Source organism: Passer domesticus, chromosome 9, assembly GCF_036417665.1.
Source record: "Passer domesticus isolate bPasDom1 chromosome 9, bPasDom1.hap1, whole genome shotgun sequence".
NCBI classification, from domain to species: Eukaryota; Metazoa; Chordata; class Aves; order Passeriformes; family Passeridae; genus Passer; species Passer domesticus.
The window spans coordinates 12,259,626-12,393,692 of NC_087482.1; the positions used below are offsets into that span (position 1 = coordinate 12,259,626).

A 134,067-nucleotide genomic window follows, 5' to 3' on the forward strand; every position below is an offset into this window, starting at 1 on the left:
TCACCTCCAGCCTGGCCTGCCCTCACCATCGATGCTGCCTAGAGACTGGACACTTGCTATCATTGATATTAAAGACTGTTTCTTCAGCATCCCGCTGCATCCCCAGGACGCCCCACGGTTTGCCTTCTCCGTCCCCTCTCTTAACAGAGAGGCTCCACTCAAAAGATATCATTGGCTTTTTCTTCCTATAGGTCTCAAGTGCAGTCCCACTCTATGCCAGTGGTATGTTGCTCACATCCTGTCTCCTGTTCGGAACCTATTCCCAGATGCAATCATCCATCACTATATGGACGATATCCTGGTCTGTGCACCAGAAAAAATGTACTTGGACAAAGCAGTTAAAAGGACTATTGAAACCATAGAAAAGGCAGGATTCGAGATCCGTGAGGACAAAATACAGTACACCAACCCATGGACTTACCTTGGACTCCAGATCCGGGAAAGGACCATCGTACCCCAGCAGCTCGCCATCCGAGACGACCCAAAAACCCTGAGAGACTTACACAGTCTGTGCGGATCCATCAGCTGGGTACGTCCACTGCTAGGAATTACAACAGAGGACCTCGCTCCACTGTTCAACCTTCTTCGGGGCAAGGAGGATCTGGACTCTCCATGCACTCTTACAGCAGAGGCCCGAGATGCCGTCACCAAGGTCCAAGAAGCCCTGTCTTCACTCAAAACCCATCGCTTTGAGCCCAGCCTGCCTTTCCAGTTCGTCATTCTGGGAAAAGCACCTTGGTGCTATGGACTGATCTTCCAATGGGACACTCAACTTCGTGACCCTTTACTAATACTGGAATGGATCTTTACAAATAACCAACCCACAAAGACAATTACCACCTTCCAAGAAATTATGGCACATTAAATAAAAAGGCTAGAACTCACCTCCGCTCCCTTGCAGGGTGTGAGTTCACATGCATATATTTGCCAGTGACCACTGGGGACGTGGAACATTTGCTCCAGACCAATGAAAATCTCCAGTATGCCTTAGACAGCTATACAGGCCAAATTTCAGTACATATCCCAAAACATAAGCTTTTTAATAGTGATGTAACATTTCATCTGACCCCAAAATTAATCCAAAGTAGAACACCTCTCAAAGCTCTAACCATCTTTACAGATGGCTCAGGGTCATCCCACAAGTCAGTAATGACTTGGAAAGACCCTAAGACCCAAAACTGGGAATCTGACACGGAAATAGTGGAGCGATCTCCACAGATTGCAGAATTAGCAGCTGTTATCAGAGCCTTTGAGAAATTCAAAAATGAACCTTTTAATCTGGTCACATAAGATTCAGCTTATGTTGCTGGCATAGCTATGAGAGCAGAACATGCTCTTCTCAAAGAGGTTTCCAATCCAAAGTTATACCAATTGATTTCTACATTAAAACGCTTAATTTCCCACAGAAAACAACCTTACCATATAATGCACATGAGGTCACACACTGACCTCCCAGGTTTCATTACAGAAGGGAACAGGAAAGCAGACACCTTAGCCATGGCAATAGAGACTGCTAATGTCCCTAACATCTGTGACCAGGCAAAGTTGTCACATGCGTTTTTTCATCAAAATGTGCCTGCCCTTATGAGAATGTTCAAGCATTCAAAAGATCAAGCAGAAGCTACTGTTGCCATGTGCCCGAACTGTAAAAACTACCAGATACCATCTATGGGGACGGGAGTCAATCCCAGAGGTTTAAACAGCTGCCAGCTGTGGCAGACAGATGTAACCCACTTTGCACCTTTTGGAAAGTCAAAATACTTGCATGTATCGGTCGATACATTTTCAGGAGCAGTACTTGGATCAACACAACCAGGAAAAACTGCGCAGCACACCATAAAACATTTTTTCCTGGCCTTTGCTACCCTGGGAGTACCAAAGGAGATCAAAACAGACAATGGACCTGCCTATACCTCTCACAAGTTGAAAGAGTTCTTCAGTGACTGGGGAATAGAACATAAGACAAGTATACCTGCAAACCCCACAAGACAATCCATCCTAGAAAGGACGCATCAAACCCTCAAAAGAGTCCTCAATCAGCAATAGAGAGAAACAAAAATCATTTCTCCAGTTGCAAGACTTTGCAAGGCTCTCTATGTCATCAGCTTCTTGAACTGTACAACATCAGAGCCTGATCCACCAATAACTGACCACTTTGCACATACCACCCCAGCAAAGCTCACTGAGAAACCACCTGTGCTCCTGAGTGGGAGGCAGAGCTGAGGGAGTGCCTTGGAGGGCACCAGTCACCCAGGTGCCCTCACTGCCACTCAGGCCTGAATGAGAAATTGAATCACTTTCCATTAAGGTCCTCCTAGATGGAAGAACCAAGACACAGGAGATGGAAGAACCAAGACACAGGAGACAGCAAGTCTCTGGAGGCAGCCAAATCTCTGCACAAGATGCTGAGTGATCTGGAGAGGTGCCATGGTGAGTGCATTTCCCTCATGCTTCCCCTGGGACTCAGCAGCTGGGGGCTTTGGCTGCACATCTGGACACGCCGTGCCCGGCACAGCGGGAAGGGATCCATGGCAGCCTCGCTGCCCCGCTGCTGCTGCTGCTGCTTTGACGCCCTGCAGGGCTGTTTCCCAGCCTGGCCTGGCTGCAGCTTGTGCCCAGCCTCTGCAGGAAGGCATTTGGCATCTGCCACCAGGGAGCCCAAACTGCACCATGGGCTATGCCCACCCTGAGATCCCCTGCAATTTCCCAGTCTCCAGGCAGATCACGAGAGGTGGTGGTTTGGAGAAGGGAGGGGCCTGTCCAATCCCAAAAGCTCATCTGATTTCCTCATCCTTGTCCATGACTTTCACCAGTGTTAGCTTCTGAAGACGACACATCCCCATGGGGAACTGTCCCATCTGATCCATCTGTCCCTTTTCTTTCTCCAGCGATGACCCAAAAGCTGGCAGAGAAGGTGGCTGTTCCAGGATGAAGCAGCGGCTAAGTGGCAGCCTCTTCTGCAGGAGAACAGGCAGTTCCAGGCACTGGCACAGCAGGTGATTGCTCCAGTGTCTCCTGAGAGGGCCTGAGCCTGTCCCCTGGGGCTGGGGGAGCTGTCACGGGGCAGGGAGGGCCAGGGCTGGCAGTGGCTGCTCAGGGATGGCTTTGGCCCGTGTCCCTGGCAGCAGCCACTGCCCAAGCAGCTGCGCTGCCCCCGGGCTCTCCTCCCGGCCTGCTGGGCTTTGTTGGCTGGCACAGCCTGTGCCAAGGGCCGGCAAGGTGCCTGCAGGCCCCAGCTCTGGGGGAAACAGAGAACGTCCTGCCCGTATCCACCGTGCTGCCAGCTCAGCAGTGCAGCACAGCACGGGCTCACACTCCCCATCGCTCCCACAGATGCAGCCGGCACCACAACACGTGTTCCCAATGCCCAGAAGGGCCTCGGAAGGTGTTGCTATTTTTGGAACCCTCTGTTTGCATGGGATAAGGGCAAGTTTGGCTATCTGTTTCTGCCAGGAAATTATTTGAAGAGCTCATCCAAGCCTTTACTCAGAGCTTCTCCATTGCAGTTCATGTTGTAATAAATAGGTGTGATTCCTGCTGATAAAATTGTAAAGTAATTAATATTGATATAATAATTAATATTTGGAAACAGTAGAACAGTTAGAAGGTGTAATGCCAAGGAAGAAAGGGAGAGGAGGGGCTCCCCCCCTTCTCCTGCAGATGTTCAGAACAGGAAGAAGAAAGAGATAAGTATTACTGAATTTAGTTGGAAGAGAGGAAAGTTTGGTTGGACATCCAGGAAAATGTTAATTATAGGAGATTTATTGCTTTGATGCTAGAACATAGTATTGGCTTGTATGATATTAGCTTTGACTTACATTATACCAGCTTGTTGCGCATGTGTAATCCAAAAGGTGAATCAAAGGACATCGAGGAAGAGGAGAGGCCTTCATCAGAGATGACCCCAAAGAACAGTGCAACCACCTAAAAAACGGTGGAGCATGCGTGGTAAAAGTGATAATGAAGGTGGAGATACAAGTGTGACAAATTGAAAATGGGAAGAGATGGTGATGATGTACAGTGTAAAAAGGAGAATTTTAGGCTTGGCAATTTGTATGTGAGGGGACAGGGGTCAAGCCCTGCCCTCCGTACCCCCCGTGTACCCCGCACGGTTATTTTTCCTTATGCGCTATTATAAGAACCAAATTATCCCTTATCATAACCAAATTATATTGTCAATATTTTGAGTGGATTCAATTTCATATACTTTTCAGCTACTTCATTAAAATTGCTGCAACATTTAATTTGCTTGGTTTTCTTTCATGATACAGTAATTGGAGAAATATAACAAAATTTTTGACGGTAATTCAGTCCTAGCAGTCAGTTTTATACCCCTCCCCTTATTTTCTATTGTTATAGCATATTTTATTAGCAATGGGTTGCTCCTTTACCTCCTGTGATGTTGGTTTTGCCCCACTTGTCCATCTCCCCAAAGACCTGCCCTTTTGTTCACTGTTCCTCCTCCCATTGCATGTCAGTCCCTCTCCAAGCCTGCCCCTTGCTCTAGAAACTTCCCTATCAATTTTGTATCCTTCGGAATCCCATTGGTTTGTTTAAGTTCTTCCCCTCCCCTGTAATCCCCAATTGGTTTAAACCTTGTATTCCCCGCCTGGTGTTCCACCCTCAGTTTCTCCCAATTGGCTAAAGATTGTATCCTGCCCTGGGACCCTGCCAAGTTTTTAAGTTGATGTATGCCTTTAATGCAGTGTTGGTCTGGCCCTGATGGTCTGTAGAGTAATCACCTTAGGAAAACATAGAGCAGACCTCACCCTGTTCCTTGTCCCTACTCTCAGGGCAGTCCTACCCCCAAGGCAGTCCAGCTGTGCTGTAGAGCAGCTGTGCCCTGCAGCCACAGCCCAGATTCGACAGTTTTCTGGGGGCAGCCCAGTGCCACTGTGGGTGTGGGCAGCTAGTGGGGCTGAAGAAATGGGGCAGCACAGCACTTCCCAAATCAGCTCTTCTGTTGCAGTAGAGAGATGCAGCTGTGACCAGATTGTCCTGGTGGTAGCACCAGCAAAGCCCACCCAGCACCAGCAGTGGCTGAGCTCCATGCCCAGGAGCAGCCATGGATGCCCACGGTGTGGGCAGGCAGGAGCCAGGCAGGGGCTGCTGTGCCCAGCGCAGGGCCCCGAGGGGATGGGGGAGCCCATGCTGAGTGTCCCTGGGCTGAGGGCACATTTCCTTCTGTGGGATCATCTGGGCCTGGACCTGAAGAGGCACAAAGGGATATTTTTGGGGTCCCTGATGAGGGTCCCAGGAGTCCCGCATGTTTTAAATAATTAGCTTTTTTTGATTAATAAGGAGAATTTATTTCATAATTAAAATACAGTCTTAGAATGTCTAGAAGCAAATATCAGATTGGCCCTGAAGCAGGCTGACAGCGTCAGGTGAGACAGGTGGGGCATTTCTCTCCCCTGTGCATCACGAAGGGACAGCTTTCATAAAGATTTTTGTACATTTCCAAGCTCCAAGGGTTGTTGGGGGCAGCCGTTTTTCTGCTTTCTTATGGTTGATCTTATCCTTTTTGCATTTTCATGTAGTTTTTCCTTTCTTGCTGCAGCTCTTGCTGAGAGTTTCCCAAAAACTGGTAAATAATTCACATTGTTAGAGGAAAATCTCCTGGAATATGCGTTCTAGGAGGCACACATTTATCTTATAGATGATGCATGTCGAATGCATATTGCTGAGATTTGGTCAGACAAATAATCTTCTGGAATCAGCATTTCCGGGGATGAATATTCAGGCTAGGATTTTGGTGCATATTGATTGCCCTGAACCCTCTTTTGGTATGCTAGGATTTTCATTAGGCGAGATTACTGTAGTCTCAGCATGAATTTGTACATACAATCTATCAGAATTCCTCCCTTTCTCTATTAATTTATTAATTTTGTACTTTTAGGATACACTTTGACAAAGCTTACTTATTTTCTAATTTTATGTTTAGTATTTCTAAAACTTAACAACTACACTTTTATACTACTAGTCAGGGTATAAAATTAACAGCTCTTCTCATAAGGTAGATTATTCTAAATCTTTAATTTCTTTTCTTTGAATTGTCAATTATATTTTTTTATATCAATGCATGTGCTTATTGTACTTTAGATATATTTTGACTCCATAGTCGTTTAAGGCTGGTAATATTTGTAAAATAAATTTTTCATGTTTTCTTATGTTGCCTGCTAAAATGTGTCTTTATAACTCTCTCATGTTCTTGTTTTCTAATTCTTGAGCAATTTGCTTTATTCTACTCTCAGGATTTATTTCTTCTCTAGCTCTTCCAGAACAAAAAGTTTTAATATATTGCTTACAAATTTTGCCATTTTCTTCTTTTTGCTCTATTTCACATTTTCTTTATTCCAGTGTCTTTTACTACTCATAGTGCACCTTCTGAATTTGTTAAAATTATAGCGTACTACACTAACTTGGGAGTGTGCATATGGCTCATTCTTTTTGGGCTTGGATGACTAATACAGTGACAATAATCCTCTGCAGTTTTAACACTCTAGCTCTCTCAAAGCCCCTTTGGGTTGCAGCCAAAGGGCCAAGATGTGTATCTTCTTGGTAGCAGAGCTTACACCTTGGGATCTAGTCACTGATGTCATTTGTCTCATTCTCAGTATTTACTTCATAAGATTTATAAGAGCCTTTTAAATTGTTTTTCAGGATTTAGGATAGCATCTGCTTATTTCTAATTGTTATAGTTTTATTTCTTTGACATTTTAGCTGTAAAGTTGTAATTAGTCTGTACACTTCTCTTTCTTTCAGCTATACTTGGCTTTTTTCCTTTATTTTAATTTGATCCTTATTAAATATCTAACAGCTTTTGTTATATCCTATCTGATTTAATGTTACTTTTAGTGTTTCTTGGAACTTAAATCTGGTTTGTATCTTATATACTTTTTTTTTTTCCAATTTTTCACGAATCATATTATTGTTCTAATATATTCTTTACAGTGTTTCATTAGCTTTTGCTTCTATTCCTTTTGTCTGTTATAACAAAAGCACAAAAATATTTTTTTTTTGAAATAAATTTGCATATCACACCTTAAATATTCAGTTCACTTAAAACAACTTCATGAATAATACACTTTAAAATAAAATATTTTACTTCTCCTAACAATGGGTTTTACAGCTTACAAGCTTAGGTATTAACATGCATCAGTCTATTTTACTTCAAGGAGTAGTGGTGACATTTTAGTGAGGTTTGGCTGGTGTTTCTGTTGGTGGATTTACAGGTCTCCTGTCCTGTCTTTCTTTGCAGGTGAACCTGCTGGTGAAGGTGGTGCAGCTTCCCAAGCCACGTCCAGGACTGAGGCTCTGGGAGATGCTGAGGGTAGGTCAAGGCCTTTCCCCTGGGAGAGCTGCCAGCTCAGAGCCCAAAGCTGGGCCAGGGGGGCATCGCTGCAGGTGCCAGCACAGAACCATGCACGTGTGTGCCCTCGCCCTGTGGGATTCCCTCACCCCTCCTGTGGCTCAGTGGTGCCCGTGCAGATCAGCAGAGATGGCAGAAGCTTCTGTGGCTGTTGAGTTACAGGTGTGTCTGCAGGGAGGACTTCTCCAGCTCCTTTGCTGATTCCTACAGAGAAGCCTGGCAACCATCGCAGGGGTGAGTAGTGTGTCCCTGCTGTCCCCACAGGCTGAGCCCTGCTTTTCTGGGATCCATTCCTGGGAAATGGAATTCTATTGCTCTAAGGTCCTCCGAGGGGGAAGGACCAAGCCACAGGACACCACAAACCCCATGATCCATCCGAAAACATGAGGCAAATGCTGAAGGAAATGCAGCAGGCAGGAGAAGGTGGGTGCATTTCCCTCATGCTTCCCCTGGGACTCAGCAGCCGGGGGCTTTGGCTGCACATCTGGACACGCTGTGTCTGGCACAGCGGGAAGGCATCCATGGCAGCCTCTCTGCCCCACAGCTGCTGCTGCTGCTTTCACGCCCTGCAGGGCTGTTTCCCAGCCTGGCCTGGCTGCAGCTTCTGCCCAGCCCCTGCAGGAAGGCATTTGGCATCAGCTGACAGGCCACCTAATCGCACCACAGGCCTGAGATCCCCTGCAATTTTCCAGTCGCCGGGTAGAACAGAAAGCTCAGCAGTTTGGAGAAGGGAGGGCCCTGGCCTTCCCAAAATGTTTATAGGGATTTCCTGATTCTTAGCCATGTCTTTGACAAGCATTCCCTTCTGAAGGCGCCACCTCCCCAGTGGGGAACAGCCCCACCTGATCCAGCTGTCCCTCTTCCTTTCTCCAGAAGTGGATGCAGAGGCTGGGCATGAGGCGGCATTTCCCAGAGGAAGCAGTGGTTCCGTGCCAGCCTCTGCTGCAGGAAGAGAGGCGATGCCAGGCACAGGCACAGGAGGTAATTGTTGTGCCTGTGGGCCTGAGCCCGTCTGAGGCTTGAGCTGCTCTCTCTGCTGCCTGACAGTGCAGGGACAGCCTGGACAAGTCAGGCACAGCCCAGGGGAATTATCCCGAGCAGGCTCAGGGCACTCGGGTACTGAGCAGTCCTGCTGGGGTCCCTCCATGGGAGACATGTCCTGTTATGAATAGAAAATTGTATTTTTTTTAAGTTTCAGAGTTAAAAAAAACCAAGCCAGACCGAGTCAGACTCCTTTGGTTTCGCTGCCGAAGGAAAGCTCTTCAAATGCCTGTTAATGGCAGGTGATTAACTGATTGTTTCCCTGATGCTGGCCGCATGCCAAGAAGATACCAAGGGAAACCCTCCAGGGTAAAGAGAATGGGCAGTGACACCAGAGACAACATGCAAATAAGAAATGCAGTGCACCCTGGGTTTTTACAGTTTTACAGTTTTTACAAGGAAAAAAAACCTAAAATCACGAGCCAACAAGTGACTTAAGTGGTCTAAGAATGGGAGCATAGTCCCGTACCTGCTTGGACCTTTTTATTTTCTCACCCTAACCTGAAAAGACACTGATTAAAGAGACCCCCCGGGTTTGTAAACAAAACAAACCAAGGACTCAATGACTCTCCTGTGAGGACAGAGTCCCCAGTTCTGTCTGCAGACCAGCGGACAAAACTGCATCATCCTCCTTCTTCGTGCCACGCCTGGGAGCAACGGCGGCGAGGGCGCAACCCGTCAATTTCTCCCCACGTGAGCTGATTCTTCTTAATAAAGGCATTAAAAAGGAGAAAGATCTCCTGCCCATTTATTTCATGTCCTGAAACCTGGGAGCGACTGCAATGGTGCCCACGGTGCGGAAAGGACAGAGGGGGAGAGGAAGCCTCCAGTGTGTCCTGAGCGGGCCTGGCTGTTTGCCCTTGGGATCTGGGAGCTGTCCCAGCAGAAGAAGGACGGGAGGGACAGAGGGAGGGATGGATAGCTGTGTCACTGCCTGCTGCAGTTTTCCCCGGGGTTTTAGAGAGGATTTCCTCTGTGTCTGAGGGAGAGAACCCCGGGGCCCTGCGTTGCTCCAGCCACCCCTCCCAGGGATGTTGCTGAGGGCAGGGAAAGAGTGTGGAAAGTGACCAGGAGCCAGCCCAGAGCTCCCCAGGCCCCTGTGCACCTTTGGCCATGTCTATTCACATCTGGCTCCCACGGCCTTAGCCGACCCCCTTGCTGTGCCCAGTTCCCTGTGGCAGAAGGGGATCCCAACACATCCTGGAAAATGTTCTCATCTGTGCTCCATTCCAGATGAGGTTGCTGGGAAGGCTTCTCCATCAGCTTGGATGAATAAAGTTTTGAAGCCCTTGGAGCCTCCTGCAGTTATGTTCTCAGTGTGCCACCAAGGAAGAATTGTAGACAAGCGGGGAGGAACCAGGTGACAGAAGCTTCTGTGGCTGTTGTGTTACAGATGTGTCTACAAGGAGGACTTCTCCAGCTCCTACCTTGGATGTTGCACTCAAGCCCATCTCCCATCACAGGGGTGAGTAGTGTGTCCCTGCTGACCCCACAGACTGAGCCTTGCTTTTGTAGGATCCATTCCTGGGAAATGGAAATATTTTTCCCAAAGGTACGCCAACAGGGAAAATCCAAGATACAACAGATAAGATATCCCTGGAACCATCCAAACAGATGAGGCAAGAGCTGAAGGAACACCTGCAGACAAGAGAAGGTGGGTGCATTTCCCTCAGGCTTCCCTTGGGAGTCAGCAGCCGGGGTCTTTGGCTGCACATCTGGACACGCCGTGCCCGGCACAGTGGGAAGGGATCCATGGCAGCTTTGCTGCCCCGCTGCTGCTTTCACGCCCTGCAGAGCTGTTTGCCAGCCTGGCCTGGCTGCAGCTTGTGCCCAGCCTCTGTAGGAAGTTATTTGGCATCAGCTGACAGGCCATGCCCAAACTGTAACACACCCTGAGATCCCCCACTATATCCAGCCCTGCAGATTAGGAAAAGGGTGGCTGTTTGGTGGTGGAAGTGCTCTCATCATGCCACTGTAACCTGGCCATTTTCCTGCTCCATAAATTTAACAAATATTACCTCTGATGCCACGACCCAGGTGGGAAACAGCCCCATCTGATGCAGCTGTCTCCCTTCCTTTGTCAAGAGATGGACATAGTGCTTCAGTGGAAGGTGGCATTTCTTGAAGGAAGCACTCCATCTTCGGTGCGAGCCCCTGCTGCAGGAAGGAAGGCAAAGCCAGACACGGGCACAGGCACAGCAGGTAATTGCTGTGCCGGGCTCAGCCCTGGCCGGGGCTGTGTGGCAGCAGCTCTTCCCCCAGGGCCTGCCCTTGCCCGGCCCGGCAGCAGCCAAAGCTGGAGGCGCCTCGGCTTCCAGGCCTCAGGAGCTGGTTCAGAGCCCTGGGGAAACGGGACTGCTGCGGCAACGTCCCTCGTGCTGCAGCTGCTGTGGAGCTGGCCCTGAGTGCCCAGAGGCCCAAGGCACAGGAGCAGCCCTGAGCGGGAGCCCTGCCGCCAGCCAGGGCCAGAGCCAGCCCTGGCACACAATGGAAACAGTTCTCATCTTGGTTTGCTTCCAGACTGGGATGCTGGGAAGGATTCTGCATTAGCCTGGTGCTCTGAAGTTTTGAACCCCTCCGAGCATTCTACAGGTATGTTCTCACTGTCCCACCAAGGCGTAATGTTTCACTGACTGGTAAGAACCAGGTGACAGAAGCTTCTGTGGCTGTTGTGTTACAGGCGTGTCTGCAGGGACGACCTCACCAACTCCTACCTTGGATGCTGCACAAAAGCCCAGCTCCCATGGCAGTGGTGAGCAGTGTGTCCCTGCTGACCCCACAGGCTGAGCCCTGCTTTCTTGGGATCCATTCCTGGGAAATGGAACTACTTTCTCTTAAGGTCCTACGACAGGAGAGACCAAAGACATGGCAGACAAGAAATTCCAGGACCCATTAGAAATCATGTGGCAAATGCTGAAGGAACGTCTGCAGAGAAGACAAGGTGGGTGCATTTCACTCATGCTGCTCCTGGGACTCACCAGCCGGGGGCTTTGGCTGCACATCTGGACACGCCGTGCCCGGCACAGCAGGAAGGGATCCATGGCAGCCTTGCTGCCCCGCTGCTGCTTTCACGCCCTGCAGGGCTGTTTCCCAGCCTGGCCTGGCTGCAGCTTCTGCCCAGCCTCTGCAGGAAGGCATTTGGCATCAGCTGACAGGCAGCCCCAATTGTACCACAGTCCATGCCCACCCTCAGATCCCCTGCAAATTCCTTCTGTCCAGGCAGATCAGATGTTGGGGCTGTTTGGGGAAGGAAGCAGCCTTGGGTTGTCCCAAAATCCTGGGTCTTTTCTGATCCTTATGCATTCCTTTCACAAGTGATGCCTCCTGAAATTGTCCCCTTCCCCATTCCCAGTCAGGAATGTTTCCATCCGATCCATGTGTTTCTTTTCCATTCTCCAGAAATGAAAGGAGAGCCTGTGCAGATGGAAGCATTTCCCGGAGGAAGCAGTGGTTCCGTGCCAGCCTCTGCTGCAGGAAGGGAGGCCATGCCAGGCACAGGCACAGGAGGTAATTGCTGTGCCTCTGGGCCTGAGCCCTGCTGAGGCTTGAGCTGCCCTCTCTGCTGTTTGGCAGTGTGGGCACAGCCTGGACTAGAGCAGCACAGCCCAGGGGAATTATCCTGAGCAGGCTCAGGGCACTGAGCAGTCCTGCTGGGGTCCCTCCATGGGAGACATGTCCTGAAAGCTGGGAGTGACTGCACGGGGTGCCCACGGTGGGGAAAGGACAGAGGGGGAGAGCAAGGCTCCAGTGTGTCCTGAGAGGGCCTGGCTGTTTGCCCTTGGGATCTGGGGGGTTTCCCCACAGAAGGAGGGCAGGAGGGACAGAGGGAGGGCAGGATGGATAGCTGTGGCACTGCCTGCTGCAGTTTTCCCCCATGCTTTAGGGAGGATTTCTTCTGTGTGGGAGGGGGAGAGTTCCAGGTCCCTGCACTGCTGCAGCCACCCCTCCCAGGGATGTTGCTGAGGGCAGGGAAAGAGTGTGGAGAGTGACCAGGAGCCAGCCCAGAGCTCCCCAGGCCCCTGGGCAGCTTTGGCCATGTCTATTCACATCTGGCTCCCATGGCCTTACCCGACTCCCTGGCAGTGCCCAGTTCCCTGTGGCAGAAAGAGATCCCAGCACACCCTGGAAAATGTTCTCATCTGTGCTGCATTGTAGATGAGGGTGCTGGGAAGGCTTCTCCATCAGCTTGGATGAATAAAGTTTTGAAGCCCTTGGAGCCTCCTGCAGGTATGTTCTCAGTGTGCCACCAAGGAAGAATTGTAGACAAGCGGGCAGGCACCAGGTGACAGAAGCTTCTGTGGCTGTTGTGTTACAGATGTGTCTAGAGGGAAGACTTCTCCAGCTTCTCCAGCTGCTACCTTGGATGCTGCACTCAAGCCCAGCTCCCATCTCAGGGGTGAGTAGTGTGTCCCTGCTGACCCCACAGGCTGAGCCCTGCTTTTCTGGGATCCATTCCTGGCAAATGGAAATATTTTTCTCTAAGGTACTCCAACAGGGAAAATCCAAGATACAACAGATAAGATATCCCTGGAACCATCCAAACAGATGAGGCAAGAGCTGAAGGAACCCCTGCAGACAAGAGAAGGTGGGTGCATTTCCCTCATGCTTCCCCTGGGAGTCAGCAGCCGGGGGCTTTGGCTGCACATCTGGACACGCCGTGCCCGGCACAGTGGGAAGGGATCCATGGCAGCCTCGCTGCCCCGCTGCTGCTTTCACGCCCTGCAGGGCTGTTTGCCAGCCTGGCCTGGCTGCAGCTTCTGCCCAGCCTCTGCTGGAAGTTATTTGGCATCAGCTGACAGGCCATGCCCAAACAGTAACACACCCTGAGATCCCCCACTATATCCAGCCCTGCAGATTAGGAAAAGGGTGGCTGTTTGGAGGTGGAAGTGCTCTCATCATGCCACTGTAACCTGGCCATTTTCCTGCTCCATAAATTTCACAAATATTACCTCTGATGCCACCACCCAAGTGGGAAACAGCTCCATCTGAGGCAGCTGTCTCCCTTCCTTTGTCAAGAGATGGACATATTGCTTCAGTGGAAGGTGGCATTTCTTGAAGGATGTACTCCATCTTCGGTGCCAGCCCCTGCTGCCGGAAAGAAGGCAAAGCCAGACACGGGCACAGGCACAGCAGGTAATTGCTGTGCAGGGCTCAGCCCTGGCCGGGGCTGTGTGGCAGCAGCTCTTCCCCCAGGGCCTGCCCTTGCCCGGCCCGGCAGCAGCCAAAGCTGGAGGCGCCTCGGCTTCCAGGCCTCTGGAGCTGGTTCAGAGCCCCGGGGAAACGGGACTGGTGCAGCAACGTCCCTGGCGCTGCAGCTGCTGCAGAGCTGGCCCTGAGTGCCCAGAGGCCCAAGGCACAGGAGCAGCCCCGAGCGGGAGCCCTGCCGTCAGCCCAGGGCCAGAGCCAGCCCTGGCACACAATGGAAACAGTTCTCATCTTGGTTTGCTTCCAGACTGGGATGCTGGGAAGGATTCTCCATTAGCCTGGCGCTCTGAAGTTGTGAAGCACTCTGGGCATTCTGCAGGTATGTTCTCACTGTCCCACCAAGGCGTAATGTTTCACTGACTGGTAAGAACCAGGTGACAGAAGCTTCTGTGGCTGTTGTGTTACAGGCGTGTCTGCAGGGACGACCTCACCAACTCCTACCTTGGATGCTGCACAAAAGGCCAGCTCCCATGGCAGGGGTGAGTAGTGTGTCCCTGCTGACCCCAAAGGCTGAGCCGTGCTTTTGGGAGGTCCATTGCTGGGAAATGGAACTACTTTCTCTTAAGGTCCTCTGACAGGAGAGACCAAAGACATGGCAGGCAGGAAATTCCAGGACCCATTAGAAATCATGTGGCAAATGCTGAAGGAACGTCTGCAGAGAAGACAAGGTGGGTGCATTTCCCTCATGCTGCTCCTGGGACTCAGCAGCCGGGGGCTTTGGCTGCACATCTGGACGCGCCGTGCCCGGCACAGCAGGAAGGGATCCATGGCAGCCTCGCTGCCCCGCTGCTGTTTTCACGCCCTGCAGGGCTGTTTGCCAGCCTGGCCTGGCTGCAGCTTCTGCCCAGCCTCTGCAGGAAGGCATTTGGCATCAGCTGGCAGACAGCCCCAAATGCACCACAGGCCATGCCCACCCTCAGATGCCCTGCAATTTCCTGGTGTCCAGGCAGATCAGATGTTGGGGCTGTTTGGGGAAGGAAGCAGCCTTGGGTTGTCCCAAAATCCTGGGTGTTTTCTGATCCTTATGCATTCCTTTCACAAGTGATGCCTCCTGAAATTGTCCCCTTCCCCATTCCCAGTCAGGAATGTTTTCATCTGATCCAGCTGTCTCTTTTCCATTCTCCAGAAATGAAAGGAGAGCCTGCGGAGAAAGAAGCATTTCCCGGAGGAAGCAGTGGTTGCATGCCAGCCTCAGCTCCAGGAAGGGAGGCCATGCCAGGCACAGGCACAGGAGGTAATTGCTGTGCCTCTGGGCCTGAGCCCTGCTGAGGCTTGAGCTGCCCTCTCTGCTGTTTGGCAGTGCGGGCACAGCCTGGACTAGAGCAGCACAGCCCAGGGGAATTATCCCGAGCAGGCACAGGGCACTGAGCAGTCCTGCTGGGGTCCCTCCATGGGAGACATGTCCTGAAAGCTGGGAGTGACTGCACGGGGTGCCCACGGTGGGGAAAGGACAGAGGGGGAGAGCAAGGCTCCAGTGTGTCCTGAGAGGGCCTGGCTGTTTGCCCTTGGGATCTGGGGGGTTTCCCCACAGAAGGAGGGCAGGAGGGACAGAGGGAGGGCAGGATGGATAGCTGTGGCACTGCCTGCTGCAGTTTTCCCCCATGCTTTAGGGAGGATTTCTTCTGTGTGGGAGGGGGAGAGTTCCAGGTCCCTGCACTGCTGCAGCCACCCCTCCCAGGGATGTTGCTGAGGGCAGGGAAATAGTGTGGAGAGTGACCAGGAGCCAGCCCAGAGCTCCCCAGGCCCCTGGGCAGCTTTGGCCATGTCTATTCACATCTGGCTCCCATGGCCTTACCCGACTCCCTGGCAGTGCCCAGTTCCCTGTGGCAGAAAGAGATCCCAGCACACCCTGGAAAATGTTCTCATCTGTGCTGCATTTTAGATGAGGGTGCTGGGAAGGCTTCTCCATCAGCTTGGATGAATAAAGTTTTGAAGCCCTTGGAGCCTCCTGCAGGTATGTTCTCAGTGTGCCACCAAGGAAGAATTGTAGACAAGCGGGCAGGCACCAGGTGACAGAAGCTTCTGTGGCTGTTGTGTTACAGATGTGTCTAGAGGGAAGACTTCTCCAGCTTCTCCAGCTGCTACCTTGGATGCTGCACTCAAGCCCAGCTCCCATCTCAGGGGTGAGTAGTGTGTCCCTGCTGACCCCACAGGCTGAGCCCTGCTTTTCTGGGATCCATTCCTGGCAAATGGAAATATTTTTCTCTAAGGTACTCCAACAGGGAAAATCCAAGATATAACAGATAAGATATCCCTGGAACCATCCAAACAGATGAGGCAAGAGCTGAAGGAACCCCTGTAGACAAGAGAAGGTGGGTGCATTTCCCTCATGCTTCCCCTGGGACTCAGCAGCCGGGGGCTTTGGCTGCACATCTGGACACGCCGTGCCCGGCACAGCAGGAAGGGATCCATGGCAGCCTCGCTGCCCCGCTGCTGCTTTCACGCCCTGCAGGGCTGCTTCCCAGCCTGGCCTGGCTGCAGCTTCTGCCCAGCTTCTGTAGGAAGTTATTTGGCATCAGCTGACAGGCCATGCCCAAACAGTAACACACCCTGAGATCCCCCACTATATCCAGCCCTGCAGATTAGGAAAAGGGTGGCTGTTTGGAGGTGGAAGTGCTCTCATCATGCCACTGTAACCTGGCCATTTTCCTGCTCCATAAATTTCACAAATATTACCTCTGATGCCACCACCCAAGTGGGGAACAGCCCCATCTGATGCAGCTGTCTCCCTTCCTTTGTCAAGAGATGGACATAGTGCTTCAGTGGAAGGTGGCATTTCTTGAAGGATGTACTCCATCTTCGGTGCCAGCCCCTGCTGCCGGAAAGAAGGCAAAGCCAGACACGGGCACAGGCACAGCAGGTAATTGCTGTGCCAGGCTCAGCCCTGGCCGGGGCTGTGTGGCTGCAGCTCTTCCCCCAGGGCCTGCCCTTGCCCGGCCCGGCAGCAGCCAAAGCTGGAGGCGCCTCGGCTTCCAGGCCTCTGGAGCTGGTTCAGAGCCCCGGGGAAACGGGACTGGTGCAGCAACGTCCCTGGCGCTGCAGCTGCTGCGGAGCTGGCCCTGAGTGCCCAGAGGCCCAAGGCACAGGAGCAGCCCCGAGCGGGAGCCCTGCCGCCAGCCCAGGGCCAGAGCCAGCCCTGGCACACAATGGAAACAGTTCTCATCTTGGTTTGCTTCCAGACTGGGATGCTGGGAAGGATTCTCCATTAGCCTGGCGCTCTGAAGTTGTGAAGCCCTCTGAGCATTCTGCAGGTATGTTCTCACTGTCCCACCAAGGCGTAATGTTTGACTGACTGGTAAGAACCAGGTGACAGAAGCTTTTGTGGCTGTTGTGTTACAGGCGTGTCTGCAGGGACGACCTCACCAACTCCTACCTTGGATGCTGCACAAAAGGCCAGCTCCCATGGCAGGGGTGAGTAGTGTGTCCCTGCTGACCCCTCAGGCTGAGCCCTGCTTTTGTGGGGTCCATTCCTGGGAAATGGAACTACTTTCTCTTAAGGTCCTCTGACAGGAGAGACCAAGACATGGCAGGCAGGAAATTCCAGGACCCATTAGAAATCATGTGGCAAATGCTGAAGGAACGTCTGCAGAGAAGACAAGGTGGGTGCATTTCCCTCATACTGCCCCTGGGAGTCAGCAGCCGGGGTCTTTGGCTGCACATCTGGACACGCCGTGCCCGGCACAGCAGGAAGGGATCCATGGCAGCCTCGCTGCCATGCTGCTGCTTTCATGCCCTGCAGGGCTGTTTCCCAGCCTGGCCTGGCTGCAGCTTCTGCCCAGCCCCTGCAGGAAGGCATTTGGCATCAGCTGACAGGCCGCCTAATTGCACCACAGACCATGCCCACCCTCAGATGCCCTGCAATTTCCTGGTGTCCAGGCAGATCAGATGTTGGGGCTGTTTGGGGAAGGAAGCAGCCTTGGGTTGTCCCAAAATCCTGGGTGTTTTCTGATCCTTATGCATTCCTTTCACAAGTGATGCCTCCTGAAATTGTCCCCTTCCCCATTCCCAGTCAGGAATGTTTTCATCTGATCCAGCTGTCTCTTTTCCATTCTCCAGAAATGAAAGGAGAGCCTGCGGAGAAAGAAGCATTTCCCGGAGGAAGCAGTGGTTGCATGCCAGCCTCAGCTCCAGGAAGGGAGGCCATGCCAGGCACAGGCACAGGAGGTAATTGCTGTGCCTCTGGGCCTGAGCCCTGCTGAGGCTTGAGCTGCCCTCTCTGCTGTTTGGCAGTGCAGGCACAGCCTGGACTAGAGCGGCACAGCCCAGGGGAATTATCCCGAGCAGGCTCAGGGCACTCGGGTCCTGAGCAGTCCTGCTGGGGTCCCTCCATGGGAGACATGTCCTGAAACCTGGGAGCGACTGCACGGGGTGCCCACGGTGGGGAAAGGACAGAGGGGGAGAGCAAGGCTCCAGTGTGTCCTGAGAGGGCCTGGCTGTTTGCCCTTGGGATCTGGGAGCTGTCGCCGCAGAAGGAGGGCAGGAGGGACAGAGGGAGGGAGGGATGGATACCTGTGTCACTGCCTGCTGCAGTTTGCCCCCGTGCTTTAGGGAGGATTTCCTCTGTGTGTGAGGGAGAGAGCCCCGGGGCCCTGGGCTACTCCAGCCACCCCTCCCAGGGATGTTGCTGAGGGCAGGGAAAGAGTGTGGAGAGTGACCATGAGCCAGCCCAGAGCTCCCCAGGCCCCTGGGCAGCTTTGGCCATGTCTATTCACATCTGGCTCCCACGGCCTTACCCGACTCCCTGGCAGTGCCCAGTTCCCTGTGGCAGAAAGAGATCCCAGCACACACTGGAAAATGTTCTCATCTGTGCTGCATTGTAGATGAGGGTGCTGGGAAGGCTTCTCCATCAGCTTGGATGAATAAAGTTTTGAAGCCCTTGGAGCCTCCTGCAGGTATGTTCTCAGTGTGCCACCAAGGAAGAATTGTAGACAAGCGGGCAGGCACCAGGTGACAGAAGCTTCTGTGGCTGTTGTGTTACAGATGTGTCTACAGGGAAGACTTCTCCAGCTTCTCCAGCTGCTACCTTGGATGCTGCACTCAAGCCCAGCTCCCATCTCAGGGGTGAGTAGTGTGTCCCTGCTGACCCCACAGGCTGAGCCCTGCTTTTCTGGGATCCATTCCTGGCAAATGGAAATATTTTTCTCTAAGGTACTCCAACAGGGAAAATCCAAGATACAACAGATAAGATATCCCTGGAACCATCCAAACAGATGAGGCAAGAGCTGAAGGAACGTCTGCAGAGAAGACAAGGTGGGTGCATTTCCCTCATGCTTCCCCTGGGAGTCAGCAGCCGGGGTCTTTGGCTGCACATCTGGACACGCCGTGCCCGGCACAGTGGGAAGGGATCCATGGCAGCCTCGCTGCCCCGCTGCTGCTTTAACGCCCTGCAGGGCTGTTTGCCAGCCTGGCCTGGCTGCAGCTTGTGCCCAGCCTCTGCCAGAAGGCATTTGGCATCAGCTGACAGGCCATGCCCAAACTGTAACACACCCTGAGATCCCCCACTATATCCAGCCCTGCAGATTAGGAAAAGGGTGGCTGTTTGGTGGTGGAAGTGCTCTCATCATGCCACTGTAACCTGGCCATTTTCCTGCTCCATAAATTTCACAAATATTACCTCTGATGCCACCACCCAAGTGGGGAACAGCCCCAGCTGATGCAGCTGTCTCCCTTCCTTTGTCAAGAGATGGACATAGTGCTTCAGTGGAAGGTGGCATTTCTTGAAGGAAGCACTCCATCTTCGGTGCCAGCCCCTGTTGCAGGAAGGAAGGCAAAGCCAGACACGGGCACAGGCACAGCAGGTAATTGCTGTGCCGGGCTCAGGCCTGGCCGGGGCTGTGTGGCAGCAGCTCTTCCCCCAGGGCCTGCCCTTGCCCGGCCCGGCAGCAGCCAAAGCTGGAGGCGCCTCGGCTTCCAGGCCTCTGGAGCTGGTTCAGAGCCCCGGGGAAACGGGACTGGTGCAGCAACGTCCCTGGCGCTGCAGCTGCTGCAGAGCTGGCCCTGAGTGCCCAGAGGCCCAAGGCACAGGAGCAGCCCCGAGCGGGAGCCCTGCCGCCAGCCCAGGGCCAGAGCCAGCCCTGGCACACAATGGAAACAGTTCTCATCTTGGTTTGCTTCCAGACTGGGATGCTGGGAAGGATTCTCCATTAGCCTGGCGCTCTGAAGTTGTGAAGCCCTCTGAGCATTCTGCAGGTATGTTCTCACTGTCCCACCAAGGCGTAATGTTTGACTGACTGGTAAGAACCAGGTGACAGAAGCTTCTGTGGCTGTTGTGTTACAGGCGTGTCTGCAGGGACGACCTCACCAACTCCTAACTTGGATGCTGCACAAAAGGCCAGCTCCCATGGCAGGGGTGAGTAGTGTGTCCCTGCTGACCCCACAGGCTGAGCCCTGCTTTTTTGGGGTCCATTGCTGGGAAATGGAACTACTTTCTCTTAAGGTCCTCTGACAGGATAGACCAAGACATGGCAGGCAGGAAATTCCAGGACCCATTAGAAATCATGTGGCAAATGCTGAAGGAATGTCTGCAGAGAAGACAAGTTGGGTGCATTTCCCTCATGCTGCTCCTGGGACTCAGCAGCCGGGGGCTTTGGCTGCACATCTGGACACGCCGTGCCCGGCACAGCAGGAAGGGATCCATGGCAGCCTCGCTGCCCCGCTACTGCTTTCATGCCCTGCAGGGCTGTTTCCCAGCCTGGCCTGGCTGCAGCTTCTGCCCAGCCTCTGCAGGAAGGCATTTGGCATCAGCTGACAGGCCGCCTAATTGCACCACAGGCCATGCCCACCCTCAGATGCCCTGCAATTTCCTGTTGTCCAGGCAGATCAGATGTTGGGGCTGTTTGGGGAAGGAAGCAGCCTTGGGTTGTCCCAAAATCCTGGGTGTTTTCTGATCCTTATGCATTCCTTTCACAAGTGATGCCTCCTGAAATTGTCCCCTTCCCCATTCCCAGTCAGGAATGTTTTCATCTGATCCAGCTGTCTCTTTTCCATTCTCCAGAAATGAAAGGAGAGCCTGCGGAGAAAGAAGCATTTCCCGGAGGAAGCAGTGGTTGCATGCCAGCCTCAGCTCCAGGAAGGGAGGCCATGCCAGGCACAGGCACAGGAGGTAATTGCTGTGCCTCTGGGCCTGAGCCCTGCTGAGGCTTGAGCTGCCCTCTCTGCTGTTTGGCAGTGCGGGCACAGCCTGGACTAGAGCGGCACAGCCCAGGGGAATTATCCCGAGCAGGCTCAGGGCACTGAGCAGTCCTGCTGGGGTCCCTCCATGGGAGACATGTCCTGAAACCTGGGAGTGACTGCACGGGGTGCCCACGGTGGGGAAAGGACAGAGGGGGAGAGCAAGGCTCCAGTGTGTCCTGAGAGGGCCTGGCTGTTTGCCCTTGGGATCTGGGGGGTTTCCCCACAGAAGGAGGGCAGGAGGGACAGAGGGAGGGCAGGATGGATAGCTGTGGCACTGCCTGCTGCAGTTTTCCCCCATGCTTTAGGGAGGATTTCTTCTGTGTGTGAGGGGGAGAGTTCCAGGTCCCTGCACTGCTGCAGCCACCCCTCCCAGGGATGTTGCTGAGGGCAGGGAAAGAGTGTGGAGAGTGACCAGGAGCCAGCCCAGAGCTCCCCAGGCCCCTGGGCAGCTTTGGCCATGTCTATTCACATCTGGCTCCCATGGCCTTACCCGACTCCCTGGCAGTGCCCAGTTCCCTGTGGCAGAAATAGATCCCAGCACACACTGGAAAATGTTCTCATCTGTATTGCATTGTAGATGAGGGTGCTGAGAAGGCTTCTCCTTCAGCTTGGATGAAGAAAGTTTTGAAGCCCTTGGAGCCTCCTGCAGGTATGTTCTCAGTGTGCCACCAAGGAAGAATTGTAGACAAGCGGGCAGGCACCAGGTGACAGAAGCTTCTGTGGCTGTTGTGTTACAGATGTGTCTACAGGGAAGACTTCTCCAGCTTCTCCAGCTGCTACCTTGGATGCTGCACTCAAGCCCAGCTCCCATCTCAGGGGTGAGTAGTGTGTCCCTGCTGACCCCACAGGCTGAGCCCTGCTTTTCTGGGATCCATTCCTGGCAAATGGAAATATTTTTCTCTAAGGTACTCCAACAGGGAAAATCCAAGATACAACAGATAAGATATCCCTGGAACCATCCAAACAGATGAGGCAAGAGCTGAAGGAACCCCTGCAGACAAGAGAAGGGGGGTGCATTTCCCTCATGCTTCCCCTGGGACTCAGCAGCCGGGGGCTTTGGCTGCACATCTGGACACGCCATGCCCGGCACAGCAGGAAGGGATCCATGGCAGCCTCGCTGCCGCGCTGCTGCTTTCACGCCCTGCAGGGCTGTTTCCCAGCCTGGCCTGGTTTCAGCTTCTGCCCAGGCTCTGTTATTTGGCATCAGCTGACAGGCAGCCCAAACTGTAACACACCCTGAGATCCCCCACTATATCCAGCCCTGCAGATTAGGAAAAGGGTGGTTGTTTGGAGGTGGAAGTGCTCTCATCATGCCACTGTAACCTGGCCATTTTCCTGCTCCGTAAGTTTCACAAATATTACCTCTGATGCCACCACCCAAGTGGGAAGCAGCTCCATCTGATGCAGCTGTCTCCCTTCCTTTGTCAAGAGATGGACATAGTGCTTCAGTGGAAGGTGGCATTTCTTGAAGGAAGCACTCCATCTTCGGTGCCAGCCCCTGCTGCAGGAAGGAAGGCAAAGCCAGACACGGGCACAGGCACAGCAGGTAATTGCTGTGCCGGGCTCAGGCCTGGCCGGGGCTGTGTGGCAGCAGCTCTTCCCCCAGGGCCTGCCCTTGCCCGGCCCGGCAGCAGCCAAAGCTGGAGGCGCCTCGGCTTCCAGGCCTCTGGAGCTGGTTCAGAGTCCCGGGGAAACGGGACTGGTGCAGCAACGTCCCTGGCGCTGCAGCTGCTGCGGAGCTGGCCCTGAGTGCCCAGAGGCCCAAGGCACAGGAGCAGCCCTGAGCGGGAGCCCTGCCGCCAGCCCAGGGCCAGAGCCAGCCCTGGCACACAATGGAAACAGTTCTCATCTTGGTTTGCTTCCAGACTGGGATGCTGGGAAGGATTCTCCATTAGCCTGGCGCTCTGAAGTTGTGAAGCCCTCTGAGAATTCTGCAGGTATGTTCTCACTGTCCCACCAAGGCGTAATGTTTGACTGTCTGGTAAGAACCAGGTGACAGAAGCTTCTGTGGCTGTTGTGTTACAGGCGTATCTGCAGGGACGACCTCACCAACTCCTACCTTGGATGCTGCACAAAAGGCCAGCTCCCATGGCAGGGGTGAGTAGTGTGTCCCTGCTGACCCCTCAGGCTGAGCCCTGCTTTTGTGGGGTCCATTGCTGAGAAATGGAACTACTTTCTCTTAAGGTCCTCTGACAGGAGAGACCAAAGACATGGCAGGCAGGAAATTCCAGGACCCATTAGAAATCATGTGGCAAATGCTGAAGGAACGTCTGCAGAGAAGACAAGGTGGGTGCATTTCCCTCATACTGCCCCTGGGAGTCAGCAGCCGGGGTCTTTGGCTGCACATCTGGACACGCCGTGCCCGGCACAGCAGGAAGGGATCCATGGCAGCCTCGCTGCCGCGCTGCTGCTTTCACGCCCTGCAGGGCTGTTTCCCAGCCTGGCCTGGTTTCAGCTTCTGCCCAGGCTCTGTTATTTGGCATCAGCTGACAGGCAGCCCAAACTGTAACACACCCTGAGATCCCCCACTATATCCAGCCCTGCAGATTAGGAAAAGTGTGGTTGTTTGGAGGTGGAAGTGCTCTCATCATGCCACTGTAACCTGGCCATTTTCCTGCTCCATAAATTTCACAAATATTACCTCTGATGCCACCACCCAAGTGGGGAACAGCTCCATCTGATGCAGCTGTCTCCCTTCCTTTGTCAAGAGATGGACATAGTGCTTCAGTGGAAGGTGGCATTTCTTGAAGGAAGCACTCCATCTTCGGTGCCAGCCCCTGCTGCGGGAAGGAAGGCAAAGCCAGACACGGGCACAGGCACAGCAGGTAATTGCTGTGCCGGGCTCAGCCCTGGCCGGGGCTGTGTGGCTGCAGCTCTTCCCCCAGGGCCTGCCCTTGCCCGGCCCGGCAGCATCCAAAGCTGGAGGCGCCTCGGCTTCCAGGCCTCTGGAGCTGGTTCAGAGTCCCGGGGAAACGGGACTGGTGCAGCAACGTCCCTGGCGCTGCAGCTGCGGAGCTGGCCCTGAGTGCCCAGAGGCCCAAGGCACAGGAGCAGCCCCGAGCGGGAGCCCTGCCGCCAGCCCAGGGCCAGAGCCAGCCCTGGCACACAATGGAAACAGTTCTCATCTTGGTTTGCTTCCAGACTGGGATGCTGGGAAGGATTCTCCATTAGCCTGGCGCTCTGAAGTTGTGAAGCCCTCTGAGCATTCTGCAGGTATGTTCTCACTGTCCCACCAAGGCGTAATGTTTGACTGTCTGGTAAGAACCAGGTGACAGAAGCTTCTGTGGCTGTTGTGTTACAGGCGTGTCTGCAGGGACGACCTCACCAACTCCTACCTTGGATGCTGCACAAAAGGCCAGCTCCCATGGCAGGGGTGAGTAGTGTGTCCCTGCTGACCCCTCAGGCTGAGCCCTGCTTTTGTGGGGTCCATTGCTGGGAAATGGAACTACTTTCTCTTAAGGTCCTCTGACAGGAGAGACCAAGACATGGCAGGCAGGAAATTCCAGGACCCATTAGAAATCATGTGGCAAATGCTGAAGGAACGTCTGCAGAGAAGACAAGGTGGGTGCATTTCCCTCATACTGCCCCTGGGACTCAGCAGCCGGGGGCTTTGGCTGCACATCTGGACACGCCGTGCCCGGCACAGCAGGAAGGGATCCATGGCAGCCTTGCTGCCCCGCTGCTGATTTCATGCCCTGCAGGGCTGTTTCCCAGCCTGGCCTGGCTGCAGCTTCTGCCCAGCCCCTGCAGGAAGGCATTTGGCATCAGCTGACAGGCCGCCTAATTGCACCACAGGCCATGCCCACCCTCAGATGCCCTGCAATTTCCTGTTGTCCAGGCAGATCAGATGTTGGGGCTGTTTGGGGAAGGAAGCAGCCTTGGGTTGTCCCAAAATCCTGGGTGTTTTCTGATCCTTATGCATTCCTTTCACAAGTGATGCCTCCTGAAATTGTCCCCTTCCCCATTCCCAGTCAGGAATGTTTTCATCTGATCCAGCTGTCTCTTTTCCATTCTCCAGAAATGAAAGGAGAGCCTGCGGAGAAAGAAGCATTTCCCGGAGGAAGCAGTGGTTGCATGCCAGCCTCAGCTCCAGGAAGGGAGGCCATGCCAGGCACAGGCACAGGAGGTAATTGCTGTGCCTCTGGGCCTGAGCCCTGCTGAGGCTTGAGCTGCCCTCTCTGCTGTTTGGCAGTGCGGGCACAGCCTGGACTAGAGCGGCACAGCCCAGGGGAATTATCCCGAGCAGGCTCAGGGCACTGAGCAGTCCTGCTGGGGTCCCTCCATGGGAGACATGTCCTGAAACCTGGCAGTGACTGCACGGGGTGCCCACGGTGGGGAAAGGACAGAGGGGGAGAGCAAGGCTCCAGTGTGTCCTGAGAGGGCCTGGCTGTTTGCCCTTGGGATCTGGGGGGTTTCCCCACAGAAGGAGGGCAGGAGGGACAGAGGGAGGGCAGGATGGATAGCTGTGGCACTGCCTGCTGCAGTTTTCCCCCATGCTTTAGGGAGGATTTCTTCTGTGAGTGAGGGGGAGAGTTCCAGGTCCCTGCACTGCTGCAGCCACCCCTCCCAGGGATGTTGCTGAGGGCAGGGAAAGAGTGTGGAGAGTGACCAGGAGCCAGCCCAGAGCTCCCCAGGCCCCTGGGCACCTTTGGCCATGTCTATTCACATCTGGCTCCCATGGCCTTACCCGACTCCCTGGCAGTGCCCAGTTCCCTGTGGCAGAAAGAGATCCCAGCACACACTGGAAAATGTTCTCATCTGTGCTGCATTGTAGATGAGGGTGCTGAGAAGGCTTCTCCATCAGCTTGGATGAAGAAAGTTTTGAAGCCCTTGGAGCCTCCTGCAGGTATGTTCTCAGTGTGCCACCAAGGAAGAATTGTAGACAAGCGGGCAAGCACCAGGTGACAGAAGCTTCTGTGGCTGTTGTGTTACAGATGTGTCTACAGGGAAGACTTCTCCAGCTTCTCCAGCTGCTACCTTGGATGCTGCACTCAAGCCCAGCACCCATCTCAGGGGTGAGTAGTGTGTCCCTGCTGACCCCACAGGCTGAACCCTGCTTTTCTGGGATCCATTCCTGGCAAATGGAAATATTTTTCTCTAAGGTACTCCAACAGGGAAACTCCAAGATACAACAGATAAGATATCCCTGGAACCATCCAAACAGATGAGGCAAGAGCTGAAGGAAGGTCTGCAGAGAAGACAAGGTGGGTGCATTTCCCTCATGCTGCTCCTGGGAGTCAGCAGCCGGGGACTTTGGCTGCACATCTGGACACGTCGTGCCTGGCACAGCAGGAAGGGATCCATGGCAGCCTCGCTGCCCCGCTGCTGCTTTCACGCCCTGCAGGGCTGTTTCCCAGCCTGGCCTGGCTGCAGCTTCTGCCCAGCCTCTGCCAGAAGTTATTTGGCATCAGCTGACAGGCCATGCCCAAACTGTAACACACCCTGAGATCCTCCACTATATCCAGCCCTGCAGATTAGGAAAAGGGTGGCTGTTTGGAGGTGGAAGTGCTCTCATCATGCCACTGTAACCTGGCCATTTTCCTGCTCCATAACTTTCACAAATATTACCTCTGATGCCACCACCCAAGTGGGAAACAGCTCCATCTGATGCAGCTGTCTCCCTTCCTTTGTCAAGAGATGGACATAGTGCTTCAGAGGAAGGTGGTATTTCTTGAAGGAAGCACTCCATCTTCGGTGCCAGCCCCTGCTGCAGGAAGGAAGGCAAAGCCAGACACGGGCACAGGCACAGCAGGTAATTGCTGTGCCGGGCTCAGCCCTGGCCGGGGCTGTGTGGCAGCAGCTCTTCCCCCAGGGCCTGCCCTTGCCCGGCCCGGCAGCAGCCAAAGCTGGAGGCGCCTCGGCTTCCAGGCCTCTGGAGCTTGTTCAGAGCCCCGGGGAAACGGGACTGGTGCAGCAACGTCCCTGGCACTGCAGCTGCTGCGGAGCTGGCCCTGAGTGCCCAGAGGCCCAAGGCACAGGAGCAGCCCCGAGCGGGAGCCCTGCCGCCAGCCCAGGGCCAGAGCCAGCCCTGGCTCCCGACTGGGCAGGGGCTGCGCTGGGTCCTGACAGGGCCTGAGCCTGTCCCCTGGGGCTGGGGGAGCTGTCACGGGGCAGGGAGGGCCAGGGCTGGCAGTGGCTGCTCAGGGATGGCTTTGGCCCGTGCCCCTGGCAGCAGCCACTGCCCAAGCAGCTGCGCTGCCCCGGGCTCTCCTCCCGGCCTGCTGGGCTTTGTTGGCTGGCACAGCCTGTGCCAAGGGCCGGCAAGGTGCCTGCAGGCCCCAGCTCTGGGGGAAACAGAGAACGTCCTGCCCGTATCCACCGTGCTGCCAGCTCAGCAGTGCAGCACAGCACGGGCTCACGCTCCCCATCGCTCCCACAGATGCAGCCGGCACCACAAGACCTGTTCCCAATGCCCAGGATGGCCTCGGAAGGGGTTTCTGTCAGGGAACAGGCTGCTGGCTAGGGTTTCTGGCAGGCATGCTTTATTTGGAGCTTGTCTTCATGTTGTGCTGCATTGGAATCTGGTATTCCTGTAACAGAAAACAGTGAGTGTTTTGTGCTCTCCCCCTCCAACAGCTTCTCTTGAAAGTCCAGCGTGGATAGGGAACAGTCCCATTGAGGCTGCAGTGGAGTTGTGGCCAGTCTGTGATTGTCCAAATAACTCTGCTGAGGGTTCTGCTGCTGCCCAGTGCTTCCATTGGCCTCTCAATTGCTGGGCCTTGTCCTGGGGCCCTGCTGGGTCTGCAGCCAGAGCTGGCTCCTACTGAGGCTGCCTGGCCAAGTGCAGCCCCAGGGGCACGGGGCAGAGGCAGAGGGAGGTGGGGAGGAGAAAGAGTAGGGCCAAGATTGCCCTTGAAAGGCAGAGGCGCTCTGGGGCCCGCTCCTGGCCAGGGACCCTGCCCAGAGCTGTGCCCTGCTGGCCGGGGCCTTGAGGGGCAGCTGTCCAGCTGGGCCCAGCTGTGCCAGCAGCTCCAGCCGTGCTGGGGAGCCTTGCCAGCTCTGGGCCCTGCTGTGCACGAGGGTCCCTGTGTGCCTCTGGCAGCTGGGGCCTCAGCCACCTCCTCTCTGCACAGGAGCACCTCGGGACAGGAGTTGAAAGACGGTGGCTGCACCTCACACCCAGAGAGCGTGAGCAGCTCCTCCAGCAGCAGGAACGGCCCGGACAGCCCTCTCAAGTCTTCTGTGAAGAGGACCCCAGAACAACCGTCGACAAGGAAGCCTCTTATTGCCCCGTAGATCCCACTGCCACCTGCTCTCCCCATGGGCCTTCCCAAGCTTCCTTTATTCCTTTTTTTCTCTCCGTCTGTCCCATCCCAGCCAACCCGAGTTCCGCTAGGGACCCCAGGACCAGCCCAACAGCTTCCAGCACCTCCTGACACCAACACATCCCTTCCTCTGCCCCTGAGCCCCCTGGCCTTGCCCTCTAGGCAACACTGAAGGTGACACCCCACCCCACCCTCCCCGCCCCTCCAACTCCTGCTTGCACGGTAGGCAATGGCCCATTCCTGTGTTCAAATAAAGAGATGGATTTGTGTCCTAGTTTGAAAGCAAAACCAGTGTGAGGCTCTCTTGTTTAAACTGCGACCCTTTGGACGAGGACATGAGGCTTGACTCCATTTTCATCAGAAGGCTGATTTATTATGTTATATATTATACTAAAATACTACATTACAACTATACTAAAAGGACAGAGAGAAGAAGATTAGAAGGTACCAAGACAAGAATAGAATAGGAATCAATGACAAAAACCTGTGACTGCTCACAGCCTTGGCACAGGTGGCTGTGATTGGTCACTGATTGAAAACAATCTACATGAACTAATGGAAGATGCACCCGTGGCATTCCACAGCAGCAGATAGCCATTGTTTAGTTTTCTTTCCTGAGGCTCTCAGCTCTTCAGGACAGGAAAAGTCCTAGCAGAGGCTTTTTCCCTAAATTATCATGGCAACATCTCACCCTTTTAAATTATTAAATTAAATAGAAAAAGAAATGTTTGTAATTTCTTCTACTAGGGCTTTGTAGAAGAGAGAACAACACCTCTTGAGGTTGATCTGTTGCCAATCAAAATCTCAATCATTTGCTGATGTGGAATGGTCAGGGAAATTCTTCACCTGTAGAACATTCAGGGAAATTCTTCACTTATCAAACATCTAATTATATCATATCACTAAAACAATCTTAAAAAATAAGAAAATGCAAAAACTCATGCAAGGAAAGTTCATTGTTTCAAGTCCAAGCAGCTGAATTTCAGGACAGAGTCCATGGACTGTAGATGTTCTTTTTTGACATCTCTGGAAGTCCCCTTTGGTCCTGAAACAGGCTTGCAGAATTCTGAAACAAAGAACTGCTAAAGAAAACAAGAATTAGCAAACAATTCATTGACAGCCATGAAACAATTCAGAGAAAATTTCTGGAATGCCCTGGCCACAGCCCTTCATTGAACCGCTTGGGCTGAGGCTAATTTTTGGCTTTTCAATGCTTTTGAGCTGCTAGCTCTTTCCACTTTTCTTTATTATTATTATTTATTTTTTTTTCATTAGAAGAAGAGTAGCAGCAGCAGAGTGTCTCTAGGACCCTTGGGTGGCTCTGGTCCTGGTGGGCGGACCAGAGAACTCAGACTTGGCTCACAGAATGGTGGCCTAGGTTCCTGTGGGGAAAGCAAAGTTTTTGAACTCAGCACTGGACGGGGCGATGGCCCCGGCCCAGGGAAATGAGTTAAACGGCTTAGAACTAGCTTGTGAGGCGGGCTCTGCACGCTCAGAACTTGGTAGGACTATGCTGCTAGTGTTTTGAGAGTAGAAATGACAAAATGTTTTTTTTTTAGAAGCACTGGTGCACACTGGCAGCTGGAGAAGAGAAGTTTTCTCAGGAATTGTTATTTTAGATTTGAGGGTTTCTTGTCTCCAGAGCAAGCGAGCAGTGCTTGCTTTGCTCTGTGTCTCTTGTTTTTGTAAGGTAAATGTTATTTTTTCTGCTTTTTGCTTTTTGGCACTACTTTTATCTCTACTGGGTTGGGAACTAGAGGTAGATGTTACAGGAGCCAACTCCCCCACGCCGCTGGGGCGCTCGGGGGAAGGCAGGCACTTTAACTTCTAGGGAGAAGCTCTCGACTATACGCGAAGTGATTTAAAAACTATATTGATTTTGAACACAGCCAGCCGAACTGCTCCTGCAGTCAGCTGGAGGGTTATGCTTTTTTTACGGAAGGATAGGCTTTTCGCAGGGTTTGATGTGAATGATGGAGTTTCGGAAACCTGCGGGACAACTGGGGTGGGTGGTGCAGGCAGCACGGGCGCTGGTGTCGACTTTTGAGGCGGTCCCGTGGGCTCAGCACCATTCTCAGCAAGCTCTTGCACTGCAATTGGATCGGCAGGGAGCGGCGGGACAGGCGGGGGCGGCGGGCTCGGAGCGGGGTCGGCCCGCGCAGGCGCCGCCTGCACCGTTGCGAATTCAGTTGCCGGCTGGGATGCAGAGAAAGAAGACACGGAGGCAGCTCCTGCAGCTCCCGGGAGCAGCAGCACAGCCGGGGAATCACTGTTGTTGATCGCGCTGCCTGGCAACACGGGCGGATCGGCGGGAGGCGGTTCCGGGTGCCGCGGCGCAGGCGCAGTCATCAGAGCCGGCGGAGCTGGCCCGGGCGGCTGCGGGGCCGCGGGCGGAGCCGGCTGAGGCGGAGCCGCGGGGTCCGGCGCCTCCCGCGGGGCTGGCTGAGGCGGAGCCGCGGGGTCCGGCGCCTCCCGCGGGGCTGGCTGAGGCGGAGCCGCGGGGTCCGGCGCCTCCCGCGGGGCTGGCTGAGGCGGAATCGGATCCGCCCCCTCCCGGGGTGGGGAAGGCGGAAAGATCCGCGGTGGAGCGGGCGGGGCCGGCCCGGAAAGCGGCGGGCTCGGCTCCCCATCCCCCCCAAGAGAAGGAGACGGGGGGGAAGGCAGCTCTGTCTGCTCCGAAGGAACAGAGAAAAACTTTTGCTCAGCTGTGGGCAGTGCGGGGGGGCTGCAAACCCGCGGTTCGTCTTTTTGGAGAGGCTTCTCTCGTGCCGAACCTGGCGGGTACGGAGCGCGGCTGCGCCACCGAGCCATGACGTCCCCCCCAGCCTTTTTTACTGTCAAAACCCAGGATAAGATGTCTTGGGATATTGAATATATCAACGGGCGTTTAACACCCTGGTGCTCTGTCCACTCAACAGCACCCTTCATGAACTCCCAAACATCTAAATCGAGGGAGTATATCACATTTGTAAAAAATCTATGAAATTTTGCCTATCTGAAAACGTCATAATAATCTTCCTTCCAAAAAATCAAATCGTGTCCCCATTTGCACCAGAGTTTAATAACTTTCTCCTCTGACGCAGTAAACGGAACCTGAGCTTCCGAAGGTACATTTTCCCAACTTTCCTCCCACCTTTTGCGAATGGCAGGATCTTCAGGAAGGGAAAAAATAACAGTACCTTTAGACAGTGTCCTTGTGGATCCAGCTGTGCAGCTCTGCTGCTCTGCGGTCTCTGGACACAATCTCCAGGAAAGTCCAACAGGTTCTCCTGTTTGCCTTGGCTGTGAACTCTGCCCATCTTCAGGGTCTCGTTTCTTCAGCTCCAGGCTAGATTCCACGGTCACTCTTGGGGTGACCATCAGTTTCACACGTCCAGGGGTCACCAATTCTTGCTTTGACTGCAACCCCTGGTGCGAGGACACGAGGCTTGACTCCACTTTCATCAGAAGGCTGATTTATTATGATATATATTATACTAAAATGCTACATTACAACTATACTAAAAGAACAGAGAGAGAAAGATCAGAAGGCTACAAAGACAAGAATAGAACAGGAATCAATAACAAAAATCCTGTGACTGCGCACAGCCTTGACACAGGTGGCTGTGATTGGTCACTGATTGAAAACAATCCACATGAACCAAGATTCACCTGTGGCACTCCACAGGAGCAGATAGTTATTGTTTACATTTCTTTCCTGAGGCCCTCAGCTCCTCAGGACAGGAAAAATCCTAGCAGAGGCTTTTTCACTAAAAATCCTGGCAACACCATATTTTGCCCATCTATGGTGATCCAGCAGAATGTCAAACCCAAGAGCAATGCCCCAAGAGCAGAGGTGGTGCTGGGGAAAGGGAGGCAGGGCTTCAAAGTGTCTCAGGATGGGTCCCCAGCTGGACTTGGCTGTTATTTCAGCCAGAGCTTGGCCAGTTCTGTGTGATTCCAGCAACTGAAAGCTTAAGGACAATGACTCATCTTTGGGATTATGTTTTGCAATTCCTCCTTCATCGCAGGGACCATGCTTAGAAGGTTTGCCTGCTTGCATGGTACATCCATTCCCTCCCTTCTCTTTCTAGCTCCTCATATGTTCCTTTGTCCTCCATTTTCTCCAGGCCAAGACCCAGCACCAGAAGCCAAGAGAAGAGCCCGGAGTATGCAGGTAGGCACAGGGCTCCAGTGTACTTTTCACCTCACTCTTCGCATCTCCTGTGGTGATTTGGCACAGTCAGCTGTCCCACGTATTTAGGTGAACTTTTCTGTATTCCACATTGTGTCCGAAAGTGGCCTTTCTAGTCTTCACACTGAGTTGACATTTGGAAATCTTGGTTAACACCCATTCATTTAAAGGTATCTTTAAATGTATTTCAATTTCCTAATGGGCTCAGAGGACTCTCCCAGAGCCCAGTCCCTAGGAGTGTTCTCTGGTGGTGCAGTGAAAATTCCTCCAGTGTTAATTTTTGAGTGGAAGGAGCTGGAGGGGTACCTTGGGCTCTTGGATAAGCTGGGCAGGAAACGGATACATTCCTCTCCATCCTGCACATCCCTTTTACCTCCTTGCAGCCTTTCTAGTGCCAAATGGGGAATGGAAAAATAAGCCAATTAGCATGAAATGAGAAATGTTTCCACTCCTTCCGACTGCCCTTGAAGGAGAAAACCATTCCTTGGGGTAGTTTCTGATCTGAATCCCTTGAGAGTTGAAGGAGATTCCTGTATATTGCCTGGTTTTGCACTGGGAAGAATAGGGAAACCTCCTATGATGGAAAGTCCTTTTGAATTTTCCAGTGAAGGAGAAGGAGACTTCCAAATGGCTGCAGCCTAGGCAGGGTGTGAGTTTGTCATCCTCTGATAGCACAAGCCCAAAGCCACCTGTGGCAGGTTCCCAATGACAAATCTCTTCCCCAGCTGTCTCTGCCTGTGTCAGTGCTGCAGGCTGAGGCTGGGGAGGAGATGCCTCCTGCCTTGTCCCTGTCCCTGCCTTGCCTGATCCCTGACAAGTGGAATTGTGCCAGACAAAATGCAGTCTCTGGCACCTCTGGGTCATCCACTGCTTTCAAGCTGTAAGCTTCAATGACACTGTTGTAGTTCCTTTGACATCTCTGGTTGTGTAATGATAGGAGAGATGAGACTTGGAGAAGTAATTCTGCCGATGCAGAAAAAGGGATCAGATCCCCTGGTCCCTTTGCTCAGGGTTAGTTCTGCCAAATGCTGGGTATGGCACCTTTGGAATGACTCCTTCATTGCTGGAATGCATCTGCAATGCTGAATGCAGCAAGGGAGTAGTATCACTCATCAATGTCGTTGCCAATTTTGCTGTATGAATTCTGGACTAGGAATGAACCATCTCATTAATCCATCACTGTCTCTCTTTTGTTACTGACCGGGATGTTTTATAGCAGGAAACAAATCCAGTTTTAAGAGAGCGGTATTCCTCACTAATGGCCTGTATACCACATGGGTTTATTCTTGGTGAAACTATGTAAAAACTTAGTTCTCTTACTTCCAACAGTTCAGTTGGAGAATATATCAGAATGACCTGCCCTGTACTATTTCCACTGAGAAAAATTTGAATTGATAGTATTAGCCAAGATCAGAAATGTTTTGAGGCAGATCATGTTTATGTAGGTTTTGGGTTTTATGATGGTAGTTTGTTGACTGCATGAAAGAAATCAGGAAGAAAAACCCATGGAGCAATGAAGCACAGCAAAAGTGGCAATTTCCAATTGAATGGCCAGTTTATGCCCTGCAAATGCAGACTCCTTGAGTACTGGGGACATGTAACCTGGATTGCAAAGCTTCTTCCAACATGAGGTGCCATTGTTCATGTGCCAGCACTTCCTCTGTTGTGAAGAGAAAGAAAAGTAATGAAGCAATAAAACCCAACCTAGAACTGAGTGGGAGTTACTGAAACAAAGGCCATGAACACTAACTTGGAAAGCAATTACTTCTGAGTTGTAATTGTCAAATTCTGTTGACCACTGTGGGTTGCCCACAGTTTAGAAGGAAAGGGATTTCAAAGTAGTGGATGGGTAATGAACAACACATAAGCAAAGTTGTAGAAGCTTTCTCTCCTGGTTTGCCAGCTCCATACATTTCAAAGGAATTCTAGTGATGGTAGTTGCATGAAAAGAAAAAGCAGAGAGATCTTCTGAATAATGAAAACACCCCTTGCATGCCTCACCCATTAGATGGATTGATTGTAAAGGTGGGAATTCACCGAACTCACTTCTTCCCTTGTGAGTGTGGCTCAGCCTCACACAGAGGTGAGGTGGGAGCTGGGCCGCTCTCTGTTGGGAGGAAGGGTCTTGTGGCAGCCCAGAGAGGCTGTGCACATTGGCAGGGAACAGCTGTGCCCTGCATGTGCCCCTGCAATGAGCTGTGCTGCTGGCAGTGCCCCGTGGAGCTGTAGGGCTGCTCAGCTGTGGGGCAGGGAGAGGAGCAGCAGGGTGCATGTGCAGCTGAGCCATTGCTGGAGAGCACAGGGCTCTGGGCTCCCTGCTGTCCCAGGGCAGCCCAGAGGCCAGGCTGTTCCTGTGGCAGCTCTGTGGAAGTGGGGCAGGGTTTTCCCCCTGGCCTGCTTCAAGCTGCTGGTGGCAGGAGCATGTTTCCCTGTGCAGCTATTTAGAAGCTTCCAAGGAATCTGTCCCATGAAATACGGAGCTTCAGATGATTTAGATTTACTTTGTGGACTCTCTTATATTTTATGTCTCCACTTTGCAGCTCTGACTGGCTATCCTCTTGCCAAGAGGTTTTCCCTGGCAAGTCCCTCGATGCTCCTTCCCTCCAAGCCGTTGCCTCCCATCCAGAGGAGCTCTCCTTCTGCCACGCCAAGCAAGATGTGCAGCGGAGAGCAGGAGACTGGGAATGCTGGCAACGGCTGGGATGAGGAGAGTAGAAAAAGCCAGGAGCTCAGAGCAGAGGGAAAAGGAAGAGAGGTAAGGAGACCAAGCTAAGTCCTTTGTGCTAAATTTTCATATCATGTGCTGTCAGCAGAGCTCTGAGACCTCTTCCCTGACAGGAACTGACCCTTTCACTGAATTTTGAACAGGTCCTGGCTTGGCTCTTTGGCTGGGCCAGAAATGATGGGATACTAAGCATGGGTGTGCATCTGCCCCTGCTGCCTCCACCCCCATTCCTGGCCATGGCATGGGGGCTCTGGAGCAAGTTGGGCAGGCAGAGACCTTGCAGAGAGCAGCAGGGCAGGGAGCTCTGCTGAACTCCCTAAATGGCAGTGAGGCTGAGATGATGGATGTGGGGGAGCTGGAGAGCAGCGAGCATCCCGAGAGCTCAGCAGCAGCATCTGGGCTCCAAGGCTGCTGGGGAAGTGTAGGAGGGAAGGGCAGCAGCAGAAGGAATGAGGGACTTGAGACAAGCAGGTTTGGACATGCTGCAGAATGGCTTTGTGGGGATTTGGCTGGAGATCAGCACTGGCTGTGAGACACGTTAGGGGCAGGGAGAGAACAGTGATCTAAACCCACTGCCATGGCATCCAAAAGGCCAGGGGAGGCAGTGGCACCCCAGAACACCTTGATGTCAAACATGTGGATGCCAGCTGGGAATGTAGTCGCATTTCCAGGGAAGTGAGAAGGTGGGGAGAGCTCAGAAATGTAGGACATGGTCTCTCCCAGTTCCCTTTGCATTCCCAATCCACAGCCAAGCTGCTGCATCAGTTTGACTTTTCCTACCAGGTCCCAGTTAAGAGCATTGATAAAATTCTTGAGGCATCAAAGGGGGCAAGTGTGGATGATTGATCTGAGCACTGTGTTCTACTCTTTCCAGACCTCCTTGCTGTGCTCCACTGGCGGGGAAATGAAGAAGAGACAATTGGGAAAATCTTTAATCCCCCGTCTACGCAAGGCAGGAATTCCCCCTGTGGGCAGTGCTGCTGGGTCTGTGCACAGCTCTCCAAAGATGGAATTGCAGGAGTCCCAGGAGATGAGGTAAGCCAAGGTGTCTGCTGCTCCAGTGTGCTCTTCACCTCACTCTTCCCATCTCCTGTGGTGATTTGGCACAGTCTCCCATGTATTTAGGCAAAACTCTGAATATTCCGCATTTTGCCCATCCAATGTCAAACCCAAGAGCAACGCCCCAAGAGCAGAGGTGGTGCTGGGGAAAGGGAGGCAGGGCTTCAAAGTGTCTCAGGATGGGTCCCCAGCTGGACTTGGCTGTTATTTCAGCCAGAGCTTGCCCAGTTCTGTGTGATTCCAGCAACTGAAAGCTTAAGGACAATAAATCATATTTGGGTTTATGTGTTACAATTCCTCCTTCATCACAGTGACCATGCTAAGAAGGTTTGCCTCCTTGCATGTGTCCTGGTTTAGGGCAAGTTTGGGAGATAACCCCCAAAGGGGCTTCTCTACAAAAGCAGATTCAATTGCCCCTCCCCCCTCCAACCGGTTCGGGAGAAAATATCTCCTTGGATAAAAGTGGAAAGAAACCTATTTATTAAACAATAGAAACCAAACAATATTAACAATAAAACTTCTCACTGCTCCAAAGAAAGCAAACTCAGAACAGTCCCCTCCCCAGGTTGCAGCTCGGCTCACTCAGTCTCTGATCAGTCTCTCTGGTGCTGGAAACGCCGTGGCCCAGGCCCAGCCAGGGGGGCGACAGGTGGAGCTGCCGGTGCTCTTCTGGGTGTTCAGTCCAGAGCAGGCTTGAACAGGTCCAAGAAAAAAGGAAAAAAATCACAATGCAGAGAACTTCTTTGCCTCAGCTAGCTAAAACTAACTAAAAGCAAGAAAAAGGGAAAAAAGGAGCTCTGTCCGGCTGTCTGTCCATCCGCAGACAGCACAGTCCAGGAGCAGGAATGTGGAGGAGTGAGAGCAGTCTGAAAACAAACTGCGCGCTTCTTCCCTCCCCTCCTCACTGTCTGGAAGAGAGTCTTAAAGGTGTAAAACTTATTATTCAGTATAAACAGAACAAGACGATTGGGGATAAAAGCATCATATAGTCAACCCAGGACAGCATGGTACACCCATTCTCTCCCTTCTCCTTCTAGCTCCTCATATGTTCTTTTGTCCTCCATTTTCTCCAGCGCAAGACCCAGCAGCAGAAGCCAAGAGAAGACCCCAGAGTATGCAGGTATGTACAGGGATGTCTGTCCGAAAGTGGCCTTTCTAGTCTTGACACGGAAGTGACATTTGGAAAGCTTGGTTAAGCCCATTTATGTAAAGATATCTTTACATTTATTTCAATTTCCTAATGGGCTCAGAGGACTCTCCCAGAGCCCAGTCCCTGGGAGTGTTCTCTGGTGGTGCAGTGAAAACTCCTCCAGTGTTAATTGTTGATTGACAGGAGCTGAAGGGGTACCTTGGGCTCCTGGATGTGCTGTGCAGGAAGAGGAAACATTCCTCTCCTTCTTGGTCATGCCTTTTATCTCCCTGCAGCCTTTCTAGTTCCAAACTCAGAATGGAAAAACAAGCCAATTAGCATGAAATGAGAAATGTTTCCACTCCTTCCGACTGCCCTTGAAGGAGAAAATCATTCCTTGGGGTAATTTCTGATCTGAACCGTGTGAGATTTGCTGGAGATTCATGGATATTGCCTAATTTTGCACTGGGAGGAATAGGGAAACCTCCTATGATGGAAAGTCCTTTTGAATTTTCCAGTGAAGGAGAAGGAGACTTCCAAATGGCTGCAGCCTAGGCAGGGTGTGAGTTTGTCATCCTCTGATAGCACAAGCCCAAAGCCACCTGTGGCAGGTTCCCAATGACAAATCTCTTCCCCGGCTGTCTCTGCCTGTGTCAGTGCTGCAGGCTGAGGCTGGGGAGGAGGTGCCTCCTGCCTTGTCCCTGTCCCTGCCTTGCCTGATCCCTGACAAGTGGAATTGTGCCAGGCAAAATGCAGTCTCTGGCACCTCTGGGTCATCCACTGCTTTCAAGCTGTAAGCTTCAATGACACTGTTGTAGTTCCTTTGACATCTCTGGTTGTGTAATGATAGGAGAGATGAGACTTGGAGAAGTAATTCTGCCGATGCAGAAAAAGGGATCAGATCCCCTGGTCCCTTTGCTCAGGGTTTGTTCTGCCACATCCTGAGTATGGCACCTTTGGAATAACTCCTTAATTGTGTATATGCAACTGCAATGCTTACTGCAGCTAGGCAGCGGTAGTCCTCAGTAAGTAAATGACATTTTTTCTGGATTAATTCTGGACTATAAATCACTTCTGTCATTCATCCTTTCCGGTCTTTCTTTTGTTACTGACCCAATCATTTAGCAGGGTGATAGAATCCAGTTTTAAGACAGGTATACCTCTCATAGTGCTTGACTGCTACATGATTTTATCCTCTGTGAAACCATGTGAAGAATTAGTTCTCCTAGTTCTACCAGCTCTGTTGGGAAGTGTTTCAGAATGACCGGCCATCAGCTATTTCTATTAAGGACATTTTGAATTGTCAATATCAGCCAAGATCAAAATTATTTTGAGATAGGTCATGTTTATTTGGGTTTGGATGTCTCTGCTGAAGAGAAAGCAGAGAATAAACCCCTGGAACAAGGAAGGAGAGCAAAAGTGGAACTTTTGGATGAGCACTTTGTTCCCTGCAAATACAGGATTGCAGAATGCTGGGCACATCTAATGAGGAAAGCAAAGCTTCTTTTGCTTCCAACACGTGGTGCCAGAGATTTACAGGAACCTTTGCTTCCATTCCCAGGCCTCTCACTGAGTCAGGTCAAGGAGACAGATCATCCCAGCAGTCCTGGTCTTAGGAGTGACAAGGAGCGGAGGGACATCTTTGGAAAGGTAAGGGATAAGAACAGGGATGAGCAGACTTCCTTTCCAGTGGCTGTTTAGTGCTTGGCCCAAAATGCCACTGAAAATCATAATCTTCCACTCCTTGGGGGATGGGGATTCTCTTGGGAATGTATTTGACAGCTACAGAGCAATTGCTTGGCTATTTCCAGTAGTGCCAAGGTGACTGGTTTGGAGATGGTGCTAAGGTCACGCCAGAAGCATTCTGTATGTGCAAAGGCTGGTTTAGAGAAGTTCTGAATGGCAGATCATGCTAGACATCAGTGAATGTGGGAGAAGTGCATCCTTGGATGCAGAGAAGCAAAGACTCTAATGTTGAGTGTAAGCAAGGCTGCAAACTAAAATGGGAGAGTTTGCTTTTTCCTGGTTACCTTTGTGGCTGTATCTCACAGCCCTCTCATTCTCAAGTTTTCTGCTCATTAACATCAGCATTTGTGCAACTTGTTTTCACAAGACTCCTCCTTTTGGTCTGCTGGCCTCAGAGACCAAGTCCTTCAGAGCTGAGTCCTTCAGAAGCCAGGAAGTGAGAAACAGCTGCAATTCCTGGCCATGAGTGTTAAGCAGCAGTCATTCCCCCTCCTTGCTGGGTATTGCACATGGTTTTTGTTCTTCTGCCATGGCCTGTAGGAACTGCACTGCCTGCTCACTGTCATGTGAGCTCTTCATCTGTCTTGGAGCACTCCTATGACTTTCATGCTTCAAGCAGGGCTTCCTGACATAGGTTGCAGTTGCAGCAGTGTGAGGTTGTGGCAGTGAAGTGTTCCACCTCACTGTGTGTAATTGCCAAGGCGAGCATGGGAGACATTCCTCTGAAACTATTGGAATGGATATGGAGCTGCATGGAAGACTGTGGCACTCTGTGCACTCTGTGCTCCTGATGAGGTGTTGTGTCTGCTTGGTGTGTCTCTGCTTACAGTCTGTGATGTGTTTCCATTGCACCTAGACCCGCGCTGAATTGTGCAGGTTGGCTAAAGAGAACTTAGAGCAGAAGAAAATGGAGATTTTGATGGAAGAGATGAAGAGGAGACAAAATGAGAAATCATTGCAGCTTCCTCCAGAGACATTTGAGCCTGGAGATGCAGCTGAAGCAAGTAAGTGGTGGCAACACTTGTAGTGGTCCTTTTTGACCACTTGCTTGCCCTTTGCACAATGTTGCAATCAGACTGGGGTGGCTGTTCTGCTTGCATCTGAGTAAGAAGCTTGCATTAGGATTTAATTCTGTTTCCCAAAGAAAAATAGAGAGACATGAAGTGTCTTGCCCATGGCCTCATTGAGTCAGTAACAGAATATTAGCTTCCCACCTCCACTTGTAAAGTCTTTCAGAGTAGAAAATTCTGTCTTGCAAAGTACACTGGGGCTTCAGACTCTCTCCTGGAGAGCAGCCTCCAGGGAAGGTGAGGCCAAAAGGATGCTTTTCAACCAGGCTGCAACCTGGAAGGAACTAAATTCCATTCCTTCTGATGAAAGCACCAGAGATCCTTCTCCTGCCACTCCCTGCTGAGGAGCTGGCACTGTAGAGCTGTGCTGAAGCCCCAGGCAGTGCTTGTGTTTTCGTCCCAGGAGCAAGCAGCGTTCCCAACTGAATCCTGGCTGAGGGGCTCAGCCTGCAGGGCCGTGAGTGCTGCCCGAGGGCGGCAGCGGGGCCCTCAGGGGCAGCACTCAGCCCGAGGGCATCACACCAGGCTATCTGCACTTTGGTAACTTCCCTGCCTGCCTCTGGAACAGAAGAACAAAAGCAAAGCAATACTCTGGGTTTTCTTTGTTTCTTAGGAGAAGCGTCACTGCAGTTTGCTTTTAAACTAGAAGAGGGCAGATTTACATTAGATATTAAGGAGAATTTTTTTTTAAATGAAGGGGATGAAAAGCTGGCAGGATTTGCCAAGGGAAGCTGTTTTTGGTCTATCCTTGAAGGTGTTCAAGGCCAGTTTACGTAGGGCTCTGAGAAACCTGATCTAGACAACGTCCCTGCTCACAGGGGTTGGACTAGATGGTGGTTAAAGGTGCCTTCCAGCCCAAACTCCTCTGGGATTCTGTGATCACTGTCCCATGTTAGTGTGCCATTGTTATACTTGTAGTTCTTTGGGACAACAAAGAATGTTACCCAGCTCTAGCAACTTCTCTGGCCTTTTCCATCATCACCCCGTCCAGCACTCTCCACTTACAGGCTCCTCATTGGTGCCTGCAGGCTTCAGCCTACCACCTATCAATGGCACAGCTCCCAGTGTACAGAGAAAAGACCCTGGTAGCGCCATGAAGAAAACGGTCGTGAGAAAGCAGGACACGGTGCCCTTACAGCCCAGTACGCCCACCCTCCATGGAGATGGCAGCTTCCCACGCAGCTCCTCGGGTAAGCCTGCTCCATGGCAGCATTTTCCTGCAGGGGTTTGTCCTTGCAAAAGGAGCACAAACTGCCTCCTGCCTCAGCCAGCACAGCCGGGATCTTGGGTTCATAGTGTGTCCTGAGAATGAACAGCAAATCTACTTTGGAGTTACTCCAGCTTGGTAGTCTAGAATATTTGAAGTCAATGGAAACAGAGGCACTGTCAGGTGTGAAGGGTCAGGTGTGGCTGTTCCCTGGTTGTTGCTCCCTGGGGACTGAGCTGGGCCCAGCAGGGCTGGGTTCTTCAGGCTTGGCTTGGTGCTGTCACGAGGCAGCTGCAGGTCTCTCCTCAGGGACTTGCCGAGAGCCCCTGTCCTCAGGGCTGTGGGAAATCAGGGTGCTGAGACAAGAGGGGCACCTGAGGGGTTCCCTCCTGGGCTGGCCAGTCCTGCTGTTGGCACTGCCTGGCAGGGAGTGGGAGCTCTGCGGCCTCAGGAACCTGCCGCTGGCCGTGGCACCTGTGGCACTTGGAGCTGGGGCTGTGGGGCAATTATCAGGTTTAGCCTGGAGCTGTGCTCAGCTGGGGAGGCTGAGAGAAAGCAGGGAGCCCCAGGATCCAGAGAGCAGGGAAGTCCTTGCAGTGACCTCGCAGACAGCCACTGGTGCCCTGCGCCGAGAGGAGCCGCTCCGTGGGCTCAGGCAGAAGGACAGAGCCTTTTCGGACCCACAGCAGGCCTTGCAGGAGGCACTGTCCTTGCTGGGCAGTGATGACTGGTAAGAAAGGCCCCATCACTCTGTGTCCCTCTTGGCGTTAAGGTCGGTCAGAAGCGAGTCTTGCTGGTGCCTCTGAGCCCCGAGAGCCCAGAGGGCCAAAGGGCACTGCTGAAACCACTGTGGAGCTGTGAGAGGATAAAGAGTGGAGAGCAGCCTTTTCTTGGCCTTGCTCTGCAGCACTGCTCCAACTGCAGCAGGTCCATGCTGTTTCCTGGCTTTGGCTGCTGCTCCATGGAGCTGCAAAGGAAATGCTGAGGGAAGAGAGAAAGCTGTGGGACGAGATGCTTTGCTGGCTGAAGGCAGAAGCAGGATGGCAGCAGTTTTGAGTGTAGAGATTTGGGTGCCTTGGGCCACTGGCCCAGTGGGACTGAGTAAGATTCCTCTCTGCTCCCACTGCTGACAGCAATGGCAGGGACTCCTGCATGTGAGTCCCAGAAGCTGCTCCAGGCAGCTCCTCTTTTTGAGAAATGGACTGAGTTGTGCCTTCAAGTCCTTCTGCCTACCATTACTCCTGAAGGGCTCATGGCAGAAGAGAAGGAAAGAGAAATAAAATCCTCTGGGAATCTGGCACTTTTGCAATTCAACTTTTCCTTCTCAAGGAATCATACGGGCTTGAGATGTTTTGTCAATACTCACAATGTGTCCCAAAACTCTACACAGACAGAAGGAGGCCCAGAGGTGATACCCTTCCAAACGTTAGGTGATATTGGTTGTCTTTTTGATGTCTGGGTTAGCATCCACTCACTGGTGGATGCTTCATTCTCACAGGGAATGAAAAATTTCACAGCATGAAAAATTAGCCACGTTGCATCTCCTTGTGCAGTCTTCTTTGCTTTGCCCTTTCTCTTCTGCTTTCTCTTCCCCATTTCTCTTTGATGCCCTGGGAGGTGCAGAGAGCTTCTGCAGGTGTGGGGGTCCTGATGACACTCAGGGGTGCCCATGGGATCAGTTGCCAGCCCTGGCTGCAGCCCTGATGCCTCACACACCTTCCTGTAGCTGAGGGCCTGCACAAAGCAAGTGCTGAGAGATGGAGTTGTTTGCACCTTTTCAATAACACTTTGCTGTTGTGGGCATTGTTTTAGGTCAGAGTGTTCTGGGAAAAGCCAGAGTTTTAACAGTTCTTGCCCAGCGGTGGAATCTTAATCTTCTGGGACATCCTGCTGCTTTTTTGGGGAACGTGTGAGGTGGAGTGGGTGACACACAGGCCTCGATTGTAGAGTGGAAACTCAGCTCCAGAGTGCCAGTGCAGACTCTCAGTGCTGAACTGCCTGCTGGGGCTGCCAAAGAAGGAAAATGTCCCAGTAACAGCCCAATGGGACTGTGTCTCAGGGACAGGTACAGGGAGGTGACAAGAACCAGCAGCATGGCCTGGCCTCACAGCTTCTAGGAAGCAGTGATGACAGAGGGACTTAATAGCAGAGATTTTCAGAAAGGTCACAAATGAAGACTCTGAAAGCCCTCTCTTTGCCTCTTGGATTTGTGTATGCTTTTGACAGCCACAGCATCCTGTGGCAATGTGTTCCACGATTTCATTAAGTACTCCTTGAAAAGCACCTGCCATGCTTTGACTGAGCTGCCAGCCTGGTGATTTGAAAGGGTGCTGCCAAGTGCTTGGGTAGAGAGAAAAATCAATCTTTTTTGTACTTGCCTTTCAGGGAACGGAAGAAGAAGGGACTCTTGAACATCACACTGCTGGCTGAGTCCCATTCAGAAGTCCTGCTCTGTCGGCTTCGTGAGATTTGCTTGGCAGTTACCAGAGAGGTGAGAACATTGCTCTGAATTGTCCCCCATACTCGATACACGGCTTGTAGAGTAGAATATGTGCTTGTTCATCTCCATGTGTGCTCAGGGACTGCCTTCATTCTGGTTTTAGACCTTCTATTTCTAGTGTCTGTCAGCTATCTGTAGGATCTGTGTGTACATGTAGCTGTATTTACTGGCAGGTCGGGTATCTGACACTTGTCTGTGAGTGAGGTACCATTATAATGCAAGGCAGAAAAGAGACACTAATAACATGATATGCCAGATTCCCAATCTCTGCCCAAGCTGTAATTGAACACTGCAAATGAGTCTGTAGACCTGAGCCTGTGTTTTCTGTTTTCTGCCTGGGTGCTTCAACTACAGGTGTTGCTTTTTTGAACAGGAGCATCTGACTGTTTTATCTTTATGCCTTGTGCCTTTATGGTTTGAAAGCAGCCCTTTCTTTATTTTGCTTCTATGTTTTTCAAATAAAAGGGCCTAAAATCAAAGCAGTAGACATTATAGAAGGTTTAAGTGGAACACTTTAGTGAAGCCTATTTTTCATGCCTGCAGTAAGAAGGTGTGTGGGCAGAAACTGGTGCCAGAGTAAGTGTCTTTCATGCTTGGGCTCTTCTGCTCCTACTGTGCTTTTATACACAGTGGGACGTGTTGTGATTTCCTGGGAGTCTTGTCTAAGGAAACTGGTTTTCTTTGCAAGGTGATGCTTATGTTTCCCCTCATGACTTCCCCAGGTGACCAACCTCCGGTCCAACGTGTCCTGCTCTGCAGTTGTCACTCTGGGAGAGCTCTTTGTGGTCTTGGGGAAGGACATGGACTCCGAGGTGGATCAGATTGCTGCAGTCCTTCTCCACATGTTGCGGAACTCCCCAGAGTTTATTCAGAAGGCAGCCTGTCAGAGCCTGGGCATGATGGTAGAGAACGTGACTCCTACACGAGCAATGACTGCTCTCATGGACAATGGAGTCAAGTAGGTTCTTCTTCTTTCTGTGATATTCTTGACCTTCTAGTGTGTGGCTGAGGGAAGGGATGACAGAGAGAACGGGAATGGTGGAAGGGAAGGGCCCTGTATCCTGCATCTTCTGTGGACTCAGTGACTTGATTCTCTGATCAACCTCATTTCTCCTTTCTGAGAAATAAGGAGGGTACTTGCTGGGGCATGGAGCACATCAGGGAGAATGTGCTGGGTGTGGCACAGCCTGCACAGCAGGTGCAGCTCCTGCCAAAAGGAGTCTTGTGTGACTGTCCTGGCCTTAGAGCTGTGTTTTCTATTCAAACTGATGTTTCATGTTAGCCCTGAGATGATGAAGCGCTTTCCAGGCACCCTCACTGGCTGAGTGCCATGGGACAGCTGAAGCAAATGCTGCCTGAAGTGTTGGTGCTGGGCCTGATAGTTCCCAAGAGACAGTCTCTAGAATAGGACAAGCTGTCTGAACTGACTGCCACCCTTTCCTCAGCTTTGGAATATGGTAAAGCACTCAGACGTATCCCTTGCCAAGCTTTACAAAAGAAACAGGCTGCATTGCTGGGTGTTCCTCAACTTCACGGCCCACGGCGTGTTTTCTCTGCATTTGTGTTTTCCCAGGGGTCTGCAGATTTGGGGATGAATGGGTGGAAAGAGCCTCATCCTGCTGCAGCTCTGGCTAGTGGGTGCCCTCTGATGGGTCAGCACGAATTGTCCTTAATTTCTAAATAATTCATATGTAACCTATTACTTTAATCTTTCTCCGAGTAAACTTCGGGAAAGAAATTGAGCATCCAATAGTGCAGGGAGACTGAATGCTTCCCTTTTCCATGCAGACAGCCCATCTGTACAATGCTAACTTTGTGTTTATCTGAGGACAGAACCTTCTACAGGTGTCTGCAGCTGCAGGGAGAAGCCAGGCTCCTTCCCCCAGCAAGGACAGGGAGCAGGCTGTGGCCAAGGCCTGTGCTGCTGCTGCTCCTTCTCCCTGTGTCCCAGGGTTTGCTCTCTCCTTCCCAGGAGCCGCTACGTCCCGGCACGGAAGTGTACGGCCGAACTCCTCCTGTCCTTGATGGAGAAAATGGGAGTCACGAAGCTTGCAGGCTCACCCAGGGCTGAGAGGCTGGCACAGGTGGCAGGGACACTTGCTCAGGACAGTCACAAGGACACGAGGTAATGATCTTCTTTCACCTCCTAAAACAGGAAAACCGTTTTGTGTTTGGCTTTAAGCTAAAACCAGAAAGAGTGGAAACTCAAGGCAATAATAAGTGACCTCACAGTGTGGCTAAGGGGCATAGAATCATGGAATATGCAGAGTTGGAGGGGAGCCATGTAGATCATCCAGTCCAGCTCCCGGCCATGTGCAGGACAGCCCAAGAGTCACTCCACGTGCCTGAGAGCATTGTCCAAACGCTTCTTGAGCTCTGTCAGGCTTGGTGCTGTGACCACTGCTCTGGGTTGTCTGGGGAAATGACTGTACTGGGTAACCTGAGGTTGGCAGCAAGGAGCATTGCCAGCTCCCTGTGACTTGCGAGATTCTTTACTGAGATTACAAGAGCTCTGATTAGCCAGTCCAACAGTTTTGTTTAGCCTTAGGCGCACAAGAGAAAGCCAAGTGTAGGCTAATGTTCATCACTGAAGGATCCCAAACATCTGTTTCTCATTAACTTAAGACTTCCCTAGAAATATTTTAGAGGTCTTTAGCCAATGTATTCAGTCTTTCTAAACCTCTTCTGCAGATTTCTAGAGTGCTATTATCTGTGGCTCAGTGACCTCCAAATTTCTTCTTGAAGACAATTGTGGTTTCCTAGTGGCAAAATCACCCCAAGCCACCAAAATCCCCTTCCTTTGATGATGAAATTCCCATTAATAGCTGCCAAGAACACCAGAGCAACTGGCTGCCCATGTGTATACAGATAGTATAGAATAGTCAAAAGCAAGGATGAGGTGTTTTGTCCTGGCTTCCCTGCCAGTTAAAGGAAGGAAAATGTATGTGCAAGGGCAGCAGAACACTGCTAATAGGCTCTGACAACAAAGCAGATGTGTTTCCCTTGTTGCCTGGGATCCTTTGATCCCACAGAAGCACACCCTCAGTTTCAGAGAGAAATGGTATTTTTCTGTTGGCCCACATTCTCCTCTTGCCTCTTGTGTTCAGCTGACAGCACTGTGCAGTGTCAAGTGAGGTAAATCCCCCTCTTTGCTGAGTCTAGGTAACGCCTTCTCATGCAAACATTGCACCGGATGAGTTTAAGGCATCAGCCTCTTCTGTTAACACTTTTCCTTTGTTCACTTTTCTTTTGTTTCCTTCCTTCCTTCCTTAGGCATTATGGACAGGAGATGGTGAAGATGTTGCTTAGTAATCAAAAATTTAAAAAGCTTTTGGAACAATCTCTTTCCACGCATGACCTGGAAGATATCCTGAAGAGAATTAAGAAGAAAGTAAGTGCTTGGCAGGACAAATGTCTCCTTTGTGCAAGTATTGCCACTGCTAATAGGAGATCAAATATACCCAATGTGTCTGTATCTCATTCCTCTTTTGCTGAATCATTTTATTCCTGAAAATGAGCTGTTAATCCTCAGCCTGTTCTTCTGCAGACCACACAGGAACTGTATTCTTAGGGGAAAAGTAGGGTTTTGAATACTTTGAATATGGGTCACAAAGAGGAAAGGGAGAGAGGAGAAAATGGGTTTACATTCACGTGTAAGCCCCCACAGCACTCTCCCTACCCTGCCCTCAGTAAAGCAATTAAGTGACAATAGTGCTTCTGAACATAACAGAGTCTTTGCAAAAGAGACTCTAAGTCTCTTAGTACTACCAAGAAAATTTCCAAATACACAAAAGATGTCCAAGTCAATCCTAAATACTACAATTATTTTAGGAATACTGCCCTGCTGTCAAGCCCTGTGGAGCTGGAAGAAGCTTGGTAAATTCAGCAGCATCCAGTGGAAAATCATTTTTTTGATTGGGAGGGATTTTATTCTTTTTATCTACATTACAGAAGGGAGTTTTTCTTTGTGCAGGGGCAGGGAGAGTAAGTGTTGAACCAAATCAACTTCCAACACAATGGGCCAACCCCCAAAGAGTCCAATTTTTTCTGCTGCTTCCTTTAAGACCACTCATTGCCTACCAGTTTGCATAATTCCCATTTATGGTCAAAACTCATAAATTTGGGATTTTAGACAGCAGCTCAGTCTGGTAGCACCCATAACCTGCCTTGGGCTACCAAAAACAAAGAGCTGGCATCACTGAATCTCTGGTCTGTTTATTTCTGTAAGTTAGGAAATGTTTCCCTAGGCCTTGGTAGCAGTGATCCTGGTTCTAACTGGTGTTTTAAAGAGGGAATTTCCTAGTTCTATTCTAAAGATTGATGGGGTTTCTCTGTGTCTCTGTAGGGGATGGAAAACCAGAAGGCTGAACGCCCACCTGTGCAGGAGCCGGTGAAGAAGAGGAATGAAGGCTCCAAGGAGCCCCAGGCCACATCACCTCCTAGCAAACGGTACTGAGCACTTTTGCCAGATGTGACAAAGCCCATGACATGCTTCACATGCCTCTTCCTCAGGCACATCTTTCTGATGGAGATGACCAGTGTCAAAGATTGTTTCCTTTCCCTACAAATGCTCTAGGATAAAAAATATCTATTTCTGCATTGTGTTGAACACAGCTTCTCTGGAGGGCTTTCCACAAATACTGGGCGACAAAAAGTCACCCATTGCTTGCAGTTCAGATGATCCAGTGCAGTGGCAAGGGCAGGGCTGTGGAGGCTAGGAGAGGGCCAAGTCTGTGCTGCCTGACTTGAGACAAGTAAATTCAACCAGGGTTTTTTTCATCCAAGTGGAGTCCTTTTTAGATGGGTGTTTTAATGAGAAGTCCCAGTGTAGAGGCAGGATGCCATTCCTCAAACAAGCAGTTCCCTTCCATGAGGTTTGGTCTAGCTGATTGTTGGTTTTCTTACCCTCAAACAGCAGTACCAAGTTTGAGTAGTAAGGAGCAAGACAATTCCTAAGCCATTTTGGTCAACAGGTATCTCAAGGTGGACTTTTTGTCTTGTGATTCCTGCCCTTCCTACAGTTTGCTTGATGGACAGCGTGTTTGGTTTATTTCCCCCTGTGCTGCAATCAGCATTTAAGACAGGAATTTGGTCCTTGCTGTCTCGTCATGCCAGTGGCAGAGCTACTTGTACTGTTTTCCTCTGACAACAGAGGGGGATTTATTTAGCTCTGTCATGCTCAGCAGTGGCAAGAAAGTGACCACATGCCTCAGTAGCATAGCTAGCATCTTCCCATTCTCATGGAAGAGGCAGGTTGATCCAAGAGGATTATTCCCAGTGGGTTTGTTACGCTGTGCATCTAGTTTCTAGGGAAGCAAATGAAATGTGAGCGTAGTTCTGGGATGTCTGATTTCTGTTTTTCTCTCTGTTACTGATTTTCTGGATCATTTAGCTATGCCCCTGTTCATCTGTTCAGATGCATCTGAGCTACTTTTGCAGATTGTCATGCCTGGTTGTAGAGACACTTCTCCAGAGTGATGAGTTTCCTTATTGTAAGACACACACATCCCGTACGAGGAGGCATTTAAACTTGGAAGCAGTGTCTCTCTTTCCCCACAAAGCAACGTGGCCTGTGTGTCTTAGAAGCCATCTGAAGATAGAGCAGATGCATCTCATCCTTGGTTTTCCTGCGTGAGCACTAGAAGAATGTGACTTGCAGATTGTTTCCCATAATGATTGTCATGAGGTCCACGTTGTTCTTCACTTCAGAGCCTCATGATTTTCTAGCTTGAAATCACATCATTAGGAAAGCTCCCCAAGATGTTTGGCTCACAATTAACTGAAGGGATTATCAGAAACAGATCCTAATTTGACTTTGTTTTCCAGGGCAAAGTCTGCCACTGGTGGACGCCACCTACACCGTGCAAGAGCCCAGGTCACATTACCTGCATCTGTGGAAGAAAGGGAGCTGCTCCAGAAGCTTTACCATCTCCTGGAAGCCAAGGCGTTCCAGACACGGATGGAAGGAGTGGCACTCCTCCTAGACCTGTCCAAAACCAGACCCCAACTGATCTCCACTAACATTGTCCAAGTATGTAGGATATCTTCATTGCTCCTTTCATTTAGCTCCTTTCCCAAGCCTGCGGAAGTAAAGTTAATTCAGTGTGTCTTGGCACTATATCCTGGCTGTTTGGGACAGACTGGCCCTTCTTATCCAGACAAATTAATTGAGCTCCAGGCTTCAGGACAAGTTATTTCAGTCCAGCTGTATTTTTCTGGCAGGTGCCTATTGCTGCTGTTCATCAGATGATGGCAGAATTTTCTGCTGGTGTAACCTCTGCTGTCTCCTACTCCCAGTTGGGTTAAGTGGAGGGAATTGAGCCATTGAAGACATGGCAATTATTTTCTAGAGAAAAAATGGGTTTGCATGGGGAAGAGAAGTATCAGGCTGGGTTGGTTTAAACAAAATGTTTTTAAAATGATACTTCTGTGAACTCCATCTTGTCTTGCACAGGTAAAACTCATTTCCATCCTCGTCCCTATTCCTCTTGGTAAAGATGGTGCTCACCCTTCTTGGGGGGCCTTTTTTTCTCTTTGGAAAGGAAGAAAACAAATAAGGACAGATCCATCCCTTCTCCTCCCTGTAGCTGCTTTTCCCCTTTTTCCAGAAAAGTGTGCCTGATAATGTGGCTGTCAAGGGACTGAACCTGCTGGAATGAGAGCTGTACAGCACATTATATTTCACAAGTCCACCTGTTAGTCAGAGCAATGGTCTGGATCCTGGAAGAGTTGATCTGAGCCCTGCCCTTCTCCAGACACAGGTTCTGAGACAGAGAAAATAAAACTTAGATCTCCTCCAGCCATAGTTTAGGCAAAATCATAGCTGCCCTCAATACTTGAGGCAACTGTATAAAAAACTGGGCATTGTAAACATCTGCTTCCATACTTGTAAAGCAAAGGTAGTCTTTTGAATTAATAAATGGAATTGATTCAATGATTTATAGGATGAGAGAAACACCATAGGAATTTTTCTGTCCCCACCCAAACCTCTTAAAAACAGATGAAAATCTTTCAAGCAGCATGAGGTTGTGCAACCATTCCAGTGAGTGGCCCACAGGAAAACAGTGAAAATGTGCAAGCAAGGGCTGACCTGAGAGAAAGGATCACTTTCATCTTTTAGATTCCTGAGTGCTCATTTCTACATCGCTTCTTCAAAAAAGGTCATTTTAATCAAGCTTTCATGTTGTTTGTTCTCTTCACAGATTTTTGATTATTTTGGCCTGAGAATCTGTGACACACATAAGAAAGTGAAGCAGAAGGCGCTGGAGGCGCTGGCAGAAATCATAGGACTCCTGCAGGATGCCATGAACCCATTGATGATCCGTTTGGTTGAAGGCATAACAAAGAACCTAAACTCAAAGGATCCTGGGGTTCATACTGCAGCTATGACGCCTCTGGACCAATCTGTTGTGCATTTAGGTAAGGCTGAGCCCTGGCATGGACTCTCCTCACCTGTGTCTCTGTCTCTCCGACACAAGAGAACGCTGAGTGCCTTGGTAGCTGTTGCTGTCTGTGGAATGCTCCAGCTGACACCCACCAGAAGCTGTGCAGGTGCAGTCCTTATGCACCATCCCCAACTGGCTGGAATGTGCAGCAGCATTTCCCAACAGTCCCAGGAGCCCTTGGCTCTGTGCTGCTGGTCTGAAGAGCAAGTCCTGGACTACAGCTTTGCTGCAATTCAGAGGCAAAGGGGTTTTGGAGTTTGCTTGGGCCCCGTCTGACTTGCCAAATGAACAGCTTTGCTGTAGGCATGAAGGGACACCGGCCCATCAGAGCTTCTGCACAGCAGCCACCTGGAAGGCTCTACATTATAGGCAGTAGCTGCCTGTTTTCCACCTTTCTTCTTTGTCTTCTTTTTTCAAAGGGGACCATAGGATTCATCAAGTTCATTTCTTTATAACACATGTGTCAAAATCCATCTGTCAATGATGCCTTGTTCCACACGTTGTTTTGCATGGGACAAGAAGGAAATGGCAAATACCTACAGAGGCAAGGGCAGCTGTAAATTTTTCTGCCACACAGATTGATGTCAGGTCTGAAAATGCCACACTGGGGGAATATGGCTGAACAATGGAGTGTTGAAGAGGCAGGTCTTCAAGGGGAGTTTCCACTTTCTCCACCTCAGCTGCTCTGTGAAGTCAGGGATTACCTGACTCAGTGCCTCTCTGTGTCCCAAGTATGGGCTTCTTCCTTTTGGCTCTGCGATGCAGAACCTTTTCACTGCTTCCATGTGACTGAACTCTTGAGGACCCTGATGTGAAATATTTTAACATAGCTCCTGGTGGAGCAGACAACTTTGGATTTACAAATGTGAAAGGAGAGCTTTTCTTTTGGCGTTTTAAACACCAACAAGTAGGCTGGAAGGAAAGAAGAAAAGGATTCAAAAATCAGCAGAAATGGACTTTATTGTATAAAATGGGGTTGCCCCTGCTTTTTCCCTTGCCACTGTCCTCTCTCCTATGCCCTCAGAAGAGTGAACAGAAACGTGTGTTTCACTTGTAGATGAAGTATCACTGATGAAAGAGCTCTGCCACCAATGGAGACAACTGAGTGGCCAAGCTCTGCTGGATGTCACGGAACGTATCACAGGTACGGCCTCCCCTTCTAAGCCAAGAGGTCTCCGAGGGAGTATTTACAGGGAATGCCAGTGAACAGACAGTAGAGTAGTTCCTCCACATCAGGAGGTGCTGAGCTCTCACTGGGGCCCTTCTCAAGTCCCATAGTGGCCAGTGTCTTTAATTGCATTTAAACTCAAATGAAGTCCAGTTTTTGAATGGGTACCATAACCCTTTTCCTGCTTAGCCAAATTGGTTTTGGGTACTTTCAGGAGCTCTTTCAATGTTGATGACTGCTGGTGGATTAACAGCATAGAGGAAATGAAGTTTCTTCCACCACAGAATAGTAAATGGCTACTACATAACAGTTTGCCTGATCAGGAAACAAGACTGGTCTCCTGAGCATTTCAGGTTTTGATCTTTCAGCCAAATCTGCCATGCAAGGAGTCTGTTGGTAGTCACTTTTTGTCTGTGTTTGATATAGTTCAGTTCAGAAAATGAGCAGAGAGCAGATTCCAGAGGCAATCTGAGAAAACCCTTGTGTTTTGGCTAAATTTCAGTCCCCTATGTAGCCTTTTTCTCTCTCTATGCCCCTATTTCAGTGCACATTTTAAGAAGAAATGCTATTAACATTGGGAGGGGAAATGTCATTAAAATGTGGAGATGCTCAAGTGACAGGGCAAATGCCAGGGCAATGGGTCTGGGTAATTCTCCAAGACACCCTGAGGTTTGAAACAGCTCTTTGTTGGAAGCCACAAAAGCATTCTGCCAAAGACACCAGCTAGTCTCTGGTGGTTCTCATCCAGCTGTCAAGTAGCAGCCATCTCTGGTGGGCTGGAGTTTTGGAGTGTGTTCTAATACTGCCCTTTGCTGTGGGCCATGGAGCAAAGGGGAGAGCCAGATTAGACTTTTGGCCCTTGACATCAAAGTTACAAAAATGGAATAATTGCTTTTATTAGAAATCTCTCAATTGTCTCTCTAGGGTGCATTTCCAAATCTTCTACGTGGGTTTAGACAACTTGTAAATGGAAATAGTAGGCAATTTGACGTTTCATTCATTGTTCATGCAGAAAGAAATTGTGCAATAATTGAGTAAAGGTACAAAGTCTGCCACAGGTACAAGGCTCTGGTTGGAGATATTAGTCCCGAGGGGTTGGTGGTTGTGTTTCAAGGATGATCAGCGGCTTTGCCCATTTCTGGGTCGTGGGGCTGTGTGTGCTGTTTCACTGATCTTGGCCCGAGAGGCTTCCAAGAGGCAAGAGCAGAGGTAGATCCCTGTTTGCATGGAGGCTGGTGGGTAAGCAGCTGTGTCACTCTCCCGGCAGTGCTTGTGGAATGGGCTCATGCCAGGAGCCCTGAAGCGGTCGAGCGCTACGCCCTGCCCGTGCTCTGGTCCTGCCTGGAGAACAAGGCGCTGCCTGTGCGAAGCGCCAACGTCTGCGCTGTGGTCACCAAGCTGGCCTGTGCCCTCTGCGAGGCACTGGGCAGCCAGATCATTAAGTTTGCTGACAGCACACCTCCACACGTGCAGGAAAACCTCAACAGCCTTCTGGGCTGGTGAAGGTTTGATGTTCTCCAGAAAGCGGACAAATTTCTGAGCTGGACACCACCGGACGTGACTTTTCAGCTGTGCCAGAAATGACAAAATACTAAGGAAGGGTGTGCACCTGCCCCCGCTCTGTTATCAGCATTGCCCTTCCTAGTCATGACATGGGGGGCCTGAAGCAACAGCAGACTGATGACGAGGTAAAGATGAAGTATGGATCAGCCTCAAGTGAACCCAGACTGAGGAAAAGGTGAAGACTAAGCATGGATCAGCCTGAAGCAACTGCAGACTGAGGACAAGGTGAAGACCAAGCATGGATCAGTCTCACACAGAGGTGAGGTGGGAGCTGGGCCGCTCTCTGTTGGGAGGAAGGGTCTTGTGGCAGCCCAGAGAGGCTGTGCACATTGGCAGGGAACATTGGCTTGAATTACACAATGGCTGTACACATTGTGCCCTGCATGTGCCCTGCAATGAGCTGTGCTGCTGGCAGTGCCCCGTGGAGCTGTAGGGCTGCTCAGCTGTGGGGCAGGGAGAGCAGCAGCAGGGTGCATGTGCAGTTGAGCCGTGGCTGGAGAGCACAGGGCTCTGGGCTCCCTGCTGTCCCAGGGCAGCCCAGAGGCCAGGCTGTTCCTGTGGCAGCTCTGTGGAAGTGGGGCAGGGTTTTCCTCTGGTCTGCTTCAAGTTGCAGCCAGCAGGAGCATGTTTCCCTGTGCAGCTCTTTAGAAATTTCCAAGGAATCTGTCCCATGAAATACGGAGCTTCAGATGCTTTAGGTTTGCATTCCAGGCTCTGTTAAACTTTGTGTCTCCACAGATACGACTGGCTACAGTCTTTCCAAGAAGTTTTCTCTGGACATTTCTGATACTCCCTTACCAAGAAAGTCCTTGCCTCCAGTCCAGAAATGCTCTTTCCTCCAAGATCAGGAAGAAGCTGCCAACTGTCCAAAGAATGTTTCAAGAATAGGATTTAGGCTTTAGGATTATCAAGAATAGGATTCATTAAGAATAGGATTCATCAAGAAAAGTATTCATCAACAATAGGATTCATCAAGAATAGGATTCATCAACTATAGGATTCATCAACAATAGGATTTAGGAATTTGGAATAGGTTTAGGCTTCATAGTTGCAGATGTATCTATGTTCTGATAGTTTTGAATAAATGTGTTTGATTGTATATTTAAATTTTGATGACATATTTTAATTGTATATATTTTATTTTGATGATTTAAAAAAACTTTAATGAATCAATTAAATTTAAATAAACCAAAAGAAGAATGTGACACCAGGATCTCCTGGAGATTATGGGAGTGCAGTGTCTCACCACATCCTTTCTTCACTGGGCCTCTCTTCTTCCTCTTTTGCCATGTTTTCTTTGTGTCACTTGTGCTGCTGTTTTTAACTTGTCATGACAACAGGGCCACACATTGACATGTTTGGGGGACAATGGATCCAAAAGATCCTGTATGGTCAAAAGTTTTCTACCTAGATGAGTTCTGTGCTCACCAAAGGCCTGAGCAAAGAAACAAAGAGAAGTGTGCCCAAATGCCAAAGCTTTGCTCCTTTGCCATCTCGCACAGAGCTGGCTCACGGGTGTCTTCAATCACAATTTCATAGGTAAGAAGAGGTCGTGTATTTCACTGGGAAACGATGCACTGCTTTGGAAAAGTCATCTGTATATAGATTTACCCAGGCCAGCAGTCCAACTTTGTTGTTTGCAACTTGTTTGCAGAAGGATGAGTGGACTGGGAGGCCAATAACGGGTGACAAGGTTTCCTCAAACCTAAAGTGCAGCCTGTGTGCCATTCAGCCCAGAGCTGAGGGATCATTTGTTCCCATGGACCACTGCCTGCCAGGGTAATGAATTCCTGCATAGCTGGAACAAGCAATTCAGGATTCTGCTCCAGAATTGCTTGGTGGGCTGCATAATCATTGACAATACTCCCTATCCCGAAATTCTTTTGCAGTTTCCTTTCATAGTCTTTTGAAGCTTTTAAAGTTCACATTTCAATTTCCTTTGCCTTAAGGGAAAACACTTCCTGGGCCCAATGCATACTGCAAGCTCTTGACAGCAAAGTCCTCATGGTTGCCAGCTTGTGATGTTACAGAAGAAACTGCGTGTGAATGCGTTAATTAGGTTTTCTGATGGAAAAACTCTATGTCACGTGGCTGCATGTGTTTGCTTAGCTATGAGTCTAGTCCTGGCCTAGTAAAGCCCAGGCAGGGTGGCATGTTGCAGGGAAAACAAGTCCGTGTGCTTATGGGGTTGCCATCAGCAGCAGAGTGAACGTGTGCTTTGGGGCTTTCTCTGGAGACACAATTAGGGACCTGCTCCATGCCACAATATTCTCTTAGATCTTTCTAAAATATTCTAAAAAGGGCAGTGAAACTTCACATCTCCTTGCAAAGCCACTGTTTGAATAGGGGCATTCTTGTCCCTCCTCAAAGCCATTGCTGTTGCAGACCAGAAACATGAACATCCACAAACAGGAACAATGCGAGGACCTCCAGCTGCTGCTTCAGAGCACTGGGAATGCAGACCTGGGTATTACTAATGTGAACACTTAATTAGCATTTCATTCTCCTTCACAATATCCAGATCTCTGGGTTTTTAGTTTCAGCAGCTGCTGGACTGGCTCTAGGGAAGAACAGTAAATGGGAAACAGCGACTGCCAGCCTTGCAGGGGTGGGGGAAAACCTGGAGTGTCTGCGTCAAAAGATGAATGGGAAGAGTGTAAATGCCAAAGCCAAAGCTTTGTTAGGATAGCAGGATCAGTTCTTTACTGCATGCTTGCATGAAGGTCATGTGGGACCTCCTTTTTGTATCTCATGTAAAAAAGGAAGTCTTAATAATACCATGCTACTTAAACCCACATTGTGATGTAGCTCTGTAGTGGTTCACAATGAAGCAGATTGCATGCTTTGTCACTGCCAGCCCTGGTGACCCTGTGAGGGACTGTAGTGTATGCCATGCCTGTTTTACATCCAAGCAAAGCTTGATTTTGCTTATTAGTATAGAATAAATACAAGAATAGTAAAATGGACAACTAAACTGGCCACTTTGGAGGATATGCTCATGGTTTCACACATCACTCCTATACCTCATGCTCTCAAGGCTTGCACTCATCATGAAATATTTTAATAGAAAAACTCAGATCCCCTGTTACATCTGAATAAAATTGCATCAGATCATCAAGAATTCTGCAGGCAGGAACAAGACAAAAGCCTTCTGACTCTCGCTTTAAGCTGTCCTGGATTTCTGCAGCTCTTTCTGAAAGCTGCTATAGGCAGAGTGTTTGTAGTTGTTTTTATGGGCTTTATGAAAGATATGTGGAACAGTCTGCAGGGCTCTCTGAGCAGAAAACTGCTTGTCCAAGCCCAGGGACATCTTGCTGGCAGAAGTGGAACGGCCCCGCTCCCAGCCCAAGAGTGTGAGCTGTGCCACGCTGGGCAGAAAAGACACGAGGGTCTCCAGCCCAGCTGATTCCCCTGCCGTGACCACTCCACAGAGCTCTGCCATTGGGAGAAAGTCCCAGATGCCAGACGAGCCACCGAACTTTCATCTCCTGCTGGAACTGCTCCGTGACAGCTCCTGTTCTTCCTGAGGGAGAACCCGGAGCCATCTTGTGACGCGTGTCCTGGGGGGATTGTCCTCCGGCATTTTGGGCCTTTGTTCCAGAGGGGGGACAGTGAGGTCTGACAGTTTGATATCTAGAAGTCACTGGCCTTTTTTCTTTAGTTTTCATTTCCTGTTGCTGGAAGGGGATTGTTGGAACAGTTTAGAGGACACAACTTATTGTTTTAAGTTGTCTCAAACTGCATGGGATAGATGGCTTCACACAGGAACATCCGCAATGCTGCTGAGGGGAAGGCACAGAGGGAGACAAACCCAGTATTTCTGAGGGAAATTCCTTGGCACCAAACCAACCTGAGTCATCAAACAGTGCACCTGATGTTTCGAGACATGGGCCAAAGGGGAACCCTTGCAGTGTGTTTGGTCCAGGCCGGGCTATGCTCAAGGCAAAGGTGTGTCAGTGCACTTGGCTCCTTGTCTCCTCCTTGTGTCCAGCACAAACAGGAGCCCAGAGCTCCTGCAGAAACCATCACACCAGCCAGTGGGAGCAAACTTTTGTCCAGTGCTCACACAGAGCTGTGGGGTCCAGCACTGCACCTCACTGGGATGAGGAACTGTTCCAGCCCTCTTGGGAGGAGCTAAAAGGGGGTTTGGCTTTCAGATCAGCTCCTTCCCTGCTCTGGATTTGCTGCCCTGGTTGAGCTGCTGCTTGTGGCAACACTTGTTTCCCAGCTGCCAGCCCTGCTCTGCTGGCCAGCAGCCATTGCAGGAGCTTGTGCTAGTGACACTGAACCTTTCCAATCTTCCTCAGGAAAGCTCAGGGCAGAACTTGTCAAAAGAGCATTGCCTGGGTGATGCCTTTGACATTAAATCTTTCCTCTGTTCTCTGTGCCACAGACAGTAATGATTTGAGGAAGCAAGTTTGCTGCTCCAGAAATTCCTTAAATCAGTCAGTTAAACGGTAAGAGAACACTATTTGGGATGTGTAATCTCACTTTAATTCATTGTGCAGAAAGCTACAGTGAGCTGTGTGTCTAACCTAAATGACCTTGCCACCAAGAACTTAGAAAAGTGGGAGAGATGGAATCAGGTGCACAGGATCTGCATTGTGATTCTCCCACAGGCCTGAGGACACAGCCCACTTCCACTGGGCCAAGGCTTTTTATCCTACATCAAAACTTTGTGCTTCAGGTTGTGGTGGTGAATGCCCCCGGCCTTGTCCGGCCACACGGTGGCCTGAGAAAGGCTTGTGAGGCCTGGGCCTTGCTGAACAGCCCCTGGGCCCAGCTCCTCCTGAGCTTGTCAGAGACACTGAGCACTCCCAGGAGCTTGTGCTGTCTGACGAGCTCCTGGGGTGTCCTGTGAACTGCCTTGGAAACCACTTTTCTTGCCTCAGTGGCACAACATCCTTCTTCTCCCACTTTCAAAGACAGGCTGCTGACCCACAGTGTGGCCATGATGAAGCGTTAACAAAACACCCAATATATAGAGACCTATCTTGCAAAGTTGCCTTAGCCAAGGTGCAAAGCTCCATTCTTGGAACAGATCATCCAACCAGAATTCACCATCCTCTTTAATTTGGGCTGTCAAATCTTTCAGTTTTTGTACGCTTTTGTGAATGGATTCCGAATGATCAGACAGGTTCATACAACACAGTCCTTCAAATTCCTCACAACCATGTCCATGTGCCAGTAAAAGAAAGTCAATTGCTGCTCTGTTTGGAAGGGTAGCATGTCCAACACTATCAACATCGGTCAACATATCACTAATGGCAGAGGATGTGGCATTAGTTTGCTTGCTCAGCCAACACCCAACTCGATCTAATTGTTTCAAAGCCACTGCTGAAGTCAATTGGGGTAAAAATATACTTGCTGAAACCCTTCTTGCAGTTTTCCAAGGCATGAAATCACTCTGACAGTTCTCATCGTAATGATGAGCAGATCTTGTTTTCCTTTGTTTCCTTTTCATGACCGCTTTAGCTGAGGGTGCGATTACAGTGAGCATCCCAATGCCACAAGGGTCACCTTCAAGGTGTGCTGGAATGCCTTGCCAAGCCCTGTCTCCACAAATGAACCAATATCCCTTAGGCAATTGCCGGGGATGTAGGTCAGCCTCAGGAAGCACATCCCAACTGAAGAATTACACCAAAACCTCAAATTTCTATATGCAAAGTAATGGGGAGTAACATTGAAATTTGGAGGATCACCTTTTCGCCAAGCACTAGCTATGAAGGTAAAGCAAAAATCTATTGTTAAAGAACCAAGGATTTCCAATTCTTGGGGTTTAGAAGCTGACCTCGGAAGTTTTTTGGCCCAAAGGTTCCAATTCAGTGTGGGATTGTTTCCATTGTCAATTTCACCTGGCTTACCATTGGATTGTTTTTTGACTAAAGGCAACTCTTTTACTGGCACACCAACCAGACAGGTTGAGAAAGGTTTTTCTGGTTCCGAATTAGACAACCATATGGTATCTGAGCCGGCTGCCTTGGCTAAGGTCACCCAAACATTTGGTTTTGGTTGTTCCACAGGCAAATCGGCACGACAAAAAAGAATTAAAACCCACCAATACCAACATACAACTTGCATTTGCTTCATCTTATCCATGAGCTAAATTTTGGCAGAATCCTTACATATATATCCATTTCTAAAATTTTGCTTTCAACAAAAACAAAAACCCAAACTTTTGCCAAAAGTCAGCTCTACAAAACAAACATTTGACATACAATTGACACACTTATAAATAACATTAACACAAAGCCAGAATTTGCAGGTTCCACCGATGAACAAGGAACGTCAGGCGTGACCAGGGATCTCTGTGCTCGGCTCACATCTGCGTACTTGCTTCCTCGGTTCTGGACTTGTCAACACGTTCTGGGGTGCGATATGGTTTGACATTTTTGGCTGGGACCCACCTAATTCCAGCACCTGTAGAGACAGAAGCATACCCTTCGCCCCAGGTTATTAATTGGAAAAGACCTTCAATTTGTCCAGATTCAGGGTTTCTAATTAAAACAGATGGATTTTCTTTCAGTTTCGCCTGAGTGTTATTTGAAAAATGCCTAAAAATTGATGGATCAGGTTCTGCAAAACGAACTGTTTAGGAAATTAAAAACATACAAAGCTTTGTTCAGTGTCATCTGCGGTGTGACCTCTGCTCCCCCTCTCTGTTGATCTAAAATGCATTTTAATGTTTGATGTGCGCTTTCAATAATTGCTTGGATTGTGGGAGAGTGAGGAATACCACAAACTTTGATGTGATCTTTTGCTTGAGCGAGTGTGGCAGTTGCAGGCTCCTTTATTCCTGTTTTTGGACTTGACTTAACTTTTAGTTCAGGGAGATTAAGACTCAGGCAATATAGATGGGGGTATTTCCTGCTGGATTTCTCAAGTGATGGAATGTAGGAAGGCCTTCCAGGTGGAAAGAAGTGACGGAGTGCCTGTCTCAGATGAAGAAAGCGAGGCACTGCAAGAAACCAGCATGCCAGGGAACTGCTGTCCTGGGCTCACGAGTCCGACTGACGGTGGTCCTGCAGGCCTTTGCCCATGCCTGCTCCAGCTGGGCCATCTGCAGCCAAAGCTGGAGGTGTGAGTGCAGCAAAGCTGCTGTCCAAGGAACGCAGCACAGCTGCTGTTGAGGCTGACTGTTGCCTGCAGTGTGTGGGGAGGATATTGCCGGCAGCAATTGCCAGAGAGATGCTTGAAGGCATCTCTGGACAGTGGGCTTTTGGGGGGGTCCTTCTACTTCTTGCTCGGGCGGTAAAGACTGTCCCAAGACAATGCTCTTCCCTTTGAAGTGATGAAGAGGAACCACTGAGCTCCTCACCCTTGTTCCTCTCCTCTGCTCTCCACAGCAGCTCCAGCTGCGCCTCTGCGCTGTCTCTCATGGGCCTCTCTGAGATAGCAGCAGCTCTGAGATAGCCACCTCCTGAGAGGGCAGCCCAAGGCTCTGTTCAGAAGAGAGCTGTGCCTCAAGCCTTGAAGCAAGCCTCACAAACTCTTCTCATATAGACACCCACACTTGCAGCCTTCCAGATGCACAACTGAGAGCTGTGGGACATATGCATGCTCATGCCCTGCAGTGCCCTTTCTGAAATGCCTCGGCTGCTTCTGAGGGAGCTGACATGCCACTGCAGCAGCAAAAGAGCTCTGGATTCAATGGGGTCCGGCAAAAAGCGTGACTGGCATTTGCCTTGTGTGTTGCTCTGTCCAGTGGCCAGTGCCTTGGTTTGCCACCTCATCCCTGCTCTCTGCCCCTGGGGCCGGGAGGGGCGGGCCCGGGGCTGTGGGGCTGTGCCGGCCCCGCTTCCCGGGCCGCAGCTCCAGCTGCCGCCGCTGCCTCGGAGCGGCCCCGCTCCGGCGCGAGGGCCGAGGCGCCGGTGCCGGGCCCCATTGGCCGCCGTCGTGCCGCCGCAGGAGAGCTCCCCGCCGTGTCCCAGCTGCAGAGAGCGGCTGCCGGGGCGGTTCGCCTGGGAGTCTGAAGCGAGCATGGCCCAGGGAGCGGAGCCGAGAAATAGAGAACCGAAGAGACAGGGGCAGGAAGCAGAACGGAGAGACAACGGGAGCAAAAGAGGGCCAGGGAACGGGGCCGGAGCTGCGGGAAGGGGCAGCAGGGACAGAGGAAGAGACGCAGAATGAGCAGGAGGGAGCAGGAGAGAGCGAACGCTGGGCTGGGGCGGGATGGAGACTGTTGAAGAAGCTTTGCAGGGACAACAAAATAGAGAGCGAGTGGCAAAGAACAGCGGGCAAGCAAGGGACTGGCAATTGGCTAGAGCAACACACAAGGAGAAGCCCAGGGGCAGTTTTTGTATGCACTCCAGTAAACCCCGAGGTGTTTTCCTGCTGCAGTGGTCGCTGCGAGCCAGCGGCAGCAGCTGGGGCTGAGGCCCGGCAAGCGGGGCTGGCACAGCCCCGCAGCCCCGTGCCCGCCCCTCAGGGCCCCGTGCGCAATGGCGGCAGCAGGGGACAAGGAGGCTGCGGGCTGCGGGCAGCGCTGCCGCCCCACCGGGCCACACGCCGCGGGCGGCTTCAGCAGCAGCACAGGAGCTCTGGGGACACTGGTGCCGCAGCTGGTGACGGGCCGCCGAGCAGCACAATGGCGCGGAGCGCGGTAAGGGAGAGCCTGGGCGTGTGGCCCCTTGAGGAACAAAGGAGGGCCGTGTTCATCGGTGCCTCCCCCGGGGCAGGAATGGAGGGCCCGAGATGGCGCTCAGAGCCAAGGCCGAGGCAGCTGGGCAGCCTGCCTGGGTCCTACGTAGGAAGGAGATGTCACCAAGACACCCTCCAGCCTGCTCTGGCCCTCTGCTCATTATGGGCTGCGGCCTTCACGGTGGGCAGTGATGTGTGCTTGATTCCAGAGGATGCCATGGGCCGAGTTTCTGCAGCTTGTCAGCTGCATAGGACTCTTACGAGCCTTGGAGAGAGACCCGAGGGGTGGAAATCTGTCAGTGCCTCTTTGCTTGCAGCTGGAAACACCTGGGGCTTAAGTAGTGCTTCAGGGACAACCGTACCAAAGGTGCTCTAGAAGGCTGTCCAAGAGCTTCTGAGCGTAGGTTGCCTGGCACACATAAGTCATGCATATTTATTTGCCAGAAGAGCTGCTCAGCCAAAAGGCCAGCAGTGTTACCTGATACCTGCAGCAACCAAGACATTTGTGTGTGTCCCGTGGCGGTGCCTGATGGTGTCCGAGGACAAGGCAGAGGGAGCTCAGGGGCTCTGGATGACTGCTTGAGGGATCTGGGGCACATGTGGTATTTACTTCCCCCACGTGCAGTGAGCCAGACCCAGGAAGGCTCTAGAGGTGAATAGGCGGCAGCCTGGTGTTCCCAGCAACAGTGTGGGAGTTTGACCGTGGGTTACTCTACAGGACAGCAGGCCTGATGGTGGCACATGGGCTACATCTGCCTGAAAGGGAAAAAGGCTCTTGGCTCCAGAGTTAGCAGGGCTCCTTGAGAGAGCTTTAAGTAGCATTGGAAGTGGAAAAGGGAGTAAACCAGGCTGACGGGGGAGATGCGTCAGCACTGCACAGCCATGTTTGGGTGACAGTGGAGGATGGAAGCAGTGCTGCCATCAAAGGTCATGAAAGTGTAGCAGAAGTCATGGGAAAAGCAGGTTTTTGCCACAATTCTTTCAGACAAAAATACTACCAAAGAAACACTCTTGAATTTGGGCTTTTTACAGCAGCCTTCATCCAGGTCTTCTTCTAGGGAATTTCTGAGGAATAAAACATGAGTGCCTCTGCATTCCCATGCACAATGCTGCCTCCAAAATACTCCAGCCCTTCTCCATTTGGCTCCTTCCATTCCTGTTCAGAATAAGGAAATTCAGTAGAGGGGAGGTGCAGGAATTCACAGGCAACGTGGGTGTACATTGGGGCCTTCACAGCCATCACTTTGTTCTGAGGTCACAGAGCTCTGTTTGATGTCAGGTTCCAGAGCCCCACTGTGCTCTTCAGTGCTCGCTCTGGGCAACACTGCAGCAGCAGCAGCAGCAGCAGCAGCAGCAGCAGCAGCAGAGTGTTGCTAGCAGGGGGGATCATGGTCCTGAGCCGCTACCTCCTGCTGCTCTTTTTCGTGGCCCTGCCAGCCCAGAATGCCCAGAGTGCTCCAGCAGCTGGGCAGGGAGCAGGTAGGCAGGCAGGGGCCAGCACACAGCCCTGGCTGGCAGCAGCGGGGCCGGGAGCAGGGATGGCTGAGCCAGGAAGGCAGCACGGGGCAGGCAGAGGGGCAGAGGCTCCAGGGGAGGTGTGAGGGGCTGCAGCTGCTTTAGGGTGCAGCATGGAGAGAGCTTCCTAAGGAGCAAGGATGTGGGGAGGGTCGGGTCAGGCCCGGAAGCTCAGCACCAGTTCTCCATCACTCAGCAGTGGCTGTCCGTCCCTCCGCTCTGGGTGTCCAGCCTTCTGGCCCAGCTCCAGGGCTGACCCGCACACAGATCATGTGGGCACGCCACGGCTTTTCCCTTCATGTGGGAGCTGCCAGCTCAGTGTCCCAAGGGCAGCCAGACCCCCCTGCAGCTGTGAGGATGCAGACCTGCTTGAGCGTGCCCTAGCAGTGCCTTCCACATCCAGGCCTTGAGGTGTGCCCATGAGGGCAGTGCACGTGATGGTAACTTCTTGTGGGTGTTTGGTTGTAGTTGTGGACACAGAGAGTGCTCTTTCAGGCCCTGAGCGAGGGGCAGATAGCGTGCTGACTCCGAGCTGGTACCTCAAGCGTGAGTAGTCAGTCTGTCCTGCCTTCACAAAAAGGAGCGCCCCTTTTCCCTGTTTTATTCACGAGAAAAATACCGTCATAGGTTAACGTGCTTTTGTAAATCTAACAATAGGGATGAAGGATGACAAGGTTCCTGAAGAGTTCCCTGAAGGATTGCCGGATGTTCCAGAGGAGCTCCTGGCAGCCTTGCATGAAGCCCCATCTGGTTAGTATATCCCACTCTGTTAACCCTGGCAGCCGGGAAGCTGAGCTTTTGCTTCCTGTAGGCATGTGCTGTATCCTGGACAGGCAGAAGCACTCAGTCAGAGTCCTGCTGCAGGCCCACTCCATTTCACAGCTCCTGCAGGGAGCCCTAGAGATGGTCCAGCACAGCCTCCGCTCGCAGCTGTTCTTCCAGATGACTGCCAGGGGCTTCTCCAGCTGCTGCTGCAGTTGCAGCATTCCTGGCCAGGGCTGCTCTGTGCAGACATTGGCATCCAGATGTTGGGCAAAGGCCAGTGCTGAATTTGGGTTCGCCACACGCTCAGCACAGCATGGAGGCAGCAATGACATCAGAGCAAGCCTTGGCTGCCCCTTGCAAAGCTCAGGCTCAGGGACGGGTTGAAGCTGGAGTCCAAGGGTGAGGGGGAACCTGAAGGTACTCCTTCTGTGGGTCATTTGGTTAAGTCTTGGCTGGTTTGGGTCTGCACTTCTTGTTGCACTGCAGAAAATCCAGCTGTCGATTCCTCCTGTCTTGGGGGGGACAGCGGCCTCGTCAGCGCCGCTTGCCGGAATGCCCAGGCCATGGTACCGTGCTTGTGCTGAGGGGCAGTGGCTTCTGGTTAATGTGTGCAATGTTTTGTTTTTCTGAAGAGACAGATTCTGAGACTGTGCCGGAGACCTTAGCTGTGGAAGAAAGTGACAGTGTGCCAGGCTCACATGAAAAAAGAGAACCAACAGAGGACACCAGGACACTTGCTGAGCCTGAGGAATATTCAGGTGAGTGCTTGCTAGATGCTGTCTTGGGCAAAGAGCAGCATTTCTGCTGTATCCCTGCAGTGCTCTCCATGGGTGAATTGCAGGTGCCCAGCACGCAGCCCGGGCCTGCAGCCCGGAGGAGTAGATGGGGCAGTGCTGCTCCCTGGCACACACTGGGCTCTTGTGCATGAGAGCTTGATGGGATCCCTCTTGGTCCCTGATGCTAAGACACCAGAGCCAGAGGAAGCCATCTCTGAAGACAACATCAGATGTCAGTTCTGATCCACTAGCAGTGCCAGTCCTTGGGCAGCTGAAGCACACTGTGGGGTTATGCCTAGTGCAGAGCACAAACGCTGACTCTTGCATTGTCTCTTCTCCTGCCAGGGTCATCCGGTGGGCAAAAAGCCCAGACTGCTGGACACTGTGACCCGAGCAAGTACTACATCCTAGTAGGGACAGTAGCAGCCTCAGCTTTGCTTCTGCTTGGGGCAGTGTCTGGCTATCTAGTCATGCATCAGCTGCTGAAGAGAGACAGGTGAGTTATTAATTGCTGCCATTGGCAAGGAAGTCTTTGCAGCATGCAGGAGCGCCCAGGCGGCTCCTAGCAGGGCTCTGAGGAAACTGTGCTCCAAATTCCTATCTGTGAGGAGTCTTCTTGGAAATCTGTTTCTACAGGAGGAGCCAGGAGGACAAAGAGGCAACAGGACAGGACTGGGACTCTTCCTGGGAAAGCTGTGGTCAGCCTAGAGGTGAAGCAGAGTCAGGAGAAGGAGCAGGAAGCAGCGAGAGAGCCCAAGGCAACGGGTTCAGGGACAGCTGCCGCCTGTTTCCTGAGCTCTTTGCAGCAGAGCTCGCCCAGCTGCACAAGAACATGAGCGCAGACCCGTCACCTCTGCCCACCTGCTCCTTCTGTGCTCTGGCTGACAACACCTCTTCACGGGACCACTGGATTTCCCTGGAGTCACCTCAGCCCACAGCATCCTCTTGGCCCTCCTACCAATACCTGCAGGACTACTATCTGTTAGAGGATGAAGATTAGTGATAGTGATAGATGGTTAGTGATAGTGATAGCCATAAATAGTGATAGCGGTAGTGATTCTTTTAGTGATAGTGATAGGGACACTTGATATTAGAGGGTGGTGGTTGTTTTAATGATAGTGATAGTTAATATTAGAGGATAGTGATGGTTTTAATGATAGCGTTAGTTAATATTAGGGGATAGTGATTGTTTCAATGATAGCGTTACTTGGTATTAGAGGAGGGTGATTGTATTAGTGATAGTGATAGTCATAAATAGTGATAGTGGTAGTGATTCTTTTAGTGATAGTGATAGGGATACTTGATATTAGAGGGTGGTGGTTGTTTTAATGATAGTGATAGTTAATATTAGAGGATAGTGATTGTTTTAATGATAGTGTTATTTGATATTAGAGGACAATGATTGTATTAGCGATAGTGATAGTTAATATTGGAGGATGGTGATTGTTTTTGTGATAGTGGTACATTTAGTGATAGTGATACTTGGTATTAGCAGACAATTATTGTTTTCTTGATCTTGATAAATAAATATTTTTCCAAAAGCAGTAAGTTCTTGCCTGGTGTGGCTGTTTCTGTTGGGGTAGAATGCACAGAGCTGGGAGCAGGGCTGGGGCTGTGACAGGAGCTCTGAGAAACTTGCACTGCAGTGCAGGAGCTGCTTGTGCCACCTCAGCCTGCTTTCCCAGCAGTGGCCGTTCACAAAGCTTTCCTGCACCAGCACGGGGACACGCTGGCTAGCAGTGACATGCAGAAACTTCTCTGGGAGCTCATTTGGGATGCTGCCCTGAATCAGGAAGGTCTGGGCAGAGAGGGAAAGATGTTCTGCGAGGGATGGCTGTCCAGCAGTGAGCACATCAAGAGACCCGAGGTGGTGACTTAGGTCGTGGCAGTCCCTCCCTGAAGAGCTTCAAGAGAGGAGCATCAAGGAGCAGAAAGCTGGAGCCGGGCTGTGTGAGAGGGGAAGGAATGTCCTATCAATCACAGGAGCCTTCTTAAAAATTAGATGGATAACAGAGACTATAATTATAATAAAAATTACAGTCTTGTCGCACGCAGTATGGGAAAAAAGCCCAGAGCTGGGATAGAACAGAGAACTTTTGTGGAGGATTTTGTGAACAGCTAGCTAGTTGACAAAGGTCACACTGATATAATACCGTTAGTTAAGCAAGAAGGAGATGAGGATAGGAGTCAGCAGTCAATGTCCAAACCTGGCAAGGGCACTGTGCCCTTGGTGCAACATCAGGATGGGGGAGAGGATCGTTAGTTAGAAATATGAAGAAAAGATGTGGACAGCTGCAACATAGTAGCCACAAGAATGCTAAGGTAGGCGTAGTTAGCTGATAAGTAACTAACCAATAATGAGCTCACCTTTTGCAATATGTATTGGCCTCATTAACACCAATATAAATGTATGTGCCTACCAATAAAGTTTTGAGATTTGCTGATCACTCCTATTGAGTGCCGCATTTTTTCCGCCGATTACCACAGGCCTCAACCCACTACTTTTATCCCAGCAAGTACAGTGAGACAAGAGCACTCCTTTAGATCCAGTGCATTGAATTCAGCAAAGCCTCCCCAGCCACTCCCAGCTGAGATGTTCAGGAATCAAAGGAGGAAGCTCCACCATGATTTCATTGGCAGTAATGGGGACACGCCTCTGGAAGTGCTGCCAGCTGAGCCAGGGGCTGGGCCTGGGGGGGGACTCATGTGCCCCCATTGCTCTCTCAGGGCAAATGCCGTGTGTGCAACACCAAGGAAATGTAATGAACACTGCCTCGGGGATTTCATACAGACAGAAAGGCCAAATGGAGCAAACTTTGGTTTAATGATAAAAACAGATTGTGTCTCAACAAAGACAAAATGTAAAAAGTTGAAGCATAGAAACACCAAACACCAAACATTTATTGCTAAATCTAACACTACTAATACATCTTTAATAATAGTTATATATCTTATATATATCTTAGCTAATAAACAGAGGGATTCCTATCATGTAAACTAATAGAAGAATAAACAATCCTAAAAACTTGAAAAACAATCTTATTTCTATCTAGTCCTGCAGACGCATAACTCTTGCTAGCCTGGGGCAAATGCAGGGCTAATTTGGCCTTTTCTTCTTGGGGAGAGGCTGTGCATCCTTGTGTGGGCGATGTCTTCTCCTGTGCTTGTTCCTCTCCTTGATGGTTTCAAACTCCCTGGAAGACAGGAAACAAACCATCCATTGTTAACTCCATACACACCATTAAGCCAAGTGCCGAGATCTCCCTTTTTGGATGAATTTCCATCTTTTCAGGCTGTGACAAATTGGTAAAGTGATCAGCACCATGAGTCTGATCTTGCTGGTTTCAATTCTTTGAAATGTCTTCCTCCTTTTGCTTCATCCTAGGTTTAATTGGATCAGCAGCATCAAAGCAAGCTTTGATGCATGTGTTCCTGTTTGTATGAACTGTGTCTTGTTGGGGCATGGCAAGGTTTCACTGGGAATGCTGGGTTTGAAGGAAGCTGTTTGGGTTCCAAGTGGGCTGTAAGCTTGAGCAGGGCTGCCAGGGGCGATCCTGCAAGTGGCCTCAGCTTGCCCTGTGGTGCCTTTGGAAAGGGTCAGCGTGCTTTAGGCCAAAGGGGCAGCTGGGAGCAGAAGGAGGAGGAGCTTGCGCACCGTTGGCACTGCCCGCACGGAAAGGGGCCTCCCGCCGGCTGGGGCGGCTGGCGCGGTTGGCAGCAGGGACACTCCGCGCTGCCAGCCCACTTGCGGCTTCTCTTCCCTGTCTCCCCAGTCTCCTTCCTGGGAGGGCTTTTCCTCCTCTTCCGTTTGCCCGCAGTCTGGGAATCAAAGAATCCTTACTTATGCTTCCTTCCTTCCTTTTAGAAAGCTGGAATTCACAGCATCCACTCCAAAAATCTATTGGCCTAAGCAAATTCTTCCAAACCCCAAAGAGCTGAGAAAAGGGCTGGATATGGCAGTGGGCTGCGGCAGGCTGCCAACCATGGAGGTTGGAGGAAAATACTCCCCTTTACCACAGCTCTAAGGGGGTGGGATAAATACGTGGCTATCCATAGTTCTACATGTCTGATTTCTACCTCTCTGCCTAACATCTATTTATCTCTGGTTTTCCTCCCCACATGTCTAGGGCGTGGCTTTTACATTCAGTCACACTAGTGAAGACACATGATTACCCATTTTCTCCTACCCAAAATAATCTCTCTCTCTCCCTCTCTCTGTCTCTCTCTGTGAAGCAAATTGCTCTCTGCCAGTAAGGAAAGTATTAAAGGTGCCATGGCACTGGCAGCTCCTTTTTGGGGATACGCTGGGGTGCTACAAAAGATCTCTAAAATTTGGCAGCATCTCCATGAAGGCAGCCCAGATGGCTGATGTTAGCAAGCAGTGGGGAATGAAAGGTGTGATTGGAATCTGAGGGTGCCAGCCCTTGAGAAACCGATTTGTAGAGAGTCAAAGCCCATTTTGATGGTGGTGCTGCTTTGTTGGGTCAAAGTTGTGCTCCACAATTCCGTATTTCAGGGCAGCAGCACAACAAAAGTCTGGGCAGCACTTGCTGCGCCTCTCCCAGTGCGTGGGACCAAGGGAACCTGGCAAAGCGGCATGTGGTATGGCTTGACAGCAGGGTTTGTCCCCTTCTGCCAGTTTCTTGACCCTGCTGGCATGTCTGGATTTTCTTCCCACTCACGTGAGCAAGAGTGCTGCTGGCAAGTTTCTGCTCTTTTTTCCAGCAGTAGTAGTACTCCACACACTGTGCCACAGTCTTACTCGGGATCTGTTGTGAAGAGCAAAAGAAGGAATCTGAAACAGCCGTCCTGTAGGGTGCATTGGAGAACAATGAGAATACAGAGTAAAGTAGGAATTAAAGTCACGGAGAAAATTGAGGAGGGTGTAAAATGAAATGAATATGCAGGAGTCAGAGAGGCATTATGCAATGTAATAAACCGAGTATTGTGCTACGTGGTGCCACATGTAATGCACAGATCAACATCAAGTACCTCTAGCAGAGTTCTTCTTTGCCCCGTTCACTGCAGTTATCCCAGCACAAGGTGTTGTGGAAGCAGCAGCATATATGGGAGACAAGTCTAACAGAAGAGAGCTTTGTCTTCCAAAACAGCCTGGAGAGAAGGGCTGCAGAGGCCGGATCATCATTTTCACACAGGCCTTCCATGTCCTGTTCTGTGACTACTTTAACAGTTTTGGTACTTGAGAAGAGAGGGACATAGGTGCAGTATTTGGTACCAGCAATAATCAACATGTCCCTTCTGATGATCTGCCAAGGTGAGAAATGTCCTGTGGCTTTACCTGCTTCTGGATGAGATGGAAATCCTTGCCGTAGGTGTGGAAAGCCTTTTGGAAGGCCTCCTTCTCCTCAGCTGTCCATCTATCAGAGCCTGGCAAGAAAAAGCAGCAGCTGAATTGATCCCTCTAGCCACTTGAAGCAGATCCCACTGGCTGCCGAAAGCAAGCTGGCGCCAGCCGTCATTCACGTGCGTGCATGTCTGCTCCCTCAGAAGGTGATGAAGACGAGAGCAGGCATTCCCCAGGGAAAAAAGCATGGAAAACAAGTCAAGCTGAAGGAGTAGATGCTGGTGCTTTCCCTGTCCCCAGAGAAGGCGAGATCGTGTGCCGGTTTTAAGTACAACTAATTGAAGCAGAAATGCTTGACACGGCCATTAAGGGCACGGCAACATGTGTCAGTGAAGGAAGAAGCTGGGCTTGGGTTACCTGCATAATGATAATCAGCCAAGGGATGGCCTTGAGCTGTTGGAGGACCCCCTGAGAGCAACATCTCCAGAGCCTCCTGCAAGATGCAAAGGAAAAAGGCCTGAGCTGCCCCACAACACAAAAAAGGAGCCAAACCCCACCAATGCTGCCCTTCAGCCGCTTTGCTTCTTCAGCTGAGGATTCAGGCCACTGGCTCTCATATGGGTCAAAGATTGTGCTTTGCTCCCAGTCCCTCATTTTTGCTGCCCAGCCCTTGGCTCCTGCTCCCCAAGGGTAGCATTTTCCTCTCCAACTCCATGATTTTGCTCCTCCTGCATCCTGAATTGCCTCAGCTGACTGAGGCTTCTGGGAATTGTCCCTCAAAATGTCTTTGAGAACACAGATCTCCAGGAGGTTTTCAAGGCAGCAGGCTGCAGGACCCTGCGGCACTGCCTCCAGGAGAGATCTTGTCCCTGCTGGAGCCATTTGGGCTCAGCCCTGCCGCAGCTGGACGAGACACAGCAGGCAGCGAGTGCTCTGCTGCTTGTGAACTCCCTTCTTCAAGGAGCAGCCAGGAAAGGCTGTCCCGCTGCCCGGGCCTTATCAATTCCCTGCCCACTCTTGCCCGCGCCCAAACAGCCGCTTCCTACCGGAACGCTGCCGCGAGCCTGGTGCAGGCAGTGCAGGGCGAGCTCCAGCTGAGCTGCTGCCCCGGGAAGGCCACGGGAGCTGGCCATGTCCAACAGTTCTCTGACTGCAAGTACAACAAAAACCCACCCAAAGTCAGCCTTGAGCCAACAAAGGGGAAGGCTTGCCGTACAAGGCAGGAGGGAAAGCACAAGAGCTAAAGCCTGCAGCTTGGAGAGCACGAAAAGGAGAGCAAAGCAAGGGGCAGCTGAAGCAAGGGCCCACCTAGTGCTGCCTCTCCCTTCCATTCAGCTTTTGGCATAAGGAGTGGGGGCCAATCTCCACTCTTCCAGTGGCACATGCCTCTGATCCATTTGGAGAGCAGCACAGTTGCTCTTTTTCCTGCTCTGCTGCAGAAGCAGAGTATTGTCCTTACGCCTACCACTTCCACAAGGGAAGATGGGCATGACAAGGAGAGAAGCAGAGCCTGCCAAAAGCTGCCTAAAATCATCATTTTACATGCCCGACTATCTCAGGAGTTGAAGGAAAACTAGACAGCTACCTCTGTCTGGTTTTTCCAGGTCAGGGTCATCTTCCTCCAAGGGCTTCCAGACCAGGGTTGCAGGCTCTTCATCCTCACTTGGTGGCCCGGTCTGCAGCTCAGGGAGCTCGGCCTGAAAGTCACTGCCAACATTGATGTGTCTAGAGGAAGAAGGAGTAGGACGTAAGAAAGGCAAGTGGTCAAGAGACACCTGGCGTGCAGCCACAGCCTTGGACCAATCCCACTGTGACTCTGAAAGAGCAGTTGTCTTGCTCGCCATTCCTCAAGTTTGCTGTCCTTTAACCCTAGGCCAAAACTCACGGCTCAGTGTGGGCTCTTGCTTTCCTTTTCATTGTGCCTCTCCTTTCCACCTGAAAGAGATCAAAACAACGCTCCAGATAAAACTCATTCTGCCAAGATGTGTCGGTAGCCCTGCTTCTCATCCTCATCATCACTGAAAACCCCAAGCTCCTCTGTCCCAGCTCCTCTCCATTAGGTGTCATTGCTGCATTTTTCACTTGGAATTTCTGAGGCAAGTCCCTCTAGCAGTCTGCAGCTTACTCAAGAAGGAAAGCTGAAGGGCAGGCACTAGAGTGCCTTGAGTCTTGGGGCCAGTGAGAAGAGCCAAGAGGATGCATGGAAGATGCGCTACTGCAGGCTTGGGTTGGATGGAAGGCAAAGGTTCTTCAGCCAGAGGGGGCTTGGGCACTGGAAATGCCTCCCCAGGGAAGGGCTCCCAGCACCAAGGCTGAGAGAGCTCCAAAAGTCTTTGGACACTGCTCTTGGGCACAGGCTGGGATTCTTGAGGCTGTTCTGAGCAGGCCCAGGTGCTGGGCTCCATGATCTTTGGGAGTTCCTTCCAGCCCAGAAAATGCTGTGACACTGTGATTGTGTTCCTGAGAAGCACCACTCAAGAGGGCATCTCACAGCTGCCTCTGACTGTGAGGCAGAGCCAGCCCTACACACATTGAACAACACAGACAAATCTAGAGCAATATCTCTCTGGAAAAGAGATGCAAGGCAGTGGGAAAAAATCAAAAAAGCTATGAAAATAGTATGTGTCTGTAAGTGATGTAAGTATGTGAGTATATAGGAATTGCTGAAACCAGATCATTTCTGAGGATGAAAGCCAGTACTGCAGACAAGCCCAGCAAACTGCTTCCATGCTCTGATGGGCAGGCATCCCAGAGGCGAAGTCCCATCCTTCTGGTTTTTCAAGCTTTGCAGGAGGTGTGACCAGAGTGAGGGCGTAGCAGGATTAGCGGACACTGAACCCCTGACCTCCTGCGGAATGACCAGTTGGTTTTGGGGTCACCACAACGTAGTTTTAGGACTTAAATGGGTGCCACGAAGTTTTACACAGGTCACCAGTGGACGAGAATCTGCAAGTGCACCGTGACAGCTCCCTACGTCCTCTATGGAAAGGTGTGTATTTCCCCTGGAGGCAGCATTATTCCTGGAGAAGTTGCAGCCTGCTTTCATGTGCAACCTCGTCTGGGGAAAGTGACCACACACCGTGTCTGTGGTGGTTGGTGGCAGAGCCAGCTGGAGCCTCCTGCCGTTCTGTGAGTGCTTTGGGGGCCCACGGGGATTTTCTTACCTTGCACAGTGCCAAAGTGCTGTGGGGATGCTTGGCAGTAGACGAGGAGATGAGGATGTCACTGCAGAGGCCAGCTGTGGCGCCGAGTGCAGAAGGTGGCTGCTGAGGGACAGCCAGGAGCAGATCCTGCAGCTGCTGCTCCAGCGCTGCTCCACCAGTGTTCCACCAACGGCCGCAGGATCAGCAGACAAGGGCAGTTGCTACAGGCACAGCCCAACATTCCATGCAGAACCCCAGGGGAACCATGGGACAGAAACAGGGATAGGCCACCTTTGCCCCTTCTACTTCTTCTGCTGCAAGTTTGCTCTGAAAACTGAGGAGAAAAGCTCCCCACTGGGGCTTTTCTCCTCAGTCCTCTGGATGGGGAAAAGTAGAGCAGGGACAGCTCTGGCTCTCCTCTTTGCTTCTCTGTAAGGTGCCTGCAGCTGAACAGGCACAGGAGGCTGGCTCTGTCCAAGCGCCCATTCCACATTTCCTGCACTGCAGAACCAGGATGACTGGCTCTCCTCTGGCTCTGAGAGGAGCTTGCAAATTGTTCTGTGCAGAAACAAGTGCAAAGCTTTCTGTCCAAGTGGCGGCATTCATCCTGCCCCCTTTCTCAATTGTCTGGTGCCCAATAATGTCACTTGATGTTTTCCCTCCTTTGGCCTGCTGAGCTGTCTCTCACCTCAACACTCCTTCCCTGAAACTTGGAGAAACGGGATGTTTCTCAGGAGAGCCGATGGGGACACACACACTGGGGCAGTGCACCAGCATTGCTGTAGTCAACAGGTCATGCAGAATTTCTAGGTCTCTCTTCCAGCTCCCTTGAAGAAGGGAGAATGTTCGTCTCTAATACTCTGGCATTCCTTTACGGAAGGAACACCAAGAGAACGAACGGCTTTTCGACATGAACGGCTTTCGCCTTTGTTTGAATACTTAGATATGGTAAAACCCAGCCACTTGTACTGCTTCCCTGCCTAAGGTTATAGTAAAACAAATCTTGCTTCCTTCCCAGCAGACATCTTCCACACATATGCCCCCAACCTGCTGGGAAAACATCTGGAACGAGGCCCACTGCAATGCAGATACTTTGTAGGCTCCAGATCCCACCTGCACTGGCTCCAGCAGGCAAGGGCAAGCTTTGGTCGCTTCCCAGAAGCAGCCTGGCCATTCCCCCCTGCCTCGCCCCCTCGCCATCCTCCACAGCCCCTGCTGCCAAAGCCTTGCTAGGCAGAGCCATTTGCTGGGCTCGGTAAAAGAGTGACTTGGATTCTTCTTTGGCGCAAATACCAAAGCTGTGAGAAGTGAGAGGATCAGGTTCACAGCCGCTCTGCTTTAGCTAAGGACATTACTGGAGGCTCAGAGCCTGGTCCTTTAAAGAGAAACTGAATCTGAGCTACAGGTGTTTTCCTGGTGCATGTGGACATTTATTTTCTACAATCTCAAGATGATCCTGAGGTGTTCTAAAAAGTCTCTTTTCCCCAACTCAGCTGTCGAAAAAGGAGTCAGAAGTCTTCCGTTTTGTTCTCAAGTCTGTTTATTATTTCTTATCTAAAACATTCTCTGTCTGGCTTGCAGAGGTCTGTTCTGTACGTCAGTCTGAGGCACACTGCCCTCCCCCAGGGCTGGTGTTGTCTTTTATACTATAAACTACGTATTCAATATTTACAGTTATGTCCCAATACCTATCACCTGTGTTAGACAGTGACTTTCTACTCTAAACCAATCCCAAAGTGCCACCATCACCAAGAAGATGGAGGCTAGGAAGAAGAAGGGAGAAGAACAGGACAATGCCCAAATTCCTCCATCTTGTGCCCCTAGACCCCCATAGTCAAATTCTTCAAAATTCCACCTTTCACCCTGTGGCAACTACTGTTATGCTACTTAAACTTTTGTGACTTGTAATTCTTCATGTAAAGTTGGTAATTTGCTCCCATGGGTTGAGATTGAATTCCCAAGTGTCTTTGGCTTCCTGCCAGGGTCTCCAAGCCCCTGACAGGATTTTGAGCCATCCAGGGCATCCAGAGGGATGTCCTGGGTTCTGACAGAAGAAAAGACTACATATGGGACTTATCCTTTATTTGATATGAAAGAGTTTTCAACAGAAATCGGGGAAAAAAGCCTTTGAACACATCTTTACTTTGAAGAAAGGTGGCTGCAGCAGCAAATACTTACCACGACAAATAGGCATGAGCTGTCATTCTTTATGTTATTATGTGTGCGTGAAATACTGTCACTAAGCCTCTACAAAACACAGAGTGCAATGGGAATCTCTATTTAATCTCCTCATCAGTACAACTTATGCTGGATTCTGAGAGACCTATTTAATTACTTTAATGCTTCGACCATTCCTGTGAATGTTCAAAAGCCATTAACCATGGCACTCAGACTCTGGCAGATATTTGGTCTTGAAGGAGAACTTTTTACTGAGTTTTTTCTTATGTCTTTTAAAACACACTGTGATCAGTTAATATCATGAGTTAGAAAGCCATAGCATGTCGAAAAGCACTATTGTAGCAAACATCTATGTAGTCAGAAAACGTCCTTTAGATAAAATCAGAATGTCCAAGGACTCTATCCTCTCCCTCTCTCTTTCCCTTGCCTCTTCTTTCTACCTTTCCCTTCCCTTTTCCCATTCCCTCTTCACTCCTACAGTCTCTTATATTCACAGAGAGAGGTTTCTATAACCTGTCCCCTTTAAAGGGATTTACCACCCCTTCATTAACTCTGCCAGATGCTGTTTGAAGGTGTTCTCTCCGTTCTCTGAGAGGCATCTCTACACCATCCTGCCCCTGCAGACACTCTGGCTTGGTGGCTGAGGCTGTCACAGCACTGCCAACAGCAACTGTGCAGCCAGAGCTGCAGAATCTGTCACTGCTGGCCTGAAAGTGCCAGCCCTGGATGGAAATATCAGCAGGAGCTCATGCTCGTCCTCCCCGTGCTGACAAATCCCTGCAATCCCTCCTGCTGTGCTCTGTGGCAGCACTGCCAGAGGAGGCAGAGGATGTGACACATCCCCAGGGACACCTCGGGCTGGCTCTGGGCAGCAGGACCTTCCCTTGGCCCATGCTCACTTCTGCAGACAGCTATGGCCATGAGCCTCACACACTCCTTGCTTTTTGGGGCAAATCCCTTCAGCTTTGCTCATTTAAGGCTCTGCAAGGGGCCAAAGACCCAACCCTCTTTTTCTGAAAAAGCAGATGGTGGGCAGTTCTTCAGCCCACAGAATTAAAAATAAATTCTTTTGACCCAAGTAGCCTCCAAGCACATATTTTGGGAAGGAATTACTTTCCCACACATAGTGCACTTTCCCTCTTTTACTGCTAACAAAATCCCAGTGTTTGATGCAAACAGCCCCAGGATATGTTCATGAATAGCTCATCAAATAGCTCACAATCAGCCCCTTGAGAAAAGCAAAGTGTGCTTTCTAATGTAACCAGTTAGTTTGAGTTTTGAATGTTTTGCATTTGCAACTGAGACCCTGTAAGCAATTCTAATTGTTGGCAGTAGGTGAGATACTTCTGAACAAAGAAATCAGTTTTACCTGGCATTTACCTGGTCATACAAAAGAATGGATGTTTGGAGAGTGTGTTTTTATAATGTCATATGTTTAAGGTGGGACACACACAGTGTACAACATCTCTCCTTTATACTTTTCTTTTATAAATACATAGTTCTAAGAATTTATAACTTTTATTTGGCTTAAAAGATCAAAGACTCAGTAGTAAACACCTGTCAAGCCTCCTGGACCTCCGTTCTGGCCACCCAGGGCCATAGGGTGCTACTGCAATAGTTATTTTTCAGGCAACAGTAGCAAACATAGGCCCCAAGGCACCAACCTGCCCCCTTTCTGTATCATCAGCAATAGAAATTGGTTTTAAATTATGAGAATTTCCAACTCCCAAATGTCAAAAAGTATGTATTTTCACATGCAAACTATGATGGCTTTTGCTGATGTTTATAACATTTCACAGGGCCAAAGATGACTCAGATTTCTGAAGTTTTACAAAATAGAGATGCAAATGTCACAGGAAGCACAGCAAGGATGAAGGTTTAATCACCCTGAAAAAACCTCTCTTGCTGAAGTGTCCATAGAATCACAGCTTGATCCAGAGTGCACCGATAGCACCTTACCCTGTCCATGAGCCATCCTGGAAATGCAGAGCATGCCAGCCCCAAGTCTGGTTCTAGTGCCCGTTCTTATGCACAATTGTCTCCAAAATCTGCAGCAGCACAAGCCAAGGTGAGGGCAAAGCCCATTCTGAGGATGCCTTGGGGACCCTCCACGCCTGTTCCGAGCACATGGGGACAGCAGGTTCTGCCACAGCAGCAGAAATTACATTATGTGTTAGTAAATGCAGCATTTAGAGTAGCAACTAAATAGTCCTATCTCAGAGTTAAATGTTCAATTCTTCATAAATGCAGTACCTAAACCAGTTAAATCCCACCTACACCCCAGACATCCACCTATACCTGCTTGTGTAAATTGTATTTTCCACTCCACTCCCTGGCCCTTCTCTCACCACAGTCCTCAAGCCCTCAACCAGGCACAAGCCAACTTCTCACCATGCTGTTAGTAATCACCTGCCCCACCCACAGCAGCTGTGCAGGTCCCTGACTGCTGGGAGAACAGACTTGAAATGCAGACCCCATCCTCCACCACAAAAAAAAAAAAAAAAAAAAAAAAAAAAAAAAAATCAAATTTTTCTAAATCATTTCAGACTAGTGAAAGATCAGGACATTGAGAGACTTGTTTATTACCTTCAGGCCAATCAAGATAAAGTTTATGTCCTTCTGTATCAAGGGAAGTCATGGCTTCATTTTGAAGCCCAGTTTTATGTTTTGTCAGCCCACTTTCCTTCCTTGTTTGTCCCTGCTCCCCAGGAGGCCACTCACTAGGCATATATAGAAATACCTGTGTCTGAAAACACATCTACATGAGTGCATGACTTGCACTGCAGCAGTTGAAGGCGTTGTTTTTATTGCACAAAGATCACAAACCTCTTCTAGAAGAACTGTAGAGTTCTTACTATGGGGCTGTAAGAACCCTGCCAGCACATCTGCTGCTAAAGCAACAATTCCAGCTTTGCAGTGGCTTAAGCGGGCTGAGACAGAAGTGTTGCTCCATCAATGCGTAAACCACAACAAAGCAGTGGGGACAAGCCTTTGTTCCAAGTGTGACTGAAGCTTTGGGAAGCAGGTTTGCCTGCAGAGGGCACACAGAAGCATGACACCTTTGCCTCCTGTGCACCTACAATTTCTACAGCATCATTATCACTGCTCGGGTGACTGAGCAAGCTGACAGTGTGTGACGGATTGTCTGTCGTGTACAGAAAGTCACAGAAAGAAGAAGGGAGGGAGAAAACAGGGAAGATGACAATGCAAAAGATGTTGAAGGAGTGTGGCAAGGATTGAGGATTAAGAGACAGAAATAAAAAGAGACCATACCCCTAAACTGTCAAGTGCTGAGGAGAAACTGCAAGTACTTGCATACTTCAGCTCACCACCTGGACTTGCATGCCTTGTCCACATTACCATAATTTCAATAATTTTGATTCCTGGAGAAGCTGCCAGGTCCCCAGTACCAGTCCTACCTCCCTTCCAGCAGTCTCTGTCTGGGCAGAGTTGAAAATAGATCAGGGATTATCTTTTACTCCATAAGCATTCAAGACAGCCAGAGAGGTTCCAGGAAAAGGCCATAGTGAGTGCCCAGGACAAAGAGATTTTAAGCAAGTGGAAGAAGGGAGTATTAATTGAGGATCACAGTTATATGTTGGGGTATAACCTTTCAAATATTTGTTGCATTTGAAATAGAGATTTTTGGAGTTAACTTGAGTTAGCAATATGAATTAAGCATTTAAATTTTAGCTTGTAGAATTAAGTGTTGATTTTTTTCCTTTTACTTAAGAAATCATGGATGTAATTATCATGCCAGGCAAGAACAGGCGGGGCCAGGGGTTGGATATGCATGAAAAGGTTGAGCAATGTCATCTATATGGAGCACCTTTGTGAATAAAAGATTGAGCTCAGACCAGGGCTCAGGGCACAAGTTTTCAGGAGAGCTATCTCGCTTGTGCTGGGTGCTGACAATACAGACCCAGTTCATAACTACATCAGATTGTGGAGTCTATTTATTCCATCTATGGCTTCACTTTTCTACTGAAAACTGCAGGGGAGAAAGCCCAGGCAGAAAAGGGAAGGAGAAGCCACGTAAACAAACCCATAGCTCTATACAAGGACAGAAGCAGATTTCATCTTCACCAAGCTGAAAAGAGTGGTTTTATTAGAAAAAAAACAAAAGCAAAAATACCCTAACATCATATATATTCTCCCACCACATTCAGACATTACAACAATAAAAATGCACTATAAAACCACTGCATTAAATTGGTGAGTTAGGAAAAATAAACAGGGCACAGGTTAATCTATATAGATCTTTGGAAAGATGAGCAATTACAATCTGCACCCCAGCTCATGCTCAGTGTTTACTATAATCTTAAATAACAATAAAGTCAAACACAACAGAAGACTGATGTTCCTACCTTCTGCTTCCAAACACAGCCACGGGTGGCAGCAGCTACCATGAGCTCCATTCTCCTGAGCTCACAGCGCAGCACAGCTGTTCCAGCCACACCAGCACGGGACTGGCCGCAGGTTGTAGAGCCCGTGCCTGAGCCAGGATCAGAGCGCGTTTCCTCTCAGGTAAGGGGAGCCCCGTGCTCTTCCACAGCTTCTCCACCTTCTCCAGGAGCAAAGCAAACCCCACCACAGCTACAAAAGCTGATGCTTATCAAAGTTTTCCCTTAGCAGCTTGGAAGAGCCAACTCCCGCAGACTCCGCAGAGCGTCCGTCCCGGAGAGCCAGCCGCAGCTGCCCTGCTCTCCTTTCATCAGATCTGGGTGACACCCACCCACAGCCATTGAAAAGGGTCATTCCCAGCCTGGGAGCCAGGCGGGTCTAAGCAGCGAACAGTGATGATCATTAGAATCACCTGAGTAACAGCTGAGGTGACTTAGCTCCCTGCTTTGGACAGGCCCCTTTGGTGTCCTTGTGCAGTGGGGCAGTCCCTGCCCCGGCACTGGCAGGGCTGGAGGGCAGCTGGGAGCCTTTCCCAGCGCCTGGCAGCTTCTGCAGCTTTGGCAGCTGGGACATGTCTTGTGTATTCTGGAAACCTGCCACCACAGGGGGATCCTCAGGTAGCCTCGGGCTGGCATCTCTGATTTTTTTTGCAGTTCTTTTGTTTGTCTTAGGTCTGAGATCAACAAAAGGGCTTTTCCCACAACTTGCAAGCCGCTAAGTGAAATAATCTCGTTAATTCACCAAACACAATATTGCTGCCCCAAAGCAAGAACACACAGGCCAGAAATATGTCCATGCATGTGAAAAACACATATGAAAACTGATAAAGTTTAATAAAGGACAACAGGAAACAAGGACCATAGCGCAAAGGTTATTATGGCTGGATGCATCTGGGCACTCAGCCAAGCCCACGCTGTGTGTTGCATGAAGATTGCTGCATATGCATAGACCCTTATGCGTAGCAAACTTTAGTTTACATGTTCCAAGAATTGTTTTGCATGGCTCCTCCTGTGTCTTAGAGCATGCATATTCCTTGGTTGTGGTTTTAGTCCATTCTTACCACCTCCAATTTTTGGACCTTGGTCCGCACCATCTTCAGACAGTGAGTGCTGACAGTGGGCACATCTGTAGCAGGTGTCTTCTTTCTATGTTCATTGGATGTTATCCCATTTAAGTAGGCATTTGAACACAAGCATACTTCTATCAGCTATTTCACTACTATGTCTAAGCCTAATTAAGAACTGAAATAAAAACTATATCTTTATAAGAAAGTTACTTTAACATCACACATATAAAATCTATTTTAATATTTGCAAAAAGCCAATATTAGAATATTATAATATGTATCTATAACAATCTATTGATAATATTGCTGAAAGAAGGAAAACTTTTCTAAATACCTAGTGCCTTTGGTAATCGCTAAAGGTAATGTAGCTTGGGCTCTACTACTGTTTACTCATCTTTCTATTGCACAGAAATCTTGGATACTTTAGTGTGTAGATCTGTATTTATGACATTCTCTGAAATGGAAGTGAGAGGAGAAATGGGCTAAATTCAGATATCTGAAGTTATGTCTGAACATTTGCTGAGGTAAATCAAAGACTAAAGGACAGCTACTCTTTGTGAAGAATGCCAGAGCAAGTTAAAATATGTATTAACAGGCATAATCAACACACTAGAATTAAAAGAGCATCTCCACCAGAAGAGAGAGTCTATAAAATCACACTCTGCTTCAAGAAAACATAATGTCTATCACTACATGGATTTGTCGCTTTGCACGCCCCTCTGCCAAGTGCAAGGGGCCTCAAGGACTGAAAGCACAGGGAGCCAAAGGCAGACAGCTGCACCTACGTCACTGGGGGCTCCTGGGGAAGCAGTTTCCTTGAGAATCAAGCTCCTCTCCTCCAAAGGCACTTCCCCAAATGTCAGCATTTCCCGGGAAACACCAACACACACTTCAGAAACCCTGGCAAGGCTGAATTCCTTCTGCTCCTTGCAGCACAGGCGCTCCAGCTCGAGCTCATCTTCCTTCCCCCGGCTCTGTGTCACTTCCTTCCCCACGCCCACGTGTCGCTTTGGGCGCGCAGCCCCGGGCCCCTACAAACACGAGCTGCCCGCTGCCTCTGCACGTGCCTGAACTCCTGCCTGCACTCACGGCAGCAAAACCAGGCTGTTCCCAGCCAGGGAGCAGAGCCCTGTTCCCACAGAAGGCTCTGGTCAGCCCCTTGCAGGACGCTCCGCTGTGCACGCAGCACTTCTCCTGCCCGCCCAGAACGCTCCTGGCACAGCAGAGCACAAGCTGGCCGGCTCTGGGCTCAGCACACCCCAAACACGGGCACAGGAAGACGCAGTGGCTGTTTTGCAGCCATGTCCAAGACAGCTGGGAAGGGTCCCCTGCCTCTGGTCTCACTTGGTTGGCTTTCTGAGTGGGCCTGAGGCAGGGGCTGTGATTCCTCACTTGTGGGGAGAGCAGAGCTGCCAGAAGCGCACCCAGCCTGCAGGCACTGCCTGACAGCGCTGCAGCCACTGGGACGCTCGCGCCTCTGAGTCACAGCCACTGCACTGCTGCTGCTGCTGCTGCTGCTTCATTTGCTTTGAGGCACACCCAGAGCTCACTGTTAGGCCACCATGGTCTCTGGTTCTGCCCTCTTCCTGTCCCTGTGTATGCATGGAGCCTTCCTGTGCTTTCAGCAAGCTCTTGGGGAGAACTTCCAGCATGGCAAGCTCCTCTGCCCTTGGTGGATGCTTGCCATAGAAGAGCATACTCAAGCTGGCTGTTCAAAAACCCAGGGTCCTTGTTCCCTTCAGCGTGCTCAGCACGACCTTCAACTCCATGGTGCTGTACAACTGGAGCAGCAGGACAGGGACCTCTGCAGCCTGAGCTGCCCTTGTTCCTCTCTGCCCGTGCACAGACGATGGCGTGGAAGAGAACGGCAGCAGGGCCCTGCGTGTCCCCAGGCTCAGGATTTGTGCTGCTTCAGCTCCACAGAGGGAACCACGGGTGAAGTGAAAAAGCCAAAGTGTTTATTAAGGGAAGGCAAAGCAAAGGGGTGAACTGGGAGGGAAAAACGTGGATGGGCAGGGCGTGGGGGCTGGAGGGAGGGAGCTGCCAACAGGGAGGGAGATGGCAGGAGCTCCTGGAGCTTGCCACAGGCTCAGCTGTGACCAGCAAGAGCTGGGCTTGGAGCTGCAGCTGGTCCCCTCTGCTCTGCTGGTCCCACTGAACTCTGCAGTTCCGTCTTCAGTGGGAACTGGGGGTGGCCAAAGGACACTGGATCTTCTGAGCCTACAGATGAAGTTCGGCAGATCTTGTGCTGAACATCAGCTGGACAAATTGCTTTATAAAGGAGGGGCTTTATTAGCTCAGGGCTTGAAGGGCTCGAAAAGGGAGGAACAGAGAATAAAAAAGTCTTGACTAGCATTTATTTGTTTGTTGTTTGTTTTTTAAAATTTTCTGGTCTCTTGATAGCTTAAGAGTTCCAGTCTATCTATTTTTTACATTTCTTTGTTTTGATTATTTGTTTTTCTGATCTATGGAAATCTATAATATCTTCTCAGCTTTTTTTTGTTGTTGTTGTTATTTGTTTGTTTTGTTTGTTTGTTTGTAATCTACATCATGACTGCCATGGTAAGTTACTTACCAGACAACAAAAACTTTATGCACTTTGTGTTTGCACTGCTGGAAGCTGTGTCAGCTGTGTCATGCTCCTTGTGTGCCCATAAGATGTGACAAGGAGCAGCTGTAGTGGATGTCAAAGGAGTGCAAGGAGGGGTGGAGGAATCAATTTGCATTCCTTAGAAAGAAGGGAAACAGAAGTACTGAGATGCTTTACACTACTTCTGTGATGGGTTTCTGGCATATTGTAATATAATTATCTACAAGCAGGAAATCAGCAGGCTGCTAAAAAATGACAGCAGAGAGCTGAATACCCCTAGTGCTGAAGGGCAAGGGATTTAATTTGTTCCTATGTTGGTAGGGATCTCATTCTGTGATAAGGTAAAGAAACAAATTGCAAGTAAAATAAATCTGTGCACATCCGTATTGAGACACTCTGACTGGCAAGGTGTCTGGATGTTGTGTGCATAAGAATCTCTAACCAAATACCAAATTCTAATTGACTTTCACAAGTGAATTCATACTGGATTTCACAAAGGCAGTTGTCAATGCTCTGCAGGTGAGCAGCTTCTTGAATTAGGAGAAACTCGCTCACTATTCTGAGCAGACTGCATTCTGAAAGTGCAGGTGAAAGAGTTAAAAAATCTCATCAAATACCACTTAGCAGAGAAAGGATTTCTAAAAATTGCATTGTAAATAGAAGCATATTTTTCTGATTTTACTTTCATTGTTCTGTAAAATTAGGATGACTTTTATGAATAATAAAGAAATGAATTTCTGTTTATTGAACATAAGAAATTCTTTTTTTCTTTACAAATGCCAGCATAGATTAAATACTATTTCTATATTTCAGAAAGCTGTGGGAGAGCTGTGGAGAGTTCTGTTTAAATCACCCCAAGTGATTTCTAAATAACTTCTAAATTGTTTAAATCATCTCCAGCCCATCAGAGAGGAAACTCTTTTTGTTAGAGAAGCAGCTAACTCTGTCTTTTCATACTTGAAATATCTGATGCTTTGAATAATACGTGACATTTGAATGCTGATTTTGCACTTGGGACCCAGATCATCTACCAATCTTTAGGGATATTGGGACCTGACATCCATCTCAGCAGCTTGCTTTATGCAGTAACCAACTGCAAGCAACTTAAAGAACATCAGCTGTGAGAGTCACTCCTAAAACTTCCTGTCTCCAAAGTTAAATTATTTAAACAAATACTACAGTTTTTTAATAAGATGTAAAATGTATAAGGAAGCTTTCAGAATGGCTTATTGAGATATAAATTGTCTGTGATTGACTGGAAATACACCTAGGTGCTGTGATGGTACCTTTTTGCTATGGAAGTGTGAGCCTGTTGTTACTCAGGAATGACAGACTTCATTGTCAGGAACAAGAGGTTCCATAGAGCAAGGAGTTTCCAACAGTGCAAACCAGCACCAACCATTTTGCAAGTCAGGACAGCCTTCAATCATGTTTGTTTCTGAGTTTCATATTGGATGCTCTCATGACTGTTTTCTTTTCACGGACTCATCTGGAAAATGTGGAGATCTTGAGCTGTTTACACCGACTAATCCCTCAGGCTAGAACTACAGCAGAAAACAATACATGTGACAGACTCCTTAATCCTTTTATGATCTCCATCTTTAATAGGCATCCTGATGGCACACAAGAAACCTGACTGCAGAGTAGTCATGCATACAGAGCACATGTCACTAGTTGCTCAAAAGTGGGCCTGTGGGTATTTCAGAAGGAGTGGGTGGGTGTTTTCTATATCACATGCATGTGACAGCTCTCTTCATGTAGTAGGTGAATGCAGTAACTGATGTTCCACCACTAACATTTGTTTAATGTAGTCAAAGAAAAGCGTTTTTTTAACATTATTTGTTTCTATGTATTCTACTCTGTGTCGTAATGGATTCTGAAGGCCATAGTGACTTTTTGGTCTGTTTTTTTTTAAGAGGTCCAATAGCACAGTTAACACAGTTTAATTATTTCTCCATGTAAGAAATTTCACTCCATTTTCCGCTTTCCACATTCATTCAGTTTATTTTCATCAGGTGCCAGCTTGCTGTCCAGCAAACCAATCTCATTCCATATTGGTTTGTGATGAGGCCACAGGGCAAAACAATGCAAAAAGAATAGGAAAAAAGTGGCCAAGAAAAGAGAAGCCCTTGACCTCCTTCCTTTATGTGGCAACCTCGTTTGGCTGAAAGAGAAGTGTTGTAGTATAGATGAAAGTAATTGCTCTAGTACAAGAAGTATAAATTTATTTCTAGCTCCTCTCAGTGTGGAATTTGTGTGCTAGATTTGTATAGTTAACACTTTGTGACAGGAGTCATGATTAAGCAGAAAATATTTTCTAGTTGAAAAACTCGCGTGACCGATAGCTGGTGAAAACCCAACACAAGCAGAAAGTTTGTTTGGCCACCCTGTCTTAATAGTCTCACTCCTGAGTGAAATTGGCAAAATGAAGCCAAGATCTTTCCAAAGGCTAGGGCCTGTTTATTGAAAGTCATGACAAGCTCAGAGGAGAGCCCAGGGTGAGCCTGGGACCTGGGCGGCAAGTCCGAGTTCCAAGCTAACAATGCTGCGTGCTGCACAGGGTTTCCTTGGACACGGGCTGGGCAGAAAGACCCAGGTGCTCAGCACCCGGGGCTTTTAAAGTCTCTTAAAGCCACAGGAGTGATGCGCTCTCAATCCACCTGTTGCTTGCTCCTTGTCTTGGTTGTTGGTTGCTCCATAAGATGGTGCATCTCTGGCCAATCATTCCAGAGTTCCGAGGCTTCATTGGCTGGCTGCTCTTGCAATCATGTTTCATATTAATGTCATGAGGCAGTTTTCTAGAAAATTCCCTCACCCAGATCTCACCACCCCCACTCTACTGGGCATGCATTCCTATTTCAGCACATTTAACTCCATAACTTATTACTCTATAACTTATTATGTAAATTAAGTGTAACAATTTATTGCATTAATTAACAATTCATGGCCCCACCTACAAAAGCTAACTTTATTTATAACCCTACTGCCAAGAACTTGGAGCTCTGCTCCTGTGCCTTTCTTGGCAGGGCTCCTGGGGCAGCTGGTTACTGTGCCAACACTACCTGTTCTTCTGTATCAGATACAGGAGTGATGAGAGAAAAAAAGAAAACACAGTCTAAAGCAGAGCTCCTGAAGAAGGGACAGCCACAGTGTGTCCTTTTGTTGTTCAGAAGCTTCTCACCATCAGGGAAGGGAGCAAACCACATCAAAACCTACCACTTTAAACCTGAACTGGAAATCCGATCATCCTCTTGTGGTATTCGCATATTCTGTGGACAGAAAGAGACTTCATTCTCTGCCAGGATTTTCCTGAGAAGCTGTGAGAAAGCTCAGAGAAAACAATTCTTCTCTTAATCTTTGCACCTGTTGTTGTGCACATGTGGAATGTGTTCTGGAGGTTGTTTACCAAAAGGTAGTTTCCTAATTGGACTCTAGTGCTGGTGTTGGATTCCTTGACCAGTTGGATCCAGTGTGTTGGACTGGCTGGCAATGGAGATGGGTTTTTCCTAGTAGTATAGTGTAGTAGTGTAATATAATATAGCATAGCTTAATAAAGCAATTATTCAGCCTGTACTATACTATAATATAGTATAGCTCAATAAAGCAATTGCTCAGCCTTCTGCAGTCATGGAGTCAATGCACATTATTCCCCCCATTCGAGGGCCCCCTGCCACACAATAATCCTATAAGGATTGATCAATGGCCTTTAACAGAGAAAAAATTAAATATCCTTAAGAGATTGGTAAAGGAGCAATTACAGGTCCAAGATCACATCACACCCATGAATAGTCCCTGGAATTCACCAATATTCCTCATCCACAAGAAGACATCGGGCTCCTGGAGGTTGCTTCATGACCTGAGGAAGATGAATGGAGTGACTGAAGACATGGGACCTCTTCAGCCTGGACTTCTTTCTTTAAAAATGTCACATTAAAAATGTGACTTTATGGTCTCATTTTTCAATGGGACCTTTCTGAGAGATATCCTTTGTTGAGAATAGAATGGGTTTTTCTTCCCTACAGGTTCCAAAGACTAGTTTTACAGTGTTAGGGATGATAGCACAAATTGTCATTAAGGCCAGAATAAGATTGTTCAGTTTAGCAAGTCAAGAATTTGCAGTTATCTATTTACCACTGAAAAAAAGATTCTCTTGATTGGGCAATGCAAAATTCTGATGATTTACAATATGCATTATTAAATTTTACAGGTATTTGTTCTGTTCCTTACGTGGCTCACAAATTATTGCAAGCAAAATTGAGTTTTAGAGAGGAACCTATGTTAAGTGAGGAACCTTTAAATGCAATAACTCTCTTCCCTGATGGATCTGGGAAAAGTCATAAATCAGTTGTAATTTGGTTGAACCAAACATCTAAAACCTGGGAATCAGATTTTCTAATAATAGAAGGATCACCTCAGATTGTTGAGCTTGCTGCTGTGGTTCAGGCTTTTCAGCTCTTCCCACAACCTTTTAATTTAATCAGAGATTCTGTTGCTAATGTGGTTAAAAGATTAGAAGGATCAGTTCTAAAGGATGTTAGTAATGACACTTTATATTGTTGGCTTCCCTGTCTTTATACATCATTGCAATATAGAACTAATCCATATTTTGTTTCTCACATCAGGGCTCATTCTTCACTTCCTGGATTTTTAGTGGAAGAAAATGCGAGAGCAGACAAACTGGGAATGGTTATTTCAAACACTCTGCAAAACATTTTTGAACAAGCAAAACTGAGTCATGTCTTTTTTCACTCAAATGTGCAAGCACTTGTGCGAATCTTTCAAATTTCTAAAAGTCAGGCTAAAGCTATCATCAGTACTTGCCCTGACTGCCAGCTTGTGCAGCCTCCTGTTTCTACAGGAGCGGTCAACCCGCAGTGTTTGCAGAGCCTGCAGTTATGGCAAATGGATATCACTAAATACCTTTCCTTTGGTAAATTTAAAAATACTCATTTTTCAGTAGACACATTCTCTGGTGCAGGTTTTGCTTCTCTTCACACAGGTGAAACAGGTAATTGTGCTTGTCAACATTTTTTGCAAGCTTTTGCTTCATTGGGTGTGCCCCAAAAAGTAAAAGTCTGCAATGGTTCCGCATACATATCTCAAAAATTGGCCACATTTTTAAAGGATTGGACTGTTTGTCACCATTCTCCCACAAGTCAAGCAATTGTTGAGAGGACACATCAGACATTAGAACACATTCTTGATCAAGAATGAGGGGGGGAGTAGAGATCACACCACAGATGAGATTGAACAAAGCTTTATATATTTTTCATTTCTTGAACTGCTCTGTTGCAGAACCTGATCCACCAATTTTTAGGCATTTTTCAAATAACACTCAGGCGCAACGAAAAGAAAATCCCCCTGTTTTAATTAGAAACCCTGGGACAGGACAAATTGAAGGTCCTTTCTGATTAACCACTTGGGGCAAAGGGTGTGCTTCTGTCTCTACAGGTGCAGGAATTAAGTGGGTCCCAGTGAAAAACATCAAACCATATCACACCCCAGAAGGTGTTGATAAGTCCAAGACTGTAGAAGCAAGTACACAGACGTGAGCTGAATAGAGTGATCACGTGTCACACCTGACATTCCTTGTTCATTGCTGGGACCTGCAAACTCTGATTTTATGCTGTTTATAAATGTGTCAATTGTTGGTTTTGTAGAGCTTTTTTGGCAAAAGTGTGGGTTTTGTTTTGTGACGTTATAGATCCCCTCTATTGGGTTTTCAAAAGTGAAGTTTTTATTAAAGGTCAAAAGCAAAGTTTTTAAATTGAGGAAGATATGGGAGGTTCTTTTGCCAAAAATTAGCTCACTAAAAGAATGGAGCAAAATTGAATGATACACTGATGTTGGTTGTTTTTAATTGTTTAACAATTTAACAAACTAATGCCAATATCACTGCAATAACACAGTGATATTAAACAGATGTTAACATCTGTTTCATATCACTGTTAAACAGATGTTAAGATTGTTGGGCATGCTACCCTTTGAAATAGAACAGCTGTTGATTTTTTCTTTTTCCTGGCACATGGACATGGTTGTGAGGAATTTGTGGATTGTGTTGCATGAACCTGTCTGATCATTCTGAATCCATCCACAAAAGTATACAAAAGCTGACAGACTTGACAGCTCCAATTAAAGAAGATGCTGGATCCTGGTTAGATGATTTGTTCCTAGGATGGAGCCTTGCACCTTGACAAAGGGAACTTAGTAAAATAGGTCTATATGTGTTGGGTGTTTTGGCAGTGATACTGTAGTAATACCTCGCATACCTCAGTGTGTGCCACAAATGATGGACAAAACTATCAAAGAAGTGTTTAGCATATAAGAGACATAGGTAGGAAATGGATTCACAGAGAGTTCGCAAAATCTTACAGAGATGGTGGATGAAGGTATTGACATAGAAGAAGGTTTTGAATTAAGACCTTGGAACAGGTGAGACTTCTTCTGACAATGACTTGTAATTGCTATCAGACATGACTTATGCCCTTTGAACTGACTGGACTTTCACAACATTAAAATTGCTGTGTTGTAAAATAGCAAGGCTTAATGTGAGCAAAAAGGATGCTTTAAGCAAGTAAAAAGCCGATATACTATAGTACAGCTATGAAACGCAAGGCAGTTAATAAATGACACGGTTATGAAGGGTTTTTTTTAGTCAAACCGAGAGGGAGAATTGTGGGAATCCTTAAAATCAGAAGGTTTTGGGAAAGCTGCAAAAGGCAGGGCTCAAAGACATAAGAACTGCGATTAGAGCTAATCAGCAGCCATAAGTCTGCAGCAAAATTACATAAGACGTAAAAAAGTAAGGACAAATGGAACAATGGTCTTTGTAGTAACGCTTGGCTAGAATAACTCCCTAAGCTACAGAAAAGTATATCTAGTGAGATATTAGGAACTTCTGAGCTTAATAATGGAGCTCTGTGCATTGTACTTTAAGGCTTACAATGGGTATTTCATTCCAAATTAGCAAGCATTATTTGAACAAAAGGTACCTGTGCTTCTAGGGGTTGGATAGAACTATTGTCAATATGCTTTTGCTTTGTGGGATTGGTCAAAAAAGTTTACTTTTTTAAGGTAAGGTAACATTAAGTTCTTTGTGTGCTGCCGGGGACATGAGCTGCTGGCATCTTCCCATTGTCATAACCATGTAATGAGAGTGGAAACCAAACAGCTGGAAAACAAACAGCTCGAGGTGCGTTCCTCAGCATTCCCGTCCCGTTCATGGATTGACACAGACCCCTGGCCAGCAATGCTCTCCTCTCAGGAAATGTGGAGGGACATGGAGTTATTCAGCTTTGTGAAGAACAGGCCCCAGGAAGACTTTAGCTCCACTTCCCAAAACTTCAGGGTGGCTTTGAAGAAAGTGGGAGACAGCTTTTTTAACAGGACCAGTTACAATAGGATGTGGTCTAATATTTTAAGGAATAGATTGTAAACAAATCAAGTTCTTATATGAACTGTCCATGAGGTGGGTAGACTTCAGGATGCTTGTCTGTGGTTTCCACTGAAGTGTATTTTAGGCAGCTGAATATCATAGGGTTATTATACTGTTATATTATTTACTTAAGAGTCAAAGACGTACCTTCACAACAACCCCTTTTTCCCCTTTTTTCTTTGTATAATAAATAAAAATAAGGACAAAACATGGGTTTTGAGCTCTGCCTGAGTCTCTTTTTCACTATGAGAACCTGAGAAAAACCTCTTCTGGATGAGGCTTTTTTCATTTCTCTCAATGGAAAAAGAGAATCTAGGTTTAATAATATATTTTTCTTTACCAGCCAAGTTCATGGCTTGATCAGGATCATGAGCTTGGTTGGGGGAGGTTTTTTGTATTTATACTTTAAAAACAAACTTTTACTAATATCTACTGCACGAAAACTTTAGACATGAATAACAGTGCAAGCAATCCACCCTTCTCCCCTTGTTAAAAGTTATACATTTTGTTAGTGATTTAATAGATGACTTTTAACTTTTAAAATGTGTCTTGGTTTGAAATGACAGATGTCTGCTGAGGAAGGCAGAAACCTCCACTGAAATGGAAAATGTGAAACCCCTCCTTACAAATTGTTGTAGTTTTGAAATTAAGGGAGCCTCTCAGGCAAAGATGCGGGAGCAGGAACAACAGTTCTTTATTAGGGAAGAAAATAAAAGTCAAATAAACAATGCAGTAATACAAAACAACACTGCCAGAGTCAGAATACAACCTGACACCTGTCAGCGATGGAGAGAGACGGAAGACTGACTCAGTGATAGAATCCAATTTTATTGTGGGATACAAACACTTTTATATTATATACTACTTCAGGGAGACTAGTTATGTGTACTACAATGATTATGTTAAAATCACATACACAAACTTATGCATATAACAACATCTCCTGCTTGCAGAGTTTAATGGGATTTTCTTTTTCTGGTAAACCTCTTTGATTTAATCTTCTTGCAATCTAAGTCTAATTTTCAAAGTTCCATTTGCTTTTGCCAAGGCATCCTGTTATCAAATCTCTTATGTTAACCCGGTCCAAAGTCCATCATCTGCCTTGTGTCCTCCAACACTCCAACAGACACCCTGTTGGTCAGGGGTTTGGTAGCAGTCCAATTGGAATGGTGGCTGCCATCCTCCTGGAGTGTCAGGTGTGGTTCTGTTGAAGCAGTGATCCTGTAGAAAGGTGTAGTCATCCTCTGATGACCCAGTGGTGGTATGGATGGGCCTGGTCTTCCTCTGGGAATCCAGTGGAAAAGGCAGCTGCTCCTCTGGGAATCCAGTGGAAAAGGCTGTCCTGGTGTCCAAAATCTCAGATGATATCCAGTTAGGAATGCTTGGCTCCTCCCTCTGGGCAGAGCTTCTCACAGTGTGGGATGATGTAGTTTTATCAGTCATGCTGTGGCACTCAATGGCCCATTAACACAGATGTGTCCCCAGAGGGAGGATTGGTCATGGAAGAGATAAAGAAAACTGCCCAGTTAAGAGAAGATAACAGAGCCACACCTCTAACAGATGGCAAATAGAATACACACATTATCTTGCAATCTAGGACAAAATGATGACAAGTGGTAGAACTTCAGTGAAAGAACTTTGCAACAGTAATTTGGTTATGACAAATTGATTTTTTTTTTTTTAAATGAGTATTTTAGTGGATATCCCTTGGAGCTTAACCATTCTTCTTGAAACAAGGCAATAATAATTAGTAGGAATACTAGGAAAACACATATTAATAGACACACTAAGGCTTCCTTGATGCACAGCAGTTATTGCCTGAAGAAGAAATAGCACATTTTCCCAATCATAGGCCTATTGATTTTGGTCCTAACAATCGCAAACAGTCATAATGAGTATTGTACTATGAACTCTAAGGCATATTTTACAAACAGTTGTACATTTTTCTAACTTTTGTGTGATAACCCTTCAGTGTGTTTATTAGAGTTTTTGAAACATGACAGCCTTGATTTGAAAAGCTTTGTAGGGCAATATTGGCTTTCTCTTGGACTTGGTGAGAAAGTGGCCCTCTCTCAGCTGCTGTGAAATGGCCATAGCATGTGGCCAGCAGCATCTTTTCAGGACGGCTTGCTTGCTATTGCTGACACGGCCCCACACCCTGGCATGCTTCTTTCCACTGTATTTTGTGGGTTGGGCCCCCACAGGGGCTTTTCCCACACTCTGCTTCTGGCTTTGGTGTCTGCAGCTCTTCTCAGATCCGACCTTGGAGGCAGGCTCGGGGGCAGGGCCACTCCTGATGCAGACACGCCGGGCTCCAGGGAGGGGTGACTTTGGAGCCAGCCCACTCGGTTTCCGTGGTGATGGGAATTGCGGCGGCCCTGGTGCGAATGGTGGGGGGCGATCTCAGTGGCCGCGTGGCACGGTGTAATGGCTGCGGAATTCCCCTGTAACCTGGGAGGGCTCGGAGCGGCTGCATGGCATGGTGTCCCCGGGGGGGAGCAGAAGCGTTCCCCACATGGTCTGCTCCCCCAGGGCAGGGCGGCATGGTGTGCCCGCCCGGGTCGGCTGCCGGGGCTGTGGCGGCCGCCGTCTCTCCACGTGTCTGGATTGTGCAATCGGCGCCACCGGCCCTCTGGACGACATCGGTGTCCTTGGCTCGGGCAGCCCCCGGATGGTCTCCGTTTTCTGGGATTCCCCCACTCTCTGGGGCTGTGCTGGTTCCCACACCCGCTCCACATTGGTCAGCCACAGTCCCAGTAGCAGAGCACGTTTTCACAGCGGCCGGGGCCTGCCGGCTCCCGCGGCAATGCCAGCTCACACACAGGGTGGAAGGAAGAGGCGGCTGCACTGCTGCCCTTCCCCCTTTGCCTTTCATAATCTAGTTCTTAAGTCCAGAACAAGTGTCCATGGTTTTATAATACCGATGGCTGCATCATCGCCAAATGAGACTGCCTCAAATATATTTTGTCCAGCCCTCTCCCAAAAGGGCAAATCTAAAGCATCGCCTTTTGATATGTGCATCTCATGGTTTTCGCACCATGTGAATAAAGCTTGTAGAGCTCGCTCATCGTGGTTTATTTCTCTTCTTTGAAGTAAGAAAATCAGTACCTTCGTTACAGAGTTTTCTGGACCTGACATCCAAGCTCCCATGGTCTCCTAAGTGATTCCAGTCCACAAATACAGGGCTAGAAACCTCGCAGCACTTTATGCTACTTAGCAAAGTCCCAGGTTTTCAGCATATCAGTTCTGTCACCATTCCCAGCTCCCAGGCTGTATTTCTCCAGTTCCAAACACCAATTTGGGCCTGTTGCTCTTGTAATCTGGTTCCCACACCATTTCCCAGCTCTTACGCTGCTTGCAATCTGGTTGTACACCGATTTCCAGCTCTAACGCCATGTGTCTCCTTTGCTCTGTGCTTCTGAGTTCTTATCACTCTGGGGTTCACCACGTGTTAGGTCATGTCTGGGGATTGTGGGTGCAGGAGACAGAGATCACTCAGCCTCGAGGTTTGTGTGGCACAGAGGGGGTTTATTTCCCAGCCTACCCCTCATACAGAACATTTGAAAGACCCAGTCTGCATATTCTCATTGGTCTGAACTGCACACCCCCTCGGCATCTGGCCGGTGAAATGCTTGCAGCTTCCTAAGAGATCTGACTGGGGGAAGCCCCTGGCAGTCAATCCCGGGGCTTGGCAGCAAGCTCATCTCTGACATTTGGGAGCACCAGCCAATGGGTGCCTTCTTTCTGTTCAGTTCTGCTAGGTCTCGGTTTGGTTTCAGTTATGTCAGGTTGAGACTAAAGGCATAAAAAGTGTGCCATGTTTACAATAAAGGGATCTCCTTTGGATGCATGAGGGGGTCTGTGTCACTTTGTTCCCCACTGCTGCATCCAAATCTGTCTTTTGGGAGTGCTAATTCACTAAACAGTCACTATACACAAACAAGGCATGGGCTATAATTATCAAAAAACTTTGAATTGTCTCAAGCCGTTTTGTTTTGTTTTGTTTGTTTGACAGAACACCTACTTTATGTGTGAGGTAGAGAGTTCTATCTTACAGACTGCCTGAAAATAAGAGATACTGGAACCCCACCAGATCAGATCAATCAAAGCACTCCTAGTCTATTAGTAAGTATTAACAAGGTCTGAACTTATATTTTCTGTCTCAAGACTTTGTATGTACATCCATCCACACAATACCACTGTGATTAACTACACTGACACACAGGTTTGCATAAAGATTATTTTCCCAAATACATTGGAGTATGGTAGAGCAAAAGAAAACCTTGATTGCAGTGTCTAAAGACATTGCATCTGGTTAAATATTCTCTTTCTGTTCACAGCTTTAAATTAAAATTTACACCTTTATAACTAAAGGTACTATAAATAAAGGCACTAGAGGTTCCCATGAACTCCACAGATCTTTGAGAGGTGTTTGAAGGCTAGGTCTGTAGACACAGAAGTGCTTCATCAGCAGGTTTTAAGTTGCAGAGTTTTCTGACTATTTGCCACCTGTCACTTCTGTTTACAGTGTCTATAAAATAATTTTCATGCTGAAAATCACTAACAACTACCTTCCATATTTATTCATGGTTAAGCACTCATGCCAGCTCCTATTGAAGTCAAGAGCAGATTTCTGAAAATAGCACGAATAGGATTAAACCTAAAAGGTCTGGCACTGCTATCACTGAAATATTAATTTGCATGTTTTCTTATTTTTCAACCAAAATATGACCATGGCTTTTAATGTTGGGTTTTTGCAGCTAGTATGCAGATGTAATAATCACAGAACTGAGGTCATTTGATATTACAGAAAGGTTAAAAACTAGGCATGGGAAGGTCATAATGAAAATTTTTAACTAACAAAAACTGGTTTGTCCTGCAGCCTTGAACTCATGTCCTTATACCCTTCCCAAAAGAAAACCTATTCTCTGAAGATACATCATCATCCCAAAAACATGTTGAAATTAGGCTCATGATTCCCTCAGAAAGCTAGGAGGTAATATTTTGCTGCAGCCAAAAGGTTATTAGAAAAAAGAATGAAATCTGTTGGTGCTAGGTGGTGTTAGTTCTGGTTTGCATTTGTTCCAGTTAATTTCTTGGGTGTTGCTGTGAGCTGGAAAAGGGTCAGGGTTGAACACCAGAATAAAAGAGAGGTAGGAGAAGAGGAGAGGGGACAGAAAAGTAGGCTGTCAGGAGAGAATGTAAGTTGCCTAGCACCCAGCCAAAGGGGAAGGGGACAGGGATCACCTGAGGCTGGGAAAAGCAATCAAAAGCAGCATTGTGTTGGTGTGTGTGTATGTTCAGCTCTCAGGAGACAGAGATACACAGAGGGCTCAGTTGAATCCTTACTAAGAAGAAGGTTCTTGTTTGCTTTAATGACTTTGTCTCCACTTAGTGGTAACTAAGAGTTTGTTTATTTCTAACACCTCTCTCCCAGCAGCTCAGAGCAGCATTGCACAGTGCTTGCTGTGCTCCAGAGAGCACAAAGCAGGCTGGCCTGGTGGGCCTGAATATTTCTGCAAAACACTCTGCATTTCACACCTTTGCTGTGGCTCAGGGCAGAACTGCAGGCCTGCAGGCGCTTCCTGGCAGAGCTGTGGGAGGCACTGGCTCCTGCAGATGTGAGCTGCCAAGCTGTCAGTGCCTCAGGCTGGCCTGGGTTGCCCTGGCAGAAGTGCCGTGCCTGAAGGACGCTGCCCTGTGCTCCAGCCTGCCCAGCAGCCCGGCTCCCTGCGCCGCTGCCCAGAGTGCTGCACACACTGCTGCCCTTTGCCAGAAGTCACAGGGCAGCCGGCACAAGAGTAGGAATCCTCAGCCAGGCCACCGGCCCTGGGCTGCCCCTGGCCTTCCTCTGCTCCTGGGCAGACTCCAGACGGCCAATGCCTCCAGTCTGGGCTGTGCCCAGCACGGCTACGCTTCCCCTCGGGAGCAGCCAGCTGCCACCTGGGCTCTGAGAGCGGAGGATTCGCCCGCTGCCAGGAAGAGGCACCCAGGGCCCGGCTGCTGCCTCCTGCAGCTCCAAGGGCCTCCTTCCAGCCTGCCTCTGCCCAGGCTCAGGCTGCTCCGGGCTCTGCCAGGCCTCTGCTGGGGCTGCACCCCGGCCAAGGCCGGGCCCGCTCTCACCTCACAGGCGCTGCCAGCTCTGCACCAGAGGAGACCTTTCAGAGCCCCCTCTCTGATCCTTCTGCTTTCTCACTTGAGCAAGGCTCTCCTTCTGCCAAAGAGATTGCACTTGGGGATACAAATCCAAGTGGCAGGAACTCAAATGCTCCTGAGTCACAGCAGAGAGCCTGTATCCACATAGAGTATTTGGGCTGTCCCATTCCTCCTTTGTTTTTTCATGCAAATGCCATTGCCCTTTCTACCTCAAATAGAGGTACCACAGCAGACCAAAACCAGACACGTGGGTCATATTCCAAAAGCAGCATGGTCTGGAGAGGATAAATGAAGATGAGCATACCCCAATTTCACACCATGCCAAAGACACTGTAGGGGTGACTTCCACCTTTAAGAAACAACAGACAATTTACAAGGAAATCATGAGCTTATTCACAGAGTAAGAAGGAAGGAAATTACAAGGAGAGTTGTGGTTTTAAAAATTTTATTAATTTCAAATCCTACTCAGCAGACCTATTAGACAATCATACCCTAACCCTAAACCCCTAAGTTCTAACCCTAACCCTAACCCAAACTCAAACCTAGTCATAACACTAACTCTAACTGTAACCCTAGTCCTAAACCTACTCCTAAACCTACTCCTAAACCTAGTACTAAGCCTAAGCCTAAGCCTAAACCTAAGCCTAAGCCTAAACCTAAATCTAAGTCTTCTAAATGAGTTGATGTTCCAGAAACTTTATTTAAATCCAATCCTAATGTACACTCTATTCTCTTCAACAACTCTTCAACTCTTCAACAATCCTACTCTACATTTTTAATCTAAATTTCTTATGAAGATAACATCTTGAAATTATTGTTAAATTCTCGTCTCCTAATACTTCTTTTTCTTCTTCTGCAATTAAATGATGAGTGGTGCCAGGATGGAGGCTGGCTTGGATGATGTTACAAATGGATGCTGTCCACAGGAAAAAGAAAAAAAAGAAAACAACAAAGAAGAGTGGTGAACCATGACTTTCCAAGCTCAGTGCTTCACTGGCTCCATGAGGATTCCTCTAGTTCCTACAAAGACCCACAAAGTAGAACAATGGGACCATCTGCACCTCCATCTTTATGTGCAGGACCTTGCCATCACAGGCAAACCTGGCCCAGAATCCCACTCATCCTTTTATCAAGGTGTTTTCATCTTGCTGGGATTTTTGCCCTGCCAGTGCTCTAGAAATGGTGTTTCTGCCCTGAGGTTTCTTCCTTTCAGGAAACTCCAATTAATCACATAGGTCCCTGTATTTGAAAGACAGGCACTGTGCTGATTTCCACAGGGAGACAGAGCAGTGCCTACCTTTCCATGCCCTGCCCCTCCTGTGCTGGATGGCACCTTCCTTCCCAGCAGGGACAGCCCAGTGGCACTGGCTGCTGCACTTCCCTCTCTGCCACACAACCTGGCAGTAACCCTGGGGCAGTTCCTGTCTGCTTGAGCGTGCCAGGCAGCAGATGGGGCTGGGACAAGTCCCGCTCAGCTCTCCCTGTTTGCCGGCCAGAAACCTCCAAGGGTGGGCTGGGGGCACAAACCAGGGCCCCTCAGAGGCTGACAGTGAGCCCCCCACAGCCCCTCCTGCCCACAGCCAAATCTCTGACCACTCAGCCAGCCTGGCTTCCTTGGGTTCCTGCACCACCTTTGCATGTCTCTGTACCCTGCATTGCTCTACTTCAATTCTTTTGCCATTAGATAAAATGGGGCACCCCACCAAATTACAAAACAGGGCAACAGAAAACAGTCAGAGGACAGAGCACCTCTCCTCTCAGGAAAAACAGAGAGGGGTGGAGTTATTCAGTTGTGTGAAGAACAGGCCCAAGGAGATTTTATAGCCATTTTCCAAAATTCAACGTGGCTTTGAAGAAAGTGGGGGACACCTTTTTTGAACAGGGCCAGTTACAACAGAATGTGGGAAAATATTTCTAAACACAAATGGAATGCAATCAGAGTAGATCTTAGGTAGAACTTGTTTACTTAGAGCATTCTGCAACACTGGCACACGGGTCCCCAAGAGCTTGTAGGTGCCTCATCCCTGGAACCATTCCAGGTCAGGTGGCAAAGGGGTCTGAGCAATCTGATCTCTTTAAAGATGTTCCTGCTCATGGCAGGACACTTGCACCTGATGACCTTTACAGGGCCCTGCCAGCCCAGCCCAGTCTAGGACTCCTCACCGTTTTCATTTGAAGAGCACCAAGAGTGCAGGTGAGGAGGAAGGGGGCTCATCTGATGCCTTGGACTTAAGTAGAGGAGGAGCCCATCCCTCACACCCGGTTTCACCTGTGGCCCCTTTGCATTTTACCTGCAGGAGCTCCTTGGCAGACTAGTGCTGCTCCTCGTCTGTCTGCAGGCAGCAGCTCAGGAAGTCACACAGCCAAGGTGAAAACAGGTTGGGCTCCTGCAGCTTTTCTTTCCCTCCTGTGCCTATCAGGATTTGAGGCTGGGGAAAAAGGAAACAGGGAGGTTCCACCTGCTGCTTTGCCCATCTGTAACTTTGCCCATCTCCCTGAGCCCATTGTTTAAGCTTCATTCTGCAGTGGCAGTTTCTGCCCTGGCAGAGACCCAGAGATGACTTTCCTTCACCTACAAAAAACCCAAACCCCACATTTTTTCCAACATCCTACAGATCTTGACTTGGCAGCTGATTTCATTGACTGACCTAACAAGTGGGAACTACATCAGCAAAGCATGTTTGATTCTCTGAGAATTCACACCAGCTTGATAGGGTTTTTGGACGAGGGACTTTGCTATACTAACTCTGCTATTTCCAAGGATTAGTACAAGAAAGGCATCTCTGCCATGCTTGTTGGTCCCTTAAGCAGAGCTGCCATAAAACAAAACTCATCAAGTTCCCTCCTTTGTTCTTGAAAACAATGGTAATTGGAAGGAAAGAAAGGAAATCCACCAGGTATTCCTCAGGTAAGGAAACAAACATTTAAATCTCAAATTCCACACAGACACATTAAGATGCCTGCACAAATGTGTTGGGATGAAAATGCCTGCTTGGGCACACAGGAAACACCTGCAGCTCTGTCTCTCAGCAGTCGGAAAATTTCAGCTTCCCTTATGCAGCAAAAGAAAACTTTCCATGGTCAGAAGAAGGAGAGGCGCCATCCCTATGGTCACTCTCTGCTCATTTGGCTACTCAAGTCAATGCATTAATGGTAGGCCCATCCCAGACAGTGCCAGGAAACAAACAGGGGGTTTTGGCAGGCTCTCCACATCACCAGGCTCTGGCTTGGTGATGAGGAGAACGTGGCTTGGGCTATGAGAAAAAACACGGTCACTAGGTGTTTCAGCATTACTGGAAAAGAAGCAGAAGAGACTCTGAGCCATTTACACCCTCATTCCCAGGCTTCCAGCATGTTTCCCAGTGAGAAGACACTGCACAGGGAATTAAGTTCCTCTCTAAAAATCATTGTTTTAGAAACTTTGTTGGCTTTGGGTTTCTTTTCTTCATTGCTGGAAATGTAACACCAGTTCTGAGAGGCTTGACTTGTGGTTTTAGGGGCATCTTCACAGACAGACAAGTGGGAACAATTTGAAACCCAAAGCAAAGTGTTGCCTGAGAAGAGTTGGGGAGTGTTTGCCTGTGTTAAGGCTTGAGCTGTCTGGCAATCCCCTTACATCCATGTGCAGAAACACCCAGCTGCTCCCCAGATCTCAGTCCCTCTGGGCACACAGGCCTCAGGAAAACGATTCCAGCCTTTCTCCTGCTCAAGAGCATCTAACCTAAGCTGAGCTCCAGTTTCTTCAGTAAAGTCAAGGACGTTCTCTTCCATGCAGCTGACAGTGTTCATGGAGCTCAGCAGGTCTTCCTGATATTCCTCAGGCCAAGGAATTACAGTGGAATTTGGCCAGACATCAGATGAACATTATCCAATGTGGTTCATGTGGAACCAAGCTCTAACGCTGACAAGCCAAAGGGAGAGAGCTCATTCTGCTTTAGAAAGATGTCAGTTAGAAACATAAGACACAGACTTGGAACTACTCAAACCTCAGCGTGCAGAATCCATCTAAAATAGACCACAATCATAATGGCAAGGGGCGTTGGAGTCTTGATAAAAACGCCCACCACGATAATAATAATACTGCCCTAGTGGCAGTGAAATCAATGGTGGCCAAAGAGACTTTATTACTTTCTTCTTCAAACCAAAGGAAAATTTCCAAGCCTAAAATAGCCAACGTACTCTCCTTGATTAAAAGCAATTATAACAATTCATTAAAGTACGCAGACGTGAGCCAAACAGAGGGATCACAGGTCACGCCTGACGTTCCTTGTTCATCAGTGGAACCTGCAAACTCTGATTTTATGCTATTTATAAATGTGCCAGTTGTTGGTTTCGTAGAGCTTTTTTGGCAAAATCATGGGGTTTGTTTTCTTATGTTACAGATCCCCTCTATTGGACTTTCAAAGGTGAAATTTTATTTAAAACCAAAACCAAAGTTTTTAAATTGATATATATGGGAAGATCTTTTGCCAAAAATTAGGTCATTAAAAGGATGGAGCGTTCCTCAGCAGTCCTGTCCTGTTCCTGATTTGTACACAGCCCCTGGCGGGCGATAATTCCCTTCCTTGCCAGTCAGGGAATAAGGCTCTATGTTCTCTTCTGAATTGGCCATTCGTTCTTAAAGATGGAAAGTCCCCCCTTGTCGGAACCCAGGACATCCCTCTGGCAGCTCTGGGTGGCTCGAGCCCCTGGCAGGGGGCTCAGAGACCCTGGCATGAAGACAAAGACACCTGTGCCTTTGAGGTGTCTTTGATTTTGACCCATGGAGTTAATTACCAATGTTACGTGAAGAGCTACAAGTCACGAGAGTTTAAGCAGAATAATAATTTGTCTCAGGGTGAAAGGGTAGAAGTTTGGGGTTTTTAGAATGGGGGTTCTGGAGGTGACACAATCCGTCCTAAGGACGTGATTCATGGAGGTTCTTTTTCACTGATCTCAGGGTGCAAAAACTGACACGACAAGGGGATTTGCAGTAAAATCAAAATACATGTACTTTTATTAAATAGCCATAGCAAAGATGCATTAGAGAGAAGGGGAATGAAGAAAGGGAAAAGAATAAGGAAAAGAAAAAGAAGAGAGGGAGGGCAAGGAGGTGTATAGCTACCAGACGTGCGGATGACAAAGTCCCTCGAAGTCCGGTCGATGAAGAGGCCTGTCGTCCTCACGTCAGGGGAGATCTCAAAGGTATCAGTCAGGTCTAACCTTTTTTATAGTCCTTTTGAAATGGGGGAAGGGGACCCATTTCAAAACAGTCTATTGATAAAGGGTACAAGGAGTCCATCAGTAGTCCATCAGGAACAGGTGTTGTCAGCAGCAGATGTCGTAGGCAGGAACCATTGTCTTCTCGGTCCAGTGGTGGCTTGCAAAACTTGCTCCGGTCCCCACGCATACCTTCCCTCACCCTACGGTGGGGATTTCAGTCTTAGTCCTTTTGGGAAAAGAGGGGAGCTTTTCCATGTAGGGGTCGCACGTCTCAGTCCTTGAGGGAGAACCTTCTCCCATCTCAGTCCATCTGTCACGGTGGTTGATGTACGGTGAATGGAGGGTCCTTTTGTGGTGACCTCCGGGAAGGTCATTCCAGAGAGAAAGTCCAGCCAAGTCAGAAGGGTGGAGAAATTCCAGCACTAGCGTTGCTAGGTGATGCAGGCGAAGGAGAGCACACTGCCCCTTCTTGGGTGCAGTGTTCCATGAATTGAGCAAACACACCCGTAGGCAATAATCTGGCTTGGTGGACCAGACAGACCTGGATTTTCAGAACAGGATCTTTCCCTTTCCCCAGTGGTCTTGGCTTTCATGACGATCGAGAGGCAAAAAATGAGGGAAGTTTCGGACAGACTCTCACACGACCCCGTGACTCACGATTGTCTTGAAAGGATCTTCATCAGCAGGTCTTCAAGTCTCCTTCACACTGGTAGCACACCTCAGAAAATAGGGACAGTATGACAGAGGGAGAGGAAAAGAGAAAAAAAAAGATAAGAAGAAATAAAAGAAGGGCGAAAAAGAGAAGCAATTAGCAAAACAAAATCAAATCAACTTTTTTAGCAAATGATTAAATAATAATTGAAAATGATCAAAATAATAATTGGAACAAAATCACAAATTATTGTCTTAAATAATTGAAAAATCACAAATGGTAATCAAATAATCAAAATAAAATCACAAATGGTCAAAAGTAAAAGCAATAATAAAATGGATATAAATTTAACAAAGTCACAAAATGGAAGATAAAAAGTTATTTCAAAACACATCTACTGATTCATAATCGTCTTGTGTCAATTGTCTTGGGGACGTCCATAGTAAAAAGGACATCAGCCAAATTGTGTGCATTAATTATGGACGTCAGTCTTGTTAACCGTTTCATCATTCTCCAATTCATGACAAACAAGATTGCTGACAAAACAAAACCAATCGAAACCAGGATCAAAAGGACAACAATAGGATGACACATGGTGTTCAGGACACTTGTGGCAGTTGGTGACCACCCAAAAAGAGTATCCCACCACTTGTGCTCGGCATCTCTCTTTACTCTTTCCCATGACACGGTGTATTTGTTTTACATTGTGATGAACAGTTACTAGGGTCTTCTGCCCATCTTTCTTGATCTTTCCCAGAATCTCAGCCAAGTCTTGGTGGAGCAGCAACTGCTTTACCAAAGTGAGGTTCATCCCAATTGGAGTAGGTATCAATTTGTGAATCAGGGTGTAATTAGATTGCAAAAGTTGGTGAGAGGTAACTGGAGCTACATAAGAGAAATCACATCCTACAATTCTGGTAAAATTACAAGCACAGAAATTTGAATGATTCTTAGTATCCACTACTACATTTTCTACAAATACAAGATCACAGGCAGTTCTAATGCATGCACATCCATTGCCTATGTATATGAGAACCGTTTCAGAAGTCTCGTTAGGATGTATTTCAAAGTGACAGATATTCTGCTCTGTGTCCACACAGATGTCCTGGGCTATGATTCCATTGCTTTCACAGATGAACCCTTGTTGTTCACGGACAATACAAGATTCCAGATTGACAGTTTGCCATTTGTTGTTAATCTGACGGGCCCATTCCTTATGCTCCGAAGGATAGAGGATAGCTCCGTCATGATTTATCCCTAATGCTATAATAGGAAAAACCAAATGTACTGAAGCACTACGTATGGTTAACACAAAAGCTGTGGCCGTGTTTGAAATGGGGTTATAAGTGAAATTCACCAAATTCCACCAGGATTGGAATTCTCTTTCAAAGTCAGTAGCACTGTCGCAGATTATTTTTCAAATTTCAGTGGGAATAGTGCCTTCTTCACCTTCTTTTATAATTGAGGCAGCAACTGACTGCATCCACAATTGAGCCTGAATACAGCTGAGAGACAAAGAAACATTATTTTGTGTGGCATTGAGTGCATCAATCACCAATTTGTGGTCGTTTACATTTACCTTTTCCCAATTTGGTAGTATGTTTGATAGCAGCCACTGATGTGTTAAGGATGATTGCAGTGGTTGCTGTAATTTGGTCAGATTTTCACTCATAGCGGCCAATTTGTTCAAGTTTACTTAATTTACATGTTAAGTGTAATATTATCACTTTGTGTTACCATAAAGGGAAAGGAAAACATTATATTTGTTGTATAATGCTAGTGTTATCATGGTTTCTCAGGTCTTCATGTCCCACGGAGTTCTTCTGTAAAAAATAAGCACAACAGAATCTGCCACGAAGAGGCAGAAAGAGTTAGAACAATGGGATTGTCAGAGAGGTTTTTAACACCAGTGGTACTTCCCCTACAATAGGGGGTGGTCCACCAAAAACAGGTTGTCCAGGGTAATGTGCTGGGTTCTTGAAATCATCTGGTCTGTGTAGTGAAGGAATTATGCTTGGAGCTGTCAGGCAAAAAGCAGTGATTTTAGGACACCCATTTGCCCCTGATCTATCGTAAGGGGTGTGAGAAGTCCATTCAATCCCTTCACCTTTTGCCCAATCCTGCGCACTTTTGACTGTAAAGTGAGAAACATTATCAGATTGAATTTCTTGTGGGGTTAGGAAAATTCCAAACCATCCCTGTATTGCTTTAACAGTATTATTTCCTGTAGCTCTTTTAAAAGCATCGGCCTGAAACAACACAAATACAAGTGCGGCATAGGACTTGATGTTAATACTGACAAGAAAATAATTCTGTCCCTTACACTGGAAAATACTACAAATGGTTAACAGTTCCTCTACCTGAGCACTGCCTTCTCCCTCTCTGTTAGCAGAAGTGGGGAAGAAAGGAGGGGTTGCTTTAATCACAGAGGCAAGCTTATTTTGGCTGCTACCCAAGCTCTCAGTTTCTTGTATTGCTAAGTTTTTTTCTACTCCTGTGAGAGTTAAGCCAACCACAGACAAACCTCTTTCCCAGGTAGAGTATCTTCTCTCAGCATCTTTGAAACCATGGGAATAAAAACCAACAGGCCTTGTCGGACCCTCGGGACCCCGCTGCCCAATGTGTACTGATAACCCTGAGGAGGCAAATCCCCACTCTACCTGAAAGGGATCTGTAGGATGGATAGGGTCCAGTGCTTGGTGAGCTGTTGCTTCAAAAATCAGCGATTGCAGTGCTTTCTCTTGAGAAAGACTCCAATCCCATTTTATCCCTTTTCTCGGCAAGTCATAAGAGGGAACAAATGGGTTATTCTGGTTACTAAGAAGTTTATCTGGTGTTTCTATAGGGGACATAGCTGCTATGGGTTTTTGAGGGAAAATTGCTATAGGTTTAAGTGTTTCTGTAAACCTTTGAATTAAAGAGGTCATAATTTTAGACTTTACAGGTGATTGCATTGGTGACTCATAGCTTGTAGCTGCTTTTCTTTCATGCATTATTTGCAAGCAGGCAGCTTTGTGAATGTTTTCCAGGAGTTGGTTAGGGGTACCAGCTATGGTTAAAAGGTTTCCCCTTTCCGAGGGGTTAAGCCCCTCTGTCCAATAAGCTATATGCTGAATTAGGGACCATGGGATGCGTCTGTCTCCCGTTGGTAAGAACACTCCATGTCCCCAGTACCCACCGGCTTCTTGTTCTGACAAATGTGTTTGAACTTTCCCAGTGAGAGATTTTGTTTCAGTTTTGTGGGAGAGAAGCCCATACTGCTTTGCAAGTTTTGTTAATTCAGTAGCAGTGTATGGGATTTCTTTAGTGATTATATGTGGGTCAAAATCCTCATCATTAATATAGTTGCATTCTGTTTTAATTTGAGGTTTCATGCTATTGCAACAACAGTGTTCCCCAAAATTTTTCATCAGAAATAATTCTTTTTGGGGGTAATTTTGATTAAGGTGAGAAGTTTCCTTCTCCTCTGTTTCTTTTGAGGAATCAAAGTTCTGTGAATTTTTAACATGTACCTCTCTCAAGGCAGCCCGTAATAAATTATTTTCATTTCTTTCTTCATCTAATTGTTTTTGCAAAACTCCAACTAAGTTTTGAAGGGAGTCTATTATAACATTTTCCTCACTTCTTCGCTTAAAGCGAGTTTCTGTGGCTGCTGTGAGGCAGGCTCCCAAAACTGAGCAGAGGATGGTTTTATCTTTACCAAGTTTAAATTTTGTTTCATGCTGCAAGAACATATTCTACCAACAACATTTTCTAAATTAAACCAATTGTTCTTTGCCCAGGCCTCTCCGCCTGGTGAAGGTTTTGCATTGTGTTTAGCAAGTAGTGTGTAAAATTCAGTTTTTGCCTTGGCACCAAAATCTTCATTCATCTTGTGAAGGGACTAGGGACCACAACAGGGAGGTGTTTTCAGTTACACAATCACACACTGTGTTTTCCCTTCACTCAACTTTTTCCCTGGGTGGCTGAAGAGACAGAGTCAATCTGGGAGGCCCTGCTTAGTTTCTTCAAGGTGTCTCTTCCTTCCCAGACAGTTAAACACTCACACACAGTTGAAGAGACAGAGTCAATCTGGGAGGCCCTGCTTAGTTTCTTCAAGGTGTCTCTTCCTTCTCAGACAGTTAAACACACTCTTACAACAGAAACAGGGGTTTTTTTGTTGTTTTTTTTTTTTCCCTTTTGCACCAAGAGATCTTTTGTGATATTCTGGAGACAGAACCCTCAAAAAGAGTTTGGAGAATGCTTTTTCCGCCTTGGTTCGTGCAGTATGCGGGAAATTCGAATCACAGCCCTTGCTTTCTAAATCAGTTCAACCCCTTTCGGGAAACTTGACGGTTTAGGTGCGGCTGCCGTGAAACGTCCTTCCCCTGTTACAAACTACACGTAACCTGCAGACTCCTCCGTCCCCAGAACCCAAGATCCGTGACCCAAGATCCAATTTATGACACGATCCGTCCTAAGGACGTGATTCGTGTAGGTTCTTTTTCACTGATCTCAGGGTGCAAAAACTGACACAACAAGGGGATTTGCAGTAAAATCAAAATACATATACTTTTATTAAATAGCCATAGCAAAGATGCGTTAGAGAGAAGGGGAATGAAGAAAGGAAAAAGAGTAAGGAAAAGCAAAAGAAGAGAGGGAGGGCAAGGAGGTGTATAGCTACCAGACGTGCAGATGACAAAGTCCCTCGAAGTCCGGTTGACGAAGAGGCCTGTCGTCCTCACGTCAGGGGAGATCTCAAAGGTATCAGTCAGGTCTAACCTTTTTTATAGTCCTTTTGAAATGGGGGAAGGGGACCCATTTCAAAATACTCTATTGATAAAGGGTACAAGGAGTCCATCAGTAGTCCATCAGGAACAGGCGTCGTCAGCAGCAGATGTCGTAGGCAGGAACCATTGTCTTCTCGGTCCAGTGGTGGCTTGCAAAACTTGCTCCGGTCCCCACGCATACCTTCCCTCACCCTACGGTGGGGATTTCAGTCTTAGTCCTTTTGGGAAAAGAGGGGAGCTTTTCCAGGTAGGGGTCGCACGTCTCAGTCCTTGAGGGGAGAACCTTCTCCCATCTCAGTCCATCTGTCACGGTGGTTGATGTACGGTGAATGGAGGGTCCTTTTGTGGCGACCTCCGGAAAGGTCATTCCAGAGAGAAAGTCCAGCCAAGTCAGAAGGGTGGAGAAATTCCAGCACTAGCGTTGCTAGGTGATGCAGGCGAAGGAGAGCACACTGCCCCTTCTTGGGTGCAGTGTTCCATGAGTTGAGCAAACACACCCGTAGGCAATAATCTGGCTTGGTGGACCAGACAGACCTGGATTTTCAGAACAGGATCTTTCCCTTTCCCCGGTGGTCTTGGCTTTCATGACGATCGAGAGGCAAAAAATGAGGGAAGTTTCGGACAGACTCTCACACCTTGTCATCTCCTTTGCTTCTTGCATTCCCTTGCTGCAGGGATGGCAGCAATCAGGCTGTCAGAAGAGGCTTAAGAGAGGCTCCGCTGATTGCAGAAATGGATGCTGCCCAAAGGGAAAAAGAAACAAAACAAACCAAATTAAAAGAGACAAAGGAAAAAGGAACCATTTTTCCAAACTGAGTTCCTAACAGGGCTGAGCTGGATTCCTCCAGCACCCAGATATACACAGACATGGGACTGAGGGCACCAGCAGCACGTCTGCCTTCATGTCCAGCATGCTGCTGTCACAGGCAAACACGGCCCAGAACTGCACTAGTCCATTCCTCATGGTGTCGTCACTTGCTGGGTTTTTTGTCCTGCTATCACTGTGGGATTGCTGCTTGCTGTCCTAAGGATTTATTCCTTTCAGGAAAGTCAACAGACTTATTCAAGCTCCTCTTTTCTACAGACATGGGCTCTTTGAGTGTCCAAGAGAGATGTGGGGTATAAGGCATTCCTCAAGAGACTCCCAAGAGCTCTGAAAAATGTTGATCCCACATGTTGATCTCAGGAAAGCTGGACATGCAGGTTTTCAGCAGCAAGCCAGGAGCAAGGACACAAGCATCAGGGTGCAGATGTGCTCAGCTCTGGTTTGCAGGAAGAGCAGTGTCTGCCTCAGCACACCCCACTCCCTCCTGTGCTGGCTGGCATCTTCCTTCACAGCAGGCACAGCCAAGGAAGTGGCCTGGTCACCAGCTCCTTGTCTGCCACCAAACCTGGCAGCAAAGCCACAGCCATTCTCATCTACTTGATGGGGCAAGGCAGCACATGGGGCTGGCACAAATCCTGCACAGCTGTGCCTGTTTGGCTGGCAGAAACCTCCAAGGGTGGGCCAGGCGGGACAAGCTGGGTGCTCTCGGATGCTCACAGTGAGCTCCACCCCAGCTCCCCCATTCCCACAGACCAATCTAAAACCGCTTGGCAGGGACTGCTTTCATTGTGTTCCTCAAGCCCCATCCCCAGCATTGCAATACTTCAGTTCCTTTGCTACCAGGCAAACCTGAATACAGCACCTGAGAGCAAAAGAGGGACACAGAAATGACCAGAAGGTGGGAGCTCTCCTCTGAGGAAGGGCTGGGAGCCTTGTGCCTGTTTATCCTGGAGAAGAGCAAGCCCCAAGGAGACTTTTCAATATTTTCAGGGACTTCTAGGAAAGTTGGGGACATTTCTTTTAGCAGGGCCAATTGCAAGAGGACAAGGGGGAACGGCTTTAAGCTAAAAGACACTCAATTCAGATTGGCTCTGAGGAAGAAACTGTTTGTGAGGAGAGTGCTGGAACACTGGCACAGGCTGCCCAGAGAGCTGGGAGGAGCCCCAAGCCCAGCAACATTCAAGCTCCGCTTGGATGGCCCTCTGAACAACCTGATCTACTTGAAGATGTCCTTGCCAGTGGCTGGAGTTCTGGGCTAGATGACCTTCACTGGGCCCTTCTAACCTCAAGCAGTCAAGATCCTACTTGGTTTTCATTTGAAAAGCACCCAGAGTGGAGATTACTCTGTGGGGGGCCCATCTGATTCCCTGGAGTTTGGCCAAGGAGCAAACCCTGGCAGGGAACAGCTGTTTGGCCTGCAGCCGCTTTGCCTTGTACCTGCAGAAGTTCCTTGGCAGAGCCTCGCCTGTCCACATCCATCTGCAGGCAGCAGCCCAGAAATTCACACAAGCCAGGGGGTAGCCTGAGCTGGTGCAGATTTGGAACCCCTTGCTTGCCTATCAGGTAGCTGGCCTGAGGCAAAAGGAAACATGAGACTCTATGTGATTCTTCCATATCCTTCAGGGCTCACCTAGACCCCATCTTTAAAACTCCACTCTGCAGTGGCAATTTCTTGCCCAGCAGATGCTTAGAGATGAGCCTTCTCTCCCAAAGGAAAAAAGGCCCCAGTGCAGCCCCAGCTATTCCAGCACCAGGTCTTGCCTTGACGGCTGATGTGAGCCCCAGAGACCTTTTTTGAAGTGGCCCTTGCTGGAAGCACTTCAAGCTGTGGGAATGGGATTTTCTCTAATGGACTGAGAGCAGAAGGACACGACTATCTGAGCACATTTCCACCTTACCTTGACACTGGTCTCCTGCATATAAGGAGCCTCTCCTGTGGCCATTTCTATTCCCACAATCCCAAGGGACCAGGTGTCCACTTTGGGGCCGTAAGGCTCTCTTCTCACCACCTCGGGTGCCATCCAGTAAGTGGTCCCGACCATCGACCTCCGTTTCCTGTGCTCAGGGCTGAGCACAGCACAGAGGCCAAAATCAGCTGAGGAGGAAAACAAACACTGCTTCAAGTAGGAAACCAAGGAAAAGGGCTTCTCACTCTCAGTCCCAGAACGCAGTGCTTAATGGAGCTGGAAAAGCAGCTGGGCTCTCCTTCCTCAGGGCTGCAGCCAAGGACATGGGCAATTGTACAGGTAACAACCCGCCCAGGATTCCCACAAAACCTTGGCTTTTCCTCATTGCCCTGAACGTTTACACTGTAACTCTCTCCCTTTGGAAGGAACACCCACAAACCAAAGTTACTCTGGATACCTGGTTGCTCTCTAGACCACTCAGCACCTTCCAGCTGCGGCCTGGGCTTGCACAGCGCTCCCTGCACTCTCAGCAGCCACTGCTGGCACCCGGCACCTCTCCAAAGCAGCCCCACACCGCCTCCCCGCAGCGCTGCGCCTCAGCAGGAATACCCACCCAGCTTGACGGAGCCATCCCGGCCCAGAAGGATGTTGTCACTTTTGATGTCTCTGTGGATCACCTGCTTGGCATGAAGGAAAGCCAGGCCTTGCAGGCACTGCCAGGGGAAAAAGAAACAGGAGGCCAAAAGTTACCCTGATCTGATTTCATCACATGCAAAAGGAGGCTGCTCCTGAAGATTCTCAGATCTCCAAGGAGCAGTGAGTTCTGGCAAGAGGAAGAGCTTGCTGCTGCAGCACTAGGAGAGCAGGATCTTTCCAAGGGAAGGCATATTAGCTTTGGAGGGGGAAGCATCAGTCAGTCGTTGCTCCAGACTGTTCCCTGCAAAGCCAGTCAGAATGAGCGCTGCTGCAGCGGATGTGCTCTCCCCGTCCGGACAACAAACAATGGTTTGCCAAAAGAGGAAAACGTACCTGCCTTGGATACCAAGGGGATCACTGTCGGGCTGGAGACTGGAGGACAAGGGTTCTATGGCTGCCTCAACAGCAGACTTGGAAGTAGCTCTTTTGTCAGTTTGCAGCAGCAAGCACCATGCTGGGTGCCGTGCCATCCTTTGGAGTGGAGACCTGTGACAGATGAGTCTCTCTTTGGCTTGGCCTCTGGTTTAAAACTCTCACAGCAGCACCTTTGCACTTACAGGCAAAGAAGGCAGTGCAGAAAGGCTCTGGGCAAAGGCTTGGGGAGGCAAAGTGCAGAACAGAAAATAAAAAGGAAAAAGAGACAGAGAGTTCAATGATGGTGGATAAGAGTGAAGAACAGAGTACAGGAAGGGCAGGGACACTGGCAGGCAGTTCAGTCCAGATGCTCTTTCTTCTCTGAAGCAGAAGAGCAACACAGAAAGAAAGCTCTGAACATGGAATCACTCACTTTGCAGTGCTTTCAAAGGACTAGCCTTGTCCAAGCCATCCCAAGCACAAGCAGGACTCCTTACCTCCCGACACACTGTTGCTATGTGTCCTACAGCCATCCTTCTCACGGTGACCACATCAGCTAAGGAGCCTCCATCCATATATTCCAACACCAGCAGGACAGCCTCATCCACAAGGTAGCTGCAAGAGGAAAGCAACAGCGTGGAGCTGAACGTGCACAGCTAAATTGCTGTGGGGAAGAAAAGACTACAGCTGAGTTTTGTTTCCAGGTCACTGGTAAATGAAGATGGAATCAAATGAAGACACACTCCACCTAGGCTAGCCAGTGCCTGCCATCTGTGCCACCTAAAGGAGGAAGGCACATCCATGGAAAAGCAGACGGCTTAGGTGGCAAGCAGTGGGAAAAGGAGGTTCAGTGAGGAAAAAGATAAATCTGGAAGTGGACACATCCCAGCAACTGCTTCATCATCTTCAGACACAAATTGCACCATTCCCTCCAGCAGCAAGGAGACACAGTTTTCACAGCTTTTACTAAAGGCAAGTGGTTGTGCAGCACTGCCAACACCCTTTGGAAAACCTTGCAGAAAGGACAGTCACAAACAGGAAAACAATTTCAGACCTGGCAAATTATGTGTCTCCTAGCCTAGTCTTTTGGCATGCAAGGCTATGGAAAATAGTGGGAACAGCACAAGGTGCATAACCTCTGGCATGTTTTCTCCTCCAACACTTAGAAAAAATCATGCCCCAAACCAGCAAAACCACATGCAGCAAGTGAACATACAGGCTGCTGGCTTAGTAAGAGACCCAGGTTTCTGAGAGCAATCTTCAAGCTCTTTATGTCAGGAAGCATTCATGGGGACAGAATGCAAACTCCTCCCATGCCTGGTGCAGGAGTGGATTGATGTTCATTGAAAGATCCATTTTCTGCCAGTGGCTAAAGAGCTTTTAAATCTTTGCCTTGCAAGTATGGAAATGAACGTTCCCAAAAAATCACCAGAACTACTTACCTTTCTAAGTAGCTGACAATATTGGCGTTCTTATTTTCTCTTATGAGCAGGATTTCTTTTAATACTCCCTCACAGCCCTGGTGCTGGAGATAAAGTTCCTTTACAGCCACCTACAATGACATTCAAAAGCTCTTAGGGACAGACATGACCAGAGCCTCTTTCTCTGGCCCTCATGGGCCTGGATGCCTTGTCACCTCGGAAAAAAGGGACTCTAAACCATCAACCACAAAGCGCTAACACCACCCTCTGCACCTGCAGGCTTCTCAAACAGACTTTATTTAGCACTACTATTATCATTTACACACGCTTTGGAAGCCAAAAGTAATTTTTCTCCTGTGAAGAGATGGCTGCCAATTCAATTGTGTGCCAGAGTAAACACATACAAACATGATGGGGAAAATGCTGTCAAAAAAGAACTGCAAAGCGACTCAAGGTAAAGTTACAATCCCAGCACATCCTCACTTCTTCAGTTTGGCTTTTGCAACTTTGAAGAACAATCTTTAGACTTGAAATTATTGAATGGGTTTAAAAATGAATACCCCTTTCTGTGGTACACTATGGATGTGCCCCAGGTTCTAAGTACAGGGCTTGGGGCTTTTGGACGCCTCCGAGACCTCCCTCCAAGTGCAGTTCCTGAGCACAGCTCTGCAGCTGGATAAGGAACTACCTTCTCTAATTCCTTACTATTAAGGAAGATGGAATGTATTTCCTGAGAGTCAAAAAGGAGAATTCAGGACTTGGAACTTCTAGCCCCAAAGAGCAGCAAGACTCTCCAAGACACCACCATGCCTGTTCAGAACAGAGAGCATCTCTCTAGTGGAACACAGGATCAACACAAGGTTGTATTATTTAAGGCTCTTCATCAACTTCTTCTCATTCATCTGTGCACGTATCTCTGTGTGTGTGTGTGTGTGTGTAGGTGTGTGTGTATGTGAACTAGGTTCCCTAGGACTGAAAGGCAAAACTGTGCTCCAGACAAGATCTCTCTTTCTGAAGGGCTTGCATTGTATTTTCCAACTGAATCACCTGATAGAAAACAAAATATCTGTGTCTGATCCTGGGCTTAAGAGGAATTGGGCTGGAATGATGGCTCTTGCCATCAGCTAATCTATGCACATTTATCCAGTAACTCCAAGCTAGCGTGTCCTCTGAAAGACACCACGGCCATCCTTGCATTCATTCAGGTAGGTAGGAAGGACAAAGTCTGTCCCAAATGCATTTTGCAGCCTGCCTCTAGACAGACTGCTTCTGCAGAACAGCCTCTGCAGCAAAGACAGGCGGCCCAAAGCTCTGGCCACAGATCACATCACAGGGAAAGCACTCAAGAGCTGCAAGATCTGCACGGGCACTCACCGCTTGTCCTGTGGCAGTGTCGAAGGCCTTATAAACAGCTCCAAAGCCCCTAGAATCAGAACAGTGGCAAGAACAGAGACGTTGTTCAGTGCTGAGGAGCAAAAGGCAGCCCAGGCAGGAGCTCTGTGCTGCCTGCAGTGTCTCTAAAACACTGGGCTTTGTCTACTCTTCAGCCAAGGGCACAGCAGCCCAGCAGCCCTCTGCCATGCAGAGTGTCCAAGAGAAAAGCTGGCTCCCACAGGAAGAAAAAGGGCTGCTTGAATTCTCCAATACACACACTAACTTATGCATGTGGGGGGGTTTTCTTTGCCTTTTTCTTCTTGTATCTCTGCCTGTGATGTGCCTTTCCAGGCAATGAAACACACAGTGCTGCTGGGCCTTCTCACTGCTCTCTTTTCATCCTACCTGCCAAACTCAGGCAATGCCACACAGCCTTTCTTATTTTCCTGACCACTGAATATTGTTTCCAGAAAAATACTACTAAGAAATGCTACTGAGAGCTGTTATCTGACAGCTGTCTGGTGGGAAACAACACACAAAACCTGCTCTCTCAGCTTTTCCTTCCGTCGTGAGTGTGGCCATATTACTTTGAATCATACAAAACCATGTCTCCTGGGAAAATAGGCAAACTGGTGCCCCATCTTGGAGGGACAGGAGGGCTTCCAGGTCCTGCTCCTTGAGGCAGCCAAGACATTGTCAGCACCCAGTCATCTTTGATGATGCCTTGTACTGCCTCAGTAGTGAGACAGGGACAATCTGGAGCCAGGCTCTGAAAATGCTTGCAGCTTGCCTGACTTCCCACATTCTATTGCACCACCAAAATTCCTGGCCTGTGGTTCTGTAGAAATAAGTGTGGCTGCACTCACCCACTGCCAAGATGTTCCCATCCAGTGTACTTCTTTTCTGGATCTTCCACACTCACCACACACCCTGAAAGAAACAAAATGCAAGAAGCAAAGTTCAAAACAGAGAGATTGAGCTTGCAGGAGATCTGAAACCCAGCTCCACTCTCTGGGGCTCTGAGCAATTTGTGGTCTTTTGGCTAACGATAACATCAACAAGAACAACAACAACAGCAGCCCCAGCAAAACAGGCAGCTCTGCACAGAGTCTGATTCTCCCACACTCCTTTGCAGGGTTGCCTTGAGGGGAAACTAAGCCCATGGAAAAACCATCAGAGCAGACAGAAATCAGAAGACAAACAGGCACCAAGGCAAGCGGCTGTCATCTACAAATGGGAAGGAGGGCTGAAAAATCAGGAGCCTTCATTTTCTTGGGAAGAAACACTCTCTTGGGAGATTCAGCACAAGATTACATACTTCCAAAGATTCAGTGCACCCTGGGATCTGGGATGAATTTTTATCAACATCTGCTTTTTGCAGAGCAGAAAGAATATTGCAAAGTGAATTCCAGGAGAGGAGGGGATGTTCCCTTCCTCTCAGCAGTTTGCCTAAAGAATGCCTTGACATTTTCAGAGAACAGCAGCTCATGCTACATCCAAGAACAATGACTCTAAGAATTAGAACACTTTTCATTTAGGAGCAGGCTAAGTTCTGAAGACCACTTTGCCCATTCCTCATTTAGTGAAGAACTACAAGTGCTGGTCTTCAGCCTGGGCTGCAGCAGCCACGGGCACTGGACTTGGCCCCTTGAACAGCACCCACGTGCCCCATCTTCCCAAAGGGCACAGCCCAGATGGGTCACAAGGACAGCGCCGCTCCTCAGGCGCTGCCGTGACACAGACACCTGCACAAAGGAGATGCTGATCCTCTCACCAGCCCAGGCAAAGCTGCAGCAACGGGGCAGCAGCTGCAACCCCACAGCTGAGGAAGGCTCCAGCCCCTGCAGGCACAGCAGCTGTCAGTGGCAGGGCAGGTATGACAAAAAGCTTGGCAAAGCCTACGAACGGCCACTGACAGCCACTGTCAAGAAGCCAGAGGCACACCCAGCTCTGTTACAAGCTATTGACCCCACTCAAGACAGAACATGGTTGTCTTTCTCTTCAGACCCACGGAGGAGTCAATCAATCCACCTTTTGTCCCAACAGCTGATGGCAGACACTGAGTAAACTGGGCTCTGCTCTGTGCCTGACCCGTCAGTCCCTGACAGCACTGCACTGGCAGCCCTTACTAGTTGTAAGAAGCAACTCAGCTCTACTGCAGAGTCACCAAGGCCTTGGTGTGCTTTCCTCAAGTGCAGGAATCTGTGCAGGGATTGAGGCCAATGCTTAGTATTCCAAGAGTGTTTATCAGCTGGGCATTAGCAGTGACAAAGTGCCTGGTACTGCAGGAACATGCAGCAGAGGGGCTGCAGGCTTCCTCCCGAGAATTGCCTGCAGGGCACTTCTATCTGGAAATGCCACATGGATGTGTCTCTTTGATGCATCTTCCTAGGCATACAACTAAAATATCAAACAGGGATTGTCAAAAAAAGTGTGGTGGTTTTCTTCTTTTGGGGCACTTTGAAAACAACTCTTTCTATCTGATACCTCGGGATTGTTCTAACAATGTAACATTTTAACTTTTAGGGCACATTGAAAAGACCTCTTCCTCTCTTATTTGTGCTATCATTTGATGTTCTCATCCAGAAGGTCAGGCTAACCAAAATGTAGAATTCTTATCAAACCCAAACTGTAGAAGGAACAGTAGAAGTACTAACAGTCATAAAAACAACACCAGCATTAAACCAGCCCCACAGACAATCAAGTTCTGGGAAGTATTTTGTCTCCAATGGCTGGTGACAGGTCAGGAGTCTAAAGGGAATCTAGGAAGCCAAATGTTCTCATCAGTTTGGCCAGACTAGCACACACACCTTCACGGAGGCATTGGCTGGGTTGCAGCCTTCTGCTGCTTGCAAAACAATCCCTGCTTTTGTCTTCACTGCACAGGGAAGCTCAGGCAAAGCCCACCCACTCCCAGCTGCCCTCAAAGGCAAAAGGAATGCCTCAAAGTGCTGTCTGGCTTCCCCCAAGCACAACACTGGCTTCTGTAGAGATCCACAATATCTGTCTTGTTGCCATGATAATTTAGGGAAAAAGCCTCTGCTAGGATTTTTCCTGTTCTGAAGAGCTGAGAGCCTCAGGAAAGAAATGTAAACAATGGCTATCTGCTGCTGTGGAATGCCACGGGTGCATCTTCCATTAGTTCATGTAGATTGTTTTCAATCAGTGACCAATCACAGCCACCTGTGCCAAGGTTGTGAGCAGTCACAGGTTTTTGTTATTGATTCCTATTCTATTCTTGTCTTGGTAGCCTTCTGATCCCTTTCTCTCTGTTCTTTTAGTATAGTTGTAATGTAGTATTTTAGTATAATATATACCATAATAAATCAGCCTTCTGATGAAAATGGAGTCAAGCCTCGTGTCCTCGCACCAGGGATCTCAGTCTAAGCAAGAATTGGTGACCCCTGGACGTGTGAAACTGATGGTCACCCCAAGAGTGACCATGGAATCTAGCCTGGAGCTGAAGAAACGAGACCCTGAAGATGGGCAGAGTTCACAGCCAAGGCAAACAGGAGAACCTGTTGGACTTTCCTGGAGATTGTGTCCAGAGACCGCAGAGCAGCAGAGCTGCACAGCTGGATCCACAAGGATACTGTCTAAAGGTACTGTTATTTTTTCCCTTCCTGAAGATCCTGCCATTCGCAAAAGGTGGGAGGAAAGTTGGAAAAATGTACCTTCGGAAGCTCAGGTTCCGTTTACTGCGTCAGAGGAGAAAGTTATTAAACTCTGGTGCAGATGGGGACGCAGGGACAGAATTCCTCAATGTATGTTGGAGAGACGGTGTTATGAGTTCTTCAGATGGGCAAAATTTCATAGATTTATTACAAATGTCGTAGACTCCCTTGATTTACGTTTTTGGGAGTTCATGGCCGCTCTTTTTGACTGGACAATAGTCCAGCGTGTTCAATGCCCAATGATGCATGCAGTGCACGTACTGATTTATGGCGTTATCTTGAAATGGGGACGGGCTGCGGGGGACATCATGGCTCGGGAGCGCAGTCGCGTTCTGTCCCCGCCAGCTTCGGCACGAGAGAAGCCTCTCAAAGAAGACGAACCGCGAGTTTGCATTCCCCCCGCACTGCCCACAGCTGAGCAAAAGTTTTTCTCCGCTCCCTTGGAGCAAACAGATCTACCTTCCCCCCCGCTCCTTCTCTTGGGGGGGATGAAAAACCGAACCCGCCGCTTTCCGGGCCGGCCCCGCCCGCTTCGCCGCGGAATTCTCCGCTTCCCCCACCCCGGGAGGGAGCGGATCCGGCTCCGCCTCAGCCAGCCCCGCGGGAGGCGCCGGACCCCGCGGCTCCGCCTCAGCCAGCCCCGCGGGAGGCGCCGGACCCCGCGGCTCCGCCTCAGCCAGCCCCGCGGGAGGCGCCGGACCCCGCGGCTCCGCCTCAGCCGGCTCCGCCCGCGGCCCCGCAGCCGCCCGGGCCAGCTCCGCCGGCTCTGATAACTGCGCCTGCGCCGCGGCACCCGGAACCGCCTCCCGCCGATCCGCCCGTGTTGCCAGGCAGCGCGATCAACAACAGTGATTCCCCGGCTGTGCTGCTGCTCCCGGGAGCTGCAGGAGCTGCCTCCGTGTCTTCTTTCTCTGCATCCCAGCCGGCAACGGAATTCGCAACGGTGCAGGCGGCGCCTGCGCGGGCCGACCCCGCTCCGAGCCCGCCGCCCCCGCCTGTCCCGCCGCTCCCTGCCGATCCAATTGCAGTGCAAGAGCTTGCTGAGAATAGTGCTGAGCCCACGGGACCGCCTCAAAAGTCGACACCAGCGCCCGTGCTGCCTGCACCACCCACCCCAGTTGTCCCGCAGGTTTCCGAAACTCCATCATTCACATCAAACCCTGCGAAAAGCCTGTCCTTCCGTAAAAAAAGCATAACCCTCCAGGTGACTGCAGGAGCAGTTCGGCTGGCTGTGTTCAAAATCAATATAGTTTTTAAATCACTTCACGTATAGTCGAGAGCTTCTCCCTAGAAGTTAAAGTGCCTGCCTTCCCCCGAGCGCCCCAGCGGCGTGGGGGAGTTGGCTCCTGTAACATCTACCTCTAGTTCCCAACCCAGTAGAGATAAAAGTAGTGCCAAAAAGCAAAAAGCAGAAAAAATAACATTTACCTTACAAAAACAAGAGACACAGAGCAAAGCAAGCACTGCTCGCTTGCTCTGGAGACAAGAAACCCTCAAATCTAAAATAACAATTCCTGAGAAAACTTCTCTTCTCCAGCTGCCAGTGTGCACCAGTGCTTCTAAAAAAAAAACATTTCGTCATTTCTACTCTCAAAACACTAGCAGCATAGTCCTACCAAGTTCTGAGCGTGCAGAGCCCGCCTCACAAGCTAGTTCTAAGCCGTTTAACTCATTTCCCTGGGCCGGGGCCATCGCCCCGTCCAGTGCTGAGTTCAAAAACTTTGCTTTCCCCACAAGAACCTAGGCCACCATTCTGTGAGCCAAGTCTGAGTTCTCTGGTCCGCCCACCAGGACCAGAGCCACCCAAGGGTCCTAGAGACACTCTGCTGCTGCTACTCTTCTTCTAATGAAAAAAAAATAAATAATAATAATAAAGAAAAGTGGAAAGAGCTAGCAGCTCAAAAGCATTGAAAAGCCAAAAATTAGCCTCAGCCCAAGCGGTTCAATGAAGGGCTGTGGCCAGGGCATTCCAGAAATTTTCTCTGAATTGTTTCATGACTGTCAATGAATTGTTTGCTAATTCTTGTTTTCTTTAGCAGTTCTTTGTTTCAGAATTCTGCAAGCCTGTTTCAGGACCAAAGGGGACTTCCAGAGATGTCAAAAAAGAACATCTTCAGTCCATGGACTCTGTCCTGAAATTCAGCTGCTTGGACTTGAAACAATGAACTTTCCTTGCATGAGTTTTTGCATTTTCTTATTTTTTAAGATTGTTTTAGTGATATGATATAATTAGATGTTTGATAAGTGAAGAATTTCCCTGAATGTTCTACAGGTGAAGAATTTCCCTGACCATTCCACATCAGCAAATGATTGAGATTTTGATTGGCAACAGATGAACCTCAAGAGGTGTTGTTCTCTCTTCTACAAAGCCCTAGTAGAAGAAATTGCAAACATTTCTTTTTCTATTTAATTTAATAATTTAAAAGGGTGAGATGTTGCCATGATAATTTAGGGAAAAAGCCTCTGCTAGGATTTTTCCTGTCCTGAGGAGCTGAGAGCCTCAGGAAAGAAATGTAAACAATGGCTATCTGCTGCTGTGGAATGCCACGGGTGCATCTTCCATTAGTTCATGTAGATTGTTTTCAATCAGTGACCAATCACAGCCACCTGTGCCAAGGCTGTGAGCAGTCACAGGTTTTTGTTATTGATTTCTATTCTATTCTTGTCTTGGTAGCCTTCTGATCTTCTTCTCTCTGTCCTTTTAGTATAGTTGTAATGTAGTATTTTAGTATAATATATAACATAATAAATCAGCCTTCTGATGAAAATGGAGTCAAGCCTCGTGCCTCGTCCAAAGGGTCGCAGTTTAAACAAGAGAGCCTCACACTGGTTTTGCTTTCAAACTAGGACACAAATCCATCTCTTTATTTGAACACAGGAATGGGCCATTGCCTACCCTGCAAGCGGGAGTTGGAGGGGCGGGGAGGGTGGGGTGGGGTGTCACCTTCTGTGGTAATCGGCGGAAGAAATGCAGCACTCAATATGAGTGATCAGCAAATCTCAAAACTTTATTGATAGGCACATACATTTATATTGGTGTTAATGAGGCTAATACATATTGCAAAAAGCGAGCTCATTATTGGTTAGTTACTTATCAGCTAACTACGCCTACCTTATCATGCTTGTGGCTACTATGTTGCAGCTGTCCACATCTTTTCTTCATGTTTCTAACTAACGATCCTCTCCCCCATCCTGATGTTGCACCAAGGGTACAGTGCCCTTGCCAGGTTTGGACACTGACTGCTGACTCCTATCCTCGTCTCCTTCTTGCTTAATTAACGGTATTATGTCAGTGTGACCTTTGTTAGCTAGCCAGCTGTTCACAAAATCCTCCACACTTCCCCTGTTTTTCTGTTGCACAAGCATAGTCTGATTAGATGCAGCAAATATCATTCTTTGAACCATGTTCTGTAAGCACATGCAAAAACAAGGCAAAACTAACACTACTAACAAAGCCATAATGCCTACTATAATAATGACTCTAACAATAGAGCGCAACCATGATCCCAAGCCTAATGATTTGAGCCACTCATCAATGCCAGAGTCCGATTCTACCTGTAAGTTTCCAGTTAACCTTCGCAGCTCAGAGAGCTGGGAGTGAATGGACTGGGAATGATCAGAGAGGTTCATGCAACACATGCCCTCAAAATCTTCACAACCATGGCCCTGTGCCAGTAAAAGGAAATCAATTGCAGCTCTATTCTGAAGCGTTGCATGGCGAATAGAATCAACATCAAGCAAAAGGCTAGAAAGTGCTAAAGAGGTGGCATTAGTTTGTTTAGCCAGCCAGCATCCTAGCTTGTTTAAAATGGCATGGGCACCTGCTGCCGATACCCCTGGAGCTAAAAAGGATGCTGCCACTATGGCCCCTGGGGACCAAAATTTTACATCATCTTTGCAGTCAGCAGTAATCGCATGGGCCATTCTTTTAATTCTGTGATAGCGGCGGCTCATATTAAGGATCATTGACGCATTGGGTGTGAGGAGAGACAACTCTCCAATTGTACATGGCCCCCCGCTCAGCATCGATGGGACACCGGGCCACGCACGATCCCCACATATTAAAAAGTAACCTGCTGGTAATTGAATAGGGTCGTTTGATGAGATCGACACCCTCTTTGTGGTATAATTGCACCAGGTTGTTGCATTACGGTAAATGGCCATGCTGGAGGTTACAATAGTAGAATAGTTTTTGGCCGGCAGCTGATTTTTATGCTTAAACCTAAGGCATGCATCCGCCATCACTGAGCCTAACAGTTCCAACTCTTGGGGTTCCTGCGGTGCTATAGGAAAATGAGAAATCCATTGGTCCCAGTTATCTACACTGACCCTGGCGTCATTGGTTTTGCAGGTGGGTATTTTCGATGGGCATGGCCAGGGATCTGCCGGCAGTCCAACCAAACAGGTTGTAAATGGATTACCGGGAGAAGATAACGACAAGCAAATAGCCTCCTGGTTAGTTAAATTTGCCATGGTGATCCAAATATTAGTCTTGGGCTGAGGTGGGGCCCATGCTTGGTGGGTTCCCACTCCTTTGGCAATGTCTGGGCTGTCTATTAAGAGGGCAAATACGAGTAAAACAGCAGCATAAGTCTGCCACATCACCCTGATCTTCCCGGATGCTGTTTTGAACCATCCAGACATTTAGGGAATTAACAGGTTGCCCACAAACCGTTAAGAATGTCTCTTCCTTCCTCTCCCCTTTTTCTTTCTTGAGCCGCCCAGACTTAATCTTTTTAGAGCCCTTAAACAATCGTCCCACACTTGATTAGGATCTTGATCCCTCAGAATCGGACCTACTACATCTAGCTGGGAGAGGGGAATGCCCCGACCACACTTAGACTGTAAGATACACGACTGAGATTGCCCTAAAGCGCGTCTGGCAAAGTGCTGGGTTTCCCACCTAAACCATGCGAGAATTTTCTGTTCTGGGGACTCATACAACTGTAACCCTTGGCGGCCAGGTAATCCTGTAAAGGTCTGAAGTTCTGCTTGCCAGGAGTCCCGCTGCCAATAAAATGCACAGCTTCTGCACCACAGTTCAGGTAACTGTGACTGATGCACCCACTTAGTTTGCTGACACCCCCCGCAAAAGAACAATATCCATACAGCACACTGAGTATTTTGACACTTAATACAAGCTAATCTCTTAGGCCCTCTATAATAAAATGTATGGAGCGCCGGAATCAGGCTTAGTATACTGTCCAGGGATTGACACCGATCAATCACTCGGTCAATGGCAAAGCTACAGTGTCCTTTCAGCTTGAGAACTATCAGTCAAATGGTGATCAGCAGCTTTGCCTCCACTCGCCGACCGTCCTCTTCGCTCAGTTGTCTGGGGTCTGGTTCCATCTAACACGGCTGGTGGGGTCCATTTAGCAGCTACCCACAAGGATCCTGTAGGGGTAGAAACACAAAGATACCCGCGGCCCCAGTATAATACCTTAGCAGGACCTTGCCATTGTCCTGTCTTGGGGTCTCTATACTTTACCCATACATCCTGCTTCACACTATCTTTCTCTGTTACATAATGACGAATTACAGCAGGAACTTTGCTTTCCCCAAAAACACACAGGTGATTTAAGACAAATAGACACTTTAGCAACCTTTCTTGCGGCTCTCTAATATCTTTGTATTTACCTAGATATTTTTTCAAAGTACCATAAGCTCTCTCTACAATCGCTTGTCCTGTCGGAGAATTAGGGATGCCTGTCACGTGTTCAATCCCCCACATTTGCACGAACTGTTTTATTCTTTTGCTGCAGTAGGCAGGCCCATTGTCTGTCTTAATATGTCGTGGCACTCCCATTACAGCAAAGCAGCTACTGAGATGCCTCTCCACGTGCCCTGCTTTCTCACCAGTTTGTGCTGTGGCCCATATAAAATGACTGTAGGTGTCTATAGTAACATGCACATACTTTATCCTTCCAAACTCAGCAACACGTGTGACATCCATTTGCCAGGTCTCATTTGTATTCAGCCCTCTGGGGTTAACTCCTAGACCTAACCCGCAGCCCCCGTTATGATGACTACATGTGGGACAGGCTTTGACTATTGCCCGTGCCTCTTCTAGAGATATTTGAAATTCCCTATGGAGGCCTTTTGCATTTTGGTGAAACATGGAGTGTGCCTCTCTGGCCAAAGTCTGCCTGGGAATTGGAGTCACATGTGTGATTGAAACTAGCTTATCTGCTTGTGCATTACCCTCTCCCAGACCAATATCCCACTTATGACTTCTGATATGAATGACAGAGAAAGGATTACTTCCTCAGTTTAATTGCCCTCTGTAACTGTATAAACAGCTCATGTAACCTCCTGTTTTGAACCTCTTTTATAGAGGCATCTTCTATTCGCTCGCATACTCCAGCGACATATAAAGAATCTGTCACTATATTGAGGGGCCCAGAAAAATGCATCATGGCCCAAACAACAGCCAATAACTCCATCGTTTGTAAAGTATCCAACTCGGAGGCCTGGAGAATCTGATGGTGCCATTGTCCCTTTTCCTGCCAGGTCACTGCAGCAATTCTGGATTTTCTTCCTGCATCCGTGTAGGCTGTTACAGCATCCGACAGGGGTTTCTGTGACCTTTTTGGGCATTGAATCCAACCCCGTTGCCCTATCCAATTCAACGGTATATTGGGGATATCATCAGTGGCAATCACACTTCCAGCTCCCAACAGTGCCTCTTGTAATTCCACACTGTTTAACAGGTACCAGGTCAATGTATCTTTCTTCATTGGTACCCGTATCTGAGCAGGCTCCTTTCCCATGATCTGTAGTGTCCGTTCACGACCCTTTTTGAGCAACTCAGCCAAAATTTCAATTTTTTGAAGAAGGGTTTTATGCTGTTGAAGTGGAGGAGATATCCATTCCAAAGCCCACACCTCCCCCGTTTTTCTGTTTTGCTGAGTAAGTGCACCTAGTAAGTATTTAGTTCCACACCAAACTGTCAGCTGTATAGGGAGGTAAAGGTCTCGTCTCCGGACACTGCCTTGTGTCACACAGTCCAGTATCTGTTGTAATGTCCTAACCTGCTCAGAGGTTATATGAACAGGCTGTGCCGGATCAGTTCCTTTTAGTAAGGGTCGAAGTTTATCTAATAGCTCATTCGGGATGCCCACAATAGGACGCAGCCATTGTAAATCACCAAGTAACCTTTGGGCATCATTCAATGTACGTATTTCAACGTTTAATTGCAGTTTCTGGGGGGTAACAACCTGACCAGTAAGTGTCCATCCTAGATACTTCCAGGGTGCAGATAGTTGAATTTTTTCAGGAGCTACAACCAACCCATGTAGTTTCAGAGCATCATGTATTTTTTGAATTTGTTGACCTGTAAGAGGTTGCTGCTGAGCAAATAGAATATCGTCCATATAATGATAAATGATGGTTTCGGACCAGGCTTGCCGTAAGGGTTGTAAAGCATTGTCAACATACAATTGACATAAGGTGGCGCTGTTTCTCATACCCTGTGGAAGATTAACCCATTCAAACCTCTTATCTGGCTCTTCCCTATTTAATGCCGGTAAAGTAAAAGCAAACCTTCGGGTATCTCTAGGGTGAAGAGCAATAGTAAAGAAGCAGTCCTTAAGATCTACAATTAACAATGGCCAGTCCTTTGGCAACATTGCTGGGTTAGGTAAGCCTGGTTGTAAGGCTCCCATAGGTTCCATTTGTTCATTTACAGCCCGTAAATCATGTAGCAAGCGATACTTTCCTGATTTCTTTTTAATGACAAAAATAGGTGTATTCCATGGGCTGGTCGACAACTTCAAATGACCTTGCTTATATTGTTCTTGTACTAGCATATGTGCTTGCTCCAGACTTTCCCTTTTTAGTGGCCATTGCTTAACCCATACTGGGACATCCGTGGTCCAGGTCAGCGGGATCGGGAAAGTCCACGCAATGGCCACTAGCCCAAAGGGTGCTCATTTGTCAACACTATTCCCAGTTGAGCCAGAATGTCCCGACCAATGAGGCACTGCACTGTAGGGGGTAAGGGTACAATTGAAAAAACATTCCGTAAAGTTTTTCCATCAATAGTTACAGACAACATGGGTGACTTTCTAGCAAGTGTCAGGCCCCCAACCCCGGTAACTGTCATTGTGGTTGGCTGTAATGGCCAGTTGTGAGGCCAGTAATCTGGACTAATAATGCTGGAGTCCGCACCAGTATCTAATAAACCTTCCAAGGTTTGTCTCCCCCCCAGATGCTCTATTGTTACAGTGCGCTTAGGCCGATCATTCAAATTCATTGTTAATAAAGTAAGTCCTCCAGTGGAACCAAAGCCTCGTTCTCCCCTCGACTGTAATTGACAAGGGGGCAATGTTTTAGCAATCTGCTCCAATGGAACCAATTGGGCTATCCTCTGCCCTTTCTCGATTTGTATCGGTGGAAAAGGAGTATGTACCATGACGTAGATTTCTCCCGTATAATCAGCATCTATTACTCCAGGTAAAACAAATAATCCCATCATGGTGGCCGACGATCGTCCCAGAAGCAAAGCTCCCATAGGTTGTCCATTAATGATGCTTGGTCCCTTTATTCCAGTCGGCACCTTTTCCGGTTGGGTGGTCATCAGTGTTATCGCTACTGAGGCTGCCACGTCCAGCCCGAGGCTCCCGGCAGTGGCTGGCTGGAGTGCAGCTGGGCCGAGGTGTTGGCAGCGGCTACTTGTGTCTGGGCGCGGCGGCTGTTGAACGCGCTCGTCTTTATGTTTCCCGAGCGGTATCGGCAAGCTCCGGTGCTGTGGGTATCCGAGCGACAACTCTGGCACCAGACGCTAGCTGTCTGACAGTCTCGTCGCGTATGTCCCATGCCTCCGCACCGGTAACATTTAAATCGGCCAGTAGATGGAGCCCGTGGCTTATTTATAGCCGCCGCTTGTAGGGGTGCAAGAGCAGCTAATACCTGACTCTGCGAAGCTGCCGCTTGTTTTTGCAATCCTACACCTAACTCCTTAATAGCTTCTACTAACATCAGCTGATTCCCTATGGGCATATTTGCCAATCGTTCTAACGCTTCCTCTATAGACCAATTAGCTCCTAAGGTATTTAATACGTTCCTTGTAGCCTGGTTACTATTCTGGAGTGCACATTGTTTCAGTAAAGCACCTGTCATAAAGTCAGGGACTCCCGCCCCTTCGATAGCAGCGGCTGCCTTATCTATAAAAGATCCAAATGATTCATCTCTTCCTTGCTTTATTCCCATATAAGAGGGGACCCCGCCTGGCTCTTTTATCCTGTCTATGGCCATTCGTACTAAGCGCATAGCCTCCCGACATTTTTCAGGACCAATTAATGCCTGCTGCTCTGTACGAAGAAAAGGTCCTGAACCCATTAGCTCATCCAGGGTTATTCCGTGTAACGGGTCGCCTTGCTGCCGTTGTGTCGCTACACATTCCTGGCAAAGTGCCTGCCAGTGTGCATTAAACAAGAGCTGCTGATGCTGAGTGAAGATAAGCTTCGCTACTCCTCTGCAATCAGCCGGCAGTAATACCTGAGTCCCCCAGATGTAATCAAGTATCTGTTTTGTGGGCTCACCGGTCACCCCAAACTGACTAACTGTGGACCGTAATTGTGACAGCAGCTTCCAGTCCAGCGCTGTAATTGTGGCTTCATATCTGTTCCCCTGCACAGGCGAAAATACCACCGGACAAGCAACCTCCACCGCTGCAGCTATAGCTCCACTATCCCCCGAATCCATGATCTCTTTTGCTACCGCCGCCCATGCCTCCCTTCGCTCCCTTGCGACGGCCCCCGCTAGGTCACTTTTTGCCCCAGGGATCGGCTCATTACAAGGAGGAGGAAACGGAGGGTCTGGCCATGGCACAGGTGGTGCGGACGGTGCTGTTACAGCATCCGCGGGGGGTGAGCTGCTGCTTGAAGGAGGAGCCGATGTTGGTGGCAAAACGACTGTAGATGTGGTAGGGGGTAACGGACAGTCGTAGCAGTCCCCATGACTCTTATTCTTATCATATGCTACGCTAGCTTGCTGCGCAGCTTTCTTTTCTACCTGATGTTGTAATAACTCATTGTGCACGACTCGCCATAGCTTTCCTAACTTCCTTGCAGTTTTATCCTCATCTATAGCTGCCTCCCACAACTTGTCCCCGAGCTTACGCCACTCTGTTAATTCATGCACTGTATGAGGATTTTGAAAAACTCCTTGTGCATACCCATAGGCTAACAACTGTGGGAGCTCTTTCTGCAAATCTATGCCCTTAACCTGACGCTTTTTTAAAAAGCAAGTAAATAAATCATATGCTGCTTGCCTTTCCATTTCCATTTTTGAGAACGTCAGCGCTGTTGCAGCCCTTCAAGGTTTCGGCAGCACGTATCGGCCGGGCTCTTCTATAAGGTCACCCAGGGCGCGGCGCTTTTCGCTTTTTCAGCAGTGCTTATTCGCCGTCCTTGCTGCTGTAGGACCCGAACTCGTTCACCGATCCACCGTGGTTGCCATTACCGATATCACGTCCGGGGTCACCATTTGTGGTAATCGGCGGAAGAAATGCGGCACTCAATATGAGTGATCAGCAAATCTCAAAACTTTATTGATAGGCACATACATTTATATTGGTGTTAATGAGGCTAATACATATTGCAAAAAGCGAGCTCATTATTGGTTAGTTACTTATCAGCTAACTACGCCTACCTTATCATTCTAGAGGCTACTATGCTGCAGCTGTTTACATATTTTCTTCATGTTTCTAACTAACGATCCATCCTGATGTTGCACCAAGGGCACAGTGCCCTTGCCAGGTTTGGACACTGACTGCTGACTCCTATCCTCGTCTCCTTCTTGCTTAATTAACGGTATTATGTCAGTGTGACCTTTGTTATCTAGCCAGCTGTTCACAAAATCCTCCACAACCTTCAGTGTTGCCTAGAGGGCAAGGCCAGGGGGCTCAGGGGCAGAGGAAGGGATGTGTTGGTCTCAGGATGTGCTGGAAGGTGCTGGGCTGGTCCTGGGGTCCCTAGCGGAACTCGGGTTGGCTGGGATGGGACAGACGGAGAGAAAAAAAGGAATAAAGGAAGCTTGGGGAGGCCCATGGGGAGAGCAGGTGGCAGTGGGATCTACGGGGTAATAAGACGCTTCCTTGTCGACGGCTCTTCTGGGGTCCTCTTCACAGAACACTTGAGAGGGCTGTCCGGGCCGTTCCTGCTGCTGGAGGAGCTGCTCACGCTGTCTGGGTGTGAGGTGCAGCCACCGTCTTTCAACTCCTGTCCCGAGGTGCTCCTGTGCAGAGAGGAGGTGGCTGAGGCCCCAGCTGCCAGTGGCACACAGGGACCCTCGTGCACAGCAGGGCCCAGAGCTGGCAAGGCTCCCCAGCACGGCTGGAGCTGCTGGCACAGCTGGGCCCAGCTGGACAGCTGCCCCTCAAGGCCCCGGCCAGCAGGGCACGGCTCTGGGCAGGGTCCCTGGCCAGGAGCGGGCCCCAGAGCACCTCTGCCTTTCAAGGGCAACCTCGGCCCTGCTCTTTCTCTTCCCCACCTCCCTCTGCCTCTGCCCCGTGCCCCTGGAGCTGCTCTTGGCCAGGCAGCCTCAGTGGGAGCCAGCACTGGCTGCAGCCCCAGCGGGGCCCCCAGGACAAGGCCCAGCAATTGAGAGGCCAATGGAAGCACTGGGCAGCAGCAGAACCCTCAGCAGAGTTATTTGGACAATCATGGACTGGCCACAACCCCACTGCAGTCTCAATGGGAATGTTCCCTGACCACGTTAGACTTTCAAAAGAAGCTGTTTGAGGCGGAGAGCAACAAAACACTCACTGTTTTCTCTTCCCGATTCCAAATACCGGATTCCAAACAAGCACAACACGAAGACAAGCTCCAAACAAAACATAAATGCCAGTATTGCTAGCCAGTAGCCTGTTTCCTGATAGAAACCCCTTCCGAGGCCATCCTGGGCATTGGGAACAGGTCTTGTGGTGCCGGCTGCATCTGTGGGAGCGATGGGGACCGTGAGACCATGCTGTGCTGCACTGCTGAGCTGGCAGCACGGTGGATACGGGCAGGACGTCCTCTGTTTCCCCCAGAGATGGGGCCTGCAGGCACCTTGCCGGCCCTTGGCACAGGCTGTGCCAGCCAACAAAGCCCAGCAGGCCGGGAGGAGAGCCCGGGGGCAGCGCAGCTGCTTGGGCAGTGGCTGCTGCCAGGGACACGGGCCAAAGCCATCCCTGAGCAGCCACTGCCAGCCCTGGCCCTCCCTGCCCCGTCACAGCTCCCCCAGCCCCAGGGGACAGGCTCAGGCCCTGTCAGGACCCAGCGCAGCCCCTGCCCAGTCGGGAGCCAGGGTTGGTTCTGGCCCTGGGCTGGCGGCAGGGCTCCCGCTCGGGGCTGCTCCTGTGCCTTGGGCCTCTGGGCACTCAGGGCCAGCTCCGCAGCAGCTGCAGCGCCAGGGACGTTGCTGCACCAGTCCCATTTCCCCGGGGCTCTGAACGAGTTCCAGAGGCCTGGAAGCCGAGGCGCCTCCAGCTTTGGCTGCTGCCGGGCCGGGCAAGGGCAGGCCCTGGGGGAAGAGCTGCTGCCACACAGCCCCGGCCAGGGCTGAGCCCGGCACAGCAATTACCTGCTGTTTCTGTGCCCGTGTCTGGCTTTGCCTTCCTTCCTGCAGCTAGGGCTGCCAATGAGCCACTGCTTCTCCCTGAGTGTTCCTCCTCCTGAACAGCCTTTTGGTCCATCACTTGAAAAAGGAAAAAAGGGACAACTGGATCAAATGGAAATATTCCCCACTGGGGAGGTGGCACCTTCAGGAGGCAATGCTTGTCTAAGTCACAGGTAAAGATCAAGAAAAAGCCCAGGTAATTGGGGCTGGGCCAGTGCACTCCCTTGTGCAAACAGCTGCACCTCCTGATCTTCTCAGAGACTGGGAAATGGCAGGTGATCTCAGGCCCACAGTACAGTTGGGGCACCCTATCAGCTAATGCCAAATTCCTTCCTGCAGAGGCTGGGGAGGAATTGCAGCCAGGCCAGGGTGGGAAACAGCCCTGCAGGGTGTGAAAGCAGCAGCGGGGCAGTGAGGCTGCCATGGATCCCTTCCTGCTGCGCCGGGCACGGCGTGTCCAGATTTGCAGCCAAAGGCAAAGGCTGCTGAGTCCCAGGGGAAGCATGAGAGAAATGCACCTACCTTGTCCTCGGGGTGCTTCCTTCTGTGTTTGTCTCCAGAATTCATCTGAGTCATGAGACGTTTTGGCGGCAAATAATTGGGTCTTTCCTTTTGGAGGACCTTAAGAGAAAGTAGTTCCATTTCCCAGGAATGGATCCCACAAAAGCGGGACTCAGCCTGTGGGGTCAGCAGGGTCACACTACTCACCCATGCCATGGGAGCTGGGTTGGGGCCAAGCATCTGGCCCTGGGGCTTGAGAAGTCCTCCCTGCAGACACACCTGTAACTCAACAGCCACAGAAGCTTCTGCCATCTCTGCTGATCTGCACGGGCACCACTGAGCCGCAGGAGCGGTGAGGGGATCGTGCAGGGCACGAGCACACACGTGCATGGTTCTGTGCTGGCACCTGCAGCGCTGCCTCCCTGGCCCAGCTTTGGGCTCTGAGCTGGCAGCTCTCCCAGGGGAAAGGCCTTGACCTACCCTCAGCATCTCCCAGAGCCTCTGTCCTGGATGTGGGGCCTTCACCGGCAGGTTCAGCTGCAAAGAAAGGCAGGACAGAAGAGCTCCTGTGGCACTGCAGGAGATCCTCAGGCTGCCCACAAGGCTCAGCCCCGGGGCACAGCCCTGGGCCCGGCCCCTTCCCTCTCTGCTCTTCTCTGTGACTGCACAGAGCACACAGAAGGACACACTGGCACAGCACACGGGAGGAGGACTGAAAGCTAAATGCTCCTTCCTCCCACTGACAGTGATCCTGTGGGATCCCTCAGGGATGCAGAAGGGAGCAGGGAAAGATTCTCAGAATCCTTCAGCCCTTACATAATGTTAAGGGAAATGGTTTATAAATGAGCTTTGGTTGCATTGATCCTGATTATTCACTCAGGAAAGACAGAATGAAAACTTGCCTCCAGCATCCTCCAGGAACTTCAAACCATCCTTCATCAGGACTTCCTGAAAACCCATGTCACGACTCCAGTCTAGAAGGGAGCAGAGATCAGAACCATATCTGTGGCATGCTGGGAACCCCTAATGCGACAGGGAAAAGGGCACTGCAAGGGGGTCGGGTAAGGCTATGGGACCCAGATGGGAATGGACATGGCCAAAGCTGCCCAGGGGCCTGGGGAGCTCTGGGCTGGCTCCTCATCACTCTCCACACTCTTTCCCTGCCCTCAGCAACATCCCTGGGAGGGGTGGCTGGAGTAGCCCAGGGCCCTGGGGCTCTCTCCCTCAAACTCACAGAAAATCCTCCCTAAAGCCCTGGGGGAAACTGCAGCAGGCAGTGCCACAGCTATGCCTCCCTCCTACACTCCCTCCTGCCCTCCTTCTGCTGGGACAGCTCCCAGATCCCAAGGGCAAACAGCCAGGCCCTCTCAGGACACACTGCAGCCTTGCTCTCCCCCTCTGTCCTTTCCCCACCATGGGCACCCCGTGCAGTCACTGCCAGGTTTCAGGACATGTCTCCCATGGAGGGACCCCAGCAGGGCTGCTCAGTACCCGAGTGCCCTGAGCCTGCTCGGGATAATTCCCCTGGGCTGTGCCGCTCTAGTCCAGGCTGTGCCCGCACTGCCAAGCAGCAGACAGGGCAGCTCAAGCCTCAGCAGGGCTCAGGCCCAGAGGCACGGCAATTACCTCCTGTGCCTGTGCCTGGCATGGCCTCCCTTCCTGCAGCCGAGGCTGGCACGGAACCACTGCTTCCTCCGGGAAATGCTTCTTTCTCCGCAGGCTCTCCTTTCATTTCTGGAGAATGGAAAAGAGACAGCTGGATCAGATGGAAACATTCCTGACTGGGAATGGGAAAGGTGAGGCATCACTTGTGAAAGGAATGGATAAGGATCAGGAAAACACCCAGGATTTTGGGACAACCTAAGGCTGCTTCCTTCTTCAAACAGCCCCAACATCTGATCTGCCTGGACATCAGGAAATTGCAGGGGATCAGAGGGTGGGCATGGACTGTGGTGCAATTGGGGCTGTCTGTCAGTTGATGCCAAATGCCTTCCTGCAGAGGCTGGGCACAAGCTGCAGCCAGGCCAGGCTGGCAAACAGCCCTGCAGGGCGTGAAAGCAGCAGCGGGGCAGCGAGGCTGCCATGGATCCCTTCCTGCTGTGCCAGGCACGGCGTGTCCAGATGTGCAGCCAAAGCCCCTGGCTGCTGAGTCCCAGGGGAAGCATGAGGGAAATGCACCCACCTTGTCTTCTCTGCAGACATTCCTTCAGCATTTGCCACATGATTTCTAATGGGTCCTGGAATTTCTTGCCTGCCATGTCTTTGGTCTC

General features: G+C 49.2%; 5 protein-coding genes and 1 long non-coding RNA gene across 12 annotated transcripts; 3 read left to right on the forward strand and 3 right to left on the reverse strand.

The window, feature by feature from the left end:
- Positions 1 to 30,730: 30,730 nt before the first annotated feature.
- Positions 30,731 to 43,629, forward strand: LOC135307645 (uncharacterized). 3 transcript variants are annotated; one of them, XM_064432049.1, is made up of 9 exons: positions 30,731 to 31,163; positions 32,166 to 32,212; positions 34,771 to 34,985; positions 35,830 to 35,990; positions 37,088 to 37,134; positions 38,705 to 38,793; positions 39,746 to 39,893; positions 40,988 to 41,149; positions 43,552 to 43,629. In XM_064432049.1, exons 3-9 carry the CDS (start codon positions 34,821 to 34,823, stop codon positions 43,575 to 43,577), a joined length of 798 nt encoding a protein of 265 aa, XP_064288119.1. In that variant the 5' UTR covers positions 30,731 to 31,163; positions 32,166 to 32,212; positions 34,771 to 34,820; the 3' UTR covers positions 43,578 to 43,629. The 3 variants fall into 3 exon arrangements, with proteins under 3 accessions (XP_064288119.1, XP_064288118.1, XP_064288120.1); XM_064432048.1 differs by having other exon boundaries at positions 30,731 to 32,212; XM_064432050.1 differs by lacking the exon at positions 40,988 to 41,149 and having other exon boundaries at positions 30,731 to 32,212; positions 43,552 to 43,625.
- On the forward strand, positions 43,534 to 55,055 carry LOC135307644 (TOG array regulator of axonemal microtubules protein 2-like). Of its 2 annotated transcripts, XM_064432046.1 has the most exons (11): positions 43,534 to 43,657; positions 44,389 to 44,624; positions 45,639 to 45,791; positions 46,940 to 47,057; positions 47,498 to 47,542; positions 48,012 to 48,115; positions 49,493 to 49,697; positions 50,869 to 51,085; positions 52,169 to 52,255; positions 53,547 to 54,101; positions 54,581 to 55,055. In XM_064432046.1, exons 2-10 carry the CDS (start codon positions 44,467 to 44,469, stop codon positions 53,780 to 53,782), a joined length of 1,323 nt encoding a protein of 440 aa, XP_064288116.1. In that variant the 5' UTR covers positions 43,534 to 43,657; positions 44,389 to 44,466; the 3' UTR covers positions 53,783 to 54,101; positions 54,581 to 55,055. The 2 variants fall into 2 exon arrangements, with proteins under 2 accessions (XP_064288116.1, XP_064288117.1); XM_064432047.1 differs by lacking the exon at positions 47,498 to 47,542.
- Positions 55,056 to 62,820: 7,765 nt separating this feature from the next.
- LOC135307166 (uncharacterized) lies at positions 62,821 to 67,252 on the forward strand. The gene is made up of 6 exons (XM_064431799.1): positions 62,821 to 63,961; positions 64,466 to 64,543; positions 64,655 to 64,747; positions 65,395 to 65,520; positions 65,884 to 66,034; positions 66,175 to 67,252. Exons 1-6 carry the CDS (start codon positions 63,871 to 63,873, stop codon positions 66,536 to 66,538), a joined length of 903 nt encoding a protein of 300 aa, XP_064287869.1. The 5' UTR covers positions 62,821 to 63,870; the 3' UTR covers positions 66,539 to 67,252.
- A 1,091-nt stretch (positions 67,253 to 68,343) lies between these two features.
- LOC135307167 (zinc finger protein 541-like) lies at positions 68,344 to 71,636 on the reverse strand. Its single transcript, XM_064431800.1, has 4 exons — positions 71,261 to 71,636; positions 70,838 to 70,926; positions 70,221 to 70,307; positions 68,344 to 68,732 (listed from the first exon to the last, which is right to left on the reverse strand). The coding sequence occupies exons 1-4, from the start codon at positions 71,322 to 71,324 to the stop codon at positions 68,724 to 68,726; spliced, it is 249 nt and encodes an 82-aa protein (XP_064287870.1). The 5' UTR covers positions 71,325 to 71,636; the 3' UTR covers positions 68,344 to 68,723.
- A 5,980-nt stretch (positions 71,637 to 77,616) lies between these two features.
- LOC135307646 (uncharacterized) lies at positions 77,617 to 78,634 on the reverse strand. Its single transcript, XR_010368341.1, has 2 exons — positions 78,463 to 78,634; positions 77,617 to 78,307 (listed from the first exon to the last, which is right to left on the reverse strand). It is a non-coding gene; the product is annotated as an uncharacterized LOC135307646 (long non-coding RNA).
- Positions 78,635 to 103,985: 25,351 nt separating this feature from the next.
- Positions 103,986 to 119,064, reverse strand: LOC135307647 (serine/threonine-protein kinase PAK 3-like). 4 transcript variants are annotated; one of them, XM_064432054.1, is made up of 8 exons: positions 118,691 to 119,064; positions 115,883 to 115,946; positions 113,664 to 115,065; positions 112,719 to 112,836; positions 111,785 to 111,884; positions 111,163 to 111,359; positions 110,702 to 110,836; positions 103,986 to 109,177 (listed from the first exon to the last, which is right to left on the reverse strand). In XM_064432054.1, the coding sequence occupies exons 4-8, from the start codon at positions 112,794 to 112,796 to the stop codon at positions 109,133 to 109,135; spliced, it is 555 nt and encodes a 184-aa protein (XP_064288124.1). In that variant the 5' UTR covers positions 112,797 to 112,836; positions 113,664 to 115,065; positions 115,883 to 115,946; positions 118,691 to 119,064; the 3' UTR covers positions 103,986 to 109,132. The 4 variants fall into 4 exon arrangements, with proteins under 4 accessions (XP_064288124.1, XP_064288122.1, XP_064288123.1 ...); XM_064432052.1 differs by lacking the exon at positions 118,691 to 119,064 and having other exon boundaries at positions 113,664 to 113,773; positions 115,017 to 115,065; positions 115,883 to 116,632; XM_064432053.1 differs by lacking the exons at positions 113,664 to 115,065; positions 115,883 to 115,946; positions 118,691 to 119,064 and having other exon boundaries at positions 112,719 to 113,046.
- Positions 119,065 to 134,067: the final 15,003 nt, after the last annotated feature.

What these genes read in the sequence shown, in the direction of transcription:
- LOC135307645 (XM_064432048.1), top strand. Translation starts at nt 34,821, where the DNA reads ATGCTCCTTCCCTCCAAGCCGTTGCCTCCCATCCAGAGGAGCTCTCCT. An exon ending in CAGGAGTCCCAGGAGATGAG is followed by an intron (nt 35,991 to 37,087) that starts GTAAGCCAAGGT and finishes CATTTTCTCCAG; the next exon opens with CGCAAGACCCAGCAGCAGAA. An exon ending in GAAGACCCCAGAGTATGCAG is followed by an intron (nt 37,135 to 38,704) that starts GTATGTACAGGG and finishes TTCCATTCCCAG; the next exon opens with GCCTCTCACTGAGTCAGGTC.
- LOC135307644 (XM_064432046.1), top strand. Translation starts at nt 44,467, where the DNA reads ATGGACTCCGAGGTGGATCAGATTGCTGCAGTCCTTCTCCACATGTTG. An exon ending in ACATCACCTCCTAGCAAACG is followed by an intron (nt 48,116 to 49,492) that starts GTACTGAGCACT and finishes TTTGTTTTCCAG; the next exon opens with GGCAAAGTCTGCCACTGGTG. An exon ending in TGTCACGGAACGTATCACAG is followed by an intron (nt 52,256 to 53,546) that starts GTACGGCCTCCC and finishes CTCTCCCGGCAG; the next exon opens with TGCTTGTGGAATGGGCTCAT.
- LOC135307166 (XM_064431799.1), top strand. Translation starts at nt 63,871, where the DNA reads ATGGTCCTGAGCCGCTACCTCCTGCTGCTCTTTTTCGTGGCCCTGCCA. An exon ending in AGCAGCTGGGCAGGGAGCAG is followed by an intron (nt 63,962 to 64,465) that starts GTAGGCAGGCAG and finishes GTTTGGTTGTAG; the next exon opens with TTGTGGACACAGAGAGTGCT. An exon ending in TGAGCCTGAGGAATATTCAG is followed by an intron (nt 65,521 to 65,883) that starts GTGAGTGCTTGC and finishes TTCTCCTGCCAG; the next exon opens with GGTCATCCGGTGGGCAAAAA.
- LOC135307167 (XM_064431800.1), bottom strand. Translation starts at nt 71,324, where the DNA reads ATGTTGCTCTCAGGGGGTCCTCCAACAGCTCAAGGCCATCCCTTGGCT. An exon ending in GGCTGATTATCATTATGCAG is followed by an intron (nt 70,927 to 71,260) that starts GTAACCCAAGCC and finishes TTTTCTTGCCAG; the next exon opens with GCTCTGATAGATGGACAGCT. An exon ending in TCCATCTCATCCAGAAGCAG is followed by an intron (nt 70,308 to 70,837) that starts GTAAAGCCACAG and finishes TCTTCACAACAG; the next exon opens with ATCCCGAGTAAGACTGTGGC.
- LOC135307647 (XM_064432051.1), bottom strand. Translation starts at nt 107,403, where the DNA reads ATGTTCTTGCAGCATGAAACAAAATTTAAACTTGGTAAAGATAAAACC.